The sequence below is a fragment of the Blennius ocellaris genome (genome assembly GCF_963422515.1).
Source record: "Blennius ocellaris genome assembly, chromosome: 9".
NCBI lineage: Eukaryota > Metazoa > Chordata > Actinopteri > Blenniiformes > Blenniidae > Blennius > Blennius ocellaris.
Genome location: NC_137658.1, coordinates 11456310 through 11564016, shown reverse-complemented (window position 1 = coordinate 11564016; position 107707 = coordinate 11456310). Strand labels below are relative to the sequence as shown.

The window sequence follows — 107707 nt, the reverse complement described above, 5'->3', positions numbered from 1 at the left end:
GTGAGGAGGCTGGCAGGCACACGTGTCCTTCATATCCTGCAAACGAAGTGCAAATGCTGCTTCTCTCGCTTTATCAGAGACGTGGTGTTCCGGGTCCAGGATAGATTGTTTGTTATGTGCATCCCATCAGGAACTTGGTGCTGTCTACCACCTCCACTGCTGTCTTGTTAATAATCCCTGGAGAGGGGCAGGGTGGAAGTCATGTTCTGTTTACCTGTGATCATTTTCAATACCAGTGGGTTTGGTTCTGACTGACTGGCCTATGTGAGCTCTAAGAAATACTTCGAATGGAATTCAAATTAGTCTATTAATAAAGTATGATGAGTAAGTTTCGTTTACTTTCTGACAAAAATAAATACTTGTCACCTGCAATCTGTTGTTTCAGAATATTCAGTGAAGCTCCAAACTCGGGAGGTGAATAGATTAGTTTACAAGAATGACAACTTTAATATTTCTTTACTTTGTATTATCCTAAAACAAGCCCATGGAAATGTTCCTTTATATTGTTGAATTAAACTTTACAAATTAACATTAAATGCAATTTCACAACATTTTAAAGAAGAAAATTGTTATTAATTGCAATTAATTTCAAATAAAACCTCATTAAACATTTTAAACAGATACACACAACCCTCCATACAATACAACTGCTTCCCTTTTATTCATCTATTTTTGGCACGTGGTTCAGAAAGACGGCTTTGAACTAAACGTGGACATCCAAATGTTTGCTTCCCAAAGTCAGAGACAAAGTTGCGTGTTATAGTTTGTGAGAACCGTCACTGTGTTCAAGGGTTACAATGTAATTCACCATCACCAGACTAAACATGCAGAGAAATGCATGACACATGCATACCAGAGCCGGTAGGTAGAGCTCGACAAAACTGCTGCTTTTTATTGTATTGTGTGGTGCAGAACTGAGCTCAGCACTTCCCAGAGGTCCCAACGTTTTGATCATTTCTGTCCGTATGTTTCCTGTGTGACAGTCTTGTCTCCTCCACGTTGTTTTTTCTATCTCTTTGTGGTTGTGGTCTTTTTGTGTGCGTTCATTTTTGTTGAGTCTCATTCCAGCTATTTGTCTCTGGTGGTTTTACTAGTCTTGTTCTTTTTTTTTTTTAATTGTGATCGCTGTTTAAATGAACAAACAATGATGAGAAAGATCACGAATGAGGTACTTTTAGTGGGGGTGTTTTTGTGATTGTAGTTCATCTATGTTACTGAGTTACTATTTCATTTATTCACAATCATGTGAGTCGCTTTGAGGTACCGGTATGGTTTTGTGTATCTTTACAGAAATTGTGCGTCACGCTAAGACTTTTTTGCTTCTTGGGACTTTCAGACCTGTTCCTGGTAGGTTCTTTCAATAGATGTGCGCAGAGCATCATAAAATAGAGCAACAAAACTGATTCAACAGTGAGACTTCTTTCTGTTTTAAATTGCTCTTTACTGCAGACTTGTGGTTAAACTCTAGAAATGCTTTCTCACGGTGTCTTTCAAGTATCTAACAGTGAATATGGTTTTACTTAAGAAGCATTGGTTAATGTGGTTCAATTAAAATGTTAAAAGCTGTAACATTTCAAGTTTCCAACAATTTTAAGTAAAAATAGGTAACCATTAGTTTTAAAATGACAAGCAAGACTTATATATGCAAAAAAATTGGAGCAAACTTATCATTCAGACAAAGCTGGGTATCGGTTTTCTTTCTGTTTTTTTAACTCTCATTTAACTTTTCAAGACATTTATTGTTGTTTTTTTCCCACATTAGTAAGACATAGAGAGGATTTATTGTGACTTACTGAGAGTGACTGACTTAACATGTAGCTTTCTATGGCTTGGGAGTAATAATGTTATTTCTACGAATGTCATTGGTGAGGAAAATAGGAAAACGATCGCACTTGTTGCTACTTTTCAAGCCAAGGGATGTCAAACATATGGCCCACGGGACAAAATTGGCTCCCTTGAAAACGTAATCGGGTCCACGGGATGACCTTGTATAGTGTAAAAATAACGAATGAAATATAAACAGAAATTGTCCATAAAAGTAATTGTTGTTCCTAAACTGTCCACTGTTGATTTCAAGGTTTTTACTCAGAATAGCAATCAAACTGAGACACAAACTGAAATATCAGTAAAGTAGTGTTTAAGTAGCATTACCATGAGAGTTAGTCTGTCAGGGTGATTTTATTTAATAAAACCAACATGCTGAAGGCAGCAGAAATCTTGCAGCCTGAGAAGCAATAGGTCTATGCCCACTTTGAGATACATTGTGGTGGACAGGATCTTTCTGTACAATTGAACTGATTTAATGTGCTTTCGGTTGCAGCAAAATTAAAAGAAATGGATTTCAATTCGAAGCCAATATAAAGTTACATAATGTTGAAATTACACAAACAGGGTTTACTGGATTTTAGAAAAACTTTGCTTATTAAAAGTATCAGAAAGAATCTGGGGTGGTGGCGGTCTGCAGATGAGAAAGGGGGAATGAAAGTCATCGGAGACCAGAAAGAACACACGTGTGAATGAGGCGGAGGCGGGTGGAAAGATGAACATGCTGGTGAAGGTGGAAGAGTTCAAATAGGTGGGACAAATGATCCAGAAGGAAGTGAGTTCAGGCAGGATGGAGACGACGTCAGGGCTGATGAGTGATGACAATACAGTCACGAGATGATGATGAGGCTGAGCTGGAGGTGACGGAGATGAAGATTCTCATTGGGGGTGAGACTGATCGGCGGGACAGCTAACGTTGGGGGTATATATCTAAAGATACCAGCTGCTGAAGAGAGATATTAGATATAGGGTGTTGTAGATGGAGACCTTAGGGAGGATTCATGGATGTGAAAGGAGGACGTGGAGATGGACGGTAGAGGAGGAAGGGGATTGGGTTTGCATGAAACGACACTTGTGGTTTCAAGGTTGTAGAGACACAAGACATCCAGCAGATGGAGACAGAGTCCATTAGGAAGTGAAGGTACCCTCGGGGTGCTGCTCTGCTCCATCATCACTGACACTGAGCAGCAAGTGTAGGAATCATGAATCATCGGTGAAGGCCTTAAAACCACGATTCTTTCTATCACCCGGCGTTTACCGGTTGTGCCTGCAGTCGAGATAAACCCACCTTGGCTCTTGTGAAACCTCCAGCTTTGTTCGTAGAGCCGCTTGCAGAGGTGGCGGACGTTTGTGTTTTGTTTTGAGTTGGGTTTTTTTGTTCGTTCTTGTGGATTTCACGGTTGAACCAGCTGGAACCGACCGATCTCCGGTGGTAAACTTGAACACTTTTGTTTTTGTGAAAGATGGCTGACAACGGAGCACACACGGCGGAGGAGGACCCGGCGGCGGCTTTCCTGGCTCAACAGGAGAGCGAGATAGCGGGGATAGAGAACGACGGGGACGGCTTCGGAGATCTGGAGGGGTCGGACGAGCCGTCGCAGTCCGAGCCGCAGACCTCCAACTACGGCAAGTTCCGGCTAATGTCAGCGGCGAGCAGGCTAACGGCTAGCTCACCAGCTAACGCGTACAGTTACACCTCACAGGAGGCAGTCAGTCAACACAACCCTCTTACTACATATTTAAAGCCAGCACGAATGCCTTACGAGGTTGGCTGGTTTAGTGAGTCCGCTTTAGATGGTATTTATCTTTAATAATGACCCTGAATGATGTTAGCCTGTTAGCTATAGCAGGACGTGCTTCGTTTGCTTACGTACGTCACGTTAATACTGTTTAATAATGTTGGTATTCCCCACATGTAAACCTATATTTATTTATTTTTTTTTAAGTTATACTCATCATCCACTAACGGTGGTTAAACTCGAGCAGACACATTGCCATAAACTAGTAACTAAGGTAAAGTACAGCAGCTTCCTGAAAATCAGAGCGACCAAACAGGTGCTGCTGCATTTCTGGGCTCTTCCGGCACAGGGAGACTCACCTGGCAAGGACAGGCAGGGATCTCACCCAAAAGCTTCAGTAAATCACTGCAAACATTCACAAACTGTGCCTCTCTGTCTCCAATCATGATGTTAGACGGGTTTGAAGAGGAGCCTGCCACCGTGAATGGAGACATGTTCCCCGTGAGTCCAGCTCAATACACTTTATTTATATTTGTGTTGTTGTGCAAGTCATGGGTTTGTCACGTTTCAGGTTTAGCTGATCTAAACAGTTGTTGTTTTTTATTCCCTGAAGGAGTCTAATGGTCCAACAGACAACTATGCTGCCATCGCCCAGGTGGACATTCAGAGGCAAGAGCCAGAAAGTTTACGCAAATGGAGAGAGGAGCAGAAGGAGCGTCTGGAAGTACTCGGTGAGCAGATCGCTTCATACCGGACTTGTAGCATGACATCTTACCCCTTTTTGTCATTAACCTGTGATAATTGCCTTACGTGGATCACTCACAGATCCGCCTTACACTGGGCTTTTACTTGTGTCTTATATCCATATATACTGTAATCTGATCACATTTTTATTTGCTGTTGTTTTTTATTTGTCTGCTGTTTGATCAAAAACTGTATTTTTTTTTAATGATTTGCTTACATTCAGGTCATTGATTCACAAATGGCCGTAAACGTTTTTGAAATAAGCATTGTTGTATAGACTGTTACATTTCAGCCAATTATTAATATGGACACCGGCATTTGCCAAATCATTTGGTCCATTTTACATCGTTCTGCTACCAGAGCGGATCGCAGGCATGGAGACACTTTGCCTACATTTGAGTTAATTCTGAAGATGATTAATTGTCCACACCTACATGTTCTCTGAGGACTGCAGCAGGTCTTCTCCACAACAGACACAGACACTGCCACACCGATCGTCGTTGTATGTACACTGTCAACATGTTGACATTTTAACTTTCCATTCACTGTCTTCTCACGTGTTGTTTTCTGTCATTTCCCCCACCCCCCCAAAAAAAAACAAGACTCTGCCTCCAAGGCGGCAGAGGCAGAGTGGAGGGAGAAGGCCAAAAAGGAGCTGGAGGACTGGCACGTACACCAGAGTGAGCAGATGGAGAAGAACAAGGCCAACAACAGGTCAGGCTCTGACATTCCCCCCTGTCACCACACAGCGAGGTAACGACCAGTGAAGATGTAGTGATCGCTGCACTGAGTCCACATTCTTCATCTCAAAGACTCGGGAGACATTTTTGGGCAGACAGATTCAACCGGTCTCTCTCAGTTCTGTTTTGAATGCCAGGTCAGTCGTGGGCACATAAACACAGATATAAAGATGAAACCACACCTGAAAGACTGTTCAGTGTCGTTATAATGTATTGTGATGTATGATTATAACTTTAAAATCAGCCCACTTTCTATAAAGATAATTACTGTCTAAGGGCCTGTTTACACATCATAGCCAAGTGAAGAACGGTAAACTTTTATTTACCGTACACAACACCGGCGTTTAAGTCTCTGAAAAGAGCAGTTTTTGAGAACAGCTTTGATACGACAGAGTTCTAAACACACAAGTCTGATCGCTCGTTAAATGTAACAGCTCTTCTCCAACAAAGTGGAACCATATGATGAAGAAAAGAGTTTGAACATTTACGTCTTACCCTCTCCCTGCATGAATGGGCAGGTATTAGAGAAAACACAGCGCCATTTAGTGGCCCGGCGAGCAAACGACTGCTTTTCTGCCGACCGTTGTCAAAAACATTTCCGTCCGATCGTGAAACTTTTGTGAAACAACAAAAAAAACCCGATCATTTCCAGTCGATGGCTGTGTTGTAAACATGACCTCAACCTTTTCCTTTCTCTGACCCGAGCTCACCACGACTTCTCTCACGCTCTCCAACAGACTCTGTCCAAGTCTGGCACGGTATCACTCTGCATCTGTCGCTTCTCTTGTTTGTTTTAAGAGCTGAGACGTAATCCTCTAATGAGACATCAGTCCAGTTTGAACGCCTTTCAAGCAAAACAGGAAGCAACGCAGAGTAGAAGGAATGCAGGCAGCGCGGCCACCAAATTCTTTGGTCGTACACAAAAAAAAAAAAAAGACCTTTTTTTTTTTTTACTTCTCTCCTCATTGGAGCTGCGTCTCAGCGGGGCCCGACATGATGCTGTGAAATGAGAGGCTAACTTTTCCCTGCTTGCTTTTTGACACTAAAACTCTTCTCTCTCTTTCTCTTCCCTGCCTTTGCCTGCGACACTAAGGATTGCTGACAAGGCTTTCTACAAACAGCCCAACTCTGATGTTATAGGCTTTGTGTAGGTTTAGTGCTCCTATGTTTCATGAATGTCGCTTGTTTTTCACCTGATGCATGACTTTAAAAAACCCTGGAAGTGCTCGTCCTGTTCATGGAGGTCTAGTTTGATATATATGTATATATATATACTTGTGTGTCTTGATTCCAGTGTTGGAATGTGTTTAGAAGTAACAGTGTGATAAGTGTAAAGAAATGCATGAAGCTCAGATGCTGCCCGTGTGATTGAACTCTGATTGAGCACAGGCTGGCTTTGCCATTTTTTTTTTCTTCTTCCTTCTTTTTCAAAATCGACAACTCGTTCATCCCCCTCTTTCTGCCGGCAGAGCGTCTGAGGAGGCTTTCCTGGCGGAGAGCGACGGCGACAGCCCGGGAACCGAATGGGAGAAAGTAGCACGCCTGTGCGACTTCAATCCAAAGACCAACAAGCAGGCGAAGGACGTCTCTCGAATGCGTTCCGTCCTCATCTCCCTCAAACAGACGCCTCTAGTCCGCTAGAGGAAGAGTGTTTTCTACGCTCCAGCAGCATTGCCTTTTAATCTCACATTGCATTTGAAGGATTTGTATTCCCCTTTTCAATAGAACCCCCTCCGCCAGTATGTTTGTAACCTTTAAACACTTCCTGCCTTCATCATTCTATTTAAAAATATTAACCCGAGGGGCTGCTCTGTTACAGCTGGTCAGTTTCATCACTACTATACTTAAGGAAATATTGTTACTGTAAATTAGTTTCCTTTCCCCTTTAACTTATAAATGATTCTTAGATTCACTTGACTGCATGCCTCTGTCAACACGTTTTAGTTTTTTGGGATTTTGGTCAAACGCGTCCTGATTTACTGTTACAGACTAGATTGTAACCACTTCTGCCTCTCATCAGTGTAAAAACGCTCTGTTTGTTGCATTTTATCCCCTTTTTTTAATTTGATTTTTTTCATATTTTAATGTAGCTCTCACATGCACACAAGCCTGTGGCCTTTCTCATCTCACTCCCAATTCTTAGCGCATGTCAGCCAGATGAATTTAATCTTCAATTTGGCACGATTTGAGAATCTCAAAACCAAAGATTTTCTGCTCGCATCTAAAATTTCCAGAATTCACTGTGTGGCTGCCGTCTCGTCTCACTCCTGTTTTTGTTTTTTTGTGCGTCACGCCAATGCATTTTAGATTTAAAAAAAAAAAGGGGGGGTACAAAAAGTCACAAAAAACATGTTTATTTTAATTGTGATGTCTGCACATTGTTTCACATGTTGCCTATTTGGACATTATGAATATTGAAAAAGTGAATGTTAAAAGGGAAACTGGAAAATAATAATAAAAAAGTAGATTTATGATCACCTCAATTAATTTGTCCTTTAATGTTTGACATATTTGCCATTTAAACACCCTGCAGATAATCATGTGAACACTGTGACATGGTCCTGAATGTTAACAAGACAAACACTAACAACAACTTGTGTGTTCACCGCATTGTATATTTCTGTTTTCACAAAAAAATAAGCATTTGCATTCCCAACGCATCTAAAGGGCATCCGATTTAACCCCCTTCTGTTTCAATAAATCTCACCCAAGCCGTTAATATATATTGAAAAAAAAAATAATAGAAACTGTGTTCACATTTAATCTGAATTTTTTTAACCTGTTTGAATAAAGGTAGTGTGAGGAGTAGATACCACCTGAACGAAGCTGTGTGATGTTTTCTTAAATACACGCAAGACACCGGGCTCAATTTACGTTTTATATCAGAAGACACATTCAGGCATAATACAGGTTATTGGGAGAAACGCAGGGAATCGTTATATTTTGCCTCACTTCTCCTGATGAGGTTCCTTTAACGGTTTCCACACCGCGAGGTCACAGTTTCACAATAAATAAAGTTGGCCCTGGCGTGTGTCTGCGAATAATGTTGGAAACGACATAACCGATATCAGTTTGTTCAGTTCACTTCCAAAGCAGGATCCCGTCTGGTGGATTTGTGTCGTCACTGCTTGGGTTTCAGGGCCGTGCCCAGCACGCCCACCACCAGGGCGACCACCGTGAAGCCCTGAGCAAAGATCCGCCCCCTCATCAGGAGCTGGGACTGTCGGGTTTTCCCTTGATGGAAGGCTCGGAGGCCGTAAAGCAGCGCTCCTGCTGTTCCTAAACAACCTGGCGAACACACACACACAAAGTTATGCAATTACTTTAAACATATTTACAATAACATATTGCAAATATTGGAGTAAATAGTTGTGTGGAATTGTTTTTGTTGTTGCAGGTTTTGTGTTCATAAATAGGTGTAATGGATGGGGTAGTAGTAATATTCATTCATTGAATATACTGCAATACTGAATAGTGGTTGTAAAATAATTAACTATTTATTGAATTATTAGCTGTGTTATATTCAGAATGGACAAAATTGTTACAAGCTGAATGCATAGCCTCTTATCTCAAATACTGGAGGGGCTTTTTTTTGTTTGTTTGATTTTAACCATTTTCAGATCAACTTTATTCAAGAAATAGTAATGATTTACTCCCAAGTACCACAAGAGGAATGAATTAAGTTTCGTGGATTAAGGACAATCCAGGGCCTCACAGCTGTGGTGTCCTGGTGAACACTTTCCACTTGCAGTAGGAAAATCCCTGGTTTGAATCCTGCTTTTGGGGACTTTGCTTGCCTGTGTGTTCCATTGTCTCCCACGGTTAAAAACATAGATGAGGTTAATTTATGACCCTAGAACTGCCTGGAGGTGTGAGTGTGATTGTCTCTGCATTTATCCTGTCCAGAGTGCATCAGCTGAGATGGATAATGTAGTATATAATAGAAATTAATAAATAAACAAATAAATAAAAAATACCTTCCCTTAAAAGCAAAACAGTTCGACTGCATGAATCATGTTGGGTTTCAGAGCCGTAAAGACTTGGCAATCATAAAATAAAATAAAAAAAATAACGTGATTAAGGTAGCATTAATATTTAGACATTCGGCTAGTATTCAAGACATTCATTAGTATTTAGAAGTACCATAGTAATAATAAACGTGTCGTGAGGGATGATGTGACCTTCATTCAATATAAAGGGCTGCAGGGAAAGTTTCCCACGTGGAAAAATATATACTTTAGGACACATATTAGAGGAAACACTTTTGTTGTCATCCTGCACGATTAAAGCAAACTGATCAATATAAACAATATCAAAAGCAGCACTAAGTTTAAGGTGACTGCTGTGGTTTTAGCGTCTTCTGTCAGGACAACCGTGACTGGGTTGTTTTCGCAGTGACAGAGTCAAATACGCAAACTAACTTCTGCTCTGTTTTTTTGCTGACATGCTCCAAAACCCGGCCTTTTATTGAACATCTGTGCACCTCTGGTTCGGACCTGCCGCGTTAAAGGACGCGTCGTTCTCCACTTGTGTAACTTCTCTGCGCTCCACGCTTGTATAACTCACCTATGGGGACGAAGGGGTTCTCCGTAGTTTTCCGCATGAATTTCTCCTTGAACGTCTCCTCCTTGAGCCTCGGTGGAGGGCTGAAGCCCTCGATGACCGGCGGCCGTGAGAAGTCAAACGGTGCGGACACCGCAGGCAGTACCGCCGGGGAGGCTGCTCGCTCCGCGACCGCCGGTGCTGCTGTCGCCGCCTCCGCCGCCATCTTTACTGTGGGAAACGGAGGAGACGGGGTTGCCAGGTCCGACGGAATCGAACCAAAGCCCGACCCGGATACAAACCTCTTACGTTGACGTGATAAAATTATTACGTGGGGAATAAATGCAAAAAAGAATTAATTAATGATGTCACATTAACACATACATCCACAGGAATGGGGGGGAAATTAGGCGGAATCCTGCCCAACCTGGCAACACCCCAGAGGAACTGGACGACTGCATTTCCGGTTGAATTTTGCCCCCCTACATTACGCACTTAATAAATCTTGTGGTTTCTATTGCTCCTCACCCAGTTTCATGACAAATTTTATTTATTTTAACAGATTGTGAGAAAGATATAATACAAACCAATCATTGTTCACCACTTTATCCAGATTCATTAATCTGGGGCAGACTGTGGCAAACGTTACCAGCAGGCCACAAGTTCAGATCCCACTGCAGATAACTTACCACTGTGGGTCCCTGAGCAAGACACTTGACCCCCATCAGTAGTTAAGGTGTTAACTGTGGATAGACCGGGTTAAAGGCAAATAAATAATAATCCATCAGTTGCATGTTTTGTTTTTCAACAGTGGAAGGAAACTGGACACAACATGATGAAACCTCCAAACCAATGGCGTCCCAAGCCTAAAGCACAAACCTGGGACATTCTTGCTATGAGGCAAAAGTATTGACCAGTTAGTCAGTTGCTATCACAAGCCCTACATCTTGTACCATTTTAGACTCCGCTGACGGTCGACACTTGATAGCTCAATTTCCAGAATTATACAAATAACTACTATTAACATGCAGTGTATACAGGAATTACCCAAGATTCAGTTGGATAGCACTGTTAAACAATTGCTATATATCTGTTCTATAGCTCAATGTTTACAGCGATATGAACTACAGTTTTTCTCTTGAAAAACGAATCGACCTCTCTCTTCAGTGTTGCCGATGGCAAAGGTTGAAATGGATCGGCACTCTTTACACGGTCAACAGTTGAAACTCATGGATGCTTGTTCTTGAAGGTCGATGGCTTATAATTGGTAAAAAAGCACAATTAAAACACCAGAGCAGAAATTATATTAACCCTCCGTCACTTTTTCAAGGACTTAAATTGATTGTAAAGGAAGAAAGTCACTGGGGTGGGAACCGGACCATGACACTAAATCTTAGTTGTTCAGGTAAAACAGATGAGTAACATTTGTTTTATAATTTGAGTGAAAATCATCAAAATAAGCTTTTTTCTTTTTAATCAGCTTACTTTTTGTAATAAAATGTTAAGTTCCAGTGAAGCAATGATACCAGATCCATTTTTAATAACATCTCATGTACCAAACATTTGTAATAAAAGTAAGAATTATGTAATCATGGATAAGAGACTCAACAGCTCTTTGACAGTCTGAGGATTTTGAACAGAGGCAAAAAACAAAAAAACTTGAATGAAAACGCACATATTTTTCAATCTTTTTATTGAATATTAAGGTAAATATTTCACATTAATACAGGCTACATAAAGTAGAGCCACTATACGACATGAAATTTACTCTCATTTTAACCCTTTTTAGTATGTAAACAATTATACATGTATTTACCACTCTAAAAGGTTCTGATTTCTCTTTCGCTTTAGGTAATCATCTAGTTCTGGGCCAAGTTTAAATAGCTACTTCATGGTGAGCCCCCTGCAGCCCGAGAACGGTGTACGTGGGTTTAAGTCAAAATTCGCTAAACTACGCAGAGAATGGTTCCTGTCGAACAGGTGATCGCTCATGTTTGTTTGCATCATTGGGACATTGATAACACGTCTGCCCCAATTTCCTCGTTCCTTGTTAGAGATAGGCACATCAAAGAATGGCGTCAAGAGAACTCCCAATTCTTCAACTTCTGCTCTGCACTTTCAGGCCTCTACTAAAGTTTACACGTTGTACTTTTATGATTTTCTTTGTCTTAATCGGTCATATTCGTCAGTTGGTATTATATGTTTGCACTGTGGGTCATGCTGTGTGCGTTTGATTGATGTGGACGTCGCCTAGTTGACGTGGTTCAGGTGCACGTTGCCCACATGAGGTGCCCAGGTACCAGGCCACACCTGGAGGACAGAGGACAGACATTGTGGTGGGTTAGAAGAATCACAGAAATACTACATCTGGACCGCAATGAACACAAATCATGCAGAAGTGACCTGAAGTCAAACAAGCTTGCCTGCTGTTGTGGGTCAGAGTTATCCGCATTGTTTGGGACCACTTTGATGATGGGGTTCCATGCGGGGTCAGCAGCGTGCAAACCATTGTACATGGGTGCCCCCGGGCCCTCTGCCATGGAAGGATGAGGGGACATCATGGTTCCTCCATACATTGACATCGGCATCCCCTGGACAGACGAAGAGCTCATGAAGCACGTGCACCGAGGAGAGAAAGGGCTGAAATGAGCGCTCTGGCTCTGTGTTACCTTCGGGAAGTCCATGTAACTGTTGGGCAGATGCTGAGGCTGGTGGTAGTTGTTGGCAGGGTTTGCGATGCCCGTGTCGTCCTGCTCCATAGGCTGGTGTTGAGAAAAGGCCGACTGCTCTGCCTGCAGCTGCGGGTGCATCATATGGCTGCCCATCAGGGGCTGGGACCAACCGGACATGGCCTCTGTACCAAAACAACACACGACGTCACGCGTTTACCCCTGGATATCGATCACAAAGGCACCACACTGTACTCGAAGAAGGCACACTTTCACAGTTTGAACATACCCGAAGCACTGCCAACCCCGAACGACCAAATGCCTCCCTGTCCCACAGACGCCGTGTAGCTGGTTGTGAGGAGGGGTGGGTTGACCGAGCCCGTCTGCCTGATCCGGGCCAGCCTCTCCGTGCCGATCGGTGGGGGAACCTTCCGGTCCTGCTGCGAGGAGTTGCCTGGCTTCGGCTGCGGAGGTGGGACGACAGCCGAGGTCGACAAGGCCGAGGATGACACAGTGGAGGGAGGCTGGACAGGAGGTTCGCCTGGTGGAAAGAAGGGAAGGTGGGAGAAATGTCAGCTTTACACTTTCAAAAGTGTCAACCAGTGCACCCAAACACTAACTAGTTCTGTAAGATCGGTCCGTCCAGAGAAGTGAACAATGTGATTGAAATTATAACAAAAGCGTACAAAGACACTAACATAATTTCAAAAATATATCAAGAGCTAAACTTACAAGAAAGACATTCAAGTAATTATTTAAAATAGAATTGGGGGGAGGAGCTAAAAGTGGAAATTACAGAAGATGAATGGCTTAAATGCGTGTAAGACACAAACAACCACTAGTACACGGATCTGGAGGAAGTTCTCCTGGAAAAAACAGTTTCTTTATTACACCAAAGTTTAAAATTAAAAATTAAAACAACAGCAAAAAGAGAAATAGAATGCGGAGAATTTGACGTGGATCGTTCACGTCTTTTGGAACCGTTTTGAGAAATGATTTCTGACAATGACGAGAACGTGAAGTAAAACAATGACGAACACAGAAGCTCATACCTGATGTAGAAGCACTCCATGGGTGAGGCGAAAAGTGCTGTCTGTTGAACGATGGCGCGCCGGCTGCCTGTCCATGCAAGTACACGGGGCTACCAGAGATACTGGTGGCATAGCTCGTCAATGCTATTGATACAAACAAAGGTGAAACGAATCAATAATGAACCAGAGCTTTGAGTTAGCAAAACATCCGTTTCTATTGCATCAAGAATCATATTTTCCAGAACGAATATTAAGGTCTTAGCTTTTTTTCATTGATTTGACTTCTGTTAAAGATTTTACATGATGATGCAAATTGAAAAAATAAATGAGATGAAGTGAAAGGAGCCGAGTCGTACCGATGGGGCTGTTGACCATCCTCTGAGACGCAGAGCGGTAGCCAGGGGCTTTGGAGCTGTCTGGGGGAGGTGGAGGCATCATGTTCTCCATCTGCCCCATGTACGGTTGTGGGGCCGAGTACGACTGCTCTGGGGGTGACCGTGCAGGCAAATGGCAAGCTCCCCATACCTGACTGTTTCCCACCTGTACGAGAAAGCACCATTTTTAGACAAAACAGCAATATGAAGTTAACGGCTGATGCTCATTGTGTATTTTGCCACGACTCACCTGGCTGTTGTTATCAAAGATGCTACTGAAATTGAAGAGACCTGCAGGACCGAAGTTGGGGGGTATCTGCTGAGGCTTGCCTGCGCTGGCAACGTGCTGTATCTGGGAGCCGTTAATCATGCCCAGGTTCGCGGAGACCTGAAGAGAGCCTGGCGCCTGGGCCTGGTTCTGGGCTTGTGGAGGCAAACTTGTCGGCTGGGAAGTCTGGTTAGGGGTTTGTTTGGGAGGTTCTTGCTGAGCGCTGAAGGGGACAAACACAGACTGCTGTTGCTGCTGTGTCTGCTGCTGTTGCTCAGGAAGCGAATAGTAAGGCCCTGGTGGCTGCATACGATGGGAGACTCTGGGCGCTGGGGCTGAGAAGTGGGGTACGGTGTTGTTAGGGTGTGCGACATTGTGTGAGGGGACAGCGGGAGGCGCGGAGGGAAGGTGGGAGCTGGCTTGGGGGTTAAGGAGAGCTGGTGGAGCGTCCGAGGATGGTGCAGAGGTCGGAGGGGGGGGTAACTGCTGTCGAGGTTCGGGCTTGGGGACCAAAGCCATGGCAGCGGGGGTGAAACCCACAGAGTTGATGTTCTCGCCGATAGAAACAGGCTGGCTCTCTGCAGCAAGCGACTGCTTGTCCTTTCCAGGGGGGGCGACTGCACTTTGCTCCATCTTAGTTGGCTGGATGGCGGGCTGCGACACAGGACCAAGCGGCTGCTGGGGGGCATTCGTCGTGGTTGTACTGGAACTGTGATGTGCAGGAGAACCTGTGCCTCGTACTGTGTTACTGCCACTCACAGCAGCAGCGGCGACTGACACGGCGGTGACGCCGACCGATTTGGGATCAGAGGCGAACAGTTGTTTTCTGACAGAAGAAGGAGTGGTGGCGCTGGACTGGGGATTATATGGAGTAGGGTTCGGGGTATGGGACAAGGCTGCAGCTGCAGACGCGTTGGGTGCACTGGTGGTGGTGGTGGGTGCGACAGGGGCTCCGGCGCTGGCCATGCTGCTGTGCTCACCCTGGGTGGAGTTGGGCCTGGCCTGGGACCCAGTGCTGCCGGTTCCCCCATTGTGCTTGGGGGAGCTGTTGGCACTGCCGGGACTGACGGGGCGCACAGGGAACGGTCCCCAGGTGCTTGCCGCGGGGGAGAAAGTGCCGCCAAACTGCGCCATGGGGAGACGAGGATGTCTGATCTGGTGCATGGTCTGAGCAGCCAGCAGAGCCAGCTGAGGGTGGGCGTACGCCAAGGGCAAAGACACCGGGAAAGGCTGTCTGACATTGGATGACAGCCCCTTTCCAAGCTTTGCCACGGCCTGAGAGGCAGATGACGATGAGCATGGGGAGGGTTGGAATGACATGCCGGTAGAGGTGACCAATGAGCTCAGAGCCTTTGGCCCAGTGGCTGAACCACTGGTTGCCCCCGTGGTGCTGGGGAATGAAGCCGAGGTCGTCTTCGAGCCTGGTGCTCTGATGTGATTCCGGGGAATCAGATCCTCGAGCTCTTTGGCTGGGTCTTGGATGAGAGCGTTGATTAACTGGACTGCATACCTTGTAGACTCTGTGCCTCCTCTGTGGGGGGGGGGAGCAATCGGAGAACACCATGTTAACAACATGTCCTGTCCATGTGAGTAAGACATAACTAATGAGTTAAATCTCAGACTAAAAGTTCTCAGATTAAAGAAACTGTCCACTTCTCGAGCATTGTAGTAGGTGTTCGGAAGACAATCCAAATGGTTCAGTATCGTAGAGAATTGTACTGTTTTGCAGCAAAGTGCTGTTATCATGGCATTGCTACTGCATACAACGCTTTGCTTCATAGTCTGGGAATAGAAATTAAATCAAAATCCAAATTTTTTACTCTTCGTACCATTTAATTTAGAAGTTACCAAATAAAACATGTCTATCTCATTGTCATTTATATTGTAATTAAATATTCCATAATATTACTATTCCATATGAGCAAGTATAGACAAGAGAATGAAAAAGAATCCACTATAGATTGTTTAAATTAGGACAATGAACTCCATAAAAGCTCATGTCATACGTTAAGTCAATTTATTTTATGTATTTTTGTGAAGCCTTATTACTGGATCTTATAGATTTTAAAGTACAGCTCAGTTCAGGAGCAAGTGATATCCCTGAACAGTAGTTCTACCTTTCAGGAGAGGGTGCCGTTTTACCTTATGGTGATCATTCTCTCTCCGTTCTTGTCCTTCTGTTTGTCCACGTCAATGTGTGCTCCTGTCACGTCCTGGATGGCTGTAATGTTGCAGCCCCCTCGGCCCATGATCCGAGACACGACAGAGGCAGGCACAGACAGCTTCTTTGATCTTCAAAAGAAGCAGACAAATGTTTGTGATTATCTTTCACCCACGCTAAACAATTTTTCCTACCACCAATATGTACAACACAACCAAGACTTCAATGAATGTATTTCAGCAAATGCAGGGGAGACACATGTCTGGGATGTATAAAATAGTAATTACTTCCATACGGAAATTAAAGAAACAATCTGAATGATCGTGTTAAAACTTGCAAACTGACCTTCTGACCACCTCTTTCCATCCTTCTTCTCTCTTCTGGCCTCTCTTTGGACTCGTGAGGCTGAGCTTACTGTTGGGTGAAGTGATGGGAAGAGCCATGGTCTTGAATGGAGAGGGTAAGGAGTTGGAGGTGGAGTCGCTTACGTCTGGAGCTCTGTGACAAAACCAAAGAAAGCTCATGTTTAATTGATTCACAGACATGCGAGCTATTCATTATTCAAATGTCACTTCGAACAAATCGTTTTATAGAAATGTAGTTTTGCTCGCCCTCAGAAGTTGCACACACACTGAGCTAGGATAGGATGGCTGCTTCCTCTGGGGACTCACTTTTGCGTTGGTTTTGAGATGGAGACTGTGACCTTATTGTCCATTTTGCCGTCTGTCTGCGGCTGAGGACAGTGTCTCTTCTCAGGGCCGGGCAGGAGGGCCTGGGACTGGGCTGCTCCTGAGGAGGGGGCTGAGGAGGAGGAGGAGGAGGAGGAAGAGGAGGAGGAGGTGGAGGAGGTGAGGTCAGGGAGGTAGTTGAGCTCCTGACTCTTGCCCCCACTGCTGCTGCTCTCGCTGGCGCAGTCGGTGCTATCCAAGGGGTCAGAATCGCTGTTGCCACCTGTGACTCCCCCACCCCCACCCCGTGGCTCACCGTGGATCTTGTTCTTGTCAGCCTTGTGCTGCGCTAGTGCAACCTGGTAAGAAAAAGCATTCTTGTTACTCAATTTCAAATCTTGCATGCATCTATTTGGGAAGTACAAGCTAACACGGATAGCATGGTGCCAAAGTTCCGCAGGCCTCACCTGTGGGTCCTGTAATATGATTGGTTCGTTGGGTGCTGAATCCTTGGTCTTGTTCTTTTTGTTCTTACGATTGGTGCTCGGAGTAGTGGCCACACTAGCACGCTTCTTACCAAAAGCTGTACTGAAAGTGGTGGAAGTGGCAGAAATTCCAATGGTGGTGGTGGTGGTAGCACTCGGAGGCTCAATTGGAACCTCATTTTCTAAAAGACAGGACAGACAACATTCATTAATCGGGCAACTCTGGGAAAAACACAAACTGATGTATGAATTCTTTTGGAATCGATTTTCAACAAATTATGGCAGAAGTTTTACCTTCAGCCGAATCATCTTTCTGCTCCTGCATATCACAGAACTCCTCCTTGGTTTTCTGCCCCTCCTCTTCCTCCTGCTTCCTTTTCTGCTCTTCCTTCTTCTTCTTGCGTTTCTCCTTTCTCTTCTCGCGCTTGGCGGCCAGGGCTTGCTTCTTGCTTTCCTCTCGAGACTGTTACACAACGCAAAGTCAGTATAAAAAGGAATACTTTAACCACTCCATGCCAAGCCAATCATTATACGATGGTACCTTCTCCAAGTCCAGCTCCTTGAGGAGGATGCTAGCGTTCTTGTTGGCCTCTGCAGCCTGCTGGTCTTTCGCTTTGACAATGGTCTCCATGCACTGGTGACACTTCTTTAACAGCTCCTAAAGGAAAGATTCACACTTTCAGCTCTACTTGCATCTCAACAGCTCCTGTCAGTTTAATAGCCGCAGGCAGCTAATGACTGGAATGGAAATCAATACATACCTTGTCAGCAATGGTGGCGATGTATCTCATGCACTCAATGTCTGATGGAAACTGATTGACCTCCTTCACAAGATACTGCACCACCTTGACATGACCCTAAATTGTGAAGGAAAATTTGATTTAGAATCCAGAGGCAACTGGAGATGTTGAATTACACATTTTCGAGTTATAGGAGGCTATGAACCTTTCGAAATGCAGCCATAAGTGGGGTGATCTTGCGGTTGTCGGCTGCGTCCACATCTGCACTAGCGTGCACCAGGAGCTGGACCACATCGAAGTGACCGCCATTTGCCGCCAGCCAGAGGGGAGTGTTCCCTTTTTTGTTCCTTACATCAATATGAGCACCCCTAGAAAGAAAGAAAATGTTGTTATAAGAAATAATCTTGTTCAAAGAATGGGAAAGAGTTGGCAAGGCTTCCGTTTCATGACAGTTTCTACCAAATAGCTGCATTCTTATTTATGAATCCATCTTTTCTCATCGGCTTCACCAACTCAGAAAAAGTCAGCGTGAAAGTAACAAGCACTTTCAGTTTAACCAACGATGCAGAATGTAATCAGGATGAGCTCAAATACAGAAAAATGGAAAGCGTTTGGATTGATGAACATCGAAGAGCACCAACCTGTTGATGAGCAGCTCACAGAACTTGTAGTGGCCCTTGTCTGCAGCAATGGTGAGGGCAGTGTCTCGGGATGAAGGAACAGGGGGAGCGTTGACATCAGCACCTTTGTCCAGCAGCACTCGACCCACCTCTGCATACCCTCCGGAGGCTGCCTCCATCAGAGGAGTGAGACCAGTCTGATGGAAACAAACAATCAGTTAGCAAGGTGACGAGTGACAAGGCTTAAAAAAGTATCAACCCAAAGGGAGACGGTAGCATCCAGTTTATCCAGTGCAAGTTGGATCTATCCCAGGATGGAGAATTCCTCACCTTAGCACGATGTTCTACGTTGGCTTTACGGTCCAGCAGCAGACTGACAACCTCAGCCCGGCCTTGGAAGCAGGCGAGGGTCAGCGCTGTGTTCCTGTTGGTCTCAATCTGGGCGTTAATGTCCGAGCCCATATCCAACAACAGCTTCACCGCAGGCACGTGTCCATTCATAGCCGCCAGCATCAGAGGAGAGATTCCCAACTTACTGCCAGTCCTGGTGAGAAAAAGAGACGGATACATTTTTTTACTGATCACAGAGGAAAGGAATATAGAGAACACTATGCTTAGGTTAATAAAGTATGATTAATACTTGAGCATTCTGATGGCAAATATTATATTGCTATCTCGCATCTGTGTATTGTCACATTCCAAAATATAAAAAAACTTTATCGACTCTTCAGACACATGTAATTAGGTTTGTTACCATATGTAGCAAATCAAAACACATTGTACAGATATTGTGTATTTATGTTTTACCATGTCATTTAAAAAAAGTGAACTGAAGTTGGCACATTATGATCCAGGACCTTCTGTTTTTGACTTGTGGCTCTGACTGGTTACCTGGAGTTTATCTCGGCTCCAGCGTTGAGGAGTATCTTGATGATGTTGACATAGCCTCCTGAAGCAGCCAAACTAAGAGGCGTGTAGTCGGAGACGTTGCGGTGCTCCTTATTGGCTCCCCGCAACAGCAGCAACTCAACAACCTGCACAAGAAAAGAAAAACAATCAATCCCTACAACAAAGTTAAAGTCCAGGGTACGTCGAGCTGCAACATCATTGTTGCGTGAACACACAAACGCATGATGGATTTACCTCCTGGCGTCCACCAGAGCAGGCCAATGAGAGGGGCGTGTCTTTAGTTCTCTCTGACTGAGCCTCAATGTCACCCCCTTTGTCCAAGAGCACCTCAACCACTCCTACATGGCCAGCTGTGGCTGCCAGGATCAGAGGAGTAAAACCTGGGAGGAACGGAGGGAATTAGGATGCGTGCCAAAATGTTTGAGCGAAATCAAACCTCGTGTTTATCTAAATACCTTTCTTGTCCCGATGTTCAATGTTGGCTCCCCGTGCAATCAGGACAGACACAAGCTCTTCGTGTCCTCCAGCACACGCAAGTGTCAGCGCCGTATCGTGGTTACTCTCGGTCTGTGGGATACACATGATCTCTTAACGGGACAAACTCGTGGATTGCTGCAGTCACCTGTACTGACACACTTGTACAACGCCTGTGGGGTCGAACTGTGTCTTACATGTGCGTCTATGTCGACAGAAGGGTAGAGGGGCAGGACCGAAGGGGGAGATGCGATGTTTGCGGGCGTCTGTGTGGGTGGCTGGGAGAGGGGCGTGGGTGAAGTCGTAGTGTTCAGCATGGGCACTCGACTGCTCACAGCTGCGAAGGAAAATAAAACGAGTTAAGCGAGAGTCTTTAAAACTGCTTGAATTAATGATCGAATGATCACCCACCGGCTGACATGCACTCACCTGCCATGATGTCATCCAGCGTGTCTGTGAGCGTCTGTGCGGGTGTAGCCACCATGAGCCCATCTGGGGCCTGCTGAGGTATCATTCCTGGGAGTAACCCAGGCAGCTGCTGACCCTGGCCCTGCTGTGGCTGACCCAGCATCTGCTGCCCCACCAGTACCCTCTGTAGCTCCGGGCTGGCACTTCCTGGGTAGTCCGCGGGGTTGTAGTCTGGCAGGGGCTGGATGGGGACAAAGGCGGCCTGGAGAGGCGGGGGAGGTGGCTGGGGCTGGGACTGTGGCGAAGGGGGCAGAGGAGGCTGCTGCGGTGGCTGTGGCCCATCCCGGTAGAGTATGGTGCCCACCTGAGGAAGTTTCGGGTAGTCGTCCTCGTCGCCGTCTGCTTCGTCCTCCGAACCTTCCTCTTCGTCCACATCTTCCTCTTCCTGTAAGGATACCGAAAAGCTGCTTAAGCCTCCAGAGTGGAATAAAAATTTTTTAATAAAATTAAAATAATGAGACATGTACCTCCTCCCCATCAACTCCCAGCTGCTCCTCTTGCTCTCCGTCTTTGTGGGCCTCTTCGTCTGTGTCAGAGCCAGTGTGTCCTTGGGCACCTGCTGTGGCAGTGAGGGGCCCTGGAATAGACGTACTCCCAGGCCCAGGGCCTGGACCCTGGCTTTGTCCGGCCTCCTGCTCTTCCTTTAAGCCCTTTGCCTCCATGTACTCTTTGGTGAACTGTTGCTGTGTTTTCAACTGCAGCTGGCGCTCCACCTTCTGAAGCTCCTTCAAGATTTTCTTCTTCTTCTGCACCTAAAGAGGCAAAAGCCACGTCATCGTTTGACCCCACAATTAATACCATGCTATACGAGCACAAGTCACTGATGTGTCAATGTGCTTTGGAAGTCACATTCTTGTTGGATAAGGGGATTTGTGTCCTCGCTCAGCTCCTGAGTGTACCTGCTCCTCTCGGCTCTTCTTCAGCTCCTCAATCTTGTCTTTGGTGAGCGGCTCCCCCTGAATGAGCTCTAACGACTGTAGCTGGGCCTTCTCGATAGCACTAATTCTTTGGCCAAGCTCGTTCAGCTTTCCCTCCGTCTCCTCCACGATGCACTCTAGGGGCTGGCACAAGTGGAAAGGTGGCAAAGGTTCTGCTTCAGGCCCTCGGCCAACGGAGCTGGAGAGACCGGGCTGGAGGGCTGCCTGTCTCTGTTTGGACACGCCTACATTGGAATAAAGAAAGTGGAAGAAGAATTAAACAACCAACAATAACAACAGAGTCTTGCAAATCAATGCCTGTTTGGAGAAGGTCCTGTGTTTACCCTTGCTGGACACGGGTGGGGGTGTAGCGATGTTTGATGGGGCTCGGTCGGGCTCCTGAGGGGGCACTACCATGGCGAGAGCTTGGAATGGGACACGAGGAACCTGCTACGGCAAAGGAAGTGTTGGGCTTCAATGGGCCCCAGGTTCTCCGACGAAAACAGATCACAAAAGTATGGTGCATTACGGCATGTACCTGAGAGGCATCTTGTGAAGGGGGGGTGAGCTGGGAAAGGTCAGGCGCTGGGACAGACAGGATGTTGTTGGGGTAGTCCAACAGGTAGGACACCACATTGGTGTGGCCACCCTTAGCAGCTTCTATCAACATCGTTGAACCATCCTACAATGAAACGTGGTTTTCAGTGTCACGAACGAGTATGGTTAATGCCATCAACACCAGAACTAGTGTTTGAGCAAACTGCATTACTTTGAGTCTGTGTGTAGGATCTGCCCCATGTGCCAGCAGCAGCTCCACGACAGCCAGATGCCCTCCAGCGCAGGCCAGAGACACCACTGTGTGATCGTTATTGGCAGTAGCTCTGTTAACATTAGCACCTAGAAGGGAGAACAGAAAATGTAAACACTCAAATTCACAGCACATTACAGAAAAATCATATGCTATGCATTTGACTTAAATGATTTCTACAGGTCAAACTACTCCACTTACACATTTTTCGATGCATTTTTTTTTTTGCCGATAAAAATTTCTAACCTATTATTTTGTTATTTATAATGTCTTTGTAGTCATTTCTTTTGCTGCTTTTCTCCCCACAAAAAAAATATATATATATATATATATGAAACTGACTTCAAAGATGTGAGGACTGCCATTGACAAAAGGATATTCAAGGCTTGTATTCAGGTTTTCTAGCCGAGATTAAATAAGGGATTTTTAATCTGAGCTAAATTAGATAATGTGAACCATCAGCATATCACATACCTTTGCTGATAAGAAACTGCACTGTACAGAGATGTCCTGCCCTTGCTGCCTTCATTAAAGGTGTTCGGCCTCCTTCAGATTCGTGCTCCTACAGAAAAAAAACATGACGTTCATTATATGAGAAAAACAAAAGAATTGGCCTTTTTAGATATCCAGAAACTGACTGCTTCAAATAAAGCTGCAGCATTGTACAATAACTGTGTTGAGTTCAATTAAAGCTTCAGACAAAAGACTTGGACCAGGCTGTTCTTTTCCTGCTGTCATCTGAAATTTGTTTACATTACTTGGTAAAATAAACATGACTGAAGGATTCAGGAATATGGTGTACCAAGTTGGCTCCAGCCTGCAGCAACACGTCAGCTACATCGGTGTGTCCGTTCTCACAAGCGTACGTCAGCGCTGTGTCGCCCGTTGCTGTTGTGGCATGAACGTTTGCACCTGAAAGAAAAAATCACGATAATTCAATTGCAAGTACAAAAACAACATTTTGGGGGAGTCTTAGTTTTTCTCATTCTTGCCAATTGGCATCTTCCTCTCGCTTACCTGCAGCGAGAAGGTATTTAACCAACTCCAGATGGCCTTCCTGTGCAGCCTCCATCAGAGGAGTAGAGCAGCCCAACTCAATGTCAGCCCCTGCCTTGATGAGGAAGTCAGCCACTTCCAAGAATCCGCCACAACACGCCAGAGTCAAAGCAGTCTCCTGAGTCTCTTCTGTTTGAGCGTTGATGTTAGCACCTGGACAACAGAACAAACACAGTGTGATTCTTTCTTCTAGAAACAAACAGTATTAAATTGACCGCCATGATGTATATAAATGAACAAATAAAAATAAATAAATAAATAAGATTCCGACCTTGAGCCAGCAGCAGTGCTACCATCTCCTCATGTCCTTCTCTGGCTGCCTCCATCAGGGGGGTGTAGCCCTCGTCGTTGACCTGGACAGAAATACAAGCATGGGCAAATACAAAAAAGCCTAAGTTCAAGTATGACTCATGGCAGTGTTTCTCTGTCGTGGAAAATGTTGCTCACTTTGTGCGTCAACACTGAACTTGGCATTCGCTCAGCCAAGATCAGCTTTGTGATTTCATATTTTATCGACGCATCAAAAACCATTATCTAAATTTAGTTTTTTTTCTTGTTCTTAAATTTTGCCTTATAAAGCAGGTTGGCATCAATAATCTTTCACTTTAAGACAGGAAAACATCAGAAATGTATAAACTAAATGTGATTCAATAACAGCTTTTTAAAGCCGTCATCTGCCAAGTGAAGACACAGAACTCTACCCTCTTCCGTGTTTTAAAGCAGCCGTCTCCTCAACATACCTCCTCCAGGTTGGCTCCTCTCTCTATGAGCAAGGCTGCGAGCTCCACGTGTCCGCCGCAAGCTGCAAGGGTGAGGGGCGACTCGAAGGAATCAGCTGGCATGTTGACCTGTGCACCGCTGTCCAACAGCAGCCGTGCCACCTCCACATGGCCGTCCTGGGACAGCGAGACACACAGAGAATGTAGAGATAAGCACCTGAATAAATATATAGCCACATGGTCCAGTGCGCTTGCCTCTACAAATGATGCCGAATTCGATCGGAAAGCTTTCCCTTGATGATTTAAATGAGTTAGTTGTTTTCATGTTTGTACACGTGTTCAATAATAATCTTCTACAAGTGAAAATAAGAACGACTACAGGTTTACTTGTATTCTAGGTGTATTTCATTTCATATCAATGCCCAAACGTTTACATTTAATTCAATGCCTCATGGGCATATTTTACTTCTCAAGGCTATCGATCTTTTATCATTTATGCAAATATCCATATATATCAGTGCGTTTTAGAAAAACCTTTTTATGGACATTTTTATTGATGAGATCCGAGTTGTTTTTTTGAACCATTTTAATGAGCTTTTCCTGTTAATCCTACCTATTTATATTACTCTGGATAATTTGCATGTGTGCTTTGGTTTTGGCATGCACACATGTGTTTGTTTGCAAATATTTTTTCCATTTAGTTTTCTGTCAATCACTTGTGAAGCATCAAGTAGCTTTCTGTTTGAAAAGAGCTATATAAATAAAGAGTGATTAAGTGATACGATGGCACTTTTCTTAGAATTTTTTTTTTTTTTTTACACAAGCTTGTGGTTGGGTAAACTGAAATTAAAAAAAGGAAAATAAAGTGGACACTGATTCCTCAGTTCAATAGAAGTTGGTTCATGTAATGTTCACACTTTTATTTCTTAAGGAGCAAAGATGTAAACCAAACATGGCATGTAACTACTGTGATGTACATCCAGCAACACAATGACAGCATTCGCGAACGGACTGCACTCGCACAGCGTTTGTACTCGGGTCACACCCAACTATCTAAGCATGTTGCGTAGTTTGTGCAGTAAGGTTTGGGTCAGATGCTCACCATGCAAGCTTCCATCAGTGCCGTGTGCATCTCATCTGTTTTGTGTTCCTGGTCTGCTCCGGCCTCCAACAGAAAACGCACCATATCCAAGTGACCTGCAGAACACACACACACACACACAATCGCGCAAGTCTGTTTTAAATGCGTTCCATCATTGTTAAAAAGTGAGCGAAGAAGATGCTCAATTGTGTCACACATAATAAGGCCGTCAACAGCCAACATTCAAACTACACAAGGAGAACACATCGAGTTCTGACCTTTGTAGCAGGCAAGTGTGAGAGCACTCTCTTTGAACTCGTTGGAGTGTGTGTTGATGCCGGCGCCATACTCCAAGAGTACCCTGGCAACCTCTACATGGCCAGCACTTGCTGCCTCCATGAGAGGTGTGTGTCCGTTCTCATTGTGGTCCTCGATGTTCGCGCCCTCTTTCAGAAGCACCTTCACCACATCCACGAAGCCGCCGGCACACGCGTACGTCAGAGCTGTGTTGCCTGAAAGAGAGCGTGGAGGTGAGTCCGACCCGGAAAACAGGTTGGAAAAGGACTGTTCATCTTAGAAAAGGAGGGCAGATTTACCTGTCGAGGACTGTGCATTGACATCTGCCCCGTGGACTAGGAGCAGTTTGACAATGTCCACGTATCCTCCACTGGCAGCAGCCATGAGTGGCGTTATGTCCCCCTTGATGCCCCTGTCCTCCACGTTAGCGTGCATCGCCAGCAAAACCTGAGAATGAATAATGAAATGCTACGGTCAAGAAAGCTGCAGAAAATGGTGTGAAAAAGAGAAGATCTTCCCCCCCCTCATCAACAAGTGATGTCCCACCCCAGCGCTTCTGGTTCCTACCTGTGCGAGTTCATAGTAGCCGGCTGAGCAGGCGAGACACAGCAGGCTCTCCCCTTCCTCCGTGTGTTCGTTGACGCTCCGTCCCTCGTCGAGCAATTTGCGCACAGCGTTGACGTCCCCGTCGGAACACGCCTCCGCTAAACTACGGCTGAAAATAACCAGACTGCTACAATTACTGCCACTGTGACAGGTTAACACACACACGCCTCACAAGAAGGAGCGGGCACACACTCGCACGTGCATACACACTGCGTACGCAGCTGACATTTCGAGAGGAGAGAGAGAGAGAGAGAGAGAGAGAGAAACGATTGTGCACCGCGGGTGAGATACATACTTGTCGGCTTGGCCGGCGTTGAGTGTGTTTTCGGCTCTCATGCGGGTCAGGGCAGCCGCGGCCTCGTCCAGGGCACAGCTCACAGATGACGTCAGCCGGCGGAGCACCTCGGGGTCTGCAAAAGCTTTACCATCGGCAGTGGACAGTTTACCGATGCCTGGCGAACATCAAAAGGGCAGAGGTGCATAGGGCAATGCAAACCACAGGGGGGAGCACAACCACACCAGACCAGATGAAGAAGCAAGTCCAGTCCAGCCAATCCAATCCAGGGTTAGTAGCAGCATACACAAAGAAGAAAAAAATACACACAGAAAACACACACACAAGCATTTGTTAATATGGCTTAATATTTTTTTTTCCTTCCAATTCCATTGCATGATGTATGATTTTTAATTCCTTATTTGTCAATTAGAATAAATACAAAATATCCGGTTGATAACAATGGCTATGAACATTAAAATCCAAAAATAAGGAGGTAAAGTCACACTTGTAACGCTCAAGAAAAAAGTGCTGCCTTCTGTGTGAATGACAGGTGCAAGACGGTGAAAGTGAGGCAAAACTTGACAAGTGGTCAGCAACAGAGAAAAGCACCACTCAAAAAATACAAAATCCCATAAAAGAGAACATGTTTGAGTGTGTATGTGTGTGTGTGTGTGTGTGTGGGGGGGGGGGGGGGGGGGGTTTGGAAAGTGAATAGAAAGCCAGAGAGAGAAATGAAGAGCAAGCAATGTGAAATAATTTTTTTTAGCCAATGGCCTAGAATGAAAGATCTCTTTGAGGAAGCAAGATAAGGGCCAATTTCCACCCAAAAACCCATTCATGTATTTGTGTTTGAATGTGACAGCATGCAGTTTAGATATGTCTGAATATTTAAAAAAAAAGGAGGCTGGACAAGCCAGGAGGGGCTTTGAACTTTTCAGCATCAGCTTCAAGTCCATCCATTAGCCAGGCCGAAGTGAGCTACTTGAAGTCCTCCTGTGTTTTCACCGCAAGGCCTGTGACTCGAGCTAAACTTAGCACGGCTCTCAGACAGGGATTTCACAACAGCCCCCAAGGCACGAGGGGATCCAAGAGGTCGAGGAAGTTGATCATTAATATTTTACAGTATTGTTTATCTCAGAATGTAAGCGGTTCACTGAACCAAAACAGACTCAATAATGACTGTTGACTGGTGATGTGTAAATACAATCTATTCAAAATAAAGAAACCAGCGCAGGGTGATTGGTTTTCTTTTACTTTCAGACGATGCCTGACATACTGTAAATCACACCTTGAATTACCGCCAACCTTCACCCAGTTAGGTTGGACTCGTTCTTACGTACACTTATGGACATTGAGCTCTCGTTGAGGTTAAGACTGCGCGAATGTTTGTTTTGTTCAACTGAAACTGGTCACAGGCTGTGTGCTGAACTGCCGACATCCAGGAAACCTCTCAAAATAGGGAAGATCATTTTCCAAATTTAAATTGGAGCCTGTCTTTAACCTGCCTTTTGAAAGAGTTGGTCAACCAATAAAATAACTTCCTGAGGGAGCTACAATTAACTATTTCACTGTCAAGTTCTCACCATTATATTGTAGGCAGACTTTCCTGCCGACTAAATCTTGCCCTTTAGGATTTAGGACCTTCGGGTGGTTTGTGCTGGCCTAATTCACCACGCCATAAACCTAAGAGACTTCTTTAGGTCACTGGCTCAAATGCACCTGCTTCGGCCTTGCTCCACCCACAACCGACGTGTTTACACAATCAACATGATCTTCGGAGTAGCCGTACCAAAATGACTGCGTCAGGACAGGTGTGTACACCAAATGCCTCCTGAGAAAACACAACTGTCATTCACACTAATCTTGAAGCCGTCCGCAGCTGGCATTAGCATGCGTCTTGGGTGATCCGATCACAGGCAGGCAGCTTTAAAGTATATCAGTTCACACCTGCCTAGAAAAAACATCTCAGGTCATATCTCACTTCCTTGTTCTATAGGAGAATCTGGAAATATATCCAATAAGCCAACATGAAAAGACATAGGATTGTGAAGTGCAAGCAAACGGCATTGGACATATCAAATATTCCTATTCCTCCGAGTCTTGGTTTGAATACACTGTCATCTATTAATGGCATTTTATACATGCAAGTTCTTATCAGTCATTCCAATTATGTAGGTCGTCGGGTAAATTCCCTTCCACTGGTTCTCATCAGGCTAATCATACAATGGGTGTCGTCAACATACCTACGGAGGTACAGAGGTTCATGGGTAATTAGATCATCTTGGACACATTCAGTGGTGAATGTGAGGAAGTTTATATTCTATCAGGGAACGGCTGTTTGATTGACTGGGTATAAATCACATTTGAAAAAGAATCTCTCGCTATTCAATGTGGACATATTTAAAAATCCTTTATTCTCAGTCTATAACATGCATTTAATACAATATTGTTACCAATGTTTCATGGAAACCATGTCATTAGTGTGCAAATCCTACCAAAAATTAACATTTTGTTTGTTTCATAATGGTCATACAATTTTTTTTTTCATTAATAAGTTACCTTAACTGAACTAATTTTTAAAAATATATATTTGAACCTTACAGTTCAGGAACAAGAAGAAATGGAGTATTTCTTATTAAAAAAATGGGTTGGAAAAAAAAAGATAAAACGGAGCGCTGGCTTCTAGATCCGAGAAGACTCAGTTTTTAGAACATGACACCAGCAGTGTAAACTGATGAATGTTCATATAGCTCTGCTTTGCCCCATCTTCCAAATGCAACAAAACCAGCATTTTCCTTCCTGATAACAGTAGTGTCAATGAATTGTCCTGAATGTAGAAGGAATGCCACTCCAAACCGAGTAGCTTTGTTTTGCGAGACCTTCGTCACCTGTGATTGCTATACGTATTTGATCATGCATCCTCCAAACGTTGAGTAATACAAACAAGTCGCAATTTTTAACTTTGAGATCGACGACACCTTGTTGAAATACAAGTTATTTTCCTTAATCCATTGATATTTTTTTCTATTACTTGCTGGATTTTCTTGATAATGTTTTTCTATACATGTCCTCTTTCACAGGTACACTGCTACGCTTGGCGCAACAGAAAAGTATGGCCAAGTACTAGTGTTCATGTTTTAGGCAGTCAGCAAACATGTCTTATGTTACAGCGTACTGATGGTGCATATTCATGTCCTTGAGTCTGCTGGAGTCTATGTAAATACTCACAATTTAAGGACAAGTGCATTGTACATTTGCAGTGCAACACCACAAATTCTCACCATTGCCACAAGAGGAATTTACACAAGATCTATACAGACGAGTGTGTATGATCTTTGCAGCTCTAGTGGCAGAAATCTAATCTAATTATTTAAATACTTTAAAATTAGCCTCTCATAAATAGATTCAGTGTGGTTCCTATAAATACATGAATGTGGGGGGCTGGTTACAGAAGACACCAATAAAGCCTACATGTCAGCCTTTAAATTTATGTTTATTTAACAGGTCATTGTTTTCAGACTATTGGGAACTATGAAGAGAATAGACATTCATTTAAATAAAACCGTGAGCTTTGTTGGTTTTAGCTCAATATGGACTGAAAAACAAAAGATATGCATGATGCCACTTAACTGACACCATAACTTTAAGGTAAACCTATGACTCAAACCATTTCACAACTTTTCAGACAAAAAGTCTGATTAAATGACAATTCTAATGACACATTTTCACCAAATTTTAATCAGGTTGAAATAAATTACATGATGGGATGTTTTTAATTTTATGCCCCTTCATTTATGAAAAAATAATTTCCAGCATGTTGTGCAGATGAATCTAACAGGGGTTTCACTACTGTTATATTCTGTCCCATAAGGCCACTTTAAACCAGTTAAGAAGAAAACAACTATTCGGCATCACCACCTGGACGCGTGGCGAGCTGTAACAGCAGCCTTTATTAATAATAAATGTGCAACCTGTCTTACATTTGATGTAATCAAGTCTGGTCTTTGTTTCTGGGTCCTTTAAAAGTATATTTTGCTAAATTAATCCGGGGACATAGAACAAAGCACACAACAAGTTCACTTATTTGGATATTTAAAGAATTTAGGAACCTGTCATTTTTTCCCCTTGAGCACTAATTGTGATACACGTCTCTACATACAATATTAGGCAACATTATCAATGTTGCCTATCATTATACCCATTCTATGAACAATGACTCGTTTGATGCATCGTTTCCGTGCTGCTTATAAATATACAATAACGACCGATTCTGATATTAAAGTGTAGCTTTAATCTGAAGGTTTTAGATTCAATTCCAAGTTATTAGTCTGTGAATTTTAGGTCTTTATACTCAAATGTGGAAAATGTATTTGATATGATTAAATTAGCTTAAAGTCAACATATTTCTCTGCAGATTTTTTTTTTTTTTCAATAAATTACTTCAGACAGTTCACCTGCAGACATCAGACTCATGGTATCTTCCACGGTGATCGTCTACCAGGTCTGGTACTTGGCTACTTTGTTCAAATCCTCCGTCCATAGCCTGTTCCTGTTCCACTTTTTGTTGATATTATACAAAGTACAATAAAGCAGGGTAATCAACATGAGATATTATTAGCATTACAAGACGAAGAGCAAACAGATGGCGTAAATGACTACCTCCTTGGTTCGAACTAGCCAGGGTGAAAGCGGAGTAGAATGAGATTAGCTATTAGCCGTTCAACACAAGCTCTGTGCATGCTGCGGGGGCTCAAGCCTGCTCCAATGTTAATCTGCATGGTAATGTTCACAGGCCCAAACCAGGCCACGACGCCCGGCCCTAATGGATTAATCTACACAGACCTTCTTACGCTGAGATTACAAGTTCTAATGAAACCAATTTATCCAAATCAGTTTCAAACTATCAGCTGATATGACACTTAGTGAAACTGAGAGGTTCCTTTTATTAACATTTCAGACTCTGGCACAAAAATAATAAAAGGCCTCTACTTTTGTAGGGGTCGGGGGGAAAAAAACTGAGGTGGAAGGGTTACGCATTTGCTGCACGGTATCAAGATATGTTAAAGCACAAATTAAAGAGGAATTCTGCAAGTATGAGTGTGGCCAATGACGTGTGGGATTCAACATGTGTCAAGTATTGAGACAATTTTATTCCAGCCTAAATGGTCGTACCTGCAGCTTCGAGGAGAGCTTCAAGGCGGGCTTGTGTCTCTGGATCAACAGTCCTCAAATCTACTCCATCCGTGGCGCTGGACAAAAGCAACTCTGAGGCCGTCTTCATAATAGGGTTATCCAGGTCTTCCTGGTCCAGAATGAATGACTCGACCTGGCAGGGGGACAAGAGGGGTCAAAGATGACTTTTAATTCCTTTGATTGCCATTTCCAGGTTAGCTTTGACTAAAATGTTTGACCAGGAATTGAAGCCCTTGTCCAAGTGTACCAACCACGAGTATATGGTTTATCATTAGTAAAACAGAACTTATCAACAGTTAGAAGTTGCATTTCCACTTAAATTAATAATGTAGTCACAAATGGCTTCACCACCAACCAAATATATGGTTCATGTTTAAATATAGTTTCTCGAAGGGCAAAATAAAAAAAATTAGCACATGTTAAAGAGAGTGAAAATAAAAAGAAAGTGCTTTGGACTGATATTACAAGCCGTGCACAAAGATTCAGCTGGGAGTCAGCTCCTCAAAAACAACACTGCAATCTGTTCTCATGCCTGTTTAGGCCACGTTGACTATCTCCGGTTATTGTATAGTACAGATCGTTATGTTGATATCTTCGTCACTTCAAAGATTACTCCCGCAACATCAATATTTTAACATCAGGATCTTTGTAAACGTGTCAAAAGGTAAAAATCAATCATTTTCAACATCCAAGTAACAGCTACAAACTAACTACAGGTACTTTAAGATGTTTTTCATCTGGTCAAAGGTCCGGTTTAGCTTATTGTTTCATACAGACTATTTCTGGGTGATTCCACCAAAATATGCACAAAAAATGAACATTACAAAAAAAAATAAAAAATACATGCGGGGAGACAAAAAGTTGCAGTTCTCTTTTTAACCATTTCAGAGTAAGTTTTTATGTATTAGCACGTTTCCATGTATTAAAGTAACTTCTCACATTATGGAAAAGTGTTGCAACAAGTGGAAGAGATAACAACACACAACTTTAAGTGCAATATAACACTTAGCAATGACATTAAAAGAAACCTTTTTTAGACATACTAATTGTGGATTAAACATTGCTAGAACGTCAAACTATTGAGTACATTGGCTCCATACACCGAACGCTGAATCATACATTGCCAGATGGGACTTTAGCAAATTTTTACTTTTGTTATAAATGCCAAAGCCAATCATTACCTTGTATGTAGATAAGCTCTGCTTAAAATGTTAATTGTCAAAAACAATGCAACTAACCTGAAGAAAAGATACTAGGGTGACAAGACTTGGGAGTGGATTTGCAACTTAATGCAAATCCATGGCATAACAAATAAATAGAGAAAGTTATATCTCTGTGTCTATACATAAGCTGCAGACTTGCAGACTCTGGACCACAGAGCAAATGTTGGGGGAGAGTCAGCAATGTGGAGAAATTCAGCTATATGATAGGAAGGCTCGCCACACTAACCCATGGGGGATGTAGTTCTTGTGAAGGCTTTTATAATCAACAATGGATATCAGTCTTTACTATTAATGAACTACAGTTCCCAGAGTGTTAGTATCCAGAGAGCTGAAAAGGCCTAGAATGGCATCTGCTTAATCCTGGGGCTCAGATTTTAGCTGCAGCCCAGAGCAGCAAGTTCTCCTCTGGAGTGAAACACCACAACAAATGCTCCCTTTCAGGCTGATGGTGGAGCCCGGGTGAGAGGAGAAACAAGACACTACGGCCATACGTTTGCCATTTGACTCAATTATGTCGCATGAGATGTAACTGACAGATTTGATATGTCCTTCTGCTGCTGCTACTACTACTACTACTACACAGCTGAATCTAGAACTTGGAGAGCCAGGAAATATTGACAGTCGTATCAGCTGACATCCTAGCTGGTCAGCCATGGTTGCAGAGGACTTCAGACTCTCCTGGTCAGATGTTAGTTTGCTTCAACCCCTCAACAAGTGAAGTTCTCAGCGTTGCAGTGACATTGATTACTATTTGATGACCGTTTCTTTCAGATAGCAATAACACTACATCACATTACCAGGCGTCACCAATAGGTCACATTTAAACTTTTGATAATTTTGTCCAAATCAAACGATTGCTATCTAGCAGAACAAGTTGATTTTAAGAGTCTGCTGCTGTCACAGGACACGGCAGAGAAATCCTAAGAACTTGTATTAAATAAGGCATGCGTTTTAAATGTATGGCCATGACAGCGAGTGGCTGGAATTTGACCAATTGACCAAAAAAAAAGCCTCACAACAGGAGGCTTTGTCACGTTATGCGAAAACGGCGACATTTAACATGTGAAACACTTGACATTTGACGTTAAACGATCCCCGCGTGTATGTGAGCCGACGGAAAAACGTCTCATGCGTGTTTAGCTGAGGCCATGAGATGCCATTACACCTGTACCGTATGTGACATGGGAAGTTGAGACAACTCCTCGCGTGAAATCAACAACGCAAATGAAGTTGACAACACTCGCCCCTGGCCACAGTTAAACAACCCGACAGCTAAGCCAGCTGGGGGGAAAATGTGAGCCGTTCGGGGAGAAATATAATCCAAACGTATCGAAAAGTTAGCCGAGGGTCGAGCGGAGTTAATTTACATGATTTGGAAAAGTGACGTAATTGCACCACAACTACGAAAATGGCAGATATTTAGCCGTCCGTGTGTGTCCCCGGGTTTACGGACGTCTTCCATTTGCCGTGGCTGGAAAGCTGTTTGGGAGAGCTGCAAACTTGTGATGGGTGTTGAGAGACGACAGCACCAAACGAGGCCGTCGCCGCTTCCACCCGAACTAGGCCTTGGCCGCAGCCTGCGCTGCATAAATAAAACATTTCAGCCGGTTTGCGTGAACAACTGCTCCCGTCTCGCCAAACATTATCGACATCCAAGTGTCCATAAGCATCTGAGCCGACATGGGCTTGATATTCCATTAGAGAGTGGGTTAATTTTACGTAATTTCAGCGGCCTGGGAGGGGGTGGTTGCCAACTGCGAGCTAATGCGCTAGGAGAGGAATGTTGCCTTAGCTCTGGTTAAGCTTAGCTAACTAGCTTAGCGTTAGCTACCTCGGAAACCTCGTCTTCGTCGCTGCCGGATCCCGCACCCGAGGAGAGGACGGCCGCGGCCGCCAGTTTGAAATCCAGTCTTTCCGCTGCAGGCCCGCCTGGCTCGCCGTATAAACGTACTTTCTTTCCACCTACACCAATCCCAATGCCCCCTAGTCCGACTCCTCCTGGTGTCGCTCCTACCCCCATCCCTGCCACTGGGGAGCGAGGAGTCACCGAGTCAATCTCGTCCTCGAAGCCGTCCGTCAGCATTGCCGTCCCGGCTACTGCATCCTGCATTCTTGTGTTGACGATACGCGTGTTAACGAGCTAGTTGTTCACTTAAACGTCCGCCCAGGCGCTTTCTGTAGGGATATTTGCTTGATTTTACTTCAGGGAATCCAGAAACTCTCCCGAAGCGAGGGTTGAGGAGGATCTCTTTCCCCCAGCCATTAACTTTCTAACAACCTAACCCGATACGCACTGCTTCTCAGAAACACCGCCTCGGTGCAGAATCCCGCTAATTGGATTGGTTCAACGCAAGAGAAAGAAGCTTGCGATTGGTTCGCGTCGGTGCTCGTCAAACATGAGCCCGCAACGTCATGTTAGGTTTACCAATATCACGAGGCTGTAGAACGAACGTCAAGACATGACATGGTAGGCTTAACTTAACTGGTTGAGTTTAACTAGTTCAGGTAAACTCGGATTAAAAGAGATACACGTCCAGAAACTGGTCTGGACACATGCCCTGACCTTCTGTGGATTCAAATCTCAGAGTTACTATAATTTCGTCTAAATATATACAACTGAATAACACATTTCTCAACATGCAGCCAATTTCTTTCATTTTTGAAATAACATTATTTTATATTAAAATTAATACTTATAATGATGATCTCACTCCTAGTCAGCAAAGTCACTACTGAAGTCCTACTTTTAATCATTTATGATCAACTACTCTCACAAATATCAATTACTTCATGACACGATCAAGGCCCAAAATAAGAATATAATACAAAATTAATAATAAGAAAACAACAATAAAACACTGTGCAGGAGAGAAAGGAAGCCCAATGGGGTCGTGGGAAATCCTGAAAATAAAAATAAAACTGACCAAGGAGCAACAAGCAGAGAAAACTGACAAAGGAGTTAATAAAAATAGTCACTTAAACCACACAACATATCAGCTGAGAAACAGTGGGACACTATTTGGACAGGAGATAATTAAATAACTCAGTCTTAAAATGGTCAAAGTCGAAGCCAATTTACATGATTGGAGAGTCCAATTTAAAATTCAACTCATATGAAGTTTTCACTATTTATTGTTACTGTTCCATAATTTATCTGTGATGAATTATATGTATATAACACTTTTTGGTTTAACTTATTGTGACTGCATACTTAGATAATGTCAGACCTTATAGGTAGCCCTATATCTGGTTCAGGAAGTGACTGATGCATTTTAAAAATGCAATGTCATGCTTTTGGCAGCTAAATGGAGCAACCTGTCAGATTTCTTTTCCTACATCTTGTATTCTTATGCACGTTCCCATCCATGCTATTTTCCAAACAATGTGTACTTCATATTGATAATTGTACAGGTAATGACGATCTTAACTCGATCTTTACCTTACATAATAAGCCGCAACCTAAAAACAGTACAAAGGGACTTGAACAACTAATGAAAGCACAATATTGTGTATGTTGCAAAGAGACCATGTGTATTTTAAGGATGTCAACAAATCCACTCACATCTGGTTTGTTTACTTTCTATCTCGATTATAATTGGCTGTCTTTACATTGAAATCATGGCTACGGAAGAATAGGAATATAAATTACGCTTGTTCACCTGAAGTTTTGAATTGATAATCTTTGTTTGTGGGATTAAAAAGAGATGCCGTGACTATATGTGTATTTAAAAAAAATATCAAAATTGACTCAAATAAATTGACTGAAAATAAGATGAATGTTGTCGGATAGTTTCAAGTCAACATTGTCGTTATACTTGTAACAAGGGGCTGGACAATAAATCACATATAGTCTGCACTGCACATATGGAAAGGGCAATTCAGTACAAGACAAGTTGTTCTGTTAAACGCAGTGGGGTTACTTGAATTTATGTGCCGGGAGATGCCGCCAGAAATGGTTCGGGCCTCGCGAAGCAACGTCATCAAATCAGGGCGTGGACGCGGGAGCATTTGGCTATTCGGCAGGGATTGCCAGGTCCGTATTAAAACCCATATTTCCTGTATTTAAAAGACTGCGCCTATGAACTAGGCAAAAGAGACCAAGACATCATAAACAGGAAGTTGTATTTTTAAACAAATCTTAATACACTCTGAAAAAAAACAAAAAAAACTCCAGCGTGTTAAAATGACATATTACATCAGTTGATGTTATAAGGGGTTACATACTGAAATATGATTTATTCACTCATGATAACGTTGGGATTTATGTTTTGATTATGTTGCTAACATGTCAAGACACACATTTGTTCCAAATGCATTTGGCAATGTTTAATAGTGAGAATGAATTGCTGCGTGAGACGGATCCAAGGCAAGCGCTCCGGCTTATTTGAGGCCCGGAAAGAGGGGGATGGCTCAGAAACTCTGGCAACCCAGTGTAAGGTTTCAGCTGCATCACGCAGTGAGTGTCCGTGCGTGCCGTGGCGTGCTGAATCGTCGTTTGTGACAGGTAAATTAATGCAGCCATCTGTTATTTCATTTGAGAATATAAGAGTCGAACCCTTACCCCATTCGGCTGAATAGAATGCGACTTGTACCCGGGTATATTGGCAAATTCTGCTCAGATTAACGTATCGTAATTACCTATGCTAACACGCGAGCTAGCCGCTAATAACATGGCGCAGGCTAAAAAGGCCGCTTTTGTTCTTGTCTGTCTGGGTGCGGTGGTGAGCACGTTAAAGACCAGGCACTGCATTCCACACACGAAATGGTCCAACATTTACTTTTGTTGGTAACTGGTTGACTATATAACTCGGTATTGGACGAAGTGCGTTACATCCGGAGACTTTGCCGATTGAATGTAGCTAGCTAGCGGCACGTTTCGAGCGTCGCGTGCGGGACAGACGTTGGCTTCGCGCTCTTTGTGAAATCGACGTTTCTGTATTCGACCGAGGATTTTTTTTTTTTTCAAAGGATCTATAGATTTGTGCGCAAATATAACGTTTATTGCAGCAGAGATTTGTCACATTTATGATACATTTGATTTGAATTAAACCGGCTTGTTCGGCCGGCAAACTGTAGATGGCGCTGCCAAACAGCCACAGTTCATTGTAACGGAGCTTCACTCGCATCGCTTACCTTATCCTTTGGTTTTATTGTTGTTTTTATCTCTTGATAGATTCCCAGTTTTAGCCAGTTAAAAATACGGGTGAAGCTTGGATTCTAGTCAACTCTTCTTTATATTTCGCCACATATTTGTTTCCCATCGAGACATGACCTAAGATTAACCCGACTGGTACAATACAAGAGGTCTGTTTGTATTCTCACAATTTAATTAAATGTTGAAGACACGTTTAGAAGTTTGATGGTATAGGGTCCTATATTTACCTCTAAGGCATTTTATTGGACTATGAGAATTGCAAGACCCAGAGAAAATGCATTCATGCACAATGAGAAAATGCAACAACATACTGAAATACTCTAAGCTAAACATAGAATTGAACCATAGAAACCCTTACAATTGCTATTTATCAATTTTCTGTGCCACTTGTGTTCAGGGCACTGGGTACATCCTGGTCACCAGCATATTAAGAATAATCACGCACTCACCGTCACACCTTGGGGCAATCTTGGGTCACAAATAACGTCACGTGCATGATTTTGGCTCATGGGAGGAAATCGTAGTCCCCAGGGGAAACCCAGACATGAGCAGAAAATGCAAACTCCACACAGAAAGGCACCCGCTTGAATTGAACGCAAGACATTGTCACTGAGGCGAGAGCGCGAATCACTGCCGCCACGTACGCCCCATCAATTTTTTATTTTATTTTTTATTGTGCGCCCCAAAAATATTATTCACACTGCGGGGGGGGAGTCACTTCAAGCAATGATGAGCACACAAACTATTTTTGATGTTAGAGATCGTAAGAGATTTTGATCTCTTGTGGGGTGAAAATTAATGTTAATGGCACACATACTAATTACATAGTACTGTTCCCCTCATACAACCAGATCTTTAAATGCAAGATGGTAAAATGTTGACCTTTTACAAGTCCATTAGCAGACAAGGAAAACACGAGTTGTGCTCATCGTGTATCATAGTAAAAGGTTGTTAATTTACACCCCAACTTATTTGAGTATTGCGGCGTTCTCAAGTATGACGATTTTTCATCAAATGTTCTGTTTAATTCTTCAGTGACTGAGTAAATATGGCTGATGAGGGATACGTAGTCCGAATTCGGGGTCTGCCGTGGTCCTGTTCAGTGGATGAAGTACAGAGATTCTTCTCAGGTATTGTATTCAATACACTTTTTAAAATGCATTGTCTGGTAAATATTCATGAGTTTTTAAACGTCCATTTTCAATGCAGACTGCAAAATTATCAGCAACGGAAGTGGCATCCACTTCACTTACACAAGGGAGGGGCGTCCCAGTGGCGAAGCCTTTGTGGAGATGGAGACGGAAGAAGATCTAAAGATTGCAGTGAAGAAGGACAGAGAAACTATGGGCCATAGATACGTCGAGGGTGTGTACGATGGCAGACAGACCACGAGACCGTGGCGATAAATGCCCTCATTGTTCCCGCCTGTTGTGAGCGCCGATAACGAAAAGCTTTGTGTGCCGTTCTACAGTGTTTAAATCCAACAACGTTGAGATGGACTGGGTCATGAAGCACACTGGCCCAAACTGTCCCGAGACTGCAGGAGATGGGCTCGTGCGGCTCCGAGGCCTCCCCTTCGGCTGCAGCAAGGAGGAGATTGTGCAGTTTTTCTCAGGTAAAAAAACAGGCTTTGCTCAGTGGCCAATGTTGGTAATTAAAACGGTTCTCCCCAATCTTCCTTTTCTTGGCTCCTCTCTTTACCGGCACCACCTGTTGTGTCTAATTGACAAATTCAGTCTGCCACTGTAAACACTAACATGATTGTATCAAGTACACAATGTGATAGATGTAAGAAGAAGAAAAAAAATATATATTTTTTTTTTTTTGGAGGGGGGGGGGGGTAAATTGTTGAGAAAATGATGCTGCAAAAAGAAGCCAGGTAAAGGTTTAAATTAGAATATTTTGGAGGGTTGATATTTTGTTTCGCGGCAAACACCCTTTTCCCTCTTTATTGCCGTCATATTCACCTTAAGCATATTTGTTTATTCTTGCTTTTTTACAAACTCGGTCTGATCACAATGATATAGTTTTCTGTGCCTTTTTTAAGACCCTGACCTTGGAATGGGTCTCACTCATCATTGATGTAACTGATCTTTTACTCCAGCATCATTGCTCTCCATTTCCTCACACCTATCATTTGTGACAAAAACTTCTCTTCTATACAGCATAAGCCAGATGTTCCTCTTGCTAAGTGATTGAAAATTCTACTCATGTCACCCTCCAAGATCTTGCTCTCTTCATCCACACACCAAAACTAGCCTGATGTCTCAGACGGGGCCCTTTCCATTATTTTCCTCTATCCTATCATTTCTATTTTACCTCAGAATCGTTGACTGTAACCAATTGAAATGACCACTCAATGGGTTTAACCAAAAAAAAAAAAAAAAAGAACTGGTATGTGTGATGATGTGTAGAGTTTTTCCATAAGTTTTCTATCTCTCTCTTTAGAGAAAGTCTCACTGTGATTGGGCATGTGATTTAATATGTCCCCTGCTGGGGTTATCTGTCCTTGGGTTGAAGGGTTGGAAATCGTGCCAAATGGGATAACATTGCCGGTGGACATCCAGGGGAGGAGTACGGGGGAGGCCTTCGTGCAGTTTGCTTCACAGGATATAGCTGAAAAGGCTCTAAAGAAACACAAGGAAAGAATAGGGCACAGGTGGGGATGGTTGGTTGGTTGGCTGGATAAGTTGCTTTTCTTATGGTGTGCACTCTCAACATCTGAAACTAATGTAAAAACCACATGACCACAATCATGGCTACTTGCAGCATATTTGTCACACACACATGCACTATTTTCCATGTTCGATCGAACACACACACACGTTTAGTGGGAAAGTTAGTGCTTGGTCACAATTTCCTTTTTTTTTTTTTTTTTTTTTTTTTTTTTTTATATTAAGGAAGTAAAAGCAAGACAAATTCTGACTTGAGTTACCTACCCAATTTTGGGGGGTGAAGAGTGTCTGAGCACTAAACGCGAGTCCAGGTTGCCACATGGTCAGGAGTCTCCCTTGTGATAATATCAGAGGGCCTCTGTTCACAAGGATCTGGAGCCCACAGTCACAGGTAATGCTTAGTGTGGGTGGCAGAAGGGCTTGAACTCTCTGTCCCTCTTACACAAGGACAATGACGGTCATGGCTAGGAAACAGGACACCATTACTACATAGTCAGACCTGTAAACCGATTCGGGTAACCATAAGAAAAGTGCAAACGTCACTAAAGTCCTCATCAAGTTGGGACCAGTTTCTGTTCATCAATTCAGTAAAAGAAAAAAGTGATTCTGTTGATCTAACTTAACTGCTATTAAGATATACTACCAATGGACTACACCATGACAGCATCTGCCTAGCCCAGTTTCAGCAGTATTGAGTAAATGCAGTTTTCACCTGTCGGCCATGTCCTCACTGTGCCATGTCTATGCTCTCAGGTACATTGAGATCTTCAAGAGTAGCCGCGCTGAGGTGCGAACCCATTACGAGCCCCAGAGGAAGCCCATGGGGATGCAGAGACCCGGCCCCTATGACCGGCCCTCTGGTGGTCGCGGCTACAACATGATGAGCCGAGGGGGCTCCTACGATCGAATGCGACGAGGTGGCTATGGCAGCGGTAGGTTCGAGCCATCGAGTCCGATTGAACCCGTGCAGTGGGTCCAAGTAATCGTTCATTACGTGGTAATCTCAACTGTGTATTTCCAGCTGTGTCGGACGGACGGTATGGCGATGGTGGTTCTTCCTTCCAGAGCACAACGGGCCACTGCGTCCACATGAGGGGTCTGCCGTACAGAGCCACAGAAACGGACATCTATAACGTGAGCTGCCGAGGCGTCATTGACCCACCCGTGTTGCGTCCACGTTGCACTGACTTAACAAGTGGTTGACTTGTCCCTTCTCGGCGTCCGTATAGTTTTTCTCACCGCTGAACCCAGTGCGGGTCCACATCGAGATCGGCCCAGACGGCCGGGTAACCGGAGAGGCTGATGTAGAGTTTGCTACGCACGAAGACGCTGTGGCAGCCATGTCCAAAGACAAAGCCAACATGCGTAAGTTGTTTTGTTTTTTTTGCAGTGTCTTAAACGAACCTCATCACCCTACCTGTGCCTTTACAGCCACCTTATTCATAAATGTGTCCCTCAGAGCACCGCTATGTGGAGCTGTTCCTGAACTCCACAGCAGGTGGCAGCAATGGAGCCTATGGCAGCCAGATGATGGGGGGCATGGGTAAGTACTAGAAGTTGACTTTTGGAAGCTTTTGGGGGTTTTTTGGACCAGAGATGCTTCAACATGATGTGGTTCAGTTGTCGCGTACTGTAATACTTTCCATCTACGTCTGCGTCCTTCCAGGGAACCAGTCGTCTTACAGCGGTGGCCAGCTGAGCTCGGGGTACTCGGGAGGATACAGCAGCCAAGGAAACATGGGTGGCTACAGTGACTATAGTGAGTGTCAGCTCTGTTGCAACTCTTTTCTTTCATTACACCCACTAGGTACATCCTCTGCAGCATGCTGATGGATTCAACAAAGACTGTCTGTGTGATTAAAGGGTTTGGTGTTTTTTTACAAAAGTAAAAATGACATGCACTGATGTGTGAAATGTTTGCATCTCGTCTTCATAACATTCTGTCCCCTCCAGCTTCAGGAAGCATATCAGGATTGTTTTTCACATGGTCTCGGCTTGTCCATGACAGCTGTCACATTTCATTCTTTACCTCGGTTTTGATTGAGATACTACAAAGTTATTCTCTGATTTTTAGTTCAGAAAAATGTAAATTACTTTAAAGAATTTGCCTCTGGGATTAATATAATGTAAACCCCATTAGCCCCTGTAAGTTCTCACACTCCAAGCTGTACAAACGCAACACTTCTAGGGAAATTAGTGCGACTGATAAGTTTTAAACCTATTGAACGCCAACAAAACAATATAATTTCAGTAAGCTTCAAAGGCAGGATTACTAATTCAGCTTTTCACATCTGATGTGTATCAACTTAGAAAACAAGACAAAAGGGCGAGTCGCTGGTTTCTTGTTCACAACAGACTCTGCAACTCCATATTCTTTCACTCAGACTTTACAAACCATCTGAAATCGGGATGGTATCTGTAGACTGCGACGCAGCTTTCCGCGAGCAAACACTGTCATCAGAAGTCTGTCGATATGCAAACACCTGCTCCGTTACTTCGCCTGCGATTCTTGACACATCGATGTGTGTTGGATCCCAGGCCGAACATCAATCCGTTGACTTTAAACAGCACACCAACATTTAAGTTCCCATCAAAGGTGATCAACATATAGAGCTGTAAATAGTGTTTACTGATCTTGATTAACTGAAAAAGAACATTTGAAGGTTGCAATAAATAAAGTAAGGTTTGATCTCACATTTGCTGCAGATTGTTTTTTGCTGTGCGTTGCCTTGTTTGAGCTTCCCGGTCCTATAGTCTGTATTCTCTCTCTTGTTAGGTAACCAGGGCGGAATGGGAAGCAGTTACTACGGCGGTGGAGGAGGTGGAGGAAGCAGAGGCTCTATGAATGGACTGGGCGGGGGATGGGGAATGTAATTTTTTTATTTTTATTAATTTTGTTTTTGGTCCCGTTTTTTTTTTTTTTCTTTGTTTAAACTCAACACTTTGCTGACTGGACTGGAAACATAAGATCTCACCAAGTAAATATTAAGGTAGGGTCGGGCCAAAAAAAATGTTTTGAAAATACTGAGGGTTAGGGTTTGTATTTTTTTTAAGCGAGTGATCTTCAGAGAAGTGAGATCTGTTATCACAAGAAATGCGTCTAGTTCATCTTCCCCATTCCTCGCAGGTTCTACACGTTACCTGAACCAGGAAGTGATGTTTTATGGTTTACTTCTCCAAACACCGGGCCATCTCCCAAGGTTAAATCATGTGCTGATGGACTTAACATTTAAGTTTGAGTGTCTGAGTGCATGAACAAAAAGACTGCTGTCGTCTCATGTTCAAACTTTTGTTTCTTTTAGTGTTTAGCCCCCCCCACCTTTTCTTTTTGTATTTCTAGTTGAAACGTTCGCCTAAATTCGAGACTGTAAAATGAGCATGTTTTTGTTCTATTCAGGTGTGACTGTTGGTAGCTTGTTTTTCTTTTCCCAGTTGGGGGTGTTTATCAAGGAGAAAGTGAATTTAAAATCTGCCATGAAGGTTTCTACTGCTTCAGAAGCTTTTTGTATTTCCTGTGCACAAAAGTGAATAAACTAGTCTGGAGTATCTAATTGAAAACAAGCATCGATAAAACATGAGGCTTTATTTGTTTATCAAACATCTTGGTTAGAAAAACATTTGGTCGTCTTTTTCCGAATCAATTTAAGAAAATGGCTTTGTAGCAGTTGACACACATGATCCACAAAACTGTTGCAGTACATTCTAAAATAGTGATTCTCCTCGATGATCTACAATCGTTGACAGCAGTGGGACCTCGGCTGGGAGAACGACGGATGAAGTACGTAACCACTGCGACACTAAAGGCCTCCAGTTACCTCTGTGGGGCTTTAACGTAAAACTATAGCCACGGTGAGAATTAGAAAACTGCTCTTTTAAAAAAAAAAACAGGTTAGTATCAAAGTGGTACACTGATGTTATTACATTGCATGAAAACATGGTGACAAAGATCTAACTTCCCATCTGAGCAAGTCCAAGCTGCTCCATCAGTTCCAGTCCCCATGAAATACATTTTCTTAGTGGCGATAGTTCTGTTTATCTCCCAATCTGGTATTTAAATACTTTCTACTTCTACAATTGAAGATACCCGACAACTCATCCTTCACTCTCTGAATGCAGACAATAGAAATGCAGCTTGGACTGATAAGCCTGTAATGTGAAGAAGGAAAAAAAGAAAAGGTTGGTCGTCATCAAGCCCAGACCGGCATAATATACCTGAATTTCAGGTGAGGGCAGCAGTGGAACACCAAATCGCATTTCCCAAAGACTTGGATGTTCCCCTTCACCACGGCGGATGCGAGTGTGTGTGTGTGCGGCGTTAAAGCCGGTGTTTCGTCAGGAAGCCGTGGCGGTGCTTCTCTGCAGCAGCAGGGCGTGGCACATGTCGCACACTCTCACGGGCCGGGGGTACGAGGGCAAGGCCAGCTCGTTGCCGGAGCAGTTGTTGCAGTAGATGTCGCCACAGTTCCTGCAGTGATGCTGCGGACAGGACACGGCTGTGGTCAGGTCACATGACGCTCGGCGGAAAAACTCGGGAGGTGCAGATTATGAAAGCCTACCTTTCTGCGCGCGATCGAGAACTCCTTCTGGCATTGCTTGCACTGAGTGGCTTCGTCGTCTTTGAGCCAGGCGTGACCCTGACGGCGGCAATGGACGACATTCACCGTGAGGCTTTGACTCTCAATTCATCAACTTCGATAATCTCGCGCGCACGTTCCAATTTACCTTCAGAGCTTTGTTGACCTCCTTGAAGTCCTCCATCTTTAGTTTGGACCTTTAACAAAGAACGTAAAAAGGTGATCTCTCATCATACAGGAAAAACGGGTCACGAACCAATGAAAAAGATAATTTAAAACGAGCACTGACTGGCTGAGGTGCAGTCCCATCTCCTGCAGAGCCTGTTCCTGCTGCTCACACTTCTGCTGCAGCTGCTGCTTCTCCTGCTTCAACTCCTGCAGCTCCTGCAACACAAACAACAAAGTCGAAACGTTTTCTCTTTCAGAAACCCTCAAATCAAAATAACCATTTAAATTAGCGATATTTAAAAAAAAAATTTTTTTGAAGTGTAGTTATTACACATTAATACACGGTGAAGGCCAATTAAATCATTAAAATTCTTATTGCAACCACGATAGAAATAATTTCAGCTACAAAACAAATCAATTTTGCGTACCAAAAAACAACAAACCGCGAGTTGTGAACCGTTAAATTATATCCACATTAAATCAACGTGTGTAAATATAAAAGCCATTTCAATCACGTGTGTGTAGGACTGACCGAGTTGAGGCCCTGCAGCTGCTGCAGCTGAGTACGCAGCTCCACGCTGTTGTCCTGCTCCCGCTGCAACGCCCTCTGCAAGCTTTGTCTCTGTTCCCTCTCGGCACGCAGCTCGTTCTCCAGACCCAGCCTGCGCACAGAGAACACGCCACGTCATGTACACATCAGATTAAACGTTAGAAAAAATATATATATGTTGCACCGTGTCATTTATAAAACCTATATGGAATGTTCATTTCATATAACAATTTGTGTAACTCACCCTTCGCCTCGTCTTTTGAGAGATGACAAAGCATCAATGTTTATAGTGTGTTCTTACAAAAGCATCATTATATATTTTGATTTTACGCAAACTACTTTACATCTTTTGATTAAATCGTCCTCTGTGCATCTTCACCTCAGTGTGTCCAGGTCGGTCAATTGCTTCTGCAACGCGTCCACTTTTCCATCCAGCTCCACCTTCATGTCTTTGTCTGACTGGTCGCTCTGTTTGCGCTCCCGCTCCGAGTTCTGCAGTCTGCAGCGGCACAGGAGCGTTCATATTAAAAACTGCTAATTATTTTTTACCTACGCGAGCAAATGCACTAACGCACGCCACCTCTGCTCGAGTTCAATCATGGATTTCTCCATTTCGTTCATCCTCTGCTCCAGCTGCTCGGCCTCCGCCTGCTTTTTCTCCGCTTGCCGTTCCGAGTCCTTTAAAAAAAAAAAAAAGCATCAGTAAGTATGTATCTTGTCATAAGTGACCAAGACAAGCAAGAGAGCATGTTTATCGGTGTCTACCTGAGCTTTATGAAACATTTGCAGGTTGAGAGTCTTGACTTGGTCGAGCTGGAGCCGGAGGGCGGCCAGCGTGTCCTGCTTCTCGTGGCTGTCCTTCTCCAGCAGCTTCATGGCCACCTCCATCTCCTGCTTCAGGCCCACCTGCAGCTCCAACTCGCGTTCCAGTTCCTGGCGGATGCGCCGCTCCTCTTTGTACTGCTTCCACACCACGTTGTACATCTCGTCCAGGCCTTGTCGGGTCTGTTTGTACGTCTCCAGCTCCACCTGACTGTCCTGCAGAGCGGCCTGGAAAAACAAAAGCATCACGGATTGTTTTTTGGGGGTTTTTTTTCTTCCTGTTAACCTCCATCCTGTTATTGTGCTCGTCAAACCTCTTCTTTTTTCTGGCTGGACTGCAGTATGCACTCGTTGTCCATCCTCAGCTGCTCCTGCTCTTCCTGCAGAGAGTTGATCCTGTCTGTTGCCGCCGTCAGCTGAAGAGTGGAGAAACGTGTTTCCCAGTCACGTTAGAAATGCAGAAAACTGAATTATTTGTCAGAAAATATCGATCACTGGAAAGAAAGCGATCATAAAAATAAAATCTGGTAGGATGGAGCTTCCTTGTCAGAATCAGTGGATGTAGATTGCAGAAGAAATGCATATGATGGAGAAACTGGAAAACTACTACCGGTACAATGTTTTGCTATTAGCACCTTTTTGGAATATTTTTTTAAATTGTGATTTTATGAGTGCAGAACCAGACCCCATATACAGAATCATTTTATTGATAGAGAGGAAGATTATAACTACAGGGGGAACCTGGACTTGAGAATAATACAGAAAGGCAATTAAAAAATATAACTATTGAATACTAGAGAACGGGTAGGATTTGATAAGTTTTATTTCTTCCTACCCCTTTTCAGGCATGCTAATTATATATATATATGTATGTATGTATGTATGTTTATTTATGTATAACCACGCAAAGAATATCTATTTTGTCTGAATATATCTTCATATATATATATATATATATATATGCTTGAAATGATTTAATGATGAACCAAAACAATTGTGTACCATGATAATGAAAAAAAAACAAAAACAAAAACAGTGAGCCTCACCTCCTCTACGAGTTTGCTGTTCATTTTCTCCACAGAGTCCATCTTGGCCTGCAGGTCGGTGACGGTGCCGGTCAGGTGACGATTCAGCTCCTCTATGTAGTGTTTCTGATCCAATATGGCCGTCATCTTGGCGTCGCTGCACCAGGAACAATACGTGGATCACATTGCCTTTTATTTCAATGATATGAAAACGCATGTTTCAAGAAATACAAACAGAAGTGTATAAGAATTCTGAATCATGATTACTTGTTTACAATGACAATAAACGAGACATGCTGGGAGAAGAATTCCCGCTCTTCGCCATAAGACACACCCCCTCCCCCTCTCTGGTTTCCTCACAAATCTCACTTTTGAGTGTCGCAAAATGTCACAAACTCACTCTTTTGAGCTCTCGCTGTTGGCGGGGTCTTTCAGGTAGAGGGAGAAGTCAATGACGCCCACCTAGAGACACATGTATCACACTGTATCCTCACCCACTCGTTACTGAAAAGAGGAAATGATTCCCAGACGGGCCGGTTCAGCACTGACCTGAGAGTCCAGATCCTCCCCTTTAATACAAAGGTTGGCGTCAATCACATTCAGGCCCACCAGCAGTCCCCCGATGACCGCCCCCTCCTCCTCCATCATTAAAGCTCCGGAGTCATAAAACTCACTGAGGATCGAACACGGCAAGGATCAAAGAATAATGTGACATGCTGGGAGAGATTGTGTGTTTGCACCGATTGGGAATACCTCAGGAGGTCCTTGTGGTCCAGCAGGGCCTTCAGGTAGTCGGCCACCTTTTTCTGCATTAACGCCAAGTGGAGCCAAGCCCTCGCTCTCCCCAAGCCAGTCCTGAGGGGGATATCAGACTCATTACGACCGTCACGGAAGCATCGATTGTATGGTTTTAGTGAGAAGTTGCCGAGCGTACTTGATGCCTGGCATGTCTCGGGCACTTGTGGCAATGTTTACAGACTCCGGACACAACTTCTCCACCAGCTCCAGGGGTCCCCATATGGACTTGTTCTGACCAATGAAGGTTTTCTTGGCTATAAAAAAAAAAAAGGTGAGAGTAAGATCTGTGTTTTTTGGGTAAAGTGCAAGAAAGCTTAAATGTGCCTGCTCACCTTTTAGCCCGTGTTTGAGGCATTGCTCCAGGACGACAAAAAACTGCTGCAGGGGAGGGTAGTCGGAGTCCAGCGTCCTGCCCAGACTCAGAGAGGACTGGATCAACACTTTGATGCTCAGCTTCATCATGCTGAGGAGGTTGGATCTCTCGATGGACAGGGAGTCTTTGAGGGGCAGGACTGTGAATGACAGGAGGAGAAAACATTTCAGCCCCGGAGGCGCACTGGAGATCAGCGACGGAAATCTCAAACCGTGACACGGGGGATTATCCAGCGGTCATGCGGGCGACAGCTGACCTCAGTCAAAAGGAGGAAGTCAGTGTCTGACAACTTCAACCCAAAGTTGGAGCGACGGCCTACCCGGTAGGATCCTGGAGGAGCCGCCCAGGTCGTTTTCGGGCTCCTTCTCGGTGGGTGAGCAGGCAGTGGAGCCCTGCGAGGGTTTCTTCGGCGCAGCAGCGTAGCTCATCCCGCTGCTGATCGTCTCCGTGGCCTTCCGAGCCAGAGACAGGATGGGGGCCGACCAGCTGTGAGCAGGGCCGGACTCCTCGCTCCGCTCCGGCCCGCCGGGCTCACCCTCCTCCGCGGGGCCCGACACCTCGGGCTCATCTTCCTCGGGGTTTTCTTCACGGTCCTCTACAACTGTGTTTACTTCCCCTGCTTCGTCGGCCATGTTTGTATCCCCCCCCTCTTCCACGTGACCTTATCGGAGCAATCACGCGCGCTGTGGTAATAATGTCTCTTCTTCCTTCGATGTTTTTGGCGGTTCAAAAGACTCGTGAAAGACTCACTACCGCCATCTATTGCGCCGCATCGGCACAACATGGGGAATGACATGGAGACTTTCTTTAACATGTTTTGACCAAGGCACTCACCGAAATGTAACATGGGTATGGAACCAGAAAGTTATTTTTGTGCAAAACCTTATATCAGATGTGTCACAAACATGCACACACACACTGAAGGACGCAGACTATATCCTCAGAGAGCATAAGCATACTTTCATCTGGACTCGGCACGAAAATAAACACCATTCATAGGATTGTCTTCTGGCAGTATTAACCTTTGGGTCTCGGTACACATTTTGTTTGGCAGCTCGATCAAGTTATTTGGCAGTTTGAACACATGGAAAATAAAATCATACACAAGTTCAAGTAAAATACAGAGTCAGCTGAGCCTCTCGAGAGCTTGAAGAACATTGCTGTGGAATACGCCTGTCTGCCCGCTGCTCTCCTGCGTGACAAGAACCCGTCCATCAGGTCGAGGTCTGTGGACAAGTTTAGCCGTGTCGGGCCCTTCCCTCGTCTCAATGGAATAGTTCTCTGCGCTGTGCTGTGCGAAGGGATGAGATGGGAGACCATTATATTACCACTGGAGCGGGATTTATTCAAAACCAGCTGTGTAAAATAAAATCAGTACAGGAACTTCTGAAAGAAAGAGAGACACACAGACTTCATAAAAAAAAAACATGCATGTGCTCTTCTCCTAGCGTACCTTGAGATCATCTTGTAACATTCTAACTGCACATTGCATAAAACGCCCCAAAAAGTCCACACAAAGCATCGTAATGTTTGTATAATGTTGTTGAGCTTGTACCCCTCCGAGAAGGCCTTCGATAGAGGGAATTAGCAATTATTTTACCAAACATTAGGTACATTTGGCTTTAATAAACAATCGGTAACCATGATGAAAACAACTTTCCAATCCTAATACTGTAAATATTGATGTATTTTTTTTTTACTGTTGCTCTAGTAAAAGATTTCTTACAGACCATCAGTGTGGCTCTGGCCTTAACATAAACATACAACATGATGTATTGTACATGCTGTACATTTAAAACAAGGGCTACAAGACTATGTGTTTTATCGAAAATATTCCCAATGCGTTCATAAAACTTGTCTTGAGTTCAGTGTCCTGGAACAAATTCCAGCCAAGTTTGTCAGAGACGGACAGGAGCACACTCTCATATATATACCCCTCATATATATATACCCCCACAGACCATTCACCTCAGACATGTTTTTGAGCTGTGAGAGAAAAGAACTGCATGAAATCCAACCCCAAATTGAACCCAGGATTTCTCTTGCTGAGACAGGAGTACCAACCACACTACACCACAATAGTAATAGGAATTTTAATCATGGAATGTGGTATTGTAGCCAGTTTTAACTTAATTGCATGTTTTTTTTTTTTTTTTTTTTTTTTTACAAAAACAATCACAAAGGTAAGGTATGTAACCAAGTATGACAAAGGTTTACTAGTTACACCTACCATATAGAGTATTTTTGGTGAGTGCATTGTGAGGGTCAATAGCTTCACTCATGAGGTGGGTCAGTGTAGGTCATCTTTGCCCACAGCAGAGAGGCCGGAGCGGAGCCGCTGGCCGCAGACTGCGTGGATATGAGCGATGGCGCTGATTGCGGACACCTGCGCGCTGATCAGCCGGAGCACGTGCTCGGTCGTGTTGACCTCCGGCTCCCCAGCACAGACTCTCTCCACAGGCTTTGGCCGATCTCGTTGATTGTGATGGAAAGACAAACGCTGATGTCAGATGTCCTCCACTGTGTCCGCACTCTTGCGTTGCTGCTGCTGATCACCGGCGACCCCCCGCTGGCTGCATGCTCCCCGGCCGCCTCCGGCGCCCTGCTGCGCCGCCTGGGCGACATCAGCCACCCGTACGACAGCATCTTCTCCCCGCTGCTCAGAGCCCTGTCGGAGCACGGGGGTTCCCGGTGGACCCCGGGACTCAGGAGGAGTATGAAACCCGAGTACAGGTACATGCAGTATCTGACCCAGGTTTACAAGAAGCCGCCCAGGGTGCAGAGGAGTGTGGACGGAAGTAGAAGCCACAACACGGTCCGACTGATCAAGCCGCAAGAGAAATGTCTCGCAAAAAATAACAGAGGTGAGGAAGTGAAGTGACACGTATGGTCCGGTTTGGTAAGGTATTCCGACCTCCAGGAAGATGATTTAACTCTCTCAAGAAGAGGTCAGACATATTTGGATGTAACTTCCTATGGTGATTTGCCAACTTGGGGACAAATTCACCTAAAACATCAAAACCTACTTCATCTATAGTGAGGGATCACCGATTTTTATAAACTCCACCAACCAGATCAATGATGCTTAATCAAGTTCAATTTAATTCACAAAATAAATGCCCCCATCTTACAGATATATTTAGCCAATGCTGACTGACATGAGGATAAGATTATGATGGACCAGCTGTTTGCCAGTAGTAATATGATTGTTTGTGAAAAGCACATTATTGTTGTTTGTTATTTAGATTTAAATCAGAACCAGTCCATACATAAAATATTCTAAAGGACTGACATAGCTTTTATTGCCATGGCACAGAGAAAGAACTTTTATCATGAAAGGTAAATACTTTTGTTTTTTATTGGCATGTTACCTTGTAGACATTGTTATTGTGATTGCTTTTTAAATATAACCAGTAAGCCCCTTAAAACACAAACTCATTAGTCATGTCAGATGAAGCATATGAATGAGATGAAGGCTTTCAGTGGAGAAACTGCAGTACAATTATAATCATGTAGATCAGGGGTGTCAAACGTAAGGCCTGTGGGACAAAATCTGCCCATGAGGCTCCAATCCGGCCCGCCAAACCACCAAGCAAGTTGTAAAAGATTTGAAAGAAAAAATCGATTTTCTTTTTTAACTAATTTGTCAAGACCAGCGAACACAACACAGAGCATTGCTACTTGAGTTAGTAGAAACATGCTTAATGCATCTGTAAAAACATTTTGGGACATTTCACTGTATTTTGCACCAGAGGGTACTGTTAAAATGGGCTTTATATTGAATTTGTAGTAATTATTTTCATTATCATGACATATACGCTGCACCACAATAAAGAAAAGGTTTAAATTTGAGCATTGTCGCGGCACTATTTCACCAGACCAGCGCACTCCAGGTGAAATTGGGCTGTATGTGGGCCCTGAACTAAAATGGGTTTGACACCCCTGATGTGGACGTTTGTGATGTTTTTGTTCAGTGAGAATGACCCCCTTAATTTTGTGCCTTGTCTTCCTCTGCAGAAACTTTTATGCAGGATTTGTCCTACAGCCTTGATCAAGTAAGAAGAAGCGAGCGTCTTCTGAAGTCGGCCCTGTTGTACAGTTTTGACCTTGATCATTCAGCACCTGTGAACTCTGTGTGTTACCTGAGTATTAAGGAGCGGGAGCAGACGCGACAGTGCCTGCCGAGTCCAGGAGTCCACCACGTAGTGAACTTCACAGCCAGTGCAGACGGGAGGAGCCAGAGGAACTGGGTAGAGATTGATGTCACCTTGTTTCTTCAGCCTCTCTTGGAGCTTCAGAGGAAGAATATTCACCTGTTTGTCGTCATCACTTGCCCAGAGGAACAAAACGCTGCAGGCAAAGGGCGAACGGGCCCATTGGAGTTCATGCTGGGGTCTCCCCGTCTTCTCCTCTATCTTAACGACATCGGCAAAGCTGCCCACCCGGGCTCCCTGGTCGGTCCCGACGCAGGTCAAAGGTCATCTGCTGCTTATACAACATTCCACAAGCAGATGGCGTTTCAGTCAGACCAGAGGCCTGGACGGAGGAAGAGATGGAAGAGGGAATCCTTAAAAACCAAGCAAGGTGACAAAAGCCTGGACAGCCACCTGCCTGACCTTCTCTCAAGCTCTGAATCCCCAACAAGTGATTGTGCGTTGTATGATTTCAGAGTGCGATTCAGTCAACTCAAACTGGATCACTGGATTGTTTTTCCACCAAAGTACAACCCCAGGTACTGCCGAGGCATCTGCCCGAGGACCATGGGCTTCATCTACGGCTCGCCCGTCCACACCATGGTGCAAAACATCATCTATGAGAAGCTGGACTCCTCTGTTCCCAGGCCTTCGTGTGTTCCCTCCCACTACAGTCCCCTCAGTGTCATGATCTTTGAAGAGGATGGCTCGTACATCTACAAGGAGTTCGAGGACATGATCGCCACCCGGTGTACGTGCCGATAAGCTGGCTCCAAACAGGGTTCTCTCTGGGTTCTTCTGGTCATGTTTACAGCTAAATTCTCATCAACAATCCTCACATGTGGACTGTTTCCATGTATCAAATGTTCTGACCAGGCTCAGTGGTTTCATGAGTGAGTAAAAGTGCATGAAAGTTTGATCTGGAGCAGGTGTGTTTACTTAAAGAAAGTATTTTATCATAATATGGAAGCGTGCCATTTCTTTCTTCTTTTTTTTTTTTTTTGTTAGGGCTCGACAACTAAGGTTGCACACGCATCCTGTTGTTCAACTAACTGTTTCCAATGTGGTAGCAAAGCTAACGCACTTGAAGAAGAAAATGTTGATGTATAATTTTTTTTAAGTTTGTTTTTTGTTAATTTATTTTGGGTGGGTTGTCTGTCATTTTTTTTTCTTTAATTTAGCACAACGGTCAAGTTTTAAGTTGCCCTGTTCTGGACACAAAAAGAAGTCATCACAAATTCTTATCAAAACCTTTTACGTATCATTTTATTCATGGGGATTACGGGCAGCTGCCCAGATGGCGGCTGTCTTCATAATGTCCAGAATGAAAGTTGTCAAGGTTTCAGTGCGTATTTATTCCTTCTACTCAATGAGTGACTGCATACCTGTTAGCTTACTGCCTGCTTAAATATATGTACTTGTTAAAAGTGACTAAATCCATGTAAAATCTATTTATGCAAAACAAATGAATTTGCTGTGTGTCTGTGCTCAGCGTAGATGTGAATATTCCCTGGAGATTGGAAAATAAAACTCGCATGTATAAGTATCTGTGCCGGTGTATTGCTGTCTGAGTCATCGATACATTATTATCCATAAAAGAAATTAGATTATTTTCAATTTTAGAGCTCAGTCCAGATGGTTTTGACAAATACCAGATTAGACATTCCAAGAAATAACAGATGTTGCAGCAGCTTCGAGGCATAATATGAGACCATATGTACGCAAGACGGTATAAGAAAGAGATGTGACAGAATGAGTATGCACGATATTCAGGAGAGTTCAATACGGAATATAAAGTGTGCAAGGTGCACTACTGTGTGTATATGATTCTTAGGTGCAGTGCTGCTTGTAGAATCTAGCAGCAGGAAGGAAGAGCCTGTAGTACGTATCTCTCTTTCGCACACTGAATAGGGAGTCTGTTGCTGAGTGAGTTGCTCAGTGACGCTATAGTCTCATTGCATTATGCCATGCACCTAACGGTGTATGAGAAAATGTATGTGTATGCAATACATTACACATTCACATGACCGCTACAAAAGCAACTTGCATTTTGATAGCTCTACTGTCTTGGAAAATCTTAAACCTGGTACATACTCATGCCTTTTCTAAGGAGCTTGGTAAGCAACAGACCTGAGTGGGTTAAAATAGCGATATATCGAAGACATGCAGGTCCCCTTTGACCAGGGTTGGACAACTTGACCCCTTAAATCAAGTAGAAGGGTAATTTAGGGTCGCCAATTAATCTCATGTTTTTGAACTATAGGAGGAATCTAGAGTACCTGGAGGAAACGTACTCACACACACAAAAACAACATGCAAACTCCACACAGAAAGGCCGGACTGCTAACTGAAACCATGATATTCTCACCGAGGCAAGAGCGCTAACCAATTCCGATGATATAATGTGTGGGTCACCTAATATGAGCTGTGATGAGACAGCAGTTTTTGTTGCTCTTGATTGCTATCAGCAATGTTTTAAACAGTCTCTATAACAATAGGATGGAGCTTTCACTATATGCTAGTTTGGTAATAAAAAATGATTAGGGTGAAAAATTATTCTTGCATTCTTGTTAAATATTGTATAATATTGATATATTTGTGTTATATTGCACGGTTTAAGAGATATTCGTTTTCACTGTGGTACACCTCTGATGCTGTGAGATCTCCAGACCATCAGGGGGCGCCAAAGCGGCCGAAGGCAGCGGAGAGGAAAGAGGGCACCGGAAGTGTGTCACGAGGAAACCCGAACAGAGCAACAGAGCGGTGAGTCTCAATGTCATCAACACAGCTCCTTCTTTTCATTTATTATCGTAAAATCTAAACTCACCTGTCTGATATTTCGGTGTGACTGAACTCACTTGGGTATCTTTTGTTGAGCGAGCACGTCAAAGTGCCAGTAAACTGGAGGCTTTGTGTATGCCTGTGAGTTAGCAGTTAGCTGCAGAAGCTAACATTCAGCGCCGCCAGGTTAGCTTATAGTGTTCTGGTCCAAATAGCACCTCTGTTTATGTATTGACGTCGTGTCTACGTGTTCTGTCGAGAAATATGAAAAGCAACACAATTAATAGTGTATCAAATTGTATTAGATGGATGTAAGCGGGTAAACATGTTTCAACGCGGAAGATTTTGGTTATACCAAGTATGGTACTCGGTCAAAGTCCTCCGGTTAGTACACGAATAAACCTAAAGATTGTTGTTTAATATCTATAAGAAGACTTCGAACTCCTCATTATTGAGTCAGCATCACGGTCCAGCTTTATTCAGTTTCAGCATTCACACTTGCGTTTTCTTCTGCAAATGCAAGCCTCCAGTTCAAATGTGATTTGAATTCAATCATGCTAATCTATTAATGTTACTTACTGCACTATTGTTTTTTTGTTGTTGTCTTTTCTTCAAAGATCACCTCTCTGGGAAAGATGGGTCGCCACTTTGGAAACTTGGCCAAGGTCAGGTATATAATCACGTACAGCCTGTCTCCCTTTGAGCAGAGGGCTTTTCCTAACTACTTCTCCAAGGGAATCCCCAACGTATGGAGAAGGTTCACAGCATCTTTCTTCAAAGTTGCCCCTCGTAAGTGTTTCTGTTTTCACACTGTATGTATAGTTTATACCCAGAGCTGACACAGAAAGGGGGATTCTGTTTTTTATTGTATGTTGGTTAATTATCTTACATAAACATACTTTATAATCACGGAAAACTCTAGAATTACAATTTTGTATTGTGATCCCCGTTGAGCTAATGGCCACACCTACTATCTGAGTCGATCGTGCCTGGATGTTGAGTGGGACTGGTGCCAGTTTAGGCTGTTACCTGGTTTGACCTGAGCTTCTGTGGAGGCTTGAAGGATGAGTCAGTGTGAGTGGTACGCAAAAGTATCAAAATCTCCTTTATGCAGAACACGAAAGTGTGAACATACAGTTTAGCCATTTGCTTTTTGATTATATTTATGTTCACATTTTGTCACAATTTTGGTAAACAAAAAAAACCCAACAAGTTATTCGCTGTGGGATTGGACGAACAGCTGACCTGAATTATTATTGTTTGGTTGTTATGGCCTTTTCTTTTTAAACATCATTGTGGTTACCCAATGTTTGGAATGATGTATGCTGTCTAAAGTCCCATAAGTAAGAGTTTTATTTAAATTACAATAGTTTTTTTTATGATCTCGCTACACATAATTATTTTTAGGTATTTACTTAAAATTCTATACTTACATTTAATCAAATCTGTCATTGTGTTGTTAATCTGTTTTGTGATTCTTCTTTTTGCAGCAATGACTCTGATGTATCTGACCTACACCTGGGGCAACAGTGTCCACCAGCAGGGCAAGAGGAAGAACCCTGCAGACTTCGAGAATGATGAATAAATGAACTACTCCCACCTTCCTAAAAGCTGCCCGCTGTTGATTCCAACTCTGTATGTTTAACCAATAAAGTTGGAAAATATTTATGTGAAATGAGCCTTGGTGGATTTAGTCCAGTCCCTTGTTCTCTGTAGGATCATTTTTTTAAATTCATAGTCGTATGTCACATATTTGTTACTGAACTGTCTTTTGGCTCACTAGAAATGTGGATCACTGAAGGATTCACTTAGAAATGGTATCATCTCGTTTGAGATGATGGGATATCTTTTACATTTGGGGACCCACCGCCCAACGTCAGTAATTTGCCTTAGTTTCGTTTTCAGGCTGAGAAAGCAACCAATGCAAACTAAAGAGGTTGAACTCACAGGAAATATGTTACAACAATAAAGAAATACATATGAACTGTTTCTTAAAGTGAATCACAAACTTGTGATTCTATGAAGTATCCTTATATTTGTTTTCCTTCTTTTCTATTTATTTTCTTGAACCAAACCAAGCTAATGCAGTACCTGATGGCATCTGTGGTCAGTAGAAACGAAATGATTCATTAATGTGAGAGGTATTGAAATCAGAAATGTCACCCAAATAATAATGCGTACCGAAACAGGTGTGGCTATGGTGAGTAGCGATTAGCAGTTTTGCCTCACGTAGAGGATATTATAGATGTGAAAGAGTTTTATTGTGCAGTTTTCACATTCTATGTTCTACCTGTGCTCGTGTTAGTTTTTTTTTTTTTAGAAGTACTCTGATTTTCTCAAGCAGTCCAAAATTGCATTTGGGAAAAGTTGAGGACCAAATTGCCTGAAGGTGTGAATGTGAACTTGTGTGATTGTCTCTCTCTGTTTACCCTGTATTGGACAGGAGAGCATTCGAAGGTGTAACCAGCCTTCAGTAATCATCAGCTACGATCAGATCCAGCTCACTGGGAACTTTAACTGAATATAGTGTTTGGATGAATGGACGTAACAATTGTGAATCTACAATTATTAATTCAGAACTATCAAGAAAGGATAGTCACTGTGCTTCAGCTTTAGTTATGTGCTATATAGCTGCGTATCAAACCCATAACACAGGTGTTCTGTTATTTCTACAACCTCGCATGAAATTCCAAACACCCAGAATTAATTTCATCATTGAAAACATGGGGCTCTGGAAGTGATACTGTGCTATATATGATCTTAGTATGATCACGAGCAAGTTCATGAACAGTAAGTTGAGAACAACTGATTTCCCCTGATCTCCATGGGATGCCTCTCTCATCCGCTTTGTATGGGAAATGTTTTCATTTTTATTCATGAGGCACTTTACACTAACCATTTATGGTAGAAAGTGGGCGTGTTGAGGGCGAGATCTGAACTGCGCCACCTTCCAGGTGGATTGTGATTTATAAAAGGAAAGCACGGCTTTATTGAGCCGCCATTTTCAGCTTTCATGCGCACGTACATTTCAAAGATTCCGACGCAAGTTTTTTTTTTATAAATGAGGCCCTAGGACCTTAATTATGCTTTAAAATGCACTTGAAATGCCTGGTCTGTCTCTATCCTACTCACTCCCAATAAAAAGTGATGAAAACACATTTTATTCAGCAAGCTTTCAACAAGCAGGCTTGAGATTTAAGCACACCTGAACGTTAGAGTTTCATAAATGCTGATAAATTTAAACTGAAGATTATTGGCGAGGCCTCGGCGCTGCTTGTAGCACCGCGTCTGAGCGCCAGGGGGCGCCCCGCGGCCCGGCTCCGCAGTCGGACGCGATTGGTCGGCCGGACGGAGAAAATTCCTGAACGCTCTCGCGCATCAGCCGGCGCACACCGCATGTTGCTACTGCTCAGCTTCATGGAACAAGAACAAGGGTGGATCACCGTCCGCTGACTGGAAGCCACCGTAATCGCCACCGCTGCTGTCCCGCCGAGCACCGAGCCGCTTTTCCGTTCTTCCCCCGTTTCTCCGCACTGTTAAACCCGAGCCCCCCCGAGGATGTCCGTGGTGGGTTTTGACGTCGGCTTTCTGAGCTGCTATGTAGCGGTAGCCAGAGCCGGAGGGATTGAGACTGTCGCCAATGAATACAGCGACCGATGTACACCGTGAGTACTGCCGATCCACCCCCGTGGCGCATTGTTTGTGTTACGTGGTGTGCGATACCGGAAACGGGGGTGAATAGTTTTTATATTTCTGAACCCCGTGATACTTGAACGCGAGCTTGGGGGGGTAAAGGAAAAAAAAAAAAAGAAGCTAGTTAGCGTGTTAGCATGCTAACAGATTTCACAACAGGAAACGACATGTGAGTGCTCAAGCTAACGCTAACTCGAGCTACGTTGCAGGGGCTCCGTGGAAAACCCCACAAAGCGCCTCTCGCAGGGCAATGCGTCAGTGTGAGTGTAACTTGAGGAGTGTGTCGGAGCTGGTGGAGCGAGGGAGAGAATCGACCGGCCCGGGTCAGGTGATGGAGGTTTTTTTTTTTTTACTGCGGGCGTGAATGAGCGCATGATGGGAGGAGGCCGGACTCAGGCTGTCAAAACCATTGTACTTCATTTTCACCCCCGGCGTCTTTGCAAGAAAGACCCGAGAGGCGGCACGACGCATTTTTTGCACAATCATCGAGGAATCACCCCCCCCCCCCAAAAAAAAAAAAAATCCGTATTTACATTGTGGATGTCAGCTGATTCCCATTGTGTAATGAATTTAAGAGCGTATATGTGCATTTTGTTTTTAGAGCATGTGTTTCTTTCGGACCCCGGAATCGATCGATCGGTGCAGCAGCCAAAAGCCAGGTATGTAATATCAAACTCAAATCGCCAAATTAAATCTAATCCTATCTTATTATCTTATTTAAAACTTTTCTGTTAAGACCAAATAGTACAATAGTCCTGCATATAGTGACAGGACATCCTCTCACTTAATTATTGGAAAGAAAAATGTTTATTATACTATCTATACGTGCTTTATCAGATTACACTTTTGACAGGTTACCATGCTTATACAGAATTAACTCACAAACATGTTAGTCTTTTATTAATCTTAACATGTATGTGTTTTGATTGTGGAGGTGTATTCAAATCTAGACCTCGTCATGGATTACATGTAAACTCGCGAAATCAAAAACTATTCATACTTTAAATTGACAGCAAAAACACTGCACCACGTACTGCATGACTTCTCCGTTTAAATTTTACTGTTATTACAATTTCGCATCTTTTGACTTGATGAGAAAACAACACAGACTGCATCCCACACAGTCATTAAGTCACAGCTTGCTTTTGTCTCTAATGAACAGGTCGTCACAAACTGCAAGAACACGGTCCAGGGGTTCAAGAGGTTTCACGGCAGGGCTTTTTCAGATCCATTTGTGCAGCGCCTCAAAAACAGCCTGGTCTATGACATTGCACAAATGCCGTCGGGCACAACAGGAATCAAGGTAAGGGTAGACTTTCGTAGTTACTAGGTTATGTTTAGTATTCTGTTAATTACACTAGTCGCGATCCACGCGCACAAGATGTATCCTATATAATAAAAAATCCTCGGTTTCCCAGCGACATCTATATTGATCAAATTTGCCAGTTTAAGCTTGGAGAGACTTTCTCGATAAGAAACACTCATCAGGTGCCAGTGGGGAGGCTAAAGAGCAAAGCCTCAGGCTTATTATTGGTTTGAAACTCTGTCCGGTTTAAATTTCTCAGTGACTCACCACGGTGGAAATAGTAAATAGATGCTGATTGCATCGGATACTATTTGAAAGTAGTCACTGGAAATAGACATTATGAATAGACACTAGCAGATGGAAAATAATGTATTTATATATAAAATACAAACAATAGCAACAATTGTAAGTTATTAATGCTGACAGCTTCATGAATTGGTTTAAAAAAAAAAAAATTTTATGAAAGGAAGAAGGAAAAAAATCGCCCAAAGCTCCCCGCCACTTCTGGTTGTTGTGCAACATGTATGTCATCACAAGCTCGACTCAGATGACGTTTCCTGACAATACAGTTAAGAAGTCTGTGCTCAAGCAGTCGTATTACATATAATTTTGATCACAGTCGAAGCGAGGCAGTCTCATTTTATGGGCCTGTAATCGCACCCCCACACTTCACGTAGACAAACCAGTGGTCACGTCTATTGATGCAACAATCGGCCGTGTGTGACTGTCGAACCGCTGCTGCTGCAGGTGATGTACATGGAGGAGGAGAAGGTGTTCAGCATTGAACAGGTCACCGCCATGCTGCTGACCAAGCTGAAGGAGACGGCGGAAAGCGCAATGAAGAAGCCTGTGGCTGACTGCGTTGTGTCTGTAAGTATGCAGCCTTTAGAATACCTAAAGCCGGGGACAAATATACGATTTAATAAGACATGTAACCACATTAATGAGGATAACAAAGTGTCCTTAAGTTTAAGAAGGAGTTCAGCTGCTCTGTTGTCTTCTATCAAATCAAACTCCAAGCGTTTTACTGTTTTTAAGCCATTCACCTCTTTTAACGTGGCTTTCTGGTGACCAGGATTGTTCGCACTGAAAAGTAAAAAGCCTCTCTACGATGAATAAAAGGCAGTCATTTGCTTCGAGATGTTTCCTTATTTGGACTCAACTTTGGCTGGTTTACTGAGGGGCCTGGTTTTTGTATTCACAGCCAGAGGCTGTTGGGTGTTGGTGGGGTGTCACGCCCTGGTGAAGGCATTTGGAGGCTTGGTAAATCTTAATTTTTTTTACTGCCAAGTTAACCGTGGGATTAAAGTCTACGAACAACACATTCATCACCTGAAGTTGAAGATATTTTATATGCCATCTCAAAACTGCTGGATGAGAGCCCCTTTTGAATCGTCTGCTCTGCAGCGTCGTTGAAAATGATATTAAAAGTGACTTGGCTACTTCACCGATTACTTGTTTTTAAAAGTGACCAAGTTAGATTGCAAGTTACTTTTTTAGTTACTGGGCAGCTGCCGACAACACCCCGCCATCGTCTGAACATAAGAATTACAACCGGTTTTGCCAAAAACTCTGCTGATCCTTGCCTCCTGCACCTGCGCATCCATATTTAACCTTCGACCTTCATTCTTTGTTGTATTTATATCTGACTCACGCTTTTATGATCAGATTGTTACTATTACTGGTATTTATCTACCCAGAGATGTAGTATGTAGTCTGTTGCACTATGTATTTATTTATTTGCACTGTCTGCTCTATGCGACGTCACCCCCCCCCCCCCCCCCCCCCCCCCTCGGACAAATAAAGTATTTATTTGAATGATTGTTTTTTTATAAGGGGGGGGTTATTGCAATTTTAAGGTTTATTGTTGACGATGGTTGGTTCCAATTCTTTTGTGTTATCTTGCGGGACACTACAATAGTAACGTTAACTTTAATCAGTAACGCATTACTAATTAAAGCATTATTAATTAACGCGTTACCGGCATCACTGGGCATGATTGAATATTGTTCACACATTGTTTGAACATGTTACATTATCTTAACGCAGGGTTGGGTTACATAGAATACAATTCAGTCGGTTTAATCGGAGGTAGTCCAGTTGTGTAATATAGACTAATTTAAATAAAGTATTTCAGTGTGACCAGCGCACATTGCGGTTGCTCATATTGATCTGTGATTCGGTTTTTAATATCTCATCAATAACAAAGACTACTGACACAGTTTTCCTCACATTATAATTTAATCAGCCCTCCTGGGTTGGTGTGACTCCCTCTTTCAACACTTCAGTTCTCCCTCTACAGCCTGATGGGATGTGAACTCCTGTATGTAGTGTCACCGGCTTTAAAAGTCAGAATTCACCTGCTAAGTAAAGTAATGTCTCGCCTCTAAAAGATAAATGCTTCTGCGGTATCAAAGTGCTCAGTTTGTCACATTCACCTACTTGTGCACAGTTACCCTGCGAGGTGCTCTTCCTCCATTTAGAGTTGTTTGTGGTTCAGGTTGTTGACATTTTGAACAAGGCAAGATGGGACGGTGGTCCACGGTCATTCGGATTAAAAGATGACCTGCTTAACCACCAGAGCCACAGCCACTCCAACACTAAAACTTCAGAAGTATGCAGATAAAAACAAATGACGGCAGAGCTTGTAACAGTTGAAGACGTGGTTTATCCACTTGCTGCTTTTCAGCTGGTTCCCGTCAGTGTTTGTTAAAGGTCGGTTCTAATTCCGCTTTTGTCCCAAAGACTGATTCTAATCCTCGATTCTCTCCCCCTTTGTCTCAGGTTCCTTGCTACTACACCGACGCCGAGAGGAGATCAGTGGTTGATGCTGCTCAGATTGCCGGACTGAACTGCCTGAGGCTCATGAACGAGACGACTGCAGGTCTGTACAGGGAGCTCTCCGGGCCGGGCTCGGGCAAGGATGTGCATGTTCCTTAACAGGATTCTCACAGTCTCGTGTGTTTAAATCATCCTGATTTCAGCCCTCATTTACCTCATCACTAATTTAATATGTATTGATTTTCCGCTCCAGTTGCGTTGGCATATGGGATTTACAAGCAGGATCTCCCTGCTCCCGAGGAGAAGGCCAGGAATGTCGTGTTTGTGGACCTGGGCCACTCTGGATACCAGACATCAGTGTGTGCCTTCAATAAGGGCAAGCTCAAGGCGAGTGGCTGTAATGAGCGTCCCCACACATCTGTTCTTGGCGACCTTGAGTTCCAAACACCCGTGTCCTTTTCGCTTCCAGGTCCTCGCCACAGCCTGCGACCCCGAGTTGGGAGGGAAGGATTTCGACGAGGTCCTGGTCAAACACTTCTGCGAGGAGTTTGGCAAGAAGTACAAGCTGGATGTCAAGTCAAAGCCCAGGGCTCTGGTCAGACTCTTCCAGGAGTGTGAGAAACTGAAGAAGCTGATGAGCGCCAACTCCTCTGACCTGCCTGTCAACATCGAGTGCTTCATGAACGACATTGACGTCTCTGCGAAGCTGAACAGGTACACCCGAAGTCAAGTATTGCGTGCTCATTACTTATATGTGCTGCGTGTTCTATTACATTTTCCTGTGAAATCTGAAGGCGCGTTTGTGTTTTTCTCGCACAAGGGGACAGTTTGAAGAGATGTGTGCAGATATTTTTGCCCGAGTAGAGCCTCCTCTGCAGAGTCTGTTGGAGATTTCCAGTGAGTATAATTATGGCCAAAGGTTTTCTATTAAACCGTATTCGTGCCCCATTGGTCTACTTTGGAAAGCGTTCTCTTCGGCTGCGCAATGACATGAGTTTTTCCTTTATTTTGTAATCTCATAGAGCTGAAAAAGGACGACATCTATTCAGTCGAGATAGTCGGCGGAGCTTCCAGGATTCCGGCTGTCAAAGAGCGAATCAGCAAATTCTTCGGGAAGGAGTTGAGCACCACGCTGAATGCTGACGAGGCGGTGGCCAGAGGATGTGCCCTGCAGGTACGTCACACTGTCGAGCCAACAGCCGAAGCGATCGCTTCGAAGAATGCCGCCTGTTTTACTGTTGCTCTTGTTTAGATTAAAGCATTCTTTACATTTCCACAGTGTGCAATACTGTCTCCAGCCTTCAAAGTCCGGGAGTTTTCAATCACCGATGCTGTCGCATATCCCATCTCTCTGAAGTGGCATTCATCTGTAGAGGAAGGTGTGAGGTAAAGGGAAATCCGTTTTTTTTTTTGTTTTTTTTTCTCCTGTACTAAATGGAGATGTCCTGAAACATAACTGAGAACAGAAGCTTCAATTCAACTTGAATTCATCGCTCCGCCCACCCTCCGCATATCTTTGTCAGACAGTGCAGCGGTTTTTTTTTTTTTGGGGGGGGGGGTTTGAATTCACTGTGTCCTGTGGTGGTTAACGTCACACTTCAGACACCACACAAGATGTCGGCGCACATTTATTTATTTTTTCTCCAGCAGTGGCACCAGGTCATGCTGAGCCTCGGTGCACACTGGAGTGATTCTTCACTTCCCGGATAAAAGTGTACCGAGATGCATGATCGTCTCGTCTCATCGGGGTCGTACAGCAGACAAGTGAAATTGGCAATAAAGGAGCGTGAGGAGCGCTAAACCTCACAAAGCAATAAACCAGGATTATGTGTCATGCGGTTCTGAAAAATCCTCCCTGGTATCTGCACAAATTGTCTCGTCAGGACATCCTTGGTGTTCACAGATTGGCTGTTTTTTGTTGTTTTTTTTTTTTTTTAATGCTGAGGTCTCACAAAGATCATGATCCTTTTGTTGCAGCGACTGCGAGGTGTTTCCGAAAAACCACGCCGCACCTTTCTCCAAAGTGCTGACCTTCTACCGGAGGGAGCCGTTCTCTTTGGAGGCGTACTATAACTGCCCCAATGAGCTGCCTTATCCTGATCCCACTATTGGTAAGAAACGAAAGCTTACCCAATACTCCTGACCACAACTGTTAGTTTAATATAAAATAAAAATAAAAAATTGCATGTGTTTTTTGAAACAGGTCAGTTCATGATCCAGAAGGTGGTGCCCCAGGCGTCGGGGGAGAGCTCGAAAGTGAAGGTCAAGGTGCGGGTGAACATCCACGGTATCTTCAGCGTGTCCAGCGCCTCCCTGGTCGAGGTGCAGAAGTCTGACGAGACGGAGGAGTCTATGGAGATCGACCAGGCCAGCGAAAAAGAAGGCGAGGTACTTCGGCAAGACCGGTCTCGTGATGCCGTTTCTCACAGTGAAGAGCAGGTGTGTGTCTCTGACTGTGTGTGTGTCTTGTCCTAAGTCCAAGATGCAGACTGACCAGGAGGAGCAGCAGCAGCCTCAGGGAGACGTTCAGAAAGAAGCAGAGGAGAAGGCACCACGAGAGAATGAAGAAATGGAGGTAAAGTTTAAGACGGGGTTTACATTAGTGAAGTCATCCCTGCTGTGATGTGTTGTCATCGTTGGTCGAGAGTTTGACATTTGACAGAGGCTCCATGTCTCCAAATTATGAAAGAAATCCAACATCGGATGTCGTGTTGCCGTTTCAAGTATTTACTGATGAATTGTCAGCCACAGCTTCATAATTAAAAAGTTGAATAAGCAGGTCTCTCTGTAACAAATATCCTTACTTATAATGTTAATTAAAGCATTTTTGTTCATGTGTAACAATAATAACAATTATTTTGCATTTTTTTCAGACCACCCCAGAGGAGAACAAAGGTGAGAAGAAGTCCGACCAGCCCCCGCAAGCCAAAAAGCCCAAAGTCAAAACAAAAGTGCTGGATCTCCCGATCGAAAACAGTCCACAGTGGCAGCTAGCAGACGACATGCTCAACCTGTTTGTAGAAAACGAGGTACAGCGGTTTTCTTCCTCACATGTTGGGAAAAGTTACAACCGTGAGACGCGGGTCCCGTTTGGCACCGTCGCTCACGGTTCGGCTCCTCCGCAGGGTAAAATGATCATGCAGGACAAGCTGGAGAAGGAGCGCAACGATGCCAAGAACAACGTGGAGGAGTACGTGTACGACATGAGGGACAAGCTCCACGGCATGTTTGAAAAGTTTGTCGGCGAGTCTGTGAGTAATGGACCACGTCTGAAACCCGCAAAACTGAAATCTGATCTGACTTAAAAGTAACCGCCGTTGCTGTTCAACTTATCTGGGTCCATTTGCTTTTAGGATCGAGACGCTTTGAGCTTAAAGTTGGAGGATACTGAGAACTGGCTGTATGAAGATGGAGAGGACCAACTCAAGCAGGTGTACATTGACAAACTGACTGAGTTGAAGGTAATTCTCAAAAATGGATTTCTCTCCCTAACTGTTTAAAAAAAACATGTCTTTCTGAAACTGAGTTTTGCATTGTGTGCTCTTCAGAAACTGGGCCAGCCCATCCAGGAGAGGTATACAGAGGCTGAAGAGAGACCCAAAGCCTTCGAGGAGCTGGGAAAACAGATCCAACAGTACATGAAATTTGTAGAGGCCTACAAAATGAAGGTGAAAGACTTTTATTGAAACTTTATCGGCCAACATTGGCATCAAATTAACAAGCACGCCCAAAATAATCCAAATAGATCACACAATTGTGAACCTGATTTTTTTTTTTTTTTGTTGTTGTGGTTTTTCCCGGATCTCCAGGAGGAGCAGTATGACCATTTAGAGGAGGCCGATGTCACCAAAGTGGACAAACTGACCAATGACGCAATGATCTGGATGAACAGCGCCATGAACCAGCAGAGCAAGCAGAGCCTGACATTGGACCCCTCCATCAAAGTCAAAGACATACAAGCAAAAACAAGGGTGTGTGTGTGTGTGTGTGTGTGTGTGTGTGTGTGTGTGTGTGTGTGTGTGTGTGTGTGTGTACCACAAACATCAAGCGAATGCATTTAAGAAATTCAAAATTATTTCACAAGCTTGTTCTCTTTTATTGTGTATCGTTTTAAGCTACTTTTTTTTTTTTTTTTGCCTTATTTACAAAGCTATTGCCATAGAATTGCTGTACTAAAAGATGTTTGATTAAAATGATCCACATGGCTGACTTTTGATCACACTGCATGTTGAAGCATGAATGGCTTTGGCGCGTCTTCAGCGGTTTTTTATCAAAACACTATTTCACATTCTGCTTTTGCAGGAGCTGTTCGGTGTTTGCAACCCCGTCGTGACCAAGCCCAAGCCCAAGGTGGAGCTTCCCAAAGACGACGTGCCTGCAGAGCAGAACGGGCCCGTCAACGGACAAGAGAAGCCCCAGGAAGAAAGCGCAGACAAGGGAACGGGCGAGAACACGGGCAACCCCACCTCAGAGACCACGGAAAGCAAGCCCGACATGGACCTTGATTAAAGCAGCCTCACGTCGTGTCTCCTGGAGCAAAGCTCGACAGGAGCCCATTGTTTCAGATCGAGATGCAGCCTGGCTGTAAACCAGAGCCGGCGAGGTGTTTGAGGAACTGCACTCCAGGGTGGATTATCTTTTTCTTAGCACACTGAGCCCAGCTCCTGGTGGTATCTCTGTCTAATGACATAGCATGCCCTCTTCTCTTTCTGGATGACATAAATCAAAAAGCCAGCTGCAATAATTCTGTTTTGACAATGAGCGCCGTACACATGATGGTATTTATTTCTGTTGTGTGCCCTGTAAGTGTTCTGGTCTGTCACAATATGGTTTTAATAAAGGTATCGAGAATCATGTCCACCATCTTTTATTTACTGTCTTTTTCGATGTGCACATTAAGCGTTGGAACCATCGGTATGTTTTCTACAGGTGCTCCAGCTTATTCCCACAGTCCAACACGCATACACACACACATGGGGTTCTCTGAATTGACATCAGGTGTACACACCAGTTCCTCTGTTGACTAAGAACGGTCTGTTCAGGGGTTTACTCGCCCAACAGCCAGAGAGGAGAATAGCCTCTGGTTCTATACAACTCATTATTTTCAATGGCTGTGGTGATCAGGTTGGAGAACACGTCATCCAATCCAAAGCCTAGTCATTCAGTTCATCTTGTGTCCTGGAGTAACACACTGAATTCTAGTTTGGCTCCAATTATATCTGAGGAACTTGTATATAAACTGGTGCCTTTCAGTATGTGGGCAAATCTCATGCATAACAAAGTGCATTGAAAAGGGATATGTAAAAATAAGTTCACATATCAACAAAGTCCTCATATCATGACACCCTATTTGTTTCAATCAAGTTAAATACTATTGAAGGACTGCTGTCATATCGACGGAAAAAATTACAAGACGGCAGCGAAATGAAAAGTCTCTGTTACCCAGGTTTTAAATGTCCTTTACCATTGTCACTTCTGTGTTTGTGGTGAATTCCACATGTCTAGAACTCTGGTTATTGTGTATCCTGCATGTTCTGGTTATCTAACCGGTGCAGCACACCTGATTGCAATCATGGTCTCATTAATGGGCTGGTTTACAAACTTTTGTAAGCAGATTGAGGTAATAATACATTTGATTTGTTTGTGCCTTTTATACACACAAGGTGACTGTGTTATATGTTAAAATTGCAGTTAAAAACAAGAAACATTAGTAAGAACAAAACATAGACTTCAGCACAACATAGGTGTGAAACACAAAGTGATAACGATATTAAAACTAAATGTTACAGGGAGGGATCATAATATGCATACACAGGAGGCAAATTAATAATTAAAGGTTTGAAAGCTTTGTCTACTTTATTTGGGACTGTTGTTCCTGGAGTCTTCTATTTCGCTCTAGTCATGGCAAACCACACACACTGAATTGAAACCAACATTCTTGGGGACAACATGTATTTTCCACACAAGAAAGACCCCAAACTATAATTGAAGTGAAAGTATTCTGCTAAACATCAACCATATCAAATGCTTGAATTGAATCACACGAACTCTTATCAGAATAGACCACAAATGCTGCATGCCATCTGAATGTCTGGGAAGCGTTTGTGAACAATGAATATGGAAGATTAAATGAGTATAGGGCCGAGACGCACAGAAACAGACACATTTCCCTGTGAGTGATTAATAATACAACTGAAATAGTTTCCTGGAGCTGTAAGCAAGTCAAAACGGTGTGTTTTGGCCAGTAAAGGTCAGTAAAGATTGATGCCTTGCGCTCTCTTCAGGGCCTTTTCTCCTCCGAGGTGTTTTGGTTCAGTTTGCGTCTTTCTCCGCAGAGAGCGCTGTTCGCGTGCAGCAGCAGGAGTCACATGATCCACTCAGATCCTGTCTGCTCCGACTACAAGCTGCACAGTCTGAGGTAAACCTGGCGCACAAACTACCGCTTTTAAGTTGTTTTCCCCCCTATCTTTTCTCGGAACATCAAAATTAGTTTGGGTTACACTTTGCGGGTGCGTAAAAGAGATGGCACACTTTGTGCGTAATCCCGTGTAGCAATCCAAAAAACATCAACAGTGTCCATATTTTTTTTTTTTTTTTTTTTTACTATTGCCGGATGATGTATAGTTGTCTTGATGAGTCTAAAGTCTGATGCAGGCGTGTTCTTTCCCCTGGAGTGAGTTACGAGGCTGAACTCATCAGACGAGCGAGCACTCCTTCTCATTGTGTGCGTTTGTGTCTCCTGCAGGACCATGAAGCTGATCATCCTCAATGACTACGACCAGGCGAGCGAGTGGGCTGCAAAGTACATCAGAAACCGGATCTTATTGTTCAAACCAAACCCCAACAAATACTTCACCCTGGGGCTCCCAACAGGTGAGAGGAAGAAGCGCCGTTGAGGTTCATTTTGTCACAATGTGAACTTGACTGATCCTCCCACATCTGCTGATTCGGTGCGTGCAGAGGAAACTGTGCAAGGACGTTGTTTTCCATTTCAGCTTTTTTGTGTTTCCTCCATAACGCATACCAACGCGTGTATGAGTGGCATCTGGTTGCATTTACGATTTTTAACAATTTGCTCTGCACATTTAGAGTGCAGTTAACTTATGGTTTTACCGCTTGTGTTGCGAAGTCCTCACATGACTTTAAGAAGAAGGACGTCAAATATACAGCCTGGCTCAAAACATGCAACTTTCGGGCAAACATCAGTGCTCTTGGCTTGAATCTTTGTTCCTTTTCAGGAAGCACTCCTTTAGGCTGTTACAAGAAGCTGATTGAATACTACAAGAATGGGGAAGTCTCTTTCCAGTATGTGAAGACTTTCAACATGGACGAATATGTCGGTGAGTCTTCAGCCGTTTCTCTTTCACTCTCTCCTGAAACTGAAACTGCTGTGGTCTCGCACATGAAATGGTCATAAACTCCTTCACAGGACTCCCCAGAGATCACCCTGAGAGCTACCACTCCTTCATGTGGAATAACTTCTTCAAGCACATCGACATAAGATCAGAAAACACCCACATCCTCGATGGCAACGCCGCCGACCTTCAGGCCGAGTGCAAAGCCTTCGAGGAGAAGATAACGGCTGCTGGTGGGATTGAGCTGTTTGTTGGAGGTCAGGGCTCAGAGCTGTTCTGATACCGAGTTGTTTGCACTGCACAGCTTGAAAGCAACTCATTTCATCTTGGTCTGTTCCAGGTATTGGGCCTGATGGCCACATTGCCTTCAATGAGCCTGGTTCCAGTCTGGCCTCCAGGACCAGAGTCAAGACCCTGGCGCAGGAAACCATCATGGCGAACGCCCGCTTCTTTGACGGAGATCTGTCAAAGGTTCCCACCATGGCACTGACTGTGGGAGTGGGCACCGTCATGGACGCAAAGGAGGTCAGGAGCCCAGGTTGAATTCAACCACGTAACGATGTTTGTGTTTTGCTTCTGTTGTCGCCGTTTGATCTCGGAACATGCGGCGTGTAAGAAATGATTATCATCTCTCCCGTGCATCAAAACTCCACAGCCCTCTTTCTCTGTCACGCAGGCAGAGGCTAAATAAAAAGTACTGGAAAATGATACTTGCATGGATTGAAATGTATTCACTTAAGTAAAGGGACAAAGTAGTCTTGGAACACATCACTCAAAGGGTTTGACACTTCTTTACCCCATGTGATTGTTTTCCTGTTATCAGCCCTTTGATTCACTTTCACTTTTCAAAAAAAAATCTTTCCACAAAGATCCTGGTTTAAGCCCAGTCTGAGTCCACACCTCGGGGGTCTTTCTGTGTGGGATTTGCATGTCTACTTTGAACGACAAGGCTCATGAAGTTATGTACATGAAAATGACTCCTTGTGAACAGTGCAGGGCTTGTTTGTGACGTGCAACGTCCAACCCTGCGCACGGGTCACATTTTCAATTTATTTTCAGGTCATGATTCTCATCACTGGAGCGCACAAGGCCTTCGCCTTGTACAAAGCCATAGAAGAGGGCGTCAATCACATGTGGACAGTGTCTGCCTTCCAGCAACACCCGCTGACCGTTTTCGTATGTGACGAAGACGCCACCCTGGAGCTGCGCGTTAAAACTGTGAAGTATTTCAAAGGTGAGGCCGATTCAGGGAGGAGCCAGTTAAGCAGCTGACGGTGCATGAAGTGTGTGTCTCTGTCATCAAAAGCTGCAGATACAGATTGTACTGACAAAAAGAAAAGCAAGACAACTGTGAGTCACAGAAAACATGCCGAGTCTTGTTCTCTCTCTCTGTCTCTCTCTGCAGGGATGATGCATGTGCACAACAAGCTGGTAGAATCACTTCCTCCCGAGTCCAAGCAGAACTGAAGAGGTTTCTTCTGCTGTTGTGATTACTTGTGGTTAAAAAAAAAAAAAAGAAGAAAAATCACACTCCAATGATTCCTTCATCACCTGGTGGAGAACAGGTAGTGCTCGGAGTCGACCACATCTTATCAAGTGCTGGTGTAGTGCAGTTTGCCAGGTATTCAAGTGATTGTATGCCCAACTTTGTTTTTCATTTGTTCTTTGTAATAAAATGAATGTGATTTGCATACCTTCTATGTCTGTTTTATAGGTTTTAGTCTGCACTTTGAATTATATTAGAACTCTTCATGTTGCGATGACAGACATTGTCACTGTCAGGCATTTGAAAGGAAAATGTTTATTCACTCCATAAACTGACAAAGCTATAGAATATTACTTATTCTACTCTCACATTAAGAAGCTTAACACTCACAGATGGATTATAAGATATCTTTTTGCTCACAAATAATTGGAGTCATTTGCCACTACAAACACAAATCAATAAATACCCAAATAAAACTTGTATAAATAAAATCCCTGCTAAAGTTGGATGCTCTAAATGAATTTCGGCATACAGAATATTTTTCCTTAATTTGTTAAACAGCGACTCAATTGTTTCAGAACTATTTGTCATCTAATTATGTGAAATACTGTCAAATTTGGAAACGTTTGAAAAGGTTTCATTCTTATGTCTGACAAAAATACATATTTGTATATGCATTGCATCGTGTGTTAAATGAAAACGATAACATGGGAAGGTTTTGGGATGGGTGATTTGTTTTTTTTCTTACGGCGGATGATACAAGGTTGAAAATATTAGCATATCTATTGTGAAATTGCACTGCCGGAGAGTGTTGGAAGTTCCCCACGGCCCCTGAAGGCAGCAGTATGGGAGTTTCCCACGGCCCCTGAAGGCAGCACCGGAGCAGCACTCGGAGAGAAGGAAGGAGATGGCCGACTAGGAGACACCGTGATCCCCGCTACTTCTACTACACACACTCCTCTGCGCAGAACACGCGTTTGCCAGCGGCAGCAGCAAGAGGACGGGTTTCGTATTTCCTCGCTCTTCCACAATGGCTGAGCCGAACAGCGGCGTGAGGTACCAGGAGGTGGGTAACAGGTAGAAATGTGAGCTAATGGCTAAGAGCCGCTTGTCAGCTAGCGGGAGTCACAACAACGAAGCCCCCCGGCCGACGTCTGACCGCAGGCCGCCGGGCCTCAACCTCGGATCTCTCCACACTCGAGCCCTCGGAACACACAGCTTCGGGTTCGTGCTGCTTCCCGGGCCGGTCAGGCGGGCGGGCGTCGTGAGCCGCGGTTCTGCTGGCCTCGTCACGAGTGTCGTTGTGTAGTTTTACTGTGTGAAGCTTGATCGTCCACGATCAGGTCTGTGTGTCAGACTTTCCAGGGTGTGTGAACCCCCACCCCCCCACTGTGTCTGCCACTCTGCTGGCTTTTCTGATTTATTTCTCATTAAATATACCTCATCTTGGTGTCAACAAAAGGTTTGGGAGCCCTTGTTATAAAGCACACACTAAAAGCTGACAGACCTGTTCCAAGATAGCCAATGTACTTTAACCAAGCCTGCTCAAGTGTATTTGACCAATCAGAATGAGTCTTACTGCACCAAGTTGTCCATTATTCCAGAATTATATCATACCTGGTGGCAGCATGTGATCGAATGTAAACCAAAAGATAGTATAGTTGCGTTCTAATTGGGTCTGAGGAGAGAGAGCACTGTTATTTGGAAGTACAAAAAAACATCAACCTAGAATTTATTGTTATACTAAACCACAATATCGTGTGTTCAGTCATAACTGAGACGTTTATGTCCGTAAATGTTCTGGGACATAAAGATAATTGTCTTGTTGTATGATTATTTCAGCTCTCGAGTTCCTGGCATGTTTGGTGTACCCACTGCTCTCTTTACGTTGTTATTATGTTATTATGCTATTATGTTATGTACACAATCTCTACACAACCTTGTCTTTTAATGTTGGGTAGTTAATTTCATGCTTTATTCAGTTGATCAGTCAACTAATTTTCTTTTCCTGCTATAATGCCTCACACACAGTTGTTTACAGTTGAATATTGATCTTTGATGTCTGAAATATTTTCTCTTTTATTGTGTTTTTTTTTCTTCCAATCGCTATAAATTGGGAGTATAAGAAAACAAAAACCCAAACCCAATTTAATATCGGAATGCATCTCACAGAATTTTGAGTGTTCAAGCGTCTAGTTCATACAGTTCCAAACTATTGAATCATGGAACAGAATTGAAGGCACAGATCTGTTGGGACTTATTGACTGAAGTCATGAAGACCCGAGGCGACGTGTTGACAGATTCCCGTTAAGAGGCGGATGGAACGTAAACACGCCCGCGCGACGCCATAATATGGCGAGTCCAAACTGCGCCGTGGGTTTTGTGACACACCGTAAAGAAGCGCGTTCCGAAATCGACTGGAATACCCTTGTGTTATTGTGACTGTCATGTTTTTTTGTGTGTGTGAAAGGATGTAATTTGACGCTGGGCTCTGTGTTGTGTGTTGACGTTGGTTCAGCTGGTGAACGAGGAGGATCCGGCCCCGCCGTCCCTCCAGGGTCCCGCCCAGGACGCGCCACCGCCCTACAGCAGCGTCGCTGCAGCAAATGCAGGTTAGGAGGCCGAGCGGCTCTCTCTCGCTCAACAGCCGCTAACTCCACTTTGAATTATTCAAAACCAAAAAGTACACGACGCGCGCTCTCCGGGATGTTATAATAAAACCAAAAGTAAACACACGCGCTCATTGGATTTCTGTAAACTAACTTATGCCTCTGCTCAGCCGGCACGTCAGTGTCGAAGCGGCTCGACAAATTCAGCTTGTAACATTCGATTCATTCATATCCTGTCCATATAATCTGTGAGCCGCTCCGTCATCGTAAAGCAGAAGGACCCGGGGCGATGCCGTGCGTCTAATCTGCCGTCTTAAGAGGCCAGGGGTCAACCGGTTGCATAAGTGTGTGGCGCTCTGGCGCTCTTCCTGGACGAGTCCATCGATCTGTTTCGTTGCCGTTAGCGTCTAAACGACACGGAGGAGGTTTACTGGAGCGCAGCCAAATGAGCCACGCTAATGTTCTGGCTGGTACGGAGGGAGGGGGGAGGGGGGGGGACATAAAGAGTAATGACTTTCTGCTTTTATTATTCTAAGCTTGCTGCTTCTCTTTGAGGCGGAAGTGAAAGCATTTTTTTTTTTAATCAGTCAGCAGTAAAAACTTTCAGAACAGCATGTGAGGGAGTGACGGGACGCGTAGCGGCTCTCCAGCGGACACTGACATGCAGTTTTAACGTCAGCGGGGTTCGAAGGTGTGCGGCGAGTTCTCCCCCGAGAGGGCGGAGCCAGAGCTCTCCTGCCGCCGCTCGATATCCGCTCTCACCTGCGTCGTCATCCCCTCGTCGATCTCTCCACGGATAATGCCCCGACGGTTACCTCCTCGTTAATTTTTTTTCCCGCTGCGCCCACAGCCTTCTTTGAATACAAGGAGGACGGCGGCAGGTTGCCGAACCCGCCGTCCTACAGCGTCGCCACCACTTTGCCCTCCTACGACGAAGCGGAGAGGAGCAAAGCGGAGGCCGCCGTCCCCCTGGTCCCCGGACGAGTCACGGTATCTCACCGCCGCCACCTCGGGCACAAAGCATACATTAAAACAAAAAAACCAGACTGAAGGTGAACAGGAGCTGCTGTTTTGTTACAGGAGGAGGACTTCGTGGCCAGAGATGACTTTGAAGACGCCGATCAGCTGCGAATAGGAAACGACGGCATCTTCATGCTCACCTTCTTCAGTAGGAAACGAATCAAACACCTTTTCTACATTTCCTACCAATCAAAACCAAAATTTAACCATTGTCCCGACTCCCAGTGAATGAACGACCAATGTTTCCCTGCACCCAGTGGCATTCCTCTTCAACTGGATCGGCTTCTTCTTGTCGTTCTGCCTGACCACGTCGGCCGCCGGGCGGTACGGCGCCATCTCGGGCTTCGGCCTGTCCCTCATCAAATGGGTTCTCATCGTCAGGGTGAGCGCTTCTTCACTCCTTCAGCCGCTTCACCGTCCCCGCCGTTTGTCGGGGCATGTGCTCTTGAGAGCCGCTCACAGCGATCCTCTTGTTTTTTGTTTTTTTTCAGTTTTCCACCTATTTCCCCGGTTACTTCGACGGCCAGTACTGGCTGTGGTGGGTGTTCTTGGCCCTGGGTGAGTTGGGAACACAATTTCTGTCCGAACATGTTTTTCACCTGCGCCGACATTTGAATTGTCTTGATCGTTCCCTCTCTCTCTCTCTCCCTCTGCACCGCTTCAGGCTTCATGCTTTTTGTCCGAGGGTTTGTGAACTACTCCAGAGTGCGCAAGTTGGCCGATCCCACTTACGCCACTCTTCCCCGGACGAGGGTCCTCTTCATCTATTAAAGGTAAGTCAGGACGGTCCCGTCACAGTCGCCATGCGATCAATGTAAACTTGTCGTTTCGTCTCCCCACGTTAAATGCAGGTTGCGACCGGAGCGGACACGGCGAGGACGAGACGTTTCAGACGAAAGTGAAGGCGTTTGGTTCCGGATGGAGGGAGGCTCTCGATGAAATATTCAGGAATTATATCATTTGTTTAAAAATTTTTTTTTGTTTTTTTGGAACTTTATTAATGGGAAGTGATTAACAGTGGTAGTCCCTCAATGTATTCATTAGTGGCGAATGTTAAAAGTGCTATTTACATCTGTCTGTAACGTATGAGTAATGCCTTATATCATTTGATGGTAGTGTACGAGCATGCATCTGCCCTGAAGTCCAGTCAATAGGGAGGGTCGGTCTCTTGTTGGTGGTACTTGAAGCCAGCAGGTATTTATTAGTATGACACTCTGTAGACTCGCCATAGCATGCAGCACACTTTGTAATCTGCACTAATCTCACTTCAGCGCGCTATCAGGCTGTTTTAGACGCACTTAAGCTTTCATTAGGATAAAACACACGACCACCACCATGCGTCACTCGCCCCCGTCGGCTTTATAAGCGGTGTTGCTTTGTCCCTTTGACCACCAGGGGGCACTGTCGTCTGCAGCTGTCCAGTCCCCCCAACAAAGCCTTTCGGCAAGGGCATCGTGTTCGTGAAACATACTGGCTTGTCAGTAAACACAGCAGAAATACGGTTTTTGACGGTTAAATGGTTTGTTGTGCATTAAATCGGGTGGAATTCCTCCACCTGGAAAGAGAATCGGCGACAGAAACTGCAGCCACAACGCAGATGCTTCTTGTTCCTTCTTCTTCTAAACAGATAAGCACAGTTTCTGCAGCCTGTCCCGCAAAGAAGCTTATTGATGAGTTTCGCACGTTTGGCTCAAATGATCATGAATCAAAATAGAAACTAAATTCCTTTTCCAGGTGGGCTTTTGCCTTAAGGTCCATTTAACAGATAAAGGAAAGTTTTCTCTTTCTTTTTATAATCTTAAAAAGAAGAAAAAACGCTCACACGGTGTAATTAAGTTTGAGCTTCTATGGGTATTAATAATATCAAAGAATGTTGTGCAGGTGCACTTTTTAGAGAAATAGCCAATCGAATCCAGGGGATGATTGAGTTCACTTCATACTTCTGCCATGGCTTTAATTCCACACCAGTCATGCTTGTTTTGTATGTGACGTAGAGCTGCGACCTTTGAGATTCTGTTGTTATGAAACTGTACATAAAATGTTTAGTGTTTAATAAATGTCACTTTCAGTGAGTATTGTGGCTTGTCTGTTATTGACTGTACAGGTATGGAAACACTTCAAGCCCCTTTTTTGTTTTATTTATCATTTTAGCTGATAACTCACTAAAAAAATTACATCTCACAACATCCAATATTTCATCATATTTATTTATTATGGGTACTTTTGCACCACAGCGGCATCTAGTGGCAGCAATGAGCTACTGCTGAAATCAAACAAGATCCTGAGCTGAGGGATAAACTGCACTTGTGATCATAAGCATCGTCGATGTCAATAAATACATTTCTGATCATTTAAAGTATTTCTTGGCACAGCTTAAATGATGAAGAAACTAAAACAAGAAGTGATTCATAGCATATTTAACTAAACCTACTTTAGTCAGTGCGAAAAGTCAGTTCATACATTGATTATAAAAAACGAAAGTGACATTCTTTGACAGTTGAGTAACCACAACACTCGAACAAACACGTTTCTGTTATTGATGAGAAAAACCTGCAAGCCATTTCGGAAACCATTTCCTCTTTCAATAACTGCAGGATTACCATCAGTCAGCTGGAAGTTAATATGATTCAGGTATGAAGCGGCCCCGGGAATAATCCCAGGGACGGATGCAGACGGAAATCAGAAGCAGACGAGCTGCAGGTTGCGTCTGCGCCATGATGTCGGTTTCTTGTTTTGTTCGCGTTCGGATTAATAACCCGCTCCGAAACAAATGGGACGATAAGGAGAGTTTACACTGTTTCAGCATAAATACTCGTCAAAAACTAAACGGCAGGACTCATGACGAGTAAACAGAATAGCTACGAGGGCTGGTGCCTGTCTTTTCTAAACTAGGGGGAGGTATCGTCTGCATGTGTGTGTGTGTGTGTGTGTGTCTTTAGCCCCGGGAGTCGTCCAGCGGTCTCGGCAGGAAGAAGATGGCCTTCTGTCCGATGTGCGTTCTCGGGCCCAGTTTGGGTTTTCCATTCTTCTTCAGGGCGACGTACCAGTTGTGCTCCTGGTACTTGTGGGACTGATACGTGTTGTAGTGGTTCTCCTCCAGCTTCTCCAGGAAGTAGCATTCATCTGTGACTGCGGGCTGACACCAACACCCCACATGTGTGTCAAGAAGTATTTACAATGCAGCTGGACCCCCCCCCTCCCCCCCCCCCCAACCCACACCCCCCCTCCTCCACCACCTCATGAATCATCAGCGCTGGGTACTCACTGAGCTGTACAAGCGTCCTTCGTCGCTCATGGCCAGATAACGCTGGGCTTCTGTTCCTCGGATGACCACGACGCCTCGGGCCACGGCTTTGAGTTTTAAAACGGCTTAGAAGGGAAACGGTGAAAGGTGAGAGAAATTTAAGATATGAAAACGTCTCTGGCAAACATGCCGTTTTATAAGGATGACTGATCAAGTAAATGGCAAAAAACAAAATGGGATGAGGACCAAATTTTTAAAAAAAAGAAGGGAGACAGGATTAGGAAAAAGGAGGAAATTGGTTAATGAGACAAGTCGACCGGAGATTAAATAAGAATGTAAAAAAAAAAAAGGAAATGAGGAAGGAAGTAATGAATGATGACAGAGGACACAAGGAAATGGAGACGGAGGAGGAGGAGAGTGTAAACTGGGAACAGCTCAAGTGGACCAACTGGTGCAGAAGACAGGAAAACCACAAGGAAACTTGGAAAGGAAGCATGAATCAAAAGATCAGGAGTAAAGAAACAGTGAGAGAGAGGAAAAGAAAAACACCAACAGAATGACAAACTGACCTAAATCCAAGTGCAACAATTTGAGTTTATTGCAGCCGTATGAACAAGTGCAAAATGTATAATAATATTATATTTAAAGGGGAGTCCAAAACACAAAATGAGCCAGTGAAATAGCAATAAAGGTCTTTCTAAAATCTTTAAATGTATAGAAATGTTAGTATTTTTTTTTTAAAACCCAAGTGAAGGAAAATATAGTGAAAATGTTCATTTAAATGTGAGATTGAAAAAGAACTAATTAAACAGATAATTTTAAGTTTCAGTTAAAAAAAACAACCCTGTAATGATCACCAGTAGGCTAAAACTAAGTGTAATATCCATCCAGTGTGATAAATAAATAAAAACAATTCCAACACACCTGAAAATTTATTCCATAGTTATAGACCTCTTTTAAGTACTTTAACTGTACTTTGTAGGCTTCTTTCTATTGTATATATATATATATTTCAAATCTGCTTGTTTATTTCCTTTTCTGTCACTTTTCTAATTTTTAGTTAGTATCGAATGAAAAGTAAACTTTTATCTATCTTTTCATGCTGTATAATACTAAATGTTTGAATAAACATTGTTTTCAGTTCCCAATGTATGTACTGGGAGGGAGAAATAGATGCTGCAGAATCTTTATTTATTTCTGAGCAGAATGAAGTGCAGTGATGATGATGATGATGATGATGATGTCCTGGAGGTCGTTTCCTGCAGCATGGAGCCATCGGGCGTCAGTGCATGGAGCCTGACGCCCCACTGCGGTGCAGCAGCTGCGGCAGGCCCCCCCGGGAAGACGAGTGCTCCGCGTGGCGCAGTCTTACCGTGAGCGTCCCGGTCCTCCCTCTGGCCCCGCACCGTCCCGTCGGCCAGGATCTGCAGGTGATATCCGCCATTCATGCAGTACAGCCGCGTGGGCCGCCGGTAGTCCTGCACCGGGAGCGACCCGCAGACCACCGATTGATCCCCCACTGCTTCCAAGTCCCCGTCCGCCATCCTGGTCGCAGGAAGCCCCTCGTAGAGTTGACTCCCCCCGGGCAACTGGTCAGGTGTTTCCAGGCTCGTGAACGCGCGCAGAGACCACACAGCAAGCTTGATGCGCGCGGCCGTCTCTAATGTGGTGAAGCTTGAAGAGATGAACCTGCAAACTACTGTTTCCAACTCTGTAGGCCACCACTGCCATAATGATTTAAATTTGGGTCCAGAACTCTAAATTTAGTAATAAAGGTGTTGATTATGTTTCTTGAAAGTTTTTTTTTTTTTTTTTTCAAAAGAAGAAAAACAACCTGCTGGGAATTGAGGAAGGTGTTTATTTCTTCGAGGACTTCTGGTATTACAACTGGTTTATGTGTATGTCCAGGCTTTGTCCTCATTCCAATAAGAAAAAAAAATTGTAAAGTTATTCTGAAGCTCTTGGTAACAAGAAACTAAACAATAAAACCACCAAAATACAAAAACAAAACAAAACAGGGCCGCAGAAGCCCTAAACTGACTCATTACTGCCACCTAATGTACAAAACGGGTATTAGCCAACTTCAGGTTGATCATGAAATTTCCCTCAAAAGTCAAATATCCTGAACTGAGTAGTGGAAAAGCAAGCTGCCAGGTTTTAAATATAAATAAAAATAATTATACACTGTAAATTGTATAAATGTGTAAAAGCCTTGGAGTCGCTTGTGTTTGAAATCAGCTGTTAAAGAATCAGTCAAAGACGTTCGGTTCGACCTTTAATCAATGGAGGAAAAGATCAAGAGGAGTCACACTACAGAGGAGAAATAATACAGAGGGGAGGAGGAGGGGGGGGGGGGGTACTGAAAAACTATTATTTGGAGACAAATACACCACATTTTCTTTACAATGGATTATATGTACATATTAAACTTGTCTTAAGCAAAACAAAGCTTTTTTTTTTCTTTTTTTTTTAGAGAAAGCATATACCAGTGAAACATGATCCGCCCTTTATAATTCTCAAAAAGTTAATGTCTGCATATGTTTTATACAAAATAGATTTTCAAACAATATTTGGGTAGTGCAAATCTTTTTAGATTCAAGCTGGTTGATTACTTTCACAAACAGTTTTGTGTGTGAAAAAGACCGACTCCTATCCTATTCACAGTATTACACAATTTGACCAAAGCAGTCATGTTAGAGTAAAAAAAAAAAAAAAGAGAGACAACAAAACAATGTGTTTTTAAAAATTGAGAACTGTACATTTGTCTTGTTTCGTCACGTTACACTGAATCTGTGTGAATTTGCTTTGGTCACCTTGTAGTCAAACATCAAATAGGCTTATGTGAGCAGTCTTGTTGGACTGATGATTCCTGAATATTCGGAAAAAAATCTGACCTGCAGAGAAAAAAAAAAGTTCTATGTGAATCTCCTGTATGCAGATAGCTTATATCAGATATGAGGAAAGAAAACAAATTGAAAAAAAAAAAGAAATTAGTTGAAGTAGCAGTTGTGTTCTGTGGTTGAGAGTATGTTTGTTTCTATTGCATATTCGGGCATCCTCCTCAAAAATGTACAGCAGAGTAATCAGGATACATTTTTGAGCAAGAAGAGGCAAGTGTGTGATTTCATATATAGATATATATTAATATATTATATAAAACCTGTTTAAATGAAGAGCAGCAGCAGCAGCAGCAGCGGTAGAGATGTGGATACACTGAATGTGAAAGTAACCCACGAGTGACCCCTCTTTAATGGTTCGGAATCAGCCTCAAAGAATAAAAAAAAAAAAAAATAAAAATAAAAATGAAGAAGCGTCCGTTTGTCTGAGCCTAAAGAGATGAGCGACGCCGGTGACAGCAGACTCGCTTTTTCCTTTCCCGACAAATAAACACCGGGAAAGACACGAAACAGACACGCAGGAAATCCAAACTGTTTTTGGTTCTTCAACTAAAACGTAGACAGACGACATGTGTATCACAAAAAAAACAAAACAAAAAAAACAACAACCCAAAAACATCCTGAATATTGGAGCAGTTTAAAAAAAAAAAATCACGAGTGGTTTTGTTATTGATCGTTCGGAGATTTTCCATATTCTTCCCATTTAGACATCATCCAATTATTTACGCGACGGTCCCGTCGTCTTTGACGCGTCTAAACTGAGTTTTATTCCTTTTTGTGGTTCATATTTTTGGACAAATGTGGCCTGAGGGTGACAAAACAACTGCAACTGTTAAAAACGTTGCACTACTTTTCAACCCCCCCCCCCCCCCCCCCCCTACTCTTAACACACATGCGGATGCTGGCGGATCCACATTAACGTGTGCTATCACACCACGTTGTTTTGTTTGCGGGGAATAAAGCTCAGCTGCGACGCCGCCCGCCAGAAGGAGCCCGCGCTCCCGTGAATCATGACGTTTTCGAAAGGAATCGGCACATTTTCGAGGATTCCTCATTTCATACGAATACTGACCAACTTTCAGCTTCACTGAAAACAGACAAAAAAACAGGAGTTTGGCACTGAAACAAGTTTCCCAGAGAATAAAAGGGTCCTATTTACCCCCCCCCCCTCCGTCCCCCCCAACTCCCCTCCCCCCACTCTATAATGCTACACTGCTACGATGTGACAGGACTCTGAGGCGACTGATGCCAAGTGCTCCACTAGTGAACAGACAGTCAAATAAACGTGCAAAAGTACTAAAGACACACAGATGGGGTGCTGAAGGAGTTAGGGTGGGGGTGTCGAGGGGGGGAGGGTTAATCTGCCAACGCCTGATCCAAAGTGCCGTATACACAAGCTGTCTCTCCTACAAACCGTTAACGGGACGAGTTGGACATTCACTTTTCCCTTCCGAGGGTCGGCTCGATCGCGACGCGCGTCCCCCCCCCCCCCGTTACAAATATGAAAGCGAGTTCGCTTGAGCGCAGGAAACAGCTGGCCCTGGCTCCGTCCCGAGGACATCGTCTGCTTCCCCGGCCCTCCGAATCTCACCCGCACACTTTTCATCTGTACAAACTCTCCTCTTTTGGAGGGTGGTTGTTGCAATTCAAATGCTTTCCTGGCTGGGAGCCTAAGTTGCCAGGCAACCGGCGGCGGCGGCGGGGGACAAAAAAAACGAGTCCGTCGTCACGATCCCACATCGGGGACGCGACGCTTTTAGCGGTAACTGATGAGACGGAAGAGGCGCTGGGGAGCAGGATACCTCGATGCAGAGCAAAGACCATGGAGTCAAACCCTCAACCCCCCCCATCACAATTAAACCAGCGACCGCCATTTTTAAAATGTCAAACTATTCCTTTGACAAATATAGCAAACATACCAGTACAGGAAAAGAAAGAAAAGCAGACGCTTCCAGAGAGCGAGGATTAAACTGGAAAATAGCAGAAAATGTGAAGGACGGTTACTTTGCAACCAGTGTGAACCACATTAAAATCTTGAAATAATATTCCCCGATTAGCCCAAAAAAAAAACTAACTAGAAAATTAAAGACCCGAACTTGCAAACACGATAAAATATGCCCTCTTGCTTGTGATTGGCAGACGCAGGTATCCATCACATTCAACTACGTAGACTACTGGGACAGGAGTGACCACAGCCGCGCTTCCACTGTAACAATCTGGTTGTTTTCTTTTACCGAGGAAGATTAATTCATTGCCGTTAAAAATTCCTGTGGGAGATCCGAAACTTTTGAGGGGCGGGACTTGGAAGTGCCGGCAGAAGTTTAACCGGAGTTTTTCTGAACAGACCGTTGGTTCTTCTCTTTGTTTTTAAGTCCGGAGGTGGGCGTCCTGGAGGGCGACATTGGAAGACCGGCACTGCCCACCTCCTAGAAACCAGCAGATGGACTCTAATCTAATCGAACAATGTTGAGGAGAAAATGAAGCTGTACGAGGCTCCGGCTATATTCTGAAGTACTCTGTGGGATGTTTATTATAAGTGGAAACGCGACTTAGAAAAGGCAAGGAGAAAAAGAGCTAAATCCTAATTAAAAAAAAAACTAAAAGGTTCCAAGTCCATCTGAAGTCATACAATAAAGACTGGTATGGCGAGAACAGTCTTACTTCACAGTCTGTTAAAGCATTTAGCAGAAAGAAAAGTGCTGACGAAGCACTTGAGGAGTTTGCGCGTGCAAGGGGGGGGGATAAAAAGGAAGCAGGTTTTCGAATGTTGTTTCGTAACGATGAGGATTCTCGCTTCTGCACGCCGAGGGCGGATGGAGAGCTGCCACTTCTAAAGATTAGACACAGCCACTGAAAAAAAGTGGAAAACTTTCAACTGCATTGTAATATAAAAAAGTACAATCAACGTATGGTGAAGGTAGACCATGACAGGTAAAAGAGAAGGTAGGAAGAAAATGGCTAAGATGATATCTGAAGCAAAAAAGGCACGTTATTTAAATTGTTTAGTTTTTTTCTTTCCCTTTTATAACTGACATGTGTAAACCTGGAAGAGGTCGGCTTGTGTGGGAGTAATCGTCGGCTAACAGCCCCAAAAAGAGTCCAAAGTTACTAAAAGCAAAAGAAATATACCTTTTTAAATGACTAGAAAACAGAGTTGTTTTTTTCTCTCCCCCCCCAATGTGACTGAAACATTTTGTTAAAGTCTCCTATAAAAACTAAAAGTGGAACAGACAGTCTAAAAGCCTATTTAAAGAGCAATGTTATTAAGCTTGGTTACCTTCTCAGGTAACGGCGACCTGGTAAATTGTATAAACTGCAATCATTTTTGAAAATGTAGAAAATACTCTCAGCACCAGCACATAGATATTTATATCTATTTTAGTTGGTGGACTGAAGCGTGAAGGTAAGAAACCTGAGACGACGTCGATGTTAGCCTATTTCTCTTGGTGATTCATCTTACAAACATTTCCTATTGGTTGTTAAACACTACATCATTTGCTTGACGAAAAACAAAAACAAACAAACAAACAAAACAAAAAAACGTATTGTGCTCACTGTCGGGTTTCTACACAAGACGCCTCTGCTCTTTTCCCTCCAGACCCGTAAGCCACTACGCAAAGTTGCATAATCGCTCCCAAAGACACCGTTCAACTCCTCGCCTGGGGATCCTCAGTCCGTTCCGTCGTCGTCGCTCTCTCCTGGGGGGGAGGGGGGTTGGTGAGGTGAAGGTGAAGGTGAAGGAGAAGGTGACGTGGTGGGATTTTTAAGGCATCGTGTCCGTTACGGGGAGCAGTCATCTCTGGTGGAAGAGGAGAGGCTTCACGCTCCCGGCCTTGAATTTTGGTAACTGGTTGCTGATGATCTCCGCCAGCATCTCTGGGAACTCCACGCTCAGGGACTTGTTCACAAACGTGTAGAAGCAGAAGCTGAGCAAGCCGCCGACCATCTGCAGACACACACACACACGAGGGGGAGGGGGGGCTCATTAATACAGTCCTCCATTTTCAATTGAAATGGTTTAGTCCGTGTCAAGCTGGGCTACTGTTTAGGAGCTTCTGACATGCTGCTGTAATGCTTCGAGTTTGCATGTTCTACCTAAAATTGCATATATTTTCTTGTGTGTGTGTGTTTCTCTGTTTGCTGCACATCCTGCCTGCGTCTCCACTCAGCTTGGATCAGCCGTGGCAGCCGCAATTAGACAAATCAGTATAAAACTGCTTCAAAGTACGTGGTATGTGTGTGTGTGAGGGTGTGTGTGTTGCACACTTGATTGGAGCTAATTGAGCAGTATGCGAGCCACGCAGCCCCACCAGTTTATCTGACACTGCAGTTGGTGCAGAAGAGACACGATTAAGCTGCGCGCTGCATTTCTGCTGGAAAAAGCGATAATGAACACCCGGATGGAGTCGTTTTTGTAATTTCACACCACTTGACACAGAGAAAGAGAGAGGGGGGGGGAAAAATTGAAAAATTGTATACTTTTGGAAAATGATCTGACACATATACAGCAGGCCACAAGATAAATACTTGAAGCTAAATACTTTCCTGTGCATATTTCTGCCTGACTTTTTTCTAAAATTGTTAACAAAGGTGGTGTCAGATTAAACAAACACTCATTTATGAGTCCAACAAAAAAAAAAAAAATCTTTCTAGCTGAACAACGGCTGACAAAAAAAACATGCCTGGAACGATTGTAAGCTCTTTTATTGCAACCACATGGGCACTCCTCCGCAAGAAGAATTTTGGTCTCCGTGGAAGGTTCAAACAAACTGAAAGGTGCAACACGTAACCCAGCAAATCCTCGACGAACCACCAATATAGACGGAAACCGATGAAATCGCCCCAATAACAGCAATGTATGGAACTGCAATGTTAATCTTTGGAAGTTGATAAGATAACTAGGAAGTTCAACCTCTCAATGTTACTTTCTGATGGGCCTGCAGCCACGCCCACTCGCAGAGAGCCGAAACAAGTAACGTTACTGTCGCCAACGTTCGCCAAATTCATCGCATTTCAATTGCGCAACGTGAGCTTGAGCCCTGTGCTGCTAGCTAACTGTGTTTGTGTTTAGTTACTGTTAGTAGCTCGTGGCTAAACAGCCGTGTTTAGCTAACGTTCGCTAGAAATAGCACATGATGCTGGCGTGAATGCTAACGGTGGCTAACTTACAGCGAACAGAACACCGCTATTTCGCCACAAGCACCACAAAGTGTAGAGCTGCTAGCTACGGTAGCAAGCAGATTGTAGTAACATTAGACGTATCTGTTCAACGTTACATTTGCCAATTCATGATTTGCGTGAGCTCAATCTGTGGTCGTTTCCCAGTGAAACACAATATTAGACTGACGTTTGCCCGCTTCGTGTCATGACTCACTACAGCAAAGTTAGTTCGCCAATGAATGTTAACTAACGGAGCCAAGGCAATGTCCGTTAGAATAGTAGACTATTCGATAAAATAATCATTTACCCCCAGCCCTACTTTTTAACTTTAGTGTGTGTCTTTAGTCCAACAAGAGGAGAAAATGCTGCGTATTTTCCAGCAGATCCTGGTAATCAGCAAATAAAGGATAGACACAGTTACTCCCAAGCCGATTGCACTAAAGAAGCATAACTCCTCCATTTTGAACCTTTAAGCTCGATCATAAAAAGCCCACATAAACATGACAACAAGTTCATATTATATTTCTTTTTAATTGCCTGGTTGATGGATTGTTAAATCAAAAAAGCAGGGTTGTCTAGGGGCGCTCAAAAACAAAAAGACAGAACGTAAACCTTAAGCTTATACCCGACAGTTACTTCAACAAATTAATGAAATCAATCACAGACATCAGAAAGCTGCAGGTCATCCATACCCATGTGCCCACGAGAACGACACAGTTTATGCCGTTTCGGGGCATTTGTACCTCATGCATGGAGTCCAGCAGCTTGGTGAGCTGGTAGAAGCGCTGCCAGTTCTGGCTGGAGTTCTCCTCACGCTTCACAATGGCTTTCCCCAGCTCCTTGATGTACGACATCCGGAGCTCGTCGAACACGGCCTGGCTCTTCAGGCCATCCTTTGGCACTGTGGGCGGGGAAAAGTCAACGTCAGCGACTGCTACGGTTGTGAGCGACTGCGGACAGTGCGGGCGCCGAGAAAGATCCGGGATCTCACCTGTGCTGAGCAGCAGCAGGACCTTCATGCACAGGTACTCGTCGTGGGAAACCTGCAGCCGAACAAACTCGCTGGATATCCTCAGCATCTGCTCACACTGGTCGGCCATGTAGGGCAGCTTCATCCGCTCCCTGGTGGGTCCAAACGGCGCATTTATTGGTCAACTCAAGACGTTTCAGTCAACATGAGAAAGCAAGTTTGTTGTAATCTCTCCAGAGCTTCACTGCCAACATTGTGTGGGTCGAGCCTCAGTTCAGGAATCAAGCGAGGACAAACGGATGCAGAAACTTTTGCAATGCAAGTGGACGCAATAAAAGAAAACTTCGATCATAGGCCACCAGGACTATTCCTTCTGATCATTAATCAAACTGCAAAAGAAAAATATAATTGCAATAAGCTTTAACAGCAATGCCGCATTTAAATGCAAATGTAACAACCTAAAAACGAGGCAATCTGCCAAATGTCGTCTCGAGGCTGACAGACGAATCGAGAACATGACCTCTTTGGATATTAAGTACGATTGTGATCAATGTGAGTTCGTGATTACGCTGCGAGAAAAGGGAAAAAAAAAAGGCCCCATTACGGTCGTGAGCGAGAAGCTGTGCCAGCAGCTCGCTTCACTCAAGAGTCATCAAGCTTATGGGAAGGATGAAACTCTGATTACTGACGACAGCTGACGGTCGTGGTTTGGTTCTCCGGAGGTACAACACACAGCAGAGAGGATGGAGAGAGAGAAACACCGACCGACTTCCAACGAACAAACGCTTATGTTTAGCGAACGAGGGGCCAAATCAAAAAGAAGCTAGATAAAACCCTCATGGCTCACGTCGGTGCTTTATGCAAAACGCCGTATTCGCCAAACCACACATACTTCCAGCCGCAACAAGAAACACATGATTTCATTTGGAGGATTTGAATGAGTCAATTGAGTTTTGCCTTCAAGTCACAGAGTGAAGCGCAGAATGAACAATACATACTCGTTGATGACGAGGTCCGGGGCGAAGCAGAGCATGTTGCCGTTGCACTGCTGGTAAGACCTCCAGCCCAAACCAAAAGACATGAGGAAGAGCCAGGAGCACTGCAGCAGAGTCATCTGGTCGTCCAGGTGCAAGTTCCTGAAACCTGCATGTAAACACAAAGGAAATACAACCGGACACATGTCAGAATGGACATCATTCAATATGTCAAAAAATAGTCCCGCACCAGATTCAGTCTTAAGAAAGTGGAAAATCTGGGTGACATAAGCATGTTTTTTTTGTTTTTGTTTTTTTTAACCAAAGGTTGAAACTGTTTTCCTGCAAAGAGCATCACAGGGCAGATGTTCAATCTGTTTAATGGATTTGCTCCATGCCAGCTTTGTTCCAGAGCAAGTACATCCAGATGTAAAGTGGGTTTACACAAACCAAAGCAGACAAGACACCTGGGTGACTCTGCTTCAGTAAACTGCTGAGGCTGGTGCACCTGCCAGCTGCGTTTAGGGCTGCAGGCGAGACCGCGGATAGTATGAAATGCTAAAACACTGGAGTCTGTATACATCACAATGTAGCCGTTATACAGGTTCAGGCTTGTTTTTTTTACATTAAGGACCAAAATTAAACACTCAAGTGTTCATGCGCATAGATAAACACAGTGATGTATCTCATTGTCCAATTCTTACTGTAGGTTCGTGTTAATCCATCCCAATCTCCCTTTAAACAATCACAGTGGCCAGTTGACAGCACTGACCTGGCAGAGCCTTGGCCCACTTGACGGCGGAGATGACCTGTCGCCCGCCCAGTCTGTTGAGGGTGGTCATGAGGCGGGTGGATGTGTCTGGCAGGGTGCCGTCGTAGCCGGCGTATATAGTGTCGGGCTCAATCGCCTTCAGCAGGGACAACATTGTGGGGACGAGCTGTGGCATGCACTTGGGTAGAAGGGAGCGGGCCTCGATTGGCGGAGAGGGAAGCACCTCGGGTGGGTTGCTCTGCTGTTCGCCCTTTAAGCGATTCAGCTTCTTGGTTTTGCGAGCTTGAAAACATGAGTGGGCACGCCGGGAAAACGGTTTAGTTATAACATTTCAAAAAATTCAGATCAATCAAAAGATCTAACTTCTGCAGTTGGTGTCTTACCCTCCAGGTTCATGCCTGCCATCAGACACTTGCGGAAGCGGCATGCTGGGCAGTTCTTCCTTCGGATCTTGTCTATGATGCAGTCGTTTCTCCCGGCACACAGGTAATTATGCTGCCCTGAGGCGCCCAAACAGAAAGGATTAAGTACACCACTTTGGCAATAATTCTTTTAGAAATTAAAACTGAAAACTGTATTTTCATTTCAGTTAGTGTGCAACACATGTTATAAACCAATGTGTATATTGCAGGTGAATACTAAACAAATGGAGATTTTGTGGTTCCGGACCTTCCACTGCTCTCTTGAAGAAGACCTTGCAGCTGCCGCAGGTGAGAACACCGTAGTGGCAGCCCGACGCTTCGTCGGAGCACACCAGACAGATTTTATGAGTCCCGCTCTTTCCCGACGTTGACGTTGTCGTGGTTCCCCCGTCTTGTCTGGAGGTAGAACTGGAGGAAGAATGTGGAGACGGAGCAGAAAAAAATGACAGGAATGTTTTATTTCTGAAAAACCTATTTCACAGAAAGAGTGCCTGTAGAAATGAAACGGCACTTCAAAATTGCATTCAAAATCCCATGGATGCTCTCATAACGAGGCAACAGGACACCTTCAGTATGGCGGTTAGTTCAGCTGCAGTTCATATTTTCAGCTCAAATGTTGTACCGAAATAAAAACACTACACAAACAGACTTTACATGCATACATACACCACCGACAGAATGAATACAGTCCTTGTGGGTTTTTTTTTCCTCCTCCACATTTCAGTTTTTGGCTATGAAATTATGAGTCAAGAAAAGTAAGTCCCCTTGTGCCCGATTGAGCATCTAAGGCCTAAATTATCTTCAGCTCTGTGGTCAAATCTAAGACCCAGCAGTTGTCAAAAAAAAAAAAAAAAAAAGCCTGTCGTCCTTTGATTGAACCACAAACATTTCCAGACAGTCAACACTGGACTGAGATGCACTTTGCCAAAACAACCACTAGGGGACATCAGGCTTTGCTGCATCCATGCGCCAAAGGTCCACAACTCCTTTCCAACCCAGTGGCCAGAGGAGGAGCAGCAGCAACAATACCGTCCACACCTACAGGATATTGAGCTTGATATATGCAATAACTGTGTGCATGTCTGACGCCGCAATGAAAACAAACACTTTTGATGAGAGCTGCTCTAAGCCGTCGCTACATACACACACACACACACACACACACACACACACACACACTCCGGGCAGATTGGAGCAGGAGACCCGAGTTCACTCCAGTGTTATACAACAGGAGAAAATTAACATGAAGCAGGCCAGGCCATGGCAGTGAGTGGGCGTAGCAGGATGGGGAAAACCTGACTAAAGCATCAAAAGCTTCAAAGTCCAGAAGCCAGAAAAAAAAAAAAAAAAACATCAGAGGAGGCAGACTATCCATAACAGGACCGGGAGCGTTTTGAGCGCCACTGACAACACACTGAGGTTATTAAATCCGTCCATTAAGCACAACAGTGCGATAATAAGTGAGCTTTCATCTCCTGAGTGTTTCTGACCACATTGTCTCTTACAGCTCAGCAAAGCTTTCGCACCAAATCTTGTTTGCTTTTGGGATTGTAGATGCCACAAAGTGGAGCGCTCCCCTCCCTCCCCTGGAGTAGTTGGTGAAGGTGAAGCCCCCGGGGCAGGTTTACTCCAGAACACACCGCGACTGAATCTCCCAAAGCTGACATTTTTAATAATCGTTAATGTCACAAAAAGTTTCTTTTCTTTAAGAGAAAATCAGACCATTTTAAGCTTAGAATGACAAATTTCACCAAAGATTAAGTTTGAATCGTTTGAATAATCCGAGTAAAAGCAACATAATTGGAATGGAAGAACTCGGGGAATATGATTCATTTCTCTAACTTGATAGAATCTCAATCTACGTAGATCACTAGTCTGACATCAATCATGTATCTATAAGGCCACAAATATAGAGAAACGTTTGAAAGACAAACAGCTGGGATCTCGAGCAAGTACTGAAATAGATAGGAGATAAAGAAGATCTAACCACAGAAACAGCACCTTTCTACTATCCTACTTTTGGGGGGGGGGGGGCAGCAACTCAGCGTAACATGAAACCACGTGCCTGTATTTTGGTTCACCGTATATGACGACAGAAAGCAGGTTCGCCTCCCTGGCAAGCGAGTTCTGGGTCAAATGACAAACGTGTGAATATTTTGACATTATCTATAGATCACTTCAATACATATACTGTTAAGAGATATATTTTGGTTTGCACTCTGCGGCTGATAGCCGTTCTCAGCAGGAACTAAAAAAAAACAAAACAACCTTTAAATCCATACTAAACAGGACACAAAAAGTCAACGACATTCTGCCGTTTATGTTAGGAAGCAGCGATGGCTACACAAACTATTTTCAAATAAATGCTACCGTGTGCTTGCCGTACGTGTAAAAAACCTATTGTCTGCCAACATATTTGCCGTGGCAACTTTATAAGGTGCTAATACATTAATACTGCATGTGCAGCTTGTTCCGACATAAAACGACGCTTCACTGTGGCCTTAGTGGAACACACAAAGTGTGCAAATGTGCAAAAAGAATTCTAATGCAAGGAAGCGGCCATTAATAATCTTCATGATCAAAGCAGCAAACAGAAGGTATTAAAATCAAACATGCATTAGATCACTCCGAAATAGCACGGGGGCTCTTTGGTGGACTTGCAGACAGCTTTTGAAGTGAATTGACCAGTCAGTCTGAAACATCTTGCATCTCCACAGCTGTTCCGTCGGCTTGGGTGTGAGAGGTTATGGCTGTGGTGGGGCCCCACCACCTATTGTAGGGCTCTGTTATTATTGTACTTGAAGATACTTCTTTATGAATTGCCCATTGAACCATGGACGCCATTGTCAACATGTCACTATCAATTAAAGCCTTAGTCCCAGTGAGAAGTCTGGCAGTCTGAAAGATTTCAATATAAGTCTGGCCAGATGAAATATAGTCGATCCGACTGAGACTTGCAAAAAAAACCCAAAAAACAAACAAATCCCAAAACAAACTACAAGAAAATAAAATGTTGATACTGGTGGTGAAGCTTGTGATTTAATGGGTCCAAAGTGCTCTGGAGGTTAAAATACCCAACTTTAAGCTGTTCTAAATTACTGTGCGCCTTTATGTTCAGACTAATGAACTAATCTAAAGTTTAACTCATTCAACCTGGAAGTTTCGATCAGATGTCTTTCTGACAGATGAGTAATATATTATTTTGACATCTGAAACTTTTCCACATTACTGCACGGCTACGCAAACACACACATGCATGAAAGCTCATGAAACCCAGTAAGAAGGGTGTGGTGGCCAGCTGAGGGGGCGTAGAGCTTAATAAGCCCATAGTGATGATGATGATGATGATGATGTCAGTGGGTGTGTAAAGCTTTGTCCTTTACTGGCCTTGAGAGAAGGTGTCAGCAGGACAGCTTTACTGGAAGGCTTTAGGCTACTGGTTTAAATCCAATTACTGCAGCAGTCAGATGTTTACGACAACAAGTAAGGCTGAAATGAAGTCACAGCTCCGTGTTGCTTTCTGAAAACTGAGCTGATTACATTTAGACGACTGCAAATGTGTCTTCGGGATTCTCACTCGTGCGCGCACGGCGATATGCGGATACTGAATTTCCTCTTTCTGAAACCATCTGTTGAAGTGAGTGCTCACTATCAACAGGAAGTTCTTGCATTCCCTTTGAGTTTACTGTCGGTCAGGGCTCGACCGCAGCTCAAAGGCGGAGACGCACGCGGCGATGGGTCTTAACTTTATTGACAGCAGGGCTGAGGAGTGTGATCGATCACCTCGACTTTAAATGGGTAAATCCACGGCACACTTGCGATAATGCTGGTGGCCCAATGCCCTACTTCATTCATAATCCCCTTATAGACGCGAGTGTCACGAGTAGCTCAGCAAGCCCCTCTCCATATCCCTTATGTCTGTGTAATGTCAGACGAGTAGATATTAGACCTCAGGTCTTGCACTGTGCTTTTTTTTTTTTTTTTAACTCCATTATGTTCAGTTCATGTAAAGGTTGGCTACTAATACAGGTTTAACACTGGACCCACTTATGATCGTATCGAAAACTGAACTTGAGGGGAGCGCTTGAAGTGCTTGGGGAAGCGTTCCTTCCCCCGAGGTAAAAGCCACCAATATAAAGGGGAACTGGTCTGCACGCTCTGATTCACACTCACAAGCTGGACAACAGCACAGCGCCTATGAAGAAGTGGAGAAACTTTGGAGGTTTTTTTTTTTTTTTTAAACTCTGCTCCGGTTCTCTAAAAATATCTGCCTCATGTGCTCTCCAATAATAACAACAGCATATCTTTACAGATACTTAACAGTGGCGCAACATCTTCACTCATAAGCCATGCTGTCACGAAAAAATCAACACAATGGAGACAACGCACCGTTTGGTGGAGCCTCACGTCACCATCAAGTGTTTTTATAGCCATTATGCTCGTTCACTATAAAGGCCATTAACGAGACACGTGATTCTTTGGATGTCCCTCTGTGTGTCATTGTCTGCAAAGAGCCTCAGTCTTCATGCTGCATTGACAAACCTGTTTCAATAACAGCCACTCCACAGCCCAAAGCAGCAACTACTGCTAGGCTGCAAACACCAGAGGAGGAAAGCGAAGACAACTCATAGCTGAACATAAGCAAAACAACCCCAAAGGAGTTGAGTTTCCATACTAGTTTCCATAATAGGAGCCATTAGTAACTGTATGTGGAGGGGAGGTGGCTTCCTGGCCTGTAAAATGAATTGGGAGTCAGGCTGCTGCTACTGTGTGCATGACTGTAATACCTTTCACTGGATACTGCTGGAAGAGGGAGGGACCCTCTACTTAAAAGTTCGATTCTGCTGACTCAACAACTATAGAAAATCGGTGAGAAGAGCAACAACAGACAACTTTGTAGTGTCCTCCTAACCTCGATATGAAATGTTCTATGGGCTCAATCGGTGTGAAACGCAAATAAGAGTCAAACGCGGACGACCCGGAGCTGCAGTTACATGGGAGTGCAGTGATATCGTGAAAGCGATTGGAATGGCTGGCATTTGATCTGGTGCACTCACTCGGCGACAGATGTGGGGAGGCGGGAGGGAAAGTAGGTCAGAAGAGTGAGTGCTGCGCGGCAGCGCTCCGTGGTCCGCCTTCCTGCTTGCCACAGCGCTCATGACACACCCACACGCCACACATGTGCATACCTTAACACTCATGCATTATACACAAAGCTAAAAGACCCGTACACACAGTATCATAAAATGTGATTTACAGCCGCTGAAAGCTTCTGCTGACCGTCAAGGTCTCTTGGTTGCAGGAAGCCAATCAGAGGACGGAGGGAGGGAGGTAGCAACAGGGCTGGGGGGTGAGAAAGTGAGAGAGAGAAATACAGACAGACGGAGAGAGAGAGAGACTATAGCCTATTGAGATGAGGGGTGGAACAAGGCATGTCTGAGCATTAAATTGCAACTCCGACCAAAGATTACACTGAAAATACAAAGCCCAGGCTGAACGCCTGCATTCACACACAAAATGAAAGCTTTAACGAAATATATCCGTGCATATATAAATATAAATATATATAGCTATATATAAATGCACTTTAGACCATGAACTCCTCGTGTATCAAACCACAGCTGATACACATGACAGCTGTTAGAAACAGTAATTCACCTCAACACAGACAGTAATTCAGACCAACACCTCATACTGACGGCCTGGTAAAGTTAAACCTTTATCTGCATGATAAATACCCAGTTAGCCATTCAACAAGTTCTCTACAACGTCCTGCCAGCACTGCAGTCGTCCCACAAAACAAGCTCAAGGGCAAGATTCTTTAGAGCACCAGATAACCAATGCTAATGCTGAAAAGGTTTGCATATGTACATCTACGCATTTGTACACGCACACAAAGGTGTGTGTGAGCATGCGTGTAGATTTACATAAAGTTGGACAAGAGTCTATTTTTGAGTGGTTTCCCTTCTGAGCTTCATCCAGCAGTGACTCACGAGCAGTTTCCAAAGTAGACTTAGTATCCCCACACGTGAAATGTACCACCTCAGTGAGATCACAGCTTTGGCCCGGCAATGCGTATTTCAGTTTTTGTGCTGCACTGCAGACTACGAATCAGAAGGTCCAAGTTTCTGCCAATCTCTGCCCATTACATATCACTCAGCCATCGAATTGGCATTGTGTGTTTTAATTATTCATGGCTGTGCTCAAAATGTTCCTCGATTAGCTGGTTGGTCAATATAATATCAGAAAATAATCTAGAAAGTCCACAGCCGCACGTCAGTGTAAACATGCAGAAGGGAGAATGTGGCGTTTTTAGGACTTATGACATGGCACACAGGTTCAATGACAAAACACTGGAAAGGAGAAAAGCCCTCACAGTAAGGCAGAACCAAAACCAATAGTTGCACAAATGACAGCAAAAGTACACATATGTGTCAGTTGCATACGAGTGAGCTCATTTCTCAGGGACCCACTGCAGTGGGGTTTTAATTCAGCTCACCTGTAGTGCACCACGGTCCGTCAACAACAATAGAAATAAACTCCGTGGTTCGTTCTACTTGAATTACTGAAGTAATGTTATTCATGGTGAACCCATTTGTCGACACTAGAGGGCAAAACAATCAAGTTATAAAAGCGTCGCCACCGAAATTACTTTACGTGCTGAAAAAAAAAACCCCGATTGTTTTTGTGTAAAAAAATCCAATGATTGCAAACAAGCACTTCTTTGTCTGCATGAAAAAGCTGCTCTACTTCAAGCCCTCCTGCTATAAACAGTCCCCCAATCAAACTATGCTGTACAAGCCTCCCAGAAATGTCAGTAGCCCACAGCATATGCAGATTATAATCTCTATATTTACAGATAATTTCTTGTTTTGACAAGAGGTCAAAACAAAACTGAATGGGCTGGGCTAATCACGAGCAGAAGAGGAAATGCTCCACCAAAAATAAAGGTTACATAAGACGGGCCTGCCGAGGCTCTGTGTTATTTAATAGGGCATTTACATTTCACAGTTTGAACCTGGCCAACTGTCAAGAGTCGTCTTCAGTGCGAGTGCGTGTCGATCAGGTCCTGCTACGTGGTCAAACGAGCCGTCACATGACAGTGCGTATTTTTCCAAAACGAGAACAAAGCAAGAGCATTTCTCAAGGTGAAACATTCCTCCAAGTGCGTGTGCGCGTGTGCACGTTTGTGTATGTGGATGGGCTGGTTATGAGTGAAGCCATAAAACCAAGCAGGATGGTTAACTCGCGTTGTGTTAAAATAAGAAACAAGCTTTGCAAAAACGCGGGTCATGTGAGACACGTTAGGTGAAGTTACTGACTCGTATGCGCGTCGCACTACAGCTTGAGGAACTGCACTGGGGCCATGCAGCAGTCCCATATGGACACGGGGGGCTGTTTATGACCCAAAGAGCTATTTTGTGCCACTTTCCATGACATAAAATCTGTCTGGAGCTGGAAACCATCTTTAACCTTGGGATAACACACACACACACACACACACACACACACACACACACACACACACACACACACACACACACACACACACACACACACACACACACACACACACACACACACACACACACACACACACACACACACACACACACACACACACACACACACACACACACACACACACACACACACACACACACAGCTCCCTTCTTTTTGCTAAAAATAATTGATTGCTTCACATATCAAACATACAGATAAACCAACTGTCAGAAATGAAAGCAAATGAGACTGTACACATTAATTTAAATTGGTGACTCCAGACTGAGCTAACTAAGAGGGGTGTTTGGAAGGAAACGCAGTTGACCAATCTATTGAACCTTTTCTTCTTCCAAATAGGCTAAAAAAAGGTTTTTCAAAGTTTTAGGGAGTCACCTCAGGGAGCGGCAGCAGAAGCAGCGCCGTTGCGTGAGAAGAGGGAGGAGAGTTTAACGTGATTGAAACTGCCCGACAACCACAAAGCCAACACGGCGCAGAGTTCAACTAATTTAAACCCACTAAATGTCACACGCATAGAGCACTGCCCAAAAACCTTTTGCTCTCCCCTCTCGCACACAGCAAAAACAATTAGGCCTCACAGCTCATGCACATGCATAATCCCATGTTTAAACACACACACACACACACACACACACACACACACACACACACACACACACACACACACACACACACACACACACACACACACACACACACACACACACACACACACACACACACACACACACACACACACACACACACACACACACACACACACACACACACACACACCTCGACAGAACACAAACACAGTGATTAGAACCTCATATTGAACCAAGATGAGGCGCCTCATCCCGTGTCTCGACCCATCTGTTGCTGGTCACTAAGCAATGAGACAACTGACAGACAGTCGCGCAGACGGCACCGAGCATTACTCGCACAAATCCCAACCACATCAGTGCACTGGCTGACGTGCAAGCGCTCCTGCGTGCCAATCTTTGAGCTGATCACTCTCAGTCAGATACGGAATCAGACAGGCGTGAATGTAAAAGAGACAAACAAAAAACGCCTCTAAGACGGCCGTTTCTGTCACACCACTGTTCCCGATATGGCCCCGGGGCGTCATTCACAGCTGAAACCATAAAATCCGACGGGCCAGCAAAGTCATAACTGTACAAAAGACACTTTGTGGTGCCATGTGCTGTACAAGCACAGTGACTCTGTGCTCTCCTTCCTGTAAAAAGAGCTCACTTGTACTAAATCGCAACTTAAAATTCAAAATTCTGTGGAACGAGAACATCTGAAAGGTTGTTTTTTTTCCTTCCCCAGTCCTCCCATACAGAAGTAATTAAATTCTTACAATATAGCCGTGACCAATCAGTTAAGGCGACAAGTCATTCATCTGTATTGTTGAATTTACAGTCTCATCTGCTTCAAGTGCAGACGGTTTAGATCTGGGGTTTATATTTGGTGTGATGCAGCTGGAAGATATGCCTAAAAAATTTTTTTTTTTAAATACAAAACCCTCCAAAACTCTGAAACAGAGGAAAAAAGAAGAAGAAGCTAAAACTGGAAACTTAAATGGTAGTGAGATTTCACATCAATTATTTTGGAAATGATAACTGCTGATCACAAAGTGAAAGACGAAGAATACAAACAATAATGTTCAGTCGAGACAAAAACAATCAATTGTCTTGGATAAAAGTGGAATTCCCTTGGCTTTCAAACGGCATATCCTTTTTCCATGTCAGGCCTGTTTCTTGCTTACGTTGCCGCCACATCCTATAGAATCCGCAGCCCTGCCCCCCCAGGGTTAACAACCTCAAGGGTTAACAACCAGGCATTTTTGCCAGGGCCGAGGCTTGCTTTACTGCTATGGTAACCAACACCGCCAACCAACCCTGCGAGGAGCCGTTTTTTTGTTCAAGGCTTATCAAAACATCGAAGAGAGCCGCAGTTCCTGCAAACTCTCACCAGTGGACCAAAAATAGAGCGCTAATGCTATACCTGTTGTATTAACAAACCACAGCAAGAATGCCAGTGTGAGATAAGGAAATCCCCACTGGTGGTTAAATATAAAGGCTAAAATTAACTTTCGAGAATACAGCTTCAGTCCAGTAAAGATTTTTTACAACCAGATGTTCCAAAAAAAAAGAAAAAAGAAAAGAAAAAGAGAAAGAGCAGGGAGCTATACATTCAACAGAATACATACCGTTGTATTTTGCCTGTGCCGCCTAATAAAAAGCACAACCTAATGGAAACTGTAACTGAAACACGTTCAAGAAGTAAAATGTTTTCTCGAGCCAAGAAATCTAATGATCTCGGTTTTCATATTAACTCACAAAACTGCTTGCACACTCGAGTTCAATTAAATTTAACCCATTTCGGCGTGAGTGTCTTTAATTTGTTCACTTTAAAATGAATTGATCTATAGAGGAAAAATTCAATATTTACACCCGATACCAAGTTTGAATGTAGTTATGACGACCGTAGCCCCTCCTCACCAATGAGACCAATAAATGATCTCAGGAAACTGGTTGGCGGCCTCTAAGAATGAAGACGGCAGCCACATGTGGCCCATGGGAGACCAGCTGCTTATGTCTGTTAAGAATGATCTATTTCACATTAGGAGACCCTGTTTTGATTTGCCTCATTATCCATCATGAACACACAGATTTACAGTTTGTCCAGAATAAATCTGACGATATGAGATATGTGATGTGTGTGTGTGTGTGTGTGAGCTCATGAAGTCCAAAAGCCCGGACGGACACTGCTGATAACCACCTTTGTGCTACTTGTTAAGCTGATTTCCCAATGTCCACTTTTGTGAGACGCGATAGCTGAGTTGAGCTTTAAACAAAACAAATTAATCTAAGGTAGAAAAAAAAAAAAGAAAAGAAAGAAAAAAAAAGAAATTCTGTGCTGGTTCAAAATTTAGTGACTGACTAAAGCTCATATGCTGGATGTAGGTTTCTCATGTGTGAGGACTGTTTTCAAAATAGAAGAGCACTCCTGTTCTAAATAGGTGGGTCAGGTACATGAAGCCCCTCTCTTCTTCTGGGCCTTTGTTTACGGCTCTCGGGTTACAGGAGCCATCGGAGACGTTCCAGTTACAGCACTGAAACCATTTTCTAACACGCAAGGTTATGATGAGGTGAAGCACAAGGCGATGTAAACAATCAATTGGCTGTTTGAGTTGAAGAAAACGAGCAGCCAGTGAGAATCTGCGAGCCAAACACTGAACTGTGGCATCAGGCAAAACAGAACATAACATTTAGAAGTGTTTATTGTGAATGCTGGAAGGAGATCCAACATACAACCTTGAAATAATACTGCAATATTTATCATGCTTGAATATCCTGTCTATGATGAAACGTCACCCGAACTTTAAAAAGTTATATTTACTAAACGACCTTCAAACTTTTATTAAAATGTATCACTTTTTATTTGTAGACAACAGTATCTTGAAGTGAGATTGTAATAAATGAGCGTCGGGTTGTGTTTTTGTTATTAATAAATTACCTACATTACTTCAAGACAAAGTGCAATTTCAGAAGTTTCCTACAAGTCTGGCTCGCATCAATTCCATCATATGAATTATTGCCTTATTTTACATTGGGCCAACACTTCCTAAGTGATACTACGTGACATCCAAGCAAAGAGCATCGAATACCTAACGAACTCGACGTGAGCGGGTAAAACATAACTACTGCTTATGTTGCTCACCTGGTGAAGCTGGAGAAGGATGGAGAGCTTGAGAAAGGCTCATTTGCCCTGTGGATTGCAGAACTACCACCGACAGTCTGGTTTCGGTTCCAGGACCCACCGATGGTCATCACTGGGAGGCTGGCGACGGACTTCGGGTCCTTCTGCTGCTGAAGGTTGCTGTTTCTGACCCCAAAGTGGAAGCTCTGGCCCCCTGAGGTGCTCACCCCACAGATGGAGATCGGGTTAGCGCCTGGCATGTCTGTGGACGATGTGCCGCTAATTTGGCAGTAGCCTTGGACCTCAGACGTCTTCTCCTGTTTGATCACACCTGGAGTGCAGAGGTGAATGAAGCCCGTATCTTTTTCCTTTTTCACCAGCGCAGACAAAGTGGTGGTTGGGGTTAGGGAAGCAGAGGTGGACACGCTGGGGCTGGACTGTTCCGGGCTCGTCATGCTGCCGCTGCCATTAAGTGCAATGGAGGCCGCTGCGGGGGTGTTACTGCCCTCGATTACAGCGGGCTTCATGTCCCTTTCTGAGCTGCAATCCACCAGCAAAGAATCGTCTGCGAGAGTGGAGAGAAATGCATCATCCCCGACATAGAAGTCTGACGGGGAGCCAGTCAGGTCAAAGTCCTGAAGCAGGTCCAGAGTGTTGTCACTGAACAACTTCTGGCCCACATCCATATCTTTCCCAATTTGCTCAAAGGGATGATCCAAGTCAATGGGGTCCTGCTCTCCTTTATCCATGGAGAAGTCCTCTGTTTTCATGTGGAAGAAGTTAGGATCTGAGCCTCCAATCAGTGAATCCATGGAGGACTGGGTAATGTCTGTTATCGTGGCTTCCAACTGTGGCAAACTCTCGGCCCCAGGTTGGCATCCAAAAGAAGAAGAGGTCAGTGTCTGAGGCCTCTGATCTTTGGGCAGGCCCCTGGACTCTGTGATTTCGAGCCAAGAGCCTATGGTGGCAGTGACAGATGCAGAGGTGAGCTTTTCTGGAACGGGACTGTTGCTGAGGCCGTTGGGCACCTGTCCTGGCTGCATCAAGGGGCTCGGTGGAAGAACGACAGAGGTGGCAGAGGTGATGGACACGGCACTGTGAGGAGCCACTTTCAACAAACCTCCCTCCTCAGGGCTTTCGGTGTAGACCAGCTTGCTCAAATGGTCATCTCTTCTGAATATTATTTTCTTCACGCCACCTTTATCCATCTTTTGGAGAGGGAACAGAAATAAGAACAAGTGTTTAAATTCACAGATGTGACCAATAGACTTTCAAAAACACAGTGTGGCCCAATCTACAACTGTTGCCGCCACGCAGAAGAGAGATATCTATGGCAGGGGTCCTATTCCTGCCCCCCTGAGGGGAAAGGCATCATGAATGTATAATGTAGTCGGCGACAATGAAGTCACTATAAGATGTGGGACGAAGATGGATGGGATTGCAACTGAAACCAAACACAGATGTGGGCTAAATATTACAACAATCAAACACTTTGAGACAAACCCGTGATGTTATGACACATTGTTGGGTGTCTTACCATGACAAACATGTAATATAGTTATCATCATGTTACATTCGAGAAGTTTTCCTGCCAAGAATACACAAAGCCATCGGTTTTAGTCCATTTTTGAGCATATATGTGCATGTAAATACATTTGCCTTTTCTACCAGAGGTTAACAAGATGCAAGACAATGTGGAGATGCGGAGGTGTAACTAGTTAATCGTAACATGCACACAGAATCTGAATTAAAATATATCTAAGAAGCGATCCGTGCAATATTCTAAACGCTGATAATCAGTCTTGTTTTGCTCACGGAGAGGAGGGGCGGGCAGCATACAGAGAAAGAGTTAAAAAAAAAACCAAGTAAAAGGCGTTAGGATGTCATCATTACACGTGTTGGAAAGCTGGGGAAGCTGCAGTGCGATGCACTTTGCAGCTGGTGCTCCTGCAGGGTGCAGGTATTTCACAGTTAACGCAGAAAAAGAGTGAGGAAAGTTGTCCCTCTGAGCGCGCTTCCCAGTAAGCCACATTCAGGGGAGCAGGCTAACTGCGTTAGCTCTCACAGTTAGCAACTTGACAAATAAAACGCAGACAGTCGTGTGGAATGCAGGTACATTTTTGTCGTTGCAGTTGCTTCAGCTGACACCAAACATGGAATCTTCAACATATTAATGAGAGCAATGACGTATTTAGTTAATGCTGGCTTGGTGCTAACTGTTGGTACGCTAGTTAGCATTGTGGCTAACACTTAAAGCGGCTACGTGCTTTCATTTCGCTCTAATGCCGTTGACACTAATGTTAGCCTGTGAGCTAACACTTCATATAAATGCATTTTTTTTAAACCACCTAAACACATTTAATCGCAGCATTGTTTTACGGGAGTGGCAACACAGATGACCGGACCGGAATGAGAAGAAAACGACATATTTACCCTTGAAATGACTGGTTGCTGATATGTGTCCACAGGTCGTCTGTCAACATTGTTTTGGTAGAAAGTGGCAGTTCACAACACGCTGGCTGGCTCTCTAAACGTTGCTTCATCAGGGGTCGTATGTCGACGCTACATGTTTGGAATAGACGACGAAGCGCGCCGAGCCGAGTGCGTCCGCTCGGTTTGCTGTCTTTTACGGGTCCGAGCGAGCCGCGAGCCGTCATGCAAAACGTTAAAGTGGCTAAGCTATGGGGATTTGTAGCTAGCCATTAGGAAAGTAGGCGCTAACCTCCAGGAAAAACATTGCCTACAAAATGGAGAACCGGGGAAGGAGGCAGCCCCTATGGCCGACCTGTTTACAACATGCTGCCCTGCCCACTGCTGGCCGAGGCGGGGAATTGCAGTCAGGCAGCGCCGGGTCAGACTCGAGGAGGTGGATATATACTGATGTTTATGAATGAAACCTCTGCTGTCAACACAGAAATATACTCCTCTTTACCTCTGAAACCAATCAGAATGATATACACACATCCACACGCAACTATTAGAAATATACGAGAAGTGATACATTTCACACTGTATATCTTAGGGGAGAAGTGAAAGCAGCCACACAGAGACACGATTAACAACTAGCAACATACAAAATGGCAAATTTGAGATATGGAATGATCACAAATATTTATAAAATATTTCAAAAAGAGGCACAAATCCTACACCACAAACTGTAATCATAAAGCAGGGTTGTCAAACACATTTTAGCGCTGGTAGAGTGGATCATCTCTCAGTTGGAAGGTTGCAGGTTTGATTTTCTATCTGTCCACATGCTGAAGTGTCCTTGAGCAAGACCCTGAAACCCAACTGCTCTCAATAAATGGACGACAGTCGCCATTGTCAATGTGTGTGTGAATGGATGAATGTGATTAACAATGTAAAGTGCTTTGGGCATTGCTTATGTAGTCGGAAAGCTGTAGAACAACCACGGAAATGCGAACGCATCCATATAACTCACAAACTGAAACAGAAATCAATCCTCGAAAAGCACAAAGCAACCACAAAGAGACACAATTTTCTATGCAAATGGATACAAAAGAAACAAAGAGCTCAGGAAACTTGATGTTTTAGAATGACCTGGAGGGCTTGATGGATTTATGAAATGAAAACAGATACAAGGACCCAAAGGAATGAGGGGTTAACCCAACAGTTATATACATGGTACAGACAAGGCACAGGAAACCTCAAAAAAGGTCATTATGAAACAAAAAAGGATCAAACTGAATAACAAAACCACTGAGGATAAACACATGTTGAAAAGAGAGAAATGCACTCCTGTCGTGTCTTTCTGTTCAGTCAGAGGATTCGTCATGTGCCTCTCCTCACCATAATTCTGAGAGCATGTGTGATATTTAAATAATTAAAAACTTCAAGAATCTGGAAAAATAGAGGATTGCGTCCATATAGTTATCACTGTGGTGGCCAACATGACTACTTCAATACAACACAGACAAGATGAATACATTCATACTGCAACATGAGCTTCTTATAATACTGAAGAACTGCCAGATATCAAATGGTGAATGCATCTTGTAAAAAGTATCAGAAACACTCCATAATTTAATGAAGTGAGTTGACTCTAAATGAAATACATTTATCTTACAACGCCCAGGTGCTATTCTCATGACTGCAATCAAATAACCTAACGCATAACAGTAACTGCAAATTGAATGAATTCTTAACATTTTATCATTCAAAATACAGTGCTTTTTTAAAAATGTATCCAGGTTCACAAGAAAAAAAACCCCACCATTACCCCAAACAACACTGTCTAAAAACCGTAAAGAGACTTAGTGCTTTATCGCATGGAGCAAATGGTGTGTCAGCGTTTGTCTCTGCTTACAGGATTGTTCTTGCAGCTGCTCAGCGTGTTGTTGCACTGTGTTGCAGCTGTTAATGGGGCAGGAAAGAGACAGACAGCGTGAGGAATCGTGAAAGGACACTACCTTTACCCACAATGGAGTGTGACTGGCCTTCAGGACAGATTAAAGAACTGTAAAAAGGCAGGGCTGAATAATGCTACTTTGAAACATGATGATGTTTTAAAGAAAGAAGTCAAAAAGAAAGAACGCATATTGAGTCCAGTCAAAAAAACGTCATAGCAGGTCTCACTTATTGTAAGCCGATGTTTCTATCAACTCAGAGCAGGCGGGATTAAGTCAGTGGAGATGCTTCACGTCTTCTCTACACTGTCCATTGCTCTGGATGGGTGATACAAAATATTTGGACTCAATCACCTTCACTACCTGTACTGAATGTCATTCATTCGCATGTATCCTGTCTTCCCTTTTATATCCAGTGCAGGCCTCACCTCTCCTGGTTCCACCCGATAAGTATCATTTAACAGATAGTAAGTATCATTAACTAAAGTACAAGTATCATTTAACTAATATAATCAGATAATTTACACAAGTAACATAATTAAGTAACAATTAACATAAGTATCATTTAATTAAACATATGGTAGTGCAGCACTTTCTAGAGGCTAAAAAAAACACACAGTCATTGTTATTGACAGAGCTGCACTGGTAAAGAGTGAATTAACTCCTTATAATTATAGACATCAACCAAAAATGTAAACCTTTGGCTTCTAATTAGAATACATAAGGCCTAAATGAGTATCAGTAAATGTAGAGCAACTTCAAAAAGCCTTCATTTAAGAAAGATGTAGAAAACTATGGTGCTGTGAGTTGTCGTACAGAAGCCTGCAAACTAATACTCACACATTTGGCTCATATATCTGGAAATATGAGTGAATGGAAAGTGAGTGGGAGAAGAGGAAATAGGGAAAGGCTTTAATGTGTGTATAGGGATAACAACTCTGCAGAGAGGTTTGAACCGGTGTCAGTTGTTGCTCTCTTGGTCGACAAAGAGGTCCACATGTAATTTTTAATGACATGCACAATTACTGATTTCCACACCACAAGAACCAAACAAACTGTATAAATTAATCATTTAAGTTTTTAAATAGCAAGCCATTTCGGTGTTTGTAGTAAAGGAAAAAAACTAAACTACAGCCTATTTCAAAAGAATGTATTTTGCTTTCATGCAGTGTAAATGTATTTTCTTTTACTATCTTTTGCTCGAGCGGAAAGGCGAAAGCTGTGCAAACCCCACAGATGACATTTTAATGTTACAGCACATACAGATTTCTTACTTCATGGTCAGCTGGGAGCCATATTGTCCTACATTATTCATGCCAAAGTTACATGAAATTCAATCCTTACCAAAAGACACTGTCTGACCTGGGAGCTCTGCATGGAAACGAGGCACGAAAACTGGCTCTAATAGGAAGATGAGCAAGGTGAATAAAATATTTTAGTTTATAGCACATGTGGGAGGGGAATAATCCAAGAGCAAATTGTTGAGAATGCACTTCATGTACAAGCCCAAGACCAAATACTCAGCTGTTGTGTACGGCTATAAAATCACTTACCTGCAAAGTAAGAGACAACTACTTTTGTTATTCCCAATACAGCCTATCAGGGGACCTAAGGTCGCACTATCTACAAGACGCTACAATATCATTCACAATGTAAGAAGCAAAACCTCATATCGCAGCAACAGAGATCAGCA

The 107707-nt window shown here is 43.9% G+C and overlaps 12 protein-coding genes across 18 annotated transcripts; 7 read left to right on the top strand and 5 right to left on the bottom strand.

The window, feature by feature from the left end:
- Positions 1-3011: 3011 nt before the first annotated feature.
- cltb (clathrin, light chain B) lies at positions 3012-6973 on the top strand. Of its 5 annotated transcripts, none has more exons than XM_080502005.1 (8): positions 3012-3161; positions 3288-3450; positions 4018-4064; positions 4177-4294; positions 4910-5021; positions 5785-5805; positions 6141-6194; positions 6517-6973. In XM_080502005.1, exons 2-8 carry the CDS (start codon positions 3288-3290, stop codon positions 6686-6688), a joined length of 687 nt encoding a protein of 228 aa, XP_080358131.1. In that variant the 5' UTR covers positions 3012-3161; the 3' UTR covers positions 6689-6973. The 5 variants fall into 5 exon arrangements, with proteins under 5 accessions (XP_080358131.1, XP_080358130.1, XP_080358132.1 ...); XM_080502004.1 differs by having other exon boundaries at positions 3012-3188; XM_080502006.1 differs by lacking the exon at positions 5785-5805 and having other exon boundaries at positions 3012-3450.
- A 412-nt stretch (positions 6974-7385) lies between these two features.
- higd2a (HIG1 hypoxia inducible domain family, member 2A) lies at positions 7386-9815 on the bottom strand (the record flags this gene model as incomplete). The annotated part of the gene is made up of 2 exons (XM_080501746.1): positions 7386-8335; positions 9614-9815. The coding sequence occupies 2 exons, from the start codon at positions 9813-9815 to the stop codon at positions 8169-8171; spliced, it is 369 nt and encodes a 122-aa protein (XP_080357872.1). The 3' UTR covers positions 7386-8168.
- A 1457-nt stretch (positions 9816-11272) lies between these two features.
- On the bottom strand, positions 11273-34887 carry ankhd1 (ankyrin repeat and KH domain containing 1). Its single transcript, XM_080502170.1, is given in 39 exon segments — positions 11273-11899; positions 12013-12180; positions 12259-12443; positions 12548-12799; positions 13311-13433; positions 13646-13829; positions 13914-15462; positions 16074-16223; positions 16438-16590; positions 16764-17119; positions 17228-17427; positions 17540-17708; positions 17787-17903; positions 18007-18102; positions 18191-18353; positions 18627-18802; positions 18936-19149; positions 19497-19639; positions 19749-19894; positions 19970-20081; positions 20186-20325; positions 20418-20923; positions 20925-21208; positions 21356-21618; positions 21718-21820; positions 21912-22055; positions 22143-22270; positions 22656-22743; positions 22984-23093; positions 23199-23390; positions 23509-23590; positions 23978-24133; positions 25059-25153; positions 25316-25549; positions 25634-25781; positions 25902-26049; positions 26236-26392; positions 31390-31543; positions 34465-34887. Coding segments are annotated over 39 exon segments (8127 nt in total). The 5' UTR covers positions 34744-34887; the 3' UTR covers positions 11273-11839.
- A 2181-nt stretch (positions 34888-37068) lies between these two features.
- hnrnph1 (heterogeneous nuclear ribonucleoprotein H1) lies at positions 37069-44014 on the top strand. The gene is made up of 11 exons (XM_080502183.1): positions 37069-37137; positions 38824-38918; positions 38998-39153; positions 39260-39403; positions 40309-40447; positions 41217-41395; positions 41485-41597; positions 41693-41828; positions 41923-42006; positions 42130-42222; positions 43240-44014. The coding sequence occupies exons 2-11, from the start codon at positions 38837-38839 to the stop codon at positions 43335-43337; spliced, it is 1224 nt and encodes a 407-aa protein (XP_080358309.1). The 5' UTR covers positions 37069-37137; positions 38824-38836; the 3' UTR covers positions 43338-44014.
- Positions 44015-44029: 15 nt separating this feature from the next.
- rufy1 (RUN and FYVE domain containing 1) lies at positions 44030-49405 on the bottom strand (the record flags this gene model as incomplete). The annotated part of the gene is made up of 16 exons (XM_080502179.1): positions 44030-44939; positions 45020-45097; positions 45186-45234; positions 45327-45421; positions 45738-45867; positions 46135-46254; positions 46336-46433; positions 46521-46805; positions 46892-46993; positions 47624-47759; positions 48003-48064; positions 48152-48275; positions 48356-48457; positions 48537-48654; positions 48733-48912; positions 49093-49405. 16 exons carry the CDS (start codon positions 49403-49405, stop codon positions 44796-44798), a joined length of 2136 nt encoding a protein of 711 aa, XP_080358305.1. The 3' UTR covers positions 44030-44795.
- Positions 49406-51132: 1727 nt separating this feature from the next.
- Positions 51133-53731, top strand: gdf9 (growth differentiation factor 9; the record flags this gene model as incomplete). The annotated part of the gene is made up of 2 exons (XM_080501745.1): positions 51133-51637; positions 52791-53731. 2 exons carry the CDS (start codon positions 51133-51135, stop codon positions 53729-53731), a joined length of 1446 nt encoding a protein of 481 aa, XP_080357871.1.
- A 1946-nt stretch (positions 53732-55677) lies between these two features.
- Positions 55678-57422, top strand: uqcrq (ubiquinol-cytochrome c reductase, complex III subunit VII). Its single transcript, XM_080502839.1, has 3 exons — positions 55678-55729; positions 56365-56536; positions 57238-57422. The coding sequence occupies exons 2-3, from the start codon at positions 56383-56385 to the stop codon at positions 57330-57332; spliced, it is 249 nt and encodes an 82-aa protein (XP_080358965.1). The 5' UTR covers positions 55678-55729; positions 56365-56382; the 3' UTR covers positions 57333-57422.
- Positions 57423-59076: 1654 nt separating this feature from the next.
- hspa4b (heat shock protein 4b) lies at positions 59077-68381 on the top strand. The gene is made up of 19 exons (XM_080501958.1): positions 59077-59412; positions 60042-60099; positions 60603-60743; positions 61494-61616; positions 63531-63630; positions 63781-63914; positions 63997-64241; positions 64348-64424; positions 64550-64701; positions 64807-64913; positions 65505-65638; positions 65731-65915; positions 66004-66102; positions 66401-66556; positions 66653-66778; positions 66881-66988; positions 67076-67195; positions 67337-67498; positions 67830-68381. Exons 1-19 carry the CDS (start codon positions 59306-59308, stop codon positions 68034-68036), a joined length of 2541 nt encoding a protein of 846 aa, XP_080358084.1. The 5' UTR covers positions 59077-59305; the 3' UTR covers positions 68037-68381.
- A 1519-nt stretch (positions 68382-69900) lies between these two features.
- gnpda1 (glucosamine-6-phosphate deaminase 1) lies at positions 69901-72573 on the top strand. 3 transcript variants are annotated; one of them, XM_080502814.1, is made up of 7 exons: positions 69901-69945; positions 70273-70400; positions 70766-70867; positions 70957-71139; positions 71223-71407; positions 71942-72116; positions 72288-72573. In XM_080502814.1, the coding sequence occupies exons 2-7, from the start codon at positions 70277-70279 to the stop codon at positions 72347-72349; spliced, it is 831 nt and encodes a 276-aa protein (XP_080358940.1). In that variant the 5' UTR covers positions 69901-69945; positions 70273-70276; the 3' UTR covers positions 72350-72573. The 3 variants fall into 3 exon arrangements, with proteins under 3 accessions (XP_080358940.1, XP_080358942.1, XP_080358941.1); XM_080502816.1 differs by lacking the exon at positions 69901-69945 and adding an exon at positions 69964-70036; XM_080502815.1 differs by lacking the exon at positions 69901-69945 and adding an exon at positions 70177-70200.
- Positions 72574-73262: 689 nt separating this feature from the next.
- LOC308134844 (NEDD4 family-interacting protein 1-like) lies at positions 73263-78070 on the top strand. Its single transcript, XM_080502674.1, has 8 exons — positions 73263-73434; positions 74887-74980; positions 75828-75967; positions 76058-76145; positions 76255-76379; positions 76489-76555; positions 76662-76770; positions 76849-78070. The coding sequence occupies exons 1-7, from the start codon at positions 73399-73401 to the stop codon at positions 76766-76768; spliced, it is 657 nt and encodes a 218-aa protein (XP_080358800.1). The 5' UTR covers positions 73263-73398; the 3' UTR covers positions 76769-76770; positions 76849-78070.
- A 290-nt stretch (positions 78071-78360) lies between these two features.
- Positions 78361-80887, bottom strand: fgf1a (fibroblast growth factor 1a). Its single transcript, XM_080501949.1, has 3 exons — positions 80614-80887; positions 79263-79366; positions 78361-79133 (listed from the first exon to the last, which is right to left on the bottom strand). The coding sequence occupies exons 1-3, from the start codon at positions 80783-80785 to the stop codon at positions 78933-78935; spliced, it is 477 nt and encodes a 158-aa protein (XP_080358075.1). The 5' UTR covers positions 80786-80887; the 3' UTR covers positions 78361-78932.
- A 2458-nt stretch (positions 80888-83345) lies between these two features.
- nr3c1 (nuclear receptor subfamily 3, group C, member 1 (glucocorticoid receptor)) lies at positions 83346-104347 on the bottom strand. The gene is made up of 9 exons (XM_080502177.1): positions 104081-104347; positions 101669-102855; positions 90684-90844; positions 90398-90514; positions 90015-90296; positions 89267-89411; positions 88290-88420; positions 88042-88199; positions 83346-86084 (listed from the first exon to the last, which is right to left on the bottom strand). Exons 2-9 carry the CDS (start codon positions 102853-102855, stop codon positions 85932-85934), a joined length of 2334 nt encoding a protein of 777 aa, XP_080358303.1. The 5' UTR covers positions 104081-104347; the 3' UTR covers positions 83346-85931.
- Positions 104348-107707: the final 3360 nt, after the last annotated feature.

Bases quoted from the DNA above. Each gene is read 5' to 3' on its own strand.
- cltb (XM_080502005.1), top strand. From the start codon at position 3,288: ATGGCTGACAACGGAGCACACACGGCGGAGGAGGACCCGGCGGCGGCT. The intron at 4,295-4,909 runs GTGAGCAGATCG...AAAAAAAACAAG, and splicing joins GGAGCGTCTGGAAGTACTCG to ACTCTGCCTCCAAGGCGGCA. The intron at 6,195-6,516 runs GTAGGTTTAGTG...TTCTGCCGGCAG, and splicing joins TCTGATGTTATAGGCTTTGT to AGCGTCTGAGGAGGCTTTCC.
- LOC308134844 (XM_080502674.1), top strand. From the start codon at position 73,399: ATGGCTGAGCCGAACAGCGGCGTGAGGTACCAGGAG. The intron at 73,435-74,886 runs GTGGGTAACAGG...ACGTTGGTTCAG, and splicing joins GCGGCGTGAGGTACCAGGAG to CTGGTGAACGAGGAGGATCC. The intron at 76,556-76,661 runs GTGAGTTGGGAA...GCACCGCTTCAG, and splicing joins GTGGGTGTTCTTGGCCCTGG to GCTTCATGCTTTTTGTCCGA.
- fgf1a (XM_080501949.1), bottom strand. From the start codon at position 80,785: ATGGCGGACGGGGACTTGGAAGCAGTGGGGGATCAATCGGTGGTCTGC. The intron at 79,367-80,613 runs GTAAGACTGCGC...TTCCCTTCTAAG, and splicing joins GGAGGACCGGGACGCTCACG to CCGTTTTAAAACTCAAAGCC. The intron at 79,134-79,262 runs GTGAGTACCCAG...TGTTGGTGTCAG, and splicing joins AAGGACGCTTGTACAGCTCA to CCCGCAGTCACAGATGAATG.
- hnrnph1 (XM_080502183.1), top strand. From the start codon at position 38,837: ATGGCTGATGAGGGATACGTAGTCCGAATTCGGGGTCTGCCGTGGTCC. The intron at 38,919-38,997 runs GTATTGTATTCA...TTTTCAATGCAG, and splicing joins AGTACAGAGATTCTTCTCAG to ACTGCAAAATTATCAGCAAC. The intron at 40,448-41,216 runs GTGGGGATGGTT...CTATGCTCTCAG, and splicing joins AAGGAAAGAATAGGGCACAG to GTACATTGAGATCTTCAAGA.
- gnpda1 (XM_080502814.1), top strand. From the start codon at position 70,277: ATGAAGCTGATCATCCTCAATGACTACGACCAGGCGAGCGAGTGGGCT. The intron at 70,401-70,765 runs GTGAGAGGAAGA...GTTCCTTTTCAG, and splicing joins CACCCTGGGGCTCCCAACAG to GAAGCACTCCTTTAGGCTGT. The intron at 71,140-71,222 runs GTCAGGGCTCAG...GGTCTGTTCCAG, and splicing joins GATTGAGCTGTTTGTTGGAG to GTATTGGGCCTGATGGCCAC.
- nr3c1 (XM_080502177.1), bottom strand. From the start codon at position 102,855: ATGGATAAAGGTGGCGTGAAGAAAATAATATTCAGAAGAGATGACCAT. The intron at 90,297-90,397 runs GTAAGACACCAA...CATGTTTTCAAG, and splicing joins GGCAGGCATGAACCTGGAGG to CTCGCAAAACCAAGAAGCTG. The intron at 88,421-89,266 runs GTATGTATTGTT...TGGACCCACCAG, and splicing joins CCGGACCTCGTCATCAACGA to GGAGCGGATGAAGCTGCCCT.
- uqcrq (XM_080502839.1), top strand. From the start codon at position 56,383: ATGGGTCGCCACTTTGGAAACTTGGCCAAGGTCAGGTATATAATCACG. The intron at 56,537-57,237 runs GTAAGTGTTTCT...TTCTTTTTGCAG, and splicing joins TTTCTTCAAAGTTGCCCCTC to CAATGACTCTGATGTATCTG.
- hspa4b (XM_080501958.1), top strand. From the start codon at position 59,306: ATGTCCGTGGTGGGTTTTGACGTCGGCTTTCTGAGCTGCTATGTAGCG. The intron at 60,744-61,493 runs GTAAGGGTAGAC...CTGCTGCTGCAG, and splicing joins CGGGCACAACAGGAATCAAG to GTGATGTACATGGAGGAGGA. The intron at 64,242-64,347 runs GTACACCCGAAG...TTCTCGCACAAG, and splicing joins GTCTCTGCGAAGCTGAACAG to GGGACAGTTTGAAGAGATGT.